Here is a 144,179-nt window from a genome sequence, read left to right on the forward strand (position 1 = left end):
GTCTTTGGAATGTGGGAGGAAACCGGAGCACCTGGAGGAAACCCATGCAGTCACATGGGGAGAACATACAAACTCCTTACAGATGGTGGCCGGAATTGAACCAAGGTTGCTGGCGCTGTAATAGCGTTATGCTAACTGCTACACTACTGTGCAACATTCATAAGAAAAACATAAATTATACACAATTTTTACAAGAAAGAACACAATTAGAACAAAGTCCATTGTAGTGCAAAGCAATCAAAGTGGACACAGTATTGCTGTACTGAGGTAGTGATTAGGGTTGTGCTGGTTGGTTCAAGAACTGAATAGTTGAAGAGAAGTAGCTGCACTTGAAACTATTCTACAATTCTCTGAATGACTATCAAATTGTAACATATTATGTAAATATTTCATTATAGTGTCTCCCAGCAATGGCCTAAAATAAGGGCACTTGCACACTATATGAACAGTCCCATCCAAATGAACATGAAAAGAAAAGCTCTGCCACCTGACTGTCATCTTTCTATTCCACTTCTACACTTATCTAGCAGTTCCAACAGCAATAATTCATTTATTTCCCTCCTCCATCATTATTTACTCAGATTCTCTTTCAATTAGCCTCTGGCTTCTAAAACTTTAAATATCAGAGCATAATGTTACATTTCTCAGAGGGCAGTAATGGACATAACAGTTATCAATTTGAATTTTAATCTCGTTTCCTTTCTGTTGAGCTTTTGACTCGAGAAATTTTCTTCTTCTTGCGCATAAATTTGCATCCCTTTTACTTAAAATCTGTATTTCCAACACACAGACAATGCCCTCCAAAGGAGTGAAGTTGGCCAAAAATGGTGACCAAAGCTTCTGATTAAAAAAAGCCAAAGGAAGTCATTATTGTCCTCATGCAATCTTTAGTTGAGTGCATTAACTTCCTGAGAATCGTGTATCTAAGTTCCTCCAAAAATATATATTTACAGGTCTCCCACCTTTTAAGTAATATTCTTTTCTATTTTTTCTGCAAAAGCCGGTACAGCACATTTCTCTGCTTTATATTCCATCTGCCACATGTTTACCAATTCGGGGAATCTGTCTAGATCCCTTGCAGCCTCTTTACATCTTCCTCAAAGCTTACTTTCTTACCTATCTTTGTATTGTCAGACCACTTGAATATATTACTTCTGGGTTGCCATCCAAGTCATTGATATTGATTACACATAGCTAAGCCCTAACCTTGGTCGTATCTTATTTACTTTACTCCACGATAAACTACCTTGATAAGGAGAGTATTTGCCTTGGCATAATAGTTGTTTGAAAATAATTTTCAGTTAACACCAAGGCATTTAATTGCACACCAAGCTTTTCAACCCTGAGTTTTCAACTTAAATGAGGTATTTCCTAAGTGTGGAAGTATGCCGTGACAATTCCCATTCTGTAGAACTGAGAGATATATAGAGGAAATAAATTTGCTTTAATTGTCTCTGAATAAAAAGGAGAAAATTCATAAGTTGTACAAGAATTACCATAACTCCCAGTGAATATGGAAACAACTATCTTTAATTGTTTTTTCTAATGTTTCAACAGAAATTTTTATCAGCTACTAATTTTTTCTCCTAAGTATAATTCTTTCATTGCTTACCTGCTCAGGCACTTTCACTGAAGTTATACATTACTCTTGGAACCTCTATATAACCATGGTCATTGCATTGAATTTAGGGGAACTCCTGTTGCGGAGTCAGGATTAGTTTATGAATTTATGGCTATGATTGATGTTACATAGTCTCCATACAAATGAACTTTATGATACTTTGCAGGATAAGCAACAGGCAATGCAAAGTAACCTGCTTAACATAAGATAACCAACAAAGTCAAAGTTGAAGTTGAGTTTATTGTCATGTGCACAAGTACAGGTATGCACAGGTGCAATGAAAAACTTACTTGCAGCAGCATCCTGGGCACATAGCATCATAAGCAGAACTCACAAGAAAAACATGTTAAACATAAATTATACACAATTTTTACAAGAAAGAACACAATTAGAACAGGTGACAGGATGGATTTGGACAAGGCACACACAGACACCACCTGATTTTAAATGCAATTGATGTCAATAGAGGATAAAAAATTTAGCAGGATCACATCAACAATGCTTATTGGATTAGTTTCATTAAAATCTGAGCTTTAGTATAAAGAACCAACGATTGAGAAATACATCTGCCTCATTTGCATTGACCAATCTGTACTCGTGACTTTGGCTTCTTCCTTAACTTGCCACAATGCTGCAAACATTCAGGTGTGGACAAGTTGCATCATGTATCACATGCTCTAATTTTTGTAGGAAACTGGGGACCTAACTTGTTAACTACTTGATTGAGATTTAATTTTGCCCCAAGGGTGGCTATTTGCAGGGTAAGGCAACTCTGAGGCTCATCACCTCATTGTGATTGCGTAACGTAATTAACTTCTTCAACCGCACAACTGCAATGAATGCAAAATTCTTCCATTGCTTTGCATAGATCTCAAAGAGAACAACATTGTCAAGGCTATTTTTGATTTGATATCTTTATTGGCATTGAACTTAGAGTACTAAGAAAATATAGATATTGCAAATAGCTTTGTACAATCAAAGTGCCTACAATTAAGTTTCAATGTATCTGCATTTATGGAAGACATAAGATTTCTTGTACTTAGAAAATCCCCACCAGTTATAGTTGATGCTAATGAAACTGTCCATTACGTGGTCTTAGGTCATTTGTGTGATCAAAAGTCTTCAAGAGAACCTGAACATGGTGGCAGAGAAAAGGATGAGTGTGATTTAATTTGTATAGTGTTTTTGTCTTAATGTTCTTCTCCCACAACATTTACCTGCACAAGAACAATGGCAATAGAGCATAAGCTGAAAAAGATGAATCTACAAAAGTTTGGAAAGAGCAGCAAATGGCAAACAAGTATCAAATTCCAAAGATTCACCGCTCTGTTGGTGGAGCAATTTCTGATCACCCTTCCTAAAAGATTATTTATTTTGAGTCTGTGGCCCCTGCTTCTAGACACCCCAGCCACCAACATTCACCATTTAAAACATGCTCCACCTTTCTAGTTTATCTACCAAATGCAACAATCTCATAATTTTCCACATTGTATTCCATCTGCCATGTCCTCACCTAGCTTGTCTCTATCCCTTGAAGCTTCTCTGTATCTTCCTCACAGCCCACACTAATACCCATTTTTGTATCATTCTCATAGGATATACTACATTTGATTCCATCCAAAATACTGATTGTGAACAGTGGGACCCCAACACCAATCCTTGTGGCAATCCATTGGTCTTAGCATCCTAACTCATAAATGATCCATTTATTCCTACTCTCCATTCTCTGTTAACCAATTATATACCAATATCAGTATTACCTCTAGTACAATGTCCTTTTATTTTGTTTACTTATCCTTTGGATGGTACCTTATCAAAAGCTTACTGAAAGTCTAAATACACCATATCAACTGGTTTGTCCTTACCTATTCTGCCAGTTGCAAAATTCATTAATTATGATATATTAATGCAATTTATTAAATCTGATTTTGCTTTCATAAATCCATGCTGATTTCATAAATCCATGCTGATTCTGCCTAACCCTGTCTTTAATTTTCAAGTGTTCTGTTACATTTCCTTAATTTCAGATTTCAGCATTTTCTCCACAAGAATGTCAGGTTAACTTGCCTATAGCTTCCTGGTTCCTCCCTCCCTCCTTTCTTAAACAGCCAGACTACATTTGCTGGCTTCCAGTCTGTGGGAACTGTTCTGAAATCAATGAAAATTTGTAAGATGACAACCAGTGTATCCACTCCATCCACAGTCACTTCCTCCCAAACCCTAGCATGTAGGTTATCAGGTCCTGGGATTTTTTTCAACTCGTGTTTCTTAATGCATGTGCAGATGATGTGGCTTCTCGTTACAGAAAATCACGGTGCAGACCATTTTCTAGGAATGCAACCCCTTTAATGCAGGGGGTCACCTGTATTCGTTTTTTTAACTAATGTTAATTCTAATGTTGGTTTCAGTTAGGAAGTTGTGGGCATGCTATCTTGGCGCCGAAAACGTGGTGACTCTTGTGGGCTGCCCCCAGAACACTCTATGCAAAAGATGCATTTCACTGTGTGTTTCTATGTACATTTGACTAATGAAGAAATCTTACCTTATCTCTTATTCACTCTAGACTGTAGTCCTCCATTATTTTCAGGATGTTTTGTGCCTTTTTCCCATGAAGACAGAAACAGGACCTCCCTGGGTTATGAATACGTGACTTATGGACACCTGTACATATCAGTGAGTTCCGATAATATTATTAAATTCAAAAGTCCTACATTTGGCATAACTAGTTTCCTCTCTCTCCCCACCCCCCCTCTCCACTTTTATTAATTGTTTCCTTATAAGCCTTATGTGTTTTTGATGCCGCTCATTACAATGCTGTGGAGATACAGTTACCATCGAGTGGTTCTTGTATATTTTCCGACTTATGGACAAAATTGACTTAAGGGCATCTGTTTGTTACCCTAGGGATGGCCTGTACGAAATATTTGATTAATTTCCCAGCTAATTTCTTATTTCCCAGCTAATTTCTTATTTCCCAATATAATTTTCTTGTCTCAGTCTGTAAAGGACAGCCATTAACTTTTGTTAATCTTTTCCTTTCTGCATCACCATGGAAGCTCTTACTATCTGCTTTTATGATTCTCATTAGCCTACTGTCATATTCTAATTCTCCTTAACTTATCAATGTCTTGCCCCTCCTTGGCTAAATTCTGAAAAGTTGGTGGATTTGTTCTATCAGTACCACTTTATTAGGTTATAATATTATAACTTGCTTGGAAGTATACCATGAAAAGCTATGAACTATTTACTGAACACCTGATGTGATTAATCTATAAGTGGGCACATCATAATTCACAATAATGGCAATGGCATAAAAACAAAGTGCTGGAAATCCTCAGCAGGTCCAATAGCCTAAGTGGTGAGAGAAACTGCTAACATTTAAAATTTTGCCCTTTCATTCAAACCGAGAAAAGTTAAACAGGTTTTAAGGTGGGGCTGGGGAAGGGAGAGTGAAGAGAACAAAAGTGTTGATCTGTGACATGATGAGAGATTAAATGACAACAGGGGGTGATGATGCAAAGTGATTTGGCAATAATGTAGTGTTAAGAGAAAAATCATTGTCCTGAAATGTTGGTCCTACTTCTCACTTCACAGTTGCTGCCTTACTTGAGCATTTCCGGCATTTTCTCTTCTTACTTTAGATTCCATCACTTTGATTTGTATTATGGTAATGGTCACTGATTAGCATTATTTTCTCATTGATTTAAATGTGGGCAGGTGAAGTGGTGGTGGATGAACTAAGATATACATATGGTATAGTTCAAATTGCCATTGAACAAAATAGCACACAATGGACATTAATCATAACTAAATACTTCAAAATGACTAAAACTGACAGAATTTTATTCTTTATGGTATTGGCAATATTAAGCAATAGCTAGGTTCTTAGCAGTACATTGTTCCTATTACTGTTTATACTTCTAGAGAGAGGACATATGAAAATAAACTTTAAGCTTTTTTCTGAATTCTAAAGATTCAAACAATGGAAGGAGAACATGATCCAGGCTTCTCCTGTTACCAAGAGCAAATCTTGTTTGAGCACAATCTGTTGTAGTGATGGCAATTAATGTAATCATTTGGCAAGCATACAGGTCTGAAACACAAGGCTATGTAACATCAGCAAAGGTTTTAGTCCTTACCTTGCAAATGTTTTGATATTTTTGCATCTAAAAATAAGAAAGAAGAGAAAATGCTCAATGTTCAGATTGGGCGGCATCTGTGCAGAGGGGCACAGTTAACTTTTCAGATCAGTGACGAAGAAAAGCTGCAAGGATAAGCCAGGAAACTACAGGCTGGAGAGCCATACATCAGTGGTGGGAAAGTTACTCAAAGGGAATCTGAGGGACAGGATTTATTTGCATTTGGAAGGGCAAGGACTGATTAGGGATAGTCAGCATGGCTTTGTTTTTGGGAGATCATGGTTCACAAATTTGACAGTTATTTCAGGAAGTGACCAAGAGGACTGATGTGGGCAGTGTGGTGGACGTTGTCTATGTAGACTTTAGCAAGGCCTTTGACAAGGTCCCATGTGGTAGGCTGGTCCAGAAGGTTAAATACATGGGATTCAGGGTGAGCTAGCCAATTGAATACAAAATTGTCTTGATGGTGGGAGGCAGAGGGTGGTAGGGGAGGTTTGGTTTTCAGACTGGAAACCAGCAACCAATGGTATGCTGTAGGGGTCATTGCCGGGTCCTTTATTCTTTGTCATACGTCTTAATGATTTGAGAATGCAGATGGCATGATTAGTAATTTTGCAGATGACACCAAAATTGGTGGCATAGTGGGCAGTGAAGAAGGTTGTCCAAGATTACAACATCATCTAGATCCACTGGGAAAGCAGGCAAGGGAATGGCTGATGAAATTTAACATAGACAAGTGAGAAGTGATGTACTTTTGGAAGGTAAACCAGGGCACGACATACACAGTGAATGGCGGGGCCCTGAGGAGTCTTAGTGAACAGTGAGACCTTGGGGTACAAGTGTATAGATCCCCGAAAGTGGCGACACAGGTAGAAAGAGTGGTGAAGAAGGCATTTGGTATGCTTGCCTTCATCAACCAAGGCATTGAGTTTAGGAATTGGAATGTCATGGTACAGTCGAACAAAGCGTTGGTTAGTCTGCACTTGGAGAACTGTGTGCGGTTCCGGTTACCGCACCATAGAAAGGAAATGATTAAGCTGGAGATGGTGCAGAAAAGATTCATAGGAATGTTGCCTGGAATGGAGGGCTTGAGGTATAATGAGACTGGATTGGCTGGGATTGTTTTGCCTGGAGCAAAGGAGGCTGAGGGGTGACCTTATGGAGGCTTATTAAGATGTGAGGGGCATAGATAGGTTCGATAGTCACAGTCATTTTTTCCCAGCATAGGGGAATCTAAACCTAGAGGCAGAGGTTTAAGATGAGAGGGGAAAGATTTAAAGATGATCTGAGGGGCAAATTTTTCACACCGAGGGTGGTGGGTATGTGGAATGAGCTGCCAGAGGAGCTGGTAGAGCCAGGTACAATTACAATGTTTAAAAGGTATTTGGACAGTTGCATAGGAAAGATTTGAGGCAGATGGGCCAAACACAGGCAAATGGGATTAGCATAGATTGGCATCTTGGTTAGCATGAACGATTTGGGCCAAAGGATCTGTTTCCATGCTGTATTACCATACGAAATCTATGAAGGTAAAAGGCAATATTCACCATTGATAGTATCTGCAGGAGGCACTGCCTCAAGAAGGCAACATCCATCATCAAAGATCCCCACCACCTGGGCCATACCATTTTTTTGCAGCTACCATTGGGCAGGAGGTACAGAAGCCTGAAGTCCCACACCACCAGGTTCAAGAACAGCTACTTTCCTTCAACCATTCGGTTCTGGAACCAACCATCAAAACCTAACCACTACGGTTTAGTAACACTATGACCACTGATCACTTCACATTAAAATGGACTTTGTTTTTTTTTGTTCTAGTTGTGTTCTTTCTTGTAAAAATTATGTATTATTTATGCTTAATTTATGTTTTTCTTGTGAATACTGCTTATATGATGCTATGTGCCTGTGAAACTGCTGCAAGTTAAGTTTTTCATTGCACCTGTGCATACATGTACTTGTGCATATGACAATCAACTCTACTTTTACAATGAAATCCACTGTACCAAAGTCAAAGGATTTGAGTAGTGGAGCAAGGATGACTTGCTGCATCTGTGCAGGACTTTGGGGAGAACCCATATGGGATTTTGGTTTCCTTATCTGAGAAAAGGTATTCTTGGCATGGAGGGAGTGCAACAAAGCTTTACTACACTGGAATGGAAAGACTGATGTATGAGGAGGGATTGGGTCAATTGGGCCTATATTCACTGGTAGAAGAATGAGAGGAGTCTTGTAAACCTATAATATTCCAACAGTACTAGGCAGACTAGATACAAAGAAGATTTTCCCAACAGCTGGAGAGTCCAGTACTGGGTGTTAGGGCTTCTGGATGGGGTATGTCATTTAGAACTGAGAAATTTCTTCAACCAGAGAGTGGGAAATCTATGGATAGGGAATCAAGGATATGGTGGGGGGGGGGGGGAATGGGAAGAGGGTACTGATGTGGATGATCGATCATGATCATATTAAATAGTGTGAAAGCTAACTAGCCTCCTCCTGCTCAATTTTAAATGATTCCATGTTTCAAACATGCCCCCTCTCATGTTTCTATGTATAACAGACATTATAGAGACTTGAGTGCAAAATGATCATGATTGGGAATTGAATATTCCACAGTACTTAACTCATGTCAGAAGATAATTAAAATGGAAGCAAGGTGCTGGGGAAGGAGGGGGGTGGGGATGGTGTGGTATGTACATGGATCACCCTGCCATTAAAGAGTGCAATAAAGGCAGAGAGAAGATCTGAATTTGGAAAACTAAGACTTCGAATTAGCTTGGGTAGAGCTAAGAAATAGTAAGAAGCAGAAAATATCGTTTGGTGTTGACCCAAACAATAGTAGAAATGTAAGGCATTATATAAATAAGAAAATTAGAGATGTTGGTAACAAGAGTAAAATAGTAATCATGGGAGCTTCAATCTTCATATATACTTGGCAAATTCTCTGCCATTTTCTTATTTCCGAATTTTTTTCTCTGTTGCAGTTCATAAGGGATCACATACAAACTCAGCAAGCCAAATTAGAAGTAATGCTGTGGAGAATGAATTCACAGAGTGCATAAGAGATGGATTTCTACATCAGTATGATTAGGAACTAAAGAATTAACAGGCTATTTTAGATCTTGTATTATGGAATGAGAAAGGGTTAATTGAGGATTTGGTGGTTAAGGACCTTTAGGGAATAGTGATCATAACATGACAGAATTTTATATAAAGATTAACAGTGATTCAGTTCAATCTGAAACCAGGGTCTTAAATCTGAATAGAGCAAACTACAATGATAAGAGACATGTTAGATTGGAAACGTACATAAAAGACATGGGATTAAACAATGGATAACATTTAAAGAATTAATACATTGTTTACAAGTCATATATATCCCTTTAAGGCATAAAAGACAGAGAAGGTGGTCTCTGGCTATCAAAGGTTATGATACGAGATCAAAGCAAAATGCTTATTGTGTTGCCAAATCAGTTAGCCAGAGGATAAGTATTTTTTTTAAGAATTTAGTAAGGAGGTCTAATGTATTGATCAGGAAAGAGAAGGTAAAGGATCAGTCTAGCAAACAACATAAAAACTGACTAAAAATTTCTATAAGTAGTCAAAAAAAATAAAAGATCAGCAAAAGTCAATGTGGGTTTCTTGTAGACTAAGTCAGAAGAAGTTATGTGGTGAAATAAGGCAATTCAGAGCGATTAAACAAATATTTTGTGTCTGCCTTCGTGGGAGAAGACACAGAAAGCCTCCCTGAAATGCTGGAAAATGATAGGTCTAGTGTAATGGGGGAGCTCAAAAGGAAATCTGCAATAGTGTTGGAGAAACTAATGGGACTGAAACACAATAAGCGCCAAGGACCTGATGGCTTGTATCATAGTGGTGAAAAGGAGGGAACGATGAACAAAGTGGATGGACTGGTTTTCATCTTCTGAAATTCCACAGATTCTTGAACAGTTCCCACAGATTGGAATGTGGTAAACATCACCACACTATTTAAGAAAGTTGGGAATTATATACATGTTGTACATAACCAGCCATCAATAGCAGGGAAAATATTGAAATTTGTTATTAAGGAAATAGTATAGGGCAAATAATAATGGAATTGGGCAGAATCAACATGGATTGATGAAAGGGAAATCACAATTGCTAAACCTGTTGGAATTTCTTGAAGTTGTAACGGAATAGATGAGTGAACTGTTTGAAGTGATGATTTTGGACTTTCAGAAGACCTTGACATTTAACAAAATTAGAGCACATGGTTTTAGGTATAACCAACAAACAAAAACAGAGTAGGAGTGAACAGGTCAGTTTAGGGTTGGGATGGTGTAATTTGTGGTGCTGTAGGGATAAGTGCTAGAGCCTCAGCTGTACACAGTTTATATCAATGATTTGAATGAGGGGGATCCAGTGTAATAAATCCACATTTGACAATGATACAACTGTGAGAAGGATGCAGAAGGGCCTTAGGGAGATATAGACAGGTTTTGTGAATAAACAAGAAATGGCACATATGGATATGGAAAAATGTGCAGTCATTGACTTTGGTGGATAAAATAGAAAGATGAGGTTTTGAAAGGTGTTGGTGTTCAGTAAGACCTGGGGTATACATAAATAACTGAAAGTTAACACTCGGGTACAGCAAGCAATTAGGAAGGTCAACAGTATGTTGGCCTATATTTCAAAGGGTTTTGAGTACCTGAGATGACCTGAGATACAAGGCTCTGGTGACACAGTATGTGGAATATTGTGTATAGTTCCATTGCAAAGTATATACAAGAAAGATCAGTAGATTTTTAGATATTAAGGGAATCGAGGAATTTGGGGTCAGAGTATGATAATGGCCAGGAGGTAAGTGATCATCAGTTGATTTTCAGACAAGCAAAGGTGTTGACTGGTTTACTCTTGCTTCTCTTTCTAATGATCTTTATTGTGTATTTGTACAAATTACTTCAGCATCCAAATGCAGTTTGCCAAAGAATGGGTCTACAAGGAGATAATTTCATACAGCTTTAAGCTTTTCTACAATATTACTACAGTTCTATTCCAAAGAAGACTTCATAACTTTGAGTTAACCTAATGGAATCTTTATAGAGAGTTTAAGTTAGAATTTAACATTATCAGATAGCAGTAAAGCTCATGTCTAAAACAGGTTTAAAATCATTAAAAAAATATGATAAGGACTCTCTTGATTTCTCTAATATATCCGCCACCAGACTGCAGCAGTTCAAGGTGGTAGCTCACCTACACTTTTTCCAATGGCAATTAGGGATTGGTAGTAACTGCTGGTCTCCAGTCACACTCAGATCCCATAAATGAATAGGCAGACTACTAACTGAAAAGAGAGGAGAATGTGATCCAGGAGTCTATAAATACCCATAGCATAATGATAAGTCATTTCTTCCATTTAATAACTAGAGATGATAGCTGGTGAAAGGTCATCCATCTGAAACTGTTACTTTGCTTTCCTCTCTCTGCTGATGTTGCCTAACAGAGTAATTCCAATATTTTGTGTTTGCATTTTGGTCCCAACATCTGTAGTTTTATGATTTTCAATTACTTAAGGATGTACTCCAGCAATTAGACTTGAAACAACCAGCAATTGAAAATGATCAGGAAGCGCTCAGGAGGGACAGGAATCACTGCCGCTCAGTGGACTGAGTTTTGTGCCAGATTTGAGGTGTTGATCTTCAGATGCTCTTTTTCAGATGGCCATAGGCTGTGTAGTAATGGCCCAGTGACTACAGATTGTTAACTGATTGCCACTAATTACTAGGCTGAAGCATTGCTATCATTCTTGAAGTATGCTGTAACATTATTGCTCTGTCAAGATTAGAAATGGTTTGTTAGCTTTACTGTGAAGTTTGAATTGTAGTCAATGAATTGGAATTTAACAGAAAGATAGATTTTGAAGCCACAGACCCACAAATTTGTGTATTAACCCACAAATGTTCTCAGATGCCTTGGGCAAGGGAAGGGAAAATCAAAATCTTAAAATTGATGTGGGTGGTGGCCATTATTGAAATTTTTTTTAGGAGAATCATTTTGAGTACATACAAAACAGCCAATAAAATGCCTGATGAACGCAGGATAAAACTTTAAACTAGTAAAGGGGCAGGGCAGTAGGAATCTTAAAAATAGGAGATTAAATGTAAACAAAATAGGAAAACAGAACATAGGAATGAATAATAAGGGAGGACAGCACAGGAGAAAATGTAGAGTTACTGGAGTTTAAAAGGAGGCTCATCATAGAGTGTCAGAAGATCTAACTAACAATTAGGTTAAACTGTCTATTCAGTGTGCACAATATCCATTTAAAAGGGAATCAGAATCATGCATTGGGAGAAATCAGTCATAACAGGCATTTACTGAGATTTCAGAAAAATCAGGACTGGGAGTAAAACACTGTATAGTATAATGTATTACAAAAAGTTAGGGAGGGAAACAAAGAGACAGAGTTGTGGTATTTATCAGTGATCCTACAGTGATAGCAGAAAAAGGGATGTAGTTATAAGGAAGACAAAAAAAAACAATCCATATAGTTAGAGGTAAAAGATTATAACATATCAAACACACTAATAGGCACAGTCTATAGACCACTTAATAAGTTAGAGAGGTGACCTCATTAAAATGTTCAAAATTCTTACTAGCTTTGACAGGATGAAAGCAGTGAGGATATTTCCCCTGGCTGACAAAAATTAAACCCAGTGAGTATTCAACCCAGTCTATTAAACCCCTAGTCTCAGAATAAGGGGCAGGCTGTTTAAGTCTAGGTTGAGGAGACATTTCTTCAGGGGATGTGAATCTTTGGAATTGTCTACCCTGAAGGGCTCCATAGTCAGAGAGTTTATTTGAAACAGAGATTGATAGATCTCTGGATATTAAAGGAAAAAGGGGATAATTCAGGAAAATGGTATTCAGGTGGATCAGCTGTAACAAAAACAATGAAAAACCAGGCAAGTCAAGCAACATCTGTGGAAAGAGAAGCAGTCATGGTTTCACATCTGTGACCCTTCATCAAAACTGGGAGAGACCTGTGATCTTGATGAATGGGGGAGGAGGCTCAAAGGGGCAGATGGCATGCTTTTGCTCCTATTTTGTTTTTTTTTGTTATAGTAGCTGTAGGAAGAAGTAAGAGGACAAATTAGGGAAGAAACAGAATAATAATAAAATAGGATTTCAACTATTCTGATATTAATTGAACCGAAGAAGTTAAAAGAGATAAGGGTATGGAGTTCTTACAAAGGATACAGGATTGCTTTCAGATAAGAGGTTAATTAGGGAGCAAATATAATACTCTTTATAATACAGTACGACATTTCCAGGCATTACCACACATTTATTAATTCACTGGGAAAAAGTGTAGTGCCAGGGAACTTGCCGATAGCTGAAGTAATGCCCCCATTTACAAATGGGGATAGAATATGTCTAGAGTATTATAGACCAGTCAACTTATCCCACTGATGGGAAGACTAAGGGAATTCTTAAAAGCAAATAACAGAATAGAGATGAAAAGCATAATAAAGAGTAATCAGCATAGATTTCAAAAGGAAGATCTTACTTGGATAATCTTACTTAATTTTTTTGAGGGTATAAGTAAAAGCCCAATAATCCAGGAACCCTCGGCTCTTTGATGCTAGAGTGGTAAACTTTTGCATATTAACTATTGCATTTTACTTCTATTAACACCTAAACATACTTTTCTCTCACTTTTTTTTTAATATATACACATGTTATAAACAGCATAATAAATTTTCCAGTGAACTCTTGAGTTTAAAAGGGAGCAGGACATAGAACCTGATGAGTTCTAGCCTGTAAGCTTCAGCTTGACCCCCAGTTTTCTTGACCCTGACTACATCCACCGACAGTCCAGATCCTTGATCATATTCTGGACCACTGCGGAACCATTAGAATTTCAGAACAATCACACTCCAAATTATCAGATCTTTACTACAATAGTTATACAGTCTATGTAATTTGTCTAGATCTTCTAAAAGCATTCTAGTCTTGGGACCATCGCTGCTCATATTTTAATGGCTTAGACTTTAGAGTCAAGAACAGAATTTTTAAAATTGAGAATGACATCAAATTGGGGTGGAATAGTTAGTACTGGGGTGGACTGCAACAACGTAGGAGGACGTAAATAAACTTGCAGAATGGGCCAATAATAGCTAGGTTTAACACAGATAATTGTGAGGTAATACATGTTGGTAGGAGGAACAGGAAGGTCACGTTACCCGAAAGATGAGAATCTAGGTGGGGTATAGGAACACAAAGGGATCTTGGAATCTAAATATATCAGTCATTAAAAATTGTGTCATAGGTTGGCAAGGCCATAAAGTAAGTAAACCAAGCACTAGATTTTAGTTCTCAACGGGTCGAGGTAAACAGAATGGATTATGCCAGAGGTGTATCAAGCTTTGGTTAGATCACATGGAGTAATTCATATGGTTCTGGATGCCATTTTATGAAAAGGACAGAGGTAATGAAGAGAGTGCAGGAAATATTTACAAGGACTGTATCATAAATACACAGGTATACATGTAAAACTGATGTACAGACTAGGTCTCTTTCTTTTTCTCTTGACAAAAGGCTGACAGGTGACCAAATAATAGTGTTAAAATAATGAAAGGTTTTGATTGAGTGGATACAGAATGTTTCCGGGGTGGGGGGGGGGTGGAAAGAAGCATAACTAGAGGTCACTAATGTGCAATGGTCATCACAAAATCATAGAGGGTTTGGAAAAAACATCTTTGCCCAGAGTGTTGAGAATGTGGGTGAAGCAAATGGGTATGTATGCACTTACAGAACGCTGGACAAGCAGAAAAGAGGGCTACACAGATAAATTTAGGGAAGGAAAGATTAGAAGAGACTTAAATGTAAGCAGAAATGCAGGCACACACTGGTTGGGCAGAATGGTCCATTTATGTGCCATATACTCTACATAATCCTGTGCAATTCCATTCCAATATCATCATAGTTAATATTTTTATTCAAATTCTAAAATATAAATTAAAGCCAAATTCAAAAGAAAATTATCAATTTAAGGTGTTCAGCCTTAACGGGAAAATAATAACAAGGTGCATTCTTTGGTGAGATATCTTGATACAAATCCGTCAGTAGCCGGTATACTTACTTAAGCAAGTCTCCAATTCTGCAACATTACAAACTATCCTAAAAGCTTCTATTACCAAAATTTACAAAAGTCAAATGTACCCCAGAATCAAATCCTTGTACCTTTGTCAGGAGGATTTTTAAAAAAGTGATCCTGCTGGTATTGATGTTAAGAATGGGCATTGCCTCAGCAATCAGTACAAATCTTGAACCTGAGACTTCATGCCTAAGGGTGTGAATTAATCATCCTTAGGTAGGTTCAGAGGAGAAAACTTCTAACTGACAACACTGATTCCAATTATGTGTTGGCAGTATCATTTATTAAGGTGCTTAGAATACAAGAAATAAGAGCAAGATTGGGCCATATGGACTGTGGAACATGTTCTGCTACTCAATAAGATCATAGTTGATCTGATTGTTGACCTCAACACTTTCCTGCCTGATCTTCATAACCATCAGTTCCCCTCTAGTCTATGAACGGAACTATGAATAGTCAAAGAACTTCTGATTCTTATCCAAGGATTTCAGCAAGACAGTTATTCTAAGAGCATGGTCATTTAGAGCTTAGCTGCTGAACAGCAGTTAATAAGATAGCATTGGAAGTAAGGAATATTCTGGTGTATTTTTTCTTTAATTTTCTCATGAATTTGACTTCCCACAAGCAATAAGTTTCCTCATTTCACAATCATTTCAAGCAGGAGATGGGAAAATTTGTATTACTAACCTGTGCAGTAAAGATACCTTCCAATTCGTGGAAGATTTGTATTTTACTCTCTCCAGTGCAGTTTAATTATTTGTAGCACAGAAAACAAACATTGGAACCAATGAACATTTTTATTAATTTTTGGAAAAAAGATTAAATATTTGTATATTTTAATACATTACAGTAAATCAAAGTAATTCTTTTGAAATCAATACTTATGCTCTGTCAATCAAAATAAAAAAAAGCAATGTTTAGACTCTTTTTACTTTGGACCTCTAGTAACATTTATAGTAAAAGGCAAGTAATGGCTTCTGTAAATTACTAAAAAGCAGCAATCTCTCACACTCTATAGATATTATAGAGATATTATAGAGATAAATCTGATTAAAAATTTATTTTTGATATAATTCATTATTTTTTGTAATTATTAATTTTTATACCATGGATACTTTGTGTTTTGTGCCTTAACCAGATTAAGTTCAGAATCAGCAAATTTAGCATGATTCAATAAATAATTCTACAAAGCAAAATTCAGTGACCGTCAAAAGAAGTGATCCTCAGTGCTGGTTTTCAATGCAACTTGTGTCCCTTTCCTCAAGTAAAAATTATAGTGCAGTTACTCAAATGCTTAAGCCATTTCCATAATTTTATACAAAGGAATAAAATTCATTGCTTGAGGACAGAGAGAAGATTTTCTAATTCTTCTTGAGTTTCTTGTTCCTGTGAATGGAAGGAAAATATCTGAGAAATGCCACTTCTTGTTAATGGTATTTTTATACTCCTCTCTCCCAATAATAATTTTTGCCATTCACCCTATGTATATCAGAGATTTACAGAGTGGAAAATGGAGGAATGGTGTGGGAAGTGAGTGAGGGATCAGGCAGAAAGATCTAAAGGAGTTACAGTGAACAAGAAAATTGTGGCTGAAGTAGAAGCTGAAAGTAGAGTTACTATCAACTGTCCAGGGAACTGCGATCTGGATATTGTTGAGGCAAGATATGGCAATACAATAAAGGGTGAGCATCAAATTACATGAATCATTCACACAAAAAGTTCAAAAGCTTCCAAAATTTCTGCAGAATTTTTGGAATCATATATTAGAAGGAATGCTGAATACCACACATCTACTATGCATTGTCAAGGAACAGATAAAGGATAAATGGAAAGGGGTTGCATGAAGTCTGTAGAACAAAACTAAACAATGTGAACTGAATGCTTAGTTATACTGATCAACCAGGTTAAGTAATCAGAAGATGCCAAATTAAAACTGAATAGTGCTCTGACCAGCTCTTTTTTTTTGTTTTGGTCACCAAGACAAAAGGGAAATTTTCAAGGATTGAAGACAATGCAGGAATTAGTTTTGGGATTTATCCCTAAAGTCAAATAATTGTATTAAAAGCAGAAATTAGACAAATAGAGGCTCTACATGCTCTCTCTAACCAGAAGATAACTGTGAAGGCTTCTTGCATTAGTGTACAAGCTATTAAATATCATTGAATTAGTATTCATAATTGATTAAATCAAAGGTTGTCAAGATATCAGAATAAAAATATTTCAATAGTGGAAGAAACATTTGGGAAAGATGGTAGGAAGAATAACGCAATGACTAATATATAGATGCCCGTTAAGACCATTTGGGAGATTTTAATTTCCCAAACAGCGACTGGCATCTCCATACAGTGAGGGGTGTAGATGGGGTGGAATTTATTAAGTTTGTTCAGGAAGGATTCTTTACACAATATGTAGACAAGCCTACAAGAGAAGAGGCTGTGCTTGATTTGGTATTGGGAAATGAACCTGGTCAGGTGTCAGATCTCTCAGTGGGAGAGCATTTTGGAGATAGTGATCATAATTCTATCTCCTTTACGATAGCATTGGAGAGTTAGGAACATACGGACTAGAAAGGTGTTTACTTGGAGTAAAGGGAATTATGAGGCTCGCAGGCAGGAAATTGGAAGCTTAAATTGGGAACAGATGTTCTCAGGGAAAGTACGGAAGAAATGTGGCAAATATTCAGGGGATATTTGTGTGGAGTTCTGCATAGGCATGTTCCAATGAGACAGGGGAGTCACGAGAGGATACAGGAACCATGGTGTACAAAGGCTATAATAAATCTAGTCAAAAGGAAAAGAAAAGCTTAAAAAAGGTACAGAGAGCTAGGTAATGTTAGAGATCTGGAAGAGTATAAGGATAACAGGAAGGAGCCTAAGAAGGAAATTAGGAGAGCCAGAAGGGGACATGAGAAGGCCTTGGTGGGCAGGATTAAGGAAAACCCCAAGGCATTCTACAAGTATGTGAAGAGCAAGAGGATAAGATGCGAAAGAATAGGGCCTATCAAGTGCAGCAGTGGGAAAGTGTGTATGGATCTGGAAGAAATAGCAGAGGTGCTTAATTAATACTTTACATCAGTATTCACTATGGAAAAAGAGCTAGGTGACTGTAGTGAGGACTTGCAGCAGGCTGAAATGCTTGAGCATGTAGATATTTGGAAAGAGGAGGTGCTAGAACTTTTGGAAAGCATAAAGTTGGATAAGTTGCCGGGACCAGATGAGATGTACTCCAGGCTGCTGTGGGAGGCGAGGGAGGAGATTGCGGAGCCTCTGGCGATGATCTTTGCATCATCAATGGAGACGGAAGAGGTCCCAGAAGATTGGAGGGTTGCGGATGTTGTTCCCTTATTCAAGAAAGGGAGTAGAGACAGCCCAGGAAATTATAGACCAGTGAGTCTTACCTCAGTGGTTGGTAAACTGATGGAGAAGATCCTGAGAGGCAGGATTTATGAACATTTGGAGAGATATAATATGATTAGGAATAGTCAGCATGCCTTATGAGCCTAATTGATGTGTTTAGTCACATCCTCAAAAAAATTCAATGAAGGGAGAGCAGTGGATGTAGTGTATATGGATTTCAGCAAGGCATTTGATAAGGTACCCCATGCAAGGCTTATTGAGAAAGTAAGGAGGCATGGGATCCAAGGGGACATTACAATGTGGATCCAGAACTGGCTGGCCCACAGAAGGCAAAGAGTGGTTGTTGAAGGGTCGTATTTTGCATGGAGATCAGTGACCAGTGGCGTACCTCAGGGATCTGTCCTGGGACCCTTACTCTTTGTGATTTTTATAAACTACCTGGATGAGGAAGTGGAGGGATGGGTTAGTAAGTTTGCGGATGACACAAAGCTTGGATGTGTAGTGGATAGTATAGAGGGCTGTCAAAGGTTACAGCGGGACATAGATAGGATGCAAAGTTGGGCTGAGAGGAGGCAGATGCAGTTCAACCCAGATAAGTGTGAAGTGGTTCATTTTGGTAGGTCAAACATGATGGCAGAGTATAGTATAGGACTCTTGGCAGTGTGGAGGATCAGAGGGATCTTGGGGTCCGAGTCCACAGGACGCTCAAAGCAGCTGCACAGGTTGACTCTGTGGTTAAGGCGGCATATGGTGTGTTGTCCTTCATCAATTGGGGAATTGAATTTAGGAGCTGAGAGGTATTGTTGCAGCTTTATGGGACCCTGGTCAGACCCCACTTGGAGTACTGTGCTTAGTTCTGGTCGCCTCACTACAGGAAGGATGTGGAAGCCATAGAAATGGTGCAGAGGAGATTTACAAGGATGCTGCCAGGATTGCAGAGCATAGCTTATGAAAGCAGGTTGAGGGAACTCTGCCTTTTCTTCTTGAAGTGACGGAGGATGAGGGGGGACCTGATAGAGGTATATAAGATGATGAGAGGCATTGATCGGGTAGATAGTTAGAGGCTTTTCCCCAGGGCTGAAATGGTTGCCACAAGAGGACACAGGTTTAAAGGTGCTGGGGAGTAGATATAGAGGAGGTGTCAGGGGTAAGTTTTTTTTACTCAGAGTGGTGAGTGTGTGGAATAGGCTGCTGGCAACAGTGGTGGAAGCGGAAACGATAGGGTCTCTTAAGAAACTTTTGGATAGGTACATGGAGCTGGGAAAAAGAGGGCTATAGGTAAGCCTAGTACTTTCTAAGGTAGGGACATGTTCAGCACAGCTTTGTGGGCCGAAGGGCCTGAATTGTGCTGTAGATTTTCTATGTTTCTATCTAAATAGAGCAAGGTGAGCTAAGAATGGTAGAGTAAACTCCCTAATGAATAATGCATCAAAAAATCTGTACTTTGGATAATACGCAGTTGTGTTTTCCAACTATTCCTCACTGCAGACACAAAATAATTTTTGCAACCTCTTCCATCAGTGTATTTTAATATATGCAGCCTCAGGTCAGAATAATAAACATACTTCAATAATTCGTCCTTTGCTTAAATGCTACATTTTAGGTTTGCAGAATTCAAATACTTAGAAGTTATACTTTCAATCATAAAACCGCATGGGAGAGCCAGACCTTGCAATTTGACAGATAAATATTCAAAATGTCAAACATAGGACAAAAAACAGAACAGCAGAGGAAAAGGCCCTTTGACCCACTATGTCTGTGCCAACCATAATGCCAATACAAACTAATCTCATCTGTCTGAATGTGGTCTATATTCCTGCATTCCTTGCCTGTCCATATGCCTATCTAAATGCATCTTAAACGTCACTATTGTATCTGCTGCCACAACTTCCGCTGGCAGGATGTTCCGAGCACCAATCACTGTGTAAAAAAAAATAAATCTCCTTTAAACTCTCCCCCTCTCACCTTAAAGTTATGCTCTTTAGTATTAGACATGTCCACCTTGGGAAGAAGACTCTGACCATCTTCCTATCTATGCCTCTCATAATTTTATATACTTCTATCAGGTCGTCTCTCAGCCTCCGACACTGCAGAGAAAACAATCCAAGTTTGTCCAACCTCCACTTATAGCTAAAATTCTCTATTTGAGGCAACATCCTGGTGAACCTCTTCTGCACCCTCTCCAAAGTGTCCACATCATTCCTCTAATGTGGTACCCAGAACCGCACACCGTTGCCCAAATATGGCCTTACCAAAGTTTCATACAGCTGAAACATGACTTCCCGACTTTTACACTCAGCTCCTCAACTGATGAAGGCAAGTATGCCAATATACTTTCTTTACCACCCTATCCATCTGTGTTGCCACTTTCCAGGAGCTATGGACTTGCACCCCAAGATCCCTCTGAACATCATTGCTCCTAAAGGTCCTGTCATTTACAGTTCAGTTATTTGTTTTAACTAAAAGAACAGACTACACAGCATTTGAATGCTTTCATGTTAGAAACTAGTTTAACAGATTACATTTCTGTTGTTCTGATGGATACATTCTTGGAAGATGCATAATGCAACGCAATCAGGCATGCAAGCTGTCTCCCCAGCCATGCAAACCCTATAATTTACCTCCTCTTCCTCTCTTAAAGTTATACTCCATGTTACACTCTGCACATCAGTCCATTATTTTACCAAGCTGGTCATTTTTCAATAGTGGAAGAAAAAACTCTGGGAAAGATGGTAGGAAGAATAATGCAAGGACTAATATACAGATGCCCGTTATATGCATCTAATATAACGGGCCAGCTAAATACAGCAAGGTGAGCTAAGAATGGCAGAGTAAACTCCCTAATGAATAATGCATCAAAAAATCTGTACGTTAAATAATATGCAGTTGTGTTTTCCAACTATTCCTCACTGCAAACACAATAAAATAATTTTTACAACCTCTTCCATCGTGTATTTTAATATATGCAGCCTCAGGTTAAAATAATAAACATACTTCAATAATTCATCCTGGGAGAGTAAGCCAAATACTGGGAGAGTATTCAGTGGTAAGAAGTATTAATCGGCAAGTCAGATTAAGGTGCATATTTTGAGGCAGAATACATTGAATAGGAATTAGAAGTGGTAACCTGTTGATTTTCTCCTTTATTTCGGGCAATAACATCTGTTGTGATGTTGTTATGCCACCTGATTTATTCAATACAGAGCAGAAAGCACATTGAAACATTCTTGTCTGTATCCAGTCCTGCTCTCCTTTGATAAAATGATGACTACCATCAGCCTAGCCTGAACAGAACACCTACTTGACTACCAGTTTCTTTAATAGATCCCACCAGCCCCTTTAACTCTCAGTGCCAACAATACAAGGAACCCATGCCTACTGTGTCAGTAAGATTGAGATCAAGTGCTGAGATGCCACTGCTACATCTACCTTCACCACTAGTAATACATGGGATGTGAGCATCAATGGGAAGGCCAGCACTTGCTGGCCATCATGACACATCTGTATTGTAACTATTTACTTATCGTGATTCCATATCCGTACCTAACCCAAACTGCCAATTTCAGTTTCGAAATTATCAATTGACTCACAGTCATAGCAGCTTTTTTTGGGAGAGGGATCCAGAAGGTCCAAGGGCTTTGACCTTTTGACCATTTTTGCTATGGTGGGAGATGAACGCCACCTCATAGATAAACTAGAGCATAGGAATCACAAATGGTTAAAATAAAGGGCATATCAGCAGAACTATACAGCTGCTGGTGCAGGTCACAAACATATCTAGATTCCATTTGAATCTGCCATCTACATGTAAAAACCGACATAGTTATCAGACACTGGGGCCTTGGAAAAGTTTTCTCTCCCCAAAAGGACTTGCAAAGGTCAATTACAATACCATTGTTGCCATCCAAGGCCATACACATACTTCCAGTCAAAGGAATTTAATTATCATCAGGGAACTTTCCCCAGGCAGCATAAAGTTACCAAAGCCAACCGTAATGCTGATACTACTTCCTCATGAGGTCAGACCCAGCTATTGATAAGATCAATTTACTAAATCACAAAGCACATCATAAACAACCTTAGATTAAATTTGGTCTGCAAAATACAATCATGGTCATTTGATGTATTCTTACAGTGCTTTATGTTTATGTGGAAAAAGGTTGAATTGGTTGTTTTAGCAGCATTAATTTCAATATAATTACCTCTATAGCATCAGGAAAGGAAACAGCCATGTCACACCACATTTGTGCATTAGTGTTCTGTCCAAGTTCTTTGTAACACTGAAGGTAAAACACAGGGAAGATTTGGAATGCATCACAAAGAGCACTGATCATCGGAACACAGACACTTATGAGATTTAAAATAGTTATAATTATATTTCTATGAAATAATGAAAATGTCGTACCTACCTTTGTCAAATAAACACAGTTAGCTTTGGAATACCTCGGGTGTATTTCCTCTACCTGGAAAATTCAAAACACATTTACATACAACTTAAACCGAAAAATAATAAGGAACGGATTGACATGGGGTAGTATCCATTCTTCAAGCCAAGAAAGCAACAGCCAATTTTCAGGATGAGCCATGAGACTCCACTAGAGAGATTAATAAATTGATCTGCAGCTCTCTCACTGCTATCTATGGATCTGAAGTTAGCTGTGTTGCATATATGAGAGATTTCCATTATTCCATCAGAGGCAGCTATGCTTTCAGCTGCCTAGGCTTCCATCTTTTTCAGAAACCCTGCCTTTACTTCTCTTTCCTCCTTTAAATTACCCCATTTCCTTGATCAAGGCTGTGGTCAACTGTCTTAATGATGCCTTATGTAGGTTAATTTTTGTTTGATAATTTTTCTGTGAAAAGCTGTGTTATGTTTTATTATATTAAATGTTATATACAGTATATTCCAATAGTTTTGGTAAATATCTCTGTATAATGTCAGCTTGAATTATATAGACGATTAACAGTAAAATTATGGTTTCAAAGCAAGTGAAGCTAGTATTCAAGTTCAAGTTTATTGCTGTCATAGGCATACATGCATAGTGTATTAATGCCATGAAAATTAGCTTTTTGCAGTACAGTACATTGCAAGACAAGGTCAAACACAAGTTAACAAACTTAAATTAACATAAGTTACACATAACTTACACAACAATGACACGTGCAAGATTGAGGCCAGAAAACGGGTTTCAAGCAAATTTAAGTAATTAATATGAAGAACTTAATTTCACTTATGCCTGGAACAATCAGCCAGACAGAATGTTAAAAACAAATCAGTATGAGCTAATGAGTTAGATAACTGACTAAAAAATGTTAAATGGCCATCTGTTGCCTTATATTGTTACAACTGGAACAACTCTGAATGACCTTCAATAACTCTTGCTGGAATATGCATTTGTGGTCTGGGCCAGGGACCATGAAAAGCTGAAAACTAAAATTGCAGATATTGACACAAAGAATAGGCATTTCAATTGTTGCTGATTGTATCAATCATTCTTCGTCTTTATAATTGCCTAATACAATTAATATATGATATTGAAGAATAAATGCAACATCCCAGACGTCTCTGCTTCGTTCCCAAATGTTTTAAAATCAATACCTCAGTCTAATTCAGCAACTAAACTGCAAGCAGGGTACTGAAAACTGAGTAACTGGCAGGTTTATTACCTTGAGAAAACATTCCAATGCATCTTGTATGGTTGAATTTGGTGGCTCTCCAAACAAGGCTGTAGCTACTTTTCTTTCAATCCACGACAGCTGAGATGCCTGCAAGCCAAGCAGACCAAATGTTATAAAGACAGCACTGAAATCAAATATAAATTCTAATTTCAGGATTAGTTTACAATGACTATGGTACTTATATAGAACCTTTAACAGAGAAAACCATTAAAAATCACTATACAGGAGCAAGACTTGAAACCAAACCAGAAACTACAGAGATGTTATGGTAAATGAAAAAAAAACTTGGTCAAAGAGGCATCTTTAGTGGTGCATCTTTGTGAAACAGAACCCAAGAGGCAAAGAGGTTTGTAGGGAATTCTAGAGCTTAATGTTTTGCCAGCTAGACAAATACCTGGCAATACTGGAGCAATAAATCCCATCAATTAAGAGATTACAACTACAAGTCCAGTTATCTGGGAGAGTTGTAGGACTGGAATTAGTAGATACAGGGATAAATAAATCTATGGAAAGATGTGGAAACAAAAATAAGAACATTAATAAGTGAACACAGGTATTATGGGCTAATGGTCCTGATGCAAATAATAACCCAGGTAACAGACTATTGGATGACCTCAAACTTAAAGAGTAGAATGGGTGTCTGACCTATGTGTGCTGTAATTGTGGGGTTACCTTTGCCACTCTCCAATCTAAAGGAACTGTTCCATAAACTATCGCATTTTGGAAGATGACATCAAATGTATCCACTATTTCCACAGCTATCTCTTATTGGGATGGAATTATCAGGCCCAAGGACTTATTGGCTTTCCGCATCATTAATTTCTCCAGTACCATTTTATATTCATTCTAATTTCCTTTAATTCTCCTTTTCAATAGACTCTTGGCTCTCACATATCTAGGTAGTTATTTGTGTGTCTTCCATGAAGGTTGAAACAAAGTATTTGTTTAATGGTTTTGCCATTTATTTGTTCCCCATTATAGGTTCTCCCATTTCTGACAAGTGACCTACATTTGTCTTCACTAAACTTTTTCTTCCTATATACCTGTAGAAACCTTTACAGTCCATTTTTACGTTGCTTACAAGTTTACTCTCATACCCTAGCTTTGCTCTCTCAATCAAACTCTTGGTCCTTTTTTTGCTGAATTCTAAACTGGTCCCATTCAAGACAGAAATCAACAGAATTTTCGATATGTGGAGAATAAAGGGATATGGGGTTAGTGTAGGAAAGTAGCACTGAAGTTAAAAAGAAGCCATCTTAATGAATGGGGGTGAACGCTCAAAGGATAGAGTGTTTACTCCTGCTTCCACCTCTTATGTTCAGCTAACTACACAAATATAAAGATAGATTGTAATCTATTCAATAAAACAACTATCTAACTATGAAAATGGCATCCAATGAATAACCAACAGTGTCCCAACTTGCCTTTCTGAAGTTTAATCCTAATTTAATCTTACCAATTTTTTTATCAATCTTAAAACACCTACTTCAACAATAAAATTTAAGTCTAATAGTTCAGTTAATTGATTTTTTTTTGGTTAGGTTTTTTTTAAAACAGAGTGTGGTGGGTGCCTGGAATGTGCTGCCAGGGGTGGTAGTGGAGGCAAATACAATAGAGGCATTTAAGAGGCTATTAGATAGGTGCATGCACGTACAGAGAATGGAGGGATATGGACATTGTGTAGGCAGAGGGGATTAGTTCAGTTAGGCACTTAATTACTAGTTTACACAACACTGGCGCTCCACAAGGCTGCATCCTCAGCCCCCTACTCTGCTCCCTATAGATACATGACTGCGTGGCCAGATTCTGCTCTAACTCCATCTAGAAGTTTGCAGATGATACCACCATAGTGGGCCGTATCTCAAATAATATGTTGGAGAACAGGTAGGAGATAGAGACCCTAGTAACATGGTGTCATGACAACAACCTTTCCCTCAATGTCAGCAGAACAAAAGAGCTGGTCATTGACTTCAGGAAGGGGGGGATAGTGCACATACACCTGTCTACATCAACAATGCTGAGGTTGAGATGGTTGAGAGCTTCAAGATCCTACAAGGGAACATCACCAATAGCCTGTCCTGGTCCAACCACGTTGACGTCATGGCCAAGAAAGCACACCAGCAACTCTACTTCTTCAGGAGGCTAAGAAATTTGGCATGTTCCCTTTGATCCTCACCCATTTTAAATCGATGAACCATAGAAAGCATCCTATCCAGATGCATCATGGCTTGGTATGGCAACAGCTCTGCCCGTGACCGCAAGAAACTGCAAAGTTGTGGACACAGCCCAGCACATCACGGAAACCAGCCTCCCCTCCATAGACTCTGATTATGTTGGCTGCTTTACCAAGGCAGCGAGAACTGTAGACAAAGATCCCAGTCACCCCGGACAGTCTCTCTTTTCCCATCAGGCAGAAGATACAAAAGCCTGAAAGCACGTACCACCAGGCTTAAGAACAGCTTCTATCCCACTGTTAGAAGACTATTGGATGTTTCCTTGTACAATAAGATGGACTTGACCTCAACATCTGCACTCTCTTATTGTTTTAACCATGTACTACCTCAATGCACTGTTGTAATGAATTGATCTAAATGGACGGTATGCAAGACAAGTTTTTCACTGACCTTAGTACATGTGACAATAATAAACCAAATTTACCAATTTTAATTAGTTTGGCACGAAATAGTGGGCCAAAGGGCCTGTTCCTGTGCTGTACTGTTCTATGTTGTATTACCTTTATGTATTAACTGCTGGGATACTAAATAATTAAATGCTGCCAACGATGGTTGAAAGGTTAGTACAGAAATTACAGAAATGCCAGTTTATAAGCTTGTTATCTCCATTACTTCTTTGATAACTGACATTTACCTGTAGCTACGAACAATCTGCTGGAGGAACTCAGCAGGTCGAGCAGCATCTGTGGGGGTAAGGAATTGTTGATGTTTCGGGTCAAAACCCCTTATCAGCACCACCTTTACCTGTAGCTTTTGCAAATGGTTGTACATTCTATGCTGTCTGCTATCACATGGGTCATTAATTCAGAAGCATAAACTGGGTAGTAAATCTAATGACAAAGAAAAAGTTAAAGAAAATAGGTTTAAAATTTTTAGTGGTGCACTTAATGATATTCTTGCCACAGAACTGAACCAAACACTTTTATAGGCTGCTCACAGAAAACAAATGGAAGATAGTATATTTATACTAGCTATCAGGTGAAGAAAAAGAACATTATTTAGATTACAAAAACAGCTGGCTTCATATCATTAATCTATTCAAATTTTCGGGTTAACTACCTCCTAGTACGTCATTAAAGAGCAATAAAACTCAATTCTGTGATAAAAGAATACAAATATTTTGACCACAGATTGAACAAGGAATTATAATAATGCCAAAGAACTAGTATATATGTTACTTTCATTGTTTTAACTTAGAAAAATTCAGTGTCTGACAGACTTTTAAAAAAATACCAGTTATTATTTTCATCCTACACAGTACGACATAACTGGGTGGCAAGCTAGCCTCTTAATACTAACACGAGTGAATAACAGGGCTGCAAGTAATAGAATTTTAAGAAGCTGTTGGCATATCTTGGTATTGACAGATGGACCTGGTGTGCATTTCCTTTCTGATTGTACCAGAATTCCAAGTTAAGTTGTTGCATTTAAGGACATCGACATTATACAAACTAACCTGCTACTTTATGCCAATGGCAAGTAAATAGAAACCTTTAAATCACTGATGTGACATCCATGGCATATCCATCTCCATATAAGAGTAGTGAAAGCAAGACATCACTGGGAAAAAATAATTTATCTATAGGAGACTTTGTGCGAGTCTGCCAAAGGAGGAGCTGATACAGCCAATCTGATGAATGACTTCATTGTCAATATTGGAGTTATGCAATAGAACACTATTGAGGTACAAGAATATGTCAACAATTTTAATTGATAGTTTACTATCATAACCACAGAGTTAGTATTGGGATGGCCAGGTACAGGTTGCATAATGTAGGGCCGTGCTTTTTCAGTACAATTTAAAGAGATACTCACCTGCAACACAACTTAAAATAGATTGCCACTAGACTCACAGCTTGCATTTCCCCGTCTATATGATACAGAATCAATGATTTTGTGTTTTCAGACATTGGATAAGAACAGAAGAAAGTAGGAGAAGCAGGCCGCTTCAAGCTTGCACCACCATTCAATATGATCATGGCTGATCTATGCTGGCCTCAACTCTTCCCTGTCAGTTCCCCAAAGCCCTCAATTCCTCGATCATCCAAATATTTTTCTATTTCCATCTTAAATATTTCTAATTATCTGGCCCCCACCACCTTTGAGGGCAGAGAATTTCAGAGATTCTCTACATTCAGAGAAGAATTTTTTTTAAACTCACCTCAGTTTTAAATGACCAGCCCCTTATTTGGTAGCTATGTCTCCTTGTTCATGACTCTCCTGGAAGTGCAAAGATCTCAACATCTACCCTGTCAAGCCCCCTTAGGATCTTATATGTTTAAATAAAGTCATTCCTCATTCTTCTAAACTCCAAGGAAGAGCCTCTTTTGTTAGGAGAATCTTCTCATCCCTGGAATTAGCCTGGTGAATTTCCTTTGGACTGCCTCCAATGACACAATATCCTTTTTCAGTGAAGAGAACCAAAACCATGCAGAGTTTTCCAGCTGTGGCCTAACTAACACCTTGTACAATTGTAATAAAACCTCCCTATTCCTAAACTCCAAACCCTTTGCAACAAAGGCCTTTTCACGTTCCAAAAGAGTGTGTAGGCCCAGGTCTACATACTTGACATCTCCAGGAACAGTTTCTAGAGGACGGCGTTACTGTCTCTCAGCTCCACTGATCTTGGGTGCTGTCCATATGGAATTTGCACGTTTTCCCTGACTCTGCAGCTCACGTTGATTGTAAGCTTCTCCAGCTCAGTTTTTCTTTTCACTGATACTGCCTGACTTGCTGAGTGTTTTCAGCATTTTCTAATTTTATTCTAGTTTCATAAACTGGATGTACAGTATATGGCAATAAAGATCCTAAAGCCTTCATATGGTCCTTTGGGCCTACTTTCCCATTCAGCAAGTGTCCAACTTTATCATTGACTCAAGTGCTGGATCCCCATAATCCTCAAAGTCCAAAACTCTAAACTGAATACAAAGATTCAGAGTTCTCTTAGGCTCGGAATTCCAAAGATTCACAACCCTCTGAACAAGGAAATTCCTTGTCATCTCAGTCTTAAATGGCCATCTCATTATCTTCAGATTCCTCAACCGGGGAAATTAGCTTATAGATAAGATTCTGAGGTGCCATATTTCAATAAGAACACCTGCCATTTTTCTAAACTCTATATCTTTCCTTACAAGGCAATTTTGTTTTACAATTTAGGAATCAAATTAATGAACCTTTGTATGGCATCCAAGCTAAATATATTCATCCTTAAAAATAGAGAACTAAATTGCATGCAGTACTTCACATGTGATCTCTCAAGAGCCTTATACAGCTGTAGCATGACTTCTTTCCTTTTGCAATCTATTCCCTTGTATTATTTTCATTAAAGCAATGGAGAGGAGATGGGATCATAGTCAACTCAGGATCAAATTGGAGGCCGAGTTTGCAAACACCTTCTCTTCTTGTGAGAACATGTGTGTGTTGACTAGAAGAAACAGTCCTTCCAAATGAATGAGATAGAAATAGTGAAAAGTACAAAGATAACTTAGAGTGATAGACTATTGCACCTCTGCCTCACCGAGCTACATATCAACACAAAGACAGAATACAAAGTTTCCCAACTTACTGCATAGCACCATCTTCCTAGAAGATAATACAATTTAGGATCTTGTGGCCTCAGTTCGATTGCTTTATCTATATGTTCCTGTTTAAAAGAAAAGGAAGAAACTACTTAGTGCAGAATATATCAAATATGTAAATATGGTCTTCAAACTAAAAGTTATAAACCTTTCCAAATTTTGTATTATTACTTCTTTTACAAAACCCAACAAATCCAATAAAAATTCTTCCTTATTCTCGAGCTAAACTCTTTTCTGTAACTTTCCAGCCCTTTGACATTACATAAAAAAGTAGAAGTTGGAGAATGCCATCTGGTCTTTTGAGCCTTATTATGACTGATCTTCTACTGCCTCAGCACCACTTTCCAGACTATTCCCAGATCCCTTGATTATCTTAATGTCTAGACATCTATCAATCTCAGTTTCAAATGAACACAGCTGAGCCCCCGTAGCTCCCCATAGTACAGGACCCAAAGTTTCACTATCCTTTGCATGAATAAATTTCATGTCATCTCTATCCTAAGTGACCCACCCCTAATTCTGAAACTGTGCCCCTGACCCTGGACTCCTCAGCAAGGGGAAACATCCTTCCTATAACTAGCCTGTCAAGTCCTTTAAGAATTTTGTAAATTTCAACAAAATCTCCTCTCATTCTTCTAAACTCTAAAGTCCCAGTCTACTCAATATCTCCTCTTACAACAAACCTGACATCTACAGACCAGTCTAATGGCAAGTACTTGGTTTCCTGGGGAAGGGACCAACACTGTACATAATATTTCAGGTGCAGTCTCACCAAGGCCCTGTACAAATGCAATAAGACTTCCTTACTCCTGTATTCAAATCCTCTTATAATAAAGACTAACAGACCCTCCTGATTCCTTGTTGCACCAGCACGTTGGCCTTCAGTGACTTGTGTACAAACACAATTAGGTTCCTTTGAAGATCAATATTACCTAATCTCTCATTCTTGGTTTTTCTATCATATACACCAAAATGGATGACCTTACCATCTTCCACATTATATTCCATCTGCCAGGTTTTCAGCCACTCATCCATACTCGTTTCCACCTCATATGGTTTTTTCAGCAAGCTTGGAAGTATGACATTCGGTCTCTCAGCCAAATTGTTCACATAGATTGTGAATAACTTGGGCTCAAGCACCAATCCCTATAACACTTCATTAGCCACAGCCTGCCAATTTGAGAAGAATTCATTTATTCTTCATTGTAGATTCCATCATATTCCCTATCATTAAGAGATTAGTAGTCCTTTGTTTTCTCTCTCCCTTTATTCATAAATAATGAGGTCACATCTGGTAGCTTCCAATCTGGAGTGAAAATTCTGCAATCAATAGAACTTTAGAAGATAATAACCAGAGAATTCATTATCTCTGAAGCCACTTCTTAACACTGTGGAACATAGATCATTAGATTTTTGGGATTTCACACTCATCAACTTCTCTAGTACCAAAATCGGCCATGCTTAGAATAAATAGCGACCAGGCAAAGGGCTGAATTGGATACTCTGATTTCCAGGAAATAAAATTTAAGAAGAGGTGTTTGAAGGCAGATTTCTGCAAGTAGATTGTAAGGAAATTTTTGAGTTTAGAAGATTTAGGAAGCAAGTTGCATTTGCCTCCCTTTGTTCTCTCGTTCTGTCTCTCTCCTCTCTCTTTCAATATCCTTGCCTAATGTGAATCTCACATTTACAAACAAGCTAAATACACTATTTTGAAAACTCATAACTAGGGAGTTACTTTGAAACTGTGCCCTTGTCACAAGGGTAGCAACATTTCTCATTTTGTATAAGACTGCAAAATGACAACCAGCCTAAGTCTTAAACTTATCAACATAAATTTTTCTGTTCTCAAACAAAAGTTGAAAACTGTAAATTTTAAAAACCATTTCCAACCTTTCATCCTGAAAACACCTACTGCAATATGCAAATTTTTTTTGAATAACAACAAGCTTAATAGTTGTAAAAGCTCACCCAACAGCATGCAGAACAAGTCCAAAGCTTAGTAATACTTCATATGAAATTCAAGACATGCAGTGTCATTCAATTCATGCAGTGTCAGGACTCTCATGGACAACCCCAGCAGCAACAGACCCAAACACTTCTCTTGCTATCATAGCTCAAGAATTCATCTGCTCTGACACAACATCACCACCCCAAGTGAAACACAATAAAGATGGACAGCTCATAGAACCAAATGGGAAGTACAACAATTTCTTCTGGAAGGACAAATAGGAAGAGGAGCACCACCTTTATGAGGTGAGTTTTGCTGTCGAGAATAAAGTTAGTCTGGCCTCCCAATGATCCTATGATCAAAGCGACTCTCTCATAATATCCACTTCACTGTTAAATGAAGAATCTCAGTACTTAGGAATGAGGTAGAGGAAGACTCCTACTGCAATTCTTGATAAAACTGATCCTTCTGGCCAACTTCAATGTCATACTTCAAAAGGAAACAACTTCCCAATCATGCCCTCCAGGAATATGGAAAACTAACTATAATGGAGTTCTCCTCCTGGCAAAATTCTTGGAACATGACGCTGTCTTAATGAATACTGTATTGCTAGAGAGACAAGTTTAAGACCTCATGGCAATACCTCAATCCAGGCACTGGCACCTTTTAGACAACAGCATCTTCCAAGCAAGAGACCACAAGGACATCCACATTACTTGTGCTACGACATCATACTGAGGACTGCAGTGTTGACCATTGCCTAACCTTTTTGATCATCTCCATCAATTTGGCCCCAAAATGATGGCAAAACAGAAAGCTCCACTAAGACAGCAACTTGACAACTTCCAACCAAAAGGAGCTGCAGGTATTCTGTCCTGATGCCTGTTTGACCCCGAGCCGGTCTGATAAAACTCACTGAGACTCACAGAGCAGCATTACATAAAACTTTTTGAAAGTTTATTGAACACTACTACTAATATAGAGTAAACATTACAAATAATAGGACATATTACAAAAACTACAAATGATAGGATTACATGATAAACTAAACTAGTTTTTGTGGCCTTTGCCTCTAACAATTTTACCCAGCTTTTAATTCCTTACTGCAATTTCAACTCTCATGCAATCTGCTCTAACTCTGATTATGAACACAACTCATCCTGCAGATGAAACACAGTAGTTGGCCCCGACTGTACAGATTAATTTGACCAGTTCATAGCTTTTTGTTTTCGATGTTCAGGTTTAACCAAAACCCTGCTCCTTGTCCACGGGGATGGTGCCGGAGGATTGGAGGGTGGCGAATGTTGTCCCCTTGTTCAAAGAAGGTAGTAGGGATAGTCCAGGGAATTACAGACTGGTGAGCCTTACGTCTGTGGTGGGTAAGCTGTTAGAAAGGATTCTAAGGGATAGGATTTATGAACACCTGGAAAATCATGGACTGATTAGGGACAGCCAGCATGGCTTTGTGAAGGGAAGATCTTGCCTCACAAGCCTGATAGAGTTCTTTGAGGAGGTGACGAGGAAGATTGATGAGGGTACTACGGTGGATGTGGTCTATATGGATTTTAGTAAGGCGTTTGATAAGGTTCCTCATGGTAGGCTTCTTCAGCAGGTCAGAGGCCAAGGGATCCAGGGAAGCTTGGCTGTGTGGATTAGGAATTGGCTTGCATGTAGAAAGCAGAGGGTTGTGGTAGAGGGAGTGCCCTCGGATTGGAGGGCAGTGACTAGTGGTGTCCTGCAGGGATCAGTTCTGGGACCTCTACTTTTTGTGATATTTATTGATGACTTAGATGAGGGGGTGGAAGGCTGGGTTAGTAAGTTTGCGGACGACACTAAGATCGGCGGTGTTGTGGATAGTGTGGAGGGCTGTCGGAGCTTACAGAGGGATATTGATAGGATGCAGAGCTGGGCTGACAAGTGGCGGATGGAGTTCAATCCGGAGAAGTGTGAGGTGGTACACTTTGGAAGGACAAACTCCAGGGCAGAGTACAGGGTAAATGGCAAGGTACTTGGCAGTGTGGAGGAGCAGAGGGATCTGGGGGTTCATAGTTACAGTTCACTGAAAGTTGCCTCACAGGTGGATAGAGCAGTTAAGAAGGCCTATGGGATGTTAGCTTTCATAAGTCGTGGGATTGAGTTCAAGAGCCACGAAGTGATGATGCAGCTTTACAAAACTCTAGTTAGACCACACTTAGAGTACTGTGTTCAGTTCTGGTCGCCGCATTATAGGAAGGATGTGGAGGCATTGGAGAGGGTGCAGAGGAGATTTACCAAGATGCTGCCTGGATTAGAGCATATGGAATATGAGGAAAGGCTTAAGGTGCTAGGGCTTTATTCACTGGAAAGGAGGAGGATGAGAGGAGACATGATAGAGGTATATAAAATATTGAGAGGAATAGATAGACAGCCAGCACCTCCTTCCCAGGGCACCAATGCTCAAGACGAGAGGGCATGGCTTTAACGTTATGGGTGGGAGGTTCAGGGGAGATGTCAGGGGGAGGTTTTTCACCCAGGGAGTGGTTGGTGCATGGAATGCACTGCCTGGGGTGGTAGAGAAGGCAGATACATTGGAGAGGTTCAAGAGTTTGTTGGATAGGCATATGGAGGAATGTGAGATAGAGGGATATGTGGGAGGAAAGGATTAAATAGTGTGAGGGTGGTTTGATGGATGGCACAACATGGTGGGCCAAAGGGCCTGTTTTCTGCTGTATGGTTCTATGGTTCTTACAACACGTAAGAATCATGCCAATGATAACTGAATGACATGAATCCTTTCTTTTATGATTCTTGCTTGCATGCCCACTTTATTCCTTGCAAATTCATGCATTTTAATCCAGTTAGTCCTTTGTTCATCAATTTTCACCAAAACACTGTGATGGGGAAGAGCACTGAGCTTATCAATACCTAGGGAAGTTGCCTTTACTCAAGGGGAAATTCTGCAGACAGTCAGACTGCATTGTGTCTGTGGAGAGAACTGATGACATAAAGTGTCCTTGAGTTAATCTTGTTTTGTGAAAGAAAATTACTTTCTTTGCAAACTTTTCAGCTTCCATCCTGATTTTCTTTTAAAGTTGCTTTAAAAATGTCCAATAATCTCTCATGGCATTTTAGGATAGGGCCTTCAGTAAATTTTTGATCAATGTTAATTCATCAGCAGTTAAATATTACTAAAGATGCCTGTCTAGTGTCCCCATAGCACCCTGACTGTTTTGATAAAAATGACTACAAGATCAAGGAGCTAATTAGTCACAAATGCAAGGGGTTCTCGGATTAGAAATTGCATTATGCCTCAAAAGGAAAAAAAACAGCTCTACAGGCACCTGAAGGACCAGGTCCAACAAAAAACACGGATGGAGCTAAGAAACACCAAGGGGCAGAAAACAATGGGGATGCATAGAGAACCCCAAACATAGTAGTGGTGTAGGGAATAACATTAAGCAGGAAATAAGAGATGCATACAGTTTGGATACAATTGTAATGATGGGTGATTAATCTACATGTATATTGGGCAACTCAAATGAGCAATAATACTATAGAGGAAGATTATGCATAGCAAACTGGTTGGCAGACAGGAAAAGAGAAGGCAGCAAATGGTATATTGGCCATATATCAAGAGGATTCGAGTTCAGGAATAAGGATGTCTTGCTACAATTGCACAGCTTTGGTGAAATGAACCTTGAGTATTGTGTGCAGTTTTGATCTTCCTTTCTTTGGAAGGATATTCTTGCTATGGAGGGAGTGCAGCAAATGTTCACTGGACTGATTCCTGACATGGTAGGACTGACTCATGGAGAGAGATAAGGTTGATTAGATTGGGTTTATTAGACTTGTATTTGTTAGAGAGAGGATCTCATTGAAACCTACAAAATTCTAAAAGGACTGATGAGCTAGATGCAAGATGAATGTCCTCGATAGTGGGGTGGCCCAGGACCCTAGGTCACAGTCCAAAGATAAAGGGTAAACCACACAGGACTGAGATGAAGAGAAATTTATTTACCCAGAGAGTGGAGAGCCTGTGGAATTCTTTATTACAGTAGGGCAAACCATTAAATAGGTTCAATGGCAGTTAGATATAGTTTTTAGGGCTAAAGAGTTCAAGGCTATATCCAGTGAAAGCAGGTACACAGTACCTAGGTTGGATGATCAGTCATAATCATATTGAACGGCAAAGCAGGCTGAACGACCAACTCCTATTAGGACGGTCTACTCCTATTTTGTTATAGTTTACATAGAAAGTACTGTGTACTGCTGCAGTTGTGCTCTAACACAACTCCCTTCTAGTGAGCTTCAACCCTGAGAATGGACACAACAATACTAAAGAATCACATGCATGACAATTAATTATTGTAAACCTCTCCCTCTGTGATTGTCCCTTCCATGTTCAGTTTATACCTGATAAATTTATATACCCTAACCTAATCAGTGCAATTAGTCCAGCATCATGAATTTTAACAGAATAATTGCTTTGATGGGAAAAGCATGATGTTGATCAGTACCTTGAAAAGCTTCTACTCACCTGAAGTTATGCAGACAATCAGACTGTGAAGAAAACAGTTAACGCAAATTGTGTCCTTGGGTAAATCTTGTTTGTGATTGAAAATAACTTTTCCTTTCCAGCTTCTTCAACATGCAGCCTATTTTTTTGTTACTTAATGTGGCTTCTAACAAAGGTTCCGTGATTTCTCATTGCATGTGAAGTACAAATTTAATCAAGTTTTGGTCAATGTTGACCAATAAGGAATTAAATACACAACTTCCTGAAGGTTCGGCCCACAACTATGAGACCTTTCATTAGTCTACAAAAACATTCAACTCCACCAAGCAAATGTGGTCAAGAACCCGCCTTACATTTGGTCGTCCTCATCATTATTCTATTATGCTACATTATGGCTTGCAATCTGAGATTCTAACAAAATGTTCTGGCATAGGCCCAATCTCATTGCAGACTGACACAGCAGTGCTCGACTCCAATCACTCCAATCCTTTACCCAATCTTTCTTGCCGCAATATTGCGCTCACTTCCAACCAGTTTCCTATTGGTGTAGAGCTATTCCACAGGACAAATGAGAAGCTGTTAAATCTCTGCCACTTGCACTCCAGAACCAGCCTGTGTCTTCGAGACACAATACAGAGATGATACTAGCATATGTTTACATAGCAAGGTCCGAGTCACTGTTGGCATGTTCACTGAAGCATGAGTGAAGAGGGCTTACAGTGAACGCGTTCTCCACTGGCCGCCTTTATTGCCCCAACAATAAAGATCCAAACAAGACCCTAGAATATATGGACTATTTTCTATCTCTCAGTATCCACATCTCAGCAAAGGCAAATGCTGATGATAAAATTCATCACTACTTCCAGTGCACCAGCATAGCCTTTGGCCATTTACAGAAAAGAAAGAGTGTTTGAAGTTCAAGACCTCAAACCCAACACAATGCTTATAATCTATTAAACAGCAGTGGTCTGAGCCATCCTGTACACTTCTGATAGGTTCTGCTACTAGGTACTTCAAGGCACCATTGTCTCTTCCACATTCTCGAGAAGAATAAACAAATTAAAGAGTTTCCTCTCCCGGGACAACATTCCCAGCGCTAAGGCTCTAATTGCACACAGCTAACTTTGATGGGTGGGCCACATTGCTCATGTGCCCAACATTAGACTCCTAAAACAGGCACTCAATTCTGAGCCCATCATGGCAAAAAATTACATGAATTTCAGAGGAAATACTTCAAGAGTGTTCTCAAAGTCTCTCTATAAAAAGTGTATCTTTGACCAGTGGAACTCCTGGCCCATGACCAATCCAAGAATGGCACTGTAAACCCGAGTCTCATCTGAAGTGGAAACCCAGTGAAAATGGCAGAAGGAATGCACCACCTCCTAAACTACCCACTCACCTTCCCCATTCAAGCACCTCCTCTCTCATCTGTGTCACAGTCTGCCCATCCTACATACTGATGTGGCTGCTGAGCCTAAAGAACAGGAGTAGATCCTGAAGTACTGCCAAAGGTGATGTCTGAGAGATAGCGTTTGTAAAGAAAGTTGTGCTATGTTGAAAATATATCCGTTTTTAAACTATTTCAAAGTTCAAATGCTGTCATTGGGATTCTGTTCCAAACAAACCAAGCATTCTATTAAGATAGCCTACTCCCTATTTCAAGGAACCTTGCTTTTGGTAATACTGGACCACTTTAAGATTAACCACACAGCCAATACTGAAAACAATACTAATAGTTTTCTAATCTCTTTTACAAAAAATATTCTCAGTTGATACAACTGCCTAACTTACCTTGAATAGAAAGCCATCCTTGATTTTGGTCTGTACACTTCCATACCCCGAAAGATGGCCACAAATAATTGCAAGCCTGCAAATATTAGAAATCCCAATCATTCAACTGAAGAGCACCAATGCATAAATATTTTGACAGTCTAACTAATAGAAAAATTAACAGGAAAAAAAAAATCATAAATACATAAATTAATACAAATACCAAACGACAATATTTTAATTATCAGAGTGCACGATAAAAGCTGTACCAGCTGGCTCACTTAAGGCAGCATATACAATAAATATTTCTGCATAAAGCCAAAGCTATTTACAGCATCCACTTCTTCCCTTCCCCTTTCAGCATTCCTAAGGGACTGCTTCGTCTCTGCCAAGACTTTCCCAAGCAACTGCAGAAGATGCAACACCTGCCCTCCTTTCCTGCAATCCAGGGACCCAAACAGTCCTTGCACGGGAAGAAGCAATTCATTTGTACTTTTTATTTCCCTATTACATTCAGTTCTCACAATGTCATCTCCTCTAAAAGACAGACTGGATGGCTGACAAACAGAATCTCTCTATTCAGTTTGCAAGAACGACCCAGTTGCTTGTCATTTTAATTCTCCATCCCATTTCCATTCTCACTTCATGGTCTTTGGCCTCTCACACATTCCAACAAAGCCCAACATAAGTTCAAAGAACAGCATCTATATTTTGACTAGGCATGTTATCATTCGGGATTCACCACTTACTTCAATAATTTCAGATAACCAGCCATTCCCGTTTATAGCACAACTGGCCAGATCTGATGAAAGGTCATCCATCTGTAAAAGTTGACTTTTACTCTCTCCACAGATGCTGCCTGAGGTGCGAAATATTTCCTGAATTTACTTTGCATTTCTCTTCACATTATTCATGGGTTCTTTGACACTTAGGGGGACCTAACATTGAGAACCCAGAAAGCTACTAGTATTAGTCAGCTTAAAGAGGAAGGGTATTGTGGCTACAAAATTTCTTCTGCAAATAAGTGGTGAGGAAATGGTTGAAGTAGGGGAAGAATGGACACCAAAATTTGAGACAGCACTGCAAGCCTTAGAACTAGCATTGAAAGAAAGTAAGATGTCCTCTAGGTATCAGATGGGAAGGAAGCTGGGAGGAAGTTACTCACACTAGGAAGCTGGAAGGAAATTGCTCACCACATCCATGCCAAGAGCATTTCTCCAAGAACATGAATGCAATTCAGAAAAGTGAAAAATGCAGGAAATTCAATTTGATGGAAATATCAAGATAATTATACACTGGAAATATTGTGTTATCAAAACCACACTATTCACAGCTGCTGCACTGACCTGAAATGTTAATGATTTCTCTCTCCATGGACACCATCTAACCTACTGAGTATTTCCAGCGTTTTGTTTTTATTACATGACACACGGTATCATTACTTGCAAGACTTGCTTCATTCCTCTCCTCACATTAACCAACCACATGTATTGTGGCCAGCTCACATGCACACACATACTCCACACAAATCAGCTAGTCTACAGTACATAGAACAGCACAGCACAATACAGGCCCTTTGGCCCACATTGTTGTGCCAACCTTTAAACCTCATCTAAGACTATCTAACCCCTTCCTCCCACATATCCCTCTATTTTAAATTCCTCCATATGCTTATTTAGTAATCTCTTGAATTTGACCAATGTACCTGCCTCTACCACCGCCCCAGGCAGCAGATTCCATGCCTCAACCACTCTGGGTAAAAAACCTTCCTCTGATATCTCCCTTGAAATTCCCACCCATTACTTTAAAGCCATGCCCTCTTGTATTGAGCATTGGTGCCTTGGGAAAGAGGCACTGGCTGTCCACTCGATTGATTCCTCTTAATATTTTGTACACCTCTATCAGGTCTCCACTCATCCTCCTTCTCTCCAAAGAGTAAAGCCCTAGCTCCCTTAGTCTCTCCTCATAATGCATACTCTCTAAACCAGGCAGCATCCTGGTAAATCTCCTCTGCACCCTTTCCAATGCTTCCACATCCTTCCTATAATGAGGCGACCGGAACTGGACATAGTACTCTAAGTGTGGTCTAACCAGAATTTTATAGAGCTGCGTCATTACCTCATGGCTCTTAAACTTGATCCCTCGACTTATGAAAGCTAACACCCCATAAGCTTTCTTAACTACCCTATCCACCTGTGAGGCAACTTTCAGGGATCTGTGGATATGAACCCCCAGATCCCTCTGCTCCTCCACACTACCAAGAATCCTGCCATTAACTTTGTACTCTGCCTTGGAGTTAGTCCTTCCAAAGTGTACCACCTCACACTTCTCCAGATTGAACTCCACCTGCCACTTCTTAGCCCAGTTCTGCGTCCTATCAATGTCCCTCTGCAATCTTCGACAATCCTCTACACCATCCACAACACCACCGACCTTTGTGTTGTCTGCAAACTTGCCAACCTACCCTTCTACCCTCTCATCCACATCATTAATAAAAATCACAAAAAGCAGAGGTCCCAGAACCGATCCTTGTGGGACACGGCTAGTCACAGCCCTCCAATCTGAATGCACTCCCTCCACCACAACCTTCTGCTTTCTACAGGCAAGCCAATTCTGAATCCACATGGCCAAGCTTCCCTGGATCCCATGCTCTCTGACCTTCTGAAGAAGCCTACCACGTGGAACCTTGTCAAATGCCTTACTAAAATCCATGTAGACCACATGTACTGCACTACCCTCAATCTGTCTGGTCACCTCCTCAAAGAACACTCTCAGGCTTGTGAGACATGATCTGCCCTTCACAAAGCCATGCTGGCTGTGCCTGATCAGACCATGATTCTCTAAATGCCCATAGATCCTATCTCTTAGAATCCTTTCCAACAGCTTGCCCACCACAAACGCAAGGCTCACTGGTCTATAATTCCCTGGACTATCCCTACTACCTTTTTTGAATAAGGGGACAACATTTGCCACCCTCCAATCCTCCAGTACTATTCCCATGGACAACAAGGACTCAAAGATCCTAGCCAAAGGCTCAGCAATCTCCTCCCTCGTCTTGCAGAGCAGCCTGGGGAATATTCCGTCAGGCCCTGGAGACTTATCTGTCCTAATATTTTCTAACAGCTCCAACACATCCTCTCTCTTGATATCAATATGCTCTAGAACATTATCCTTACCAACTCAGCATCATCAAGGCCCCTCTCCTTGGTGAATACTGAAGAGGAGTACTCATTGAGAACCTCACCAACTTCCACAGCTTTCAGGCACATCTTCCCACCTTTATCCCTAATCAGTCCTACCTTTACTCCAGTCATCCTTCTGCTCTTCACATAAGCGAAACATGCCTTAGGGTTTTCCTTAACCCTATTCGCCAAGGCCTTTTCTTATCCCCTTCTTGCTCTCCTCAGCCCCTTCTTGTTCGTTCCTTGCTACCCTATATTTCTCAAGAGACCTATCTGATCCTTGCTGCCTAAACCTTCTGTATGCCGCCTTCTTCCTCCTAACTAGATGTTCCACCTCTCGTCAACCACAGTTCCTACACCCTGCCATTCTTTCCCTGCCACACAGGGACAAATTTACCCCTAACATCCTGCAAGAGATCCCTGAACAATGACCACATCTCCAAAGTACATTTCCCTTCAAAAAAATGTCATCCCAATTCACACTCGCAAGTTCTAGCCTTATAGCCTATAATTTGCCCTTCCCCAATTAAATATTTCCCTGTCCTCGCTGCTCCTATCCTTGTCCATGACAATGCTAAAGGTTAGGGAGCAGTGGTCACTGTCCCCCAAATGCTCACCCACTGAGAGGTCTGTCACCTGACCCGGTTCATTACCTAATACTAGATCTAATATGGCATTCCCTCTAGTTGGCCTGTCAACATACTGTGACAGGAATCTGTCCTGGACACACTTAAACTCTGCCCCATCTAAACCTTTGGTACTAAGCAGGTGCCAATCCATATTTGGGAAGTTGAAGTCTCCCATGATAACAACCCTGTTATTTTAGCACCTTTCCAAAATCTGCCTCCCAATCTGCTCCTCAGTATCCCTGCTGCTACCAGGGGGCCTGTAGAATACTCCCAGTAGAGTAACTGCTCCTTTCTTCTTCCTAACTTCCACCCATACTGGCTCTAGAGAGGATCCTGCTACATTATCCACCCTTTCTGCAGCTGTAATAGTGTCCTTGACCAGTAACGCCACCCCTCCTCCTCTTCTTCCCCCCTCCCCATCCCTTTTAAAACACTGAAATCCAGGAATATTCAGTATCCATTCTTGCCCTGGTGACAGCCAAGTCTCTGCAAGAGCCACAATATCATAGTTCCATGCATTTATCCAAGCTCTCAGTTCATCACCCTTATTCCTGATGCTTCTTGCATTTAAGTAAATGCACTTTAGCCCATCCACCTTACTACTTTTATACCCTGTACTCTGCTTCTCCTTCCTCAAAGCCTCTCTATATGTTAGATCTGACTTTACTCCATGTACTTCTTCCACTGACCTATCCTTCCGGTTCCCATCCCCCTTGCAAACTAGTTTAAACCCTCCCGAACCACACTAGCAAACCTGCCTGCAAGGATATTGGTCCCCCCCTGAGTTCAGGTGTAACCCATCCAATCTGTACAGGTCCCACCTTCCCCAATGATCCAAAAATCTAAAACCCTGCCCCCTGCACCAACTCCTCAGCCACGCATTCATCTGCCATCTCCCCCTATTCTTACCTTCACTATCACGTGGCACTGGCAGCAATCCTGGGATTACTACCTTTGAGGTCCTGTTCTTCAGCCTTCTGCCTAGCTCCTTAAACTCACTTTTCAGGACCTCATCCCTCTTTCTACTTATGTCATTGGTACCAACATGTACTGCGACTTCTGGCTGCTTTCCCTCCCGCACAAGCATGCTGTGGACCTGATCAGAGACGTCCTGGACCCTGGCACCTAGGAGGCAACATACCATCCGGGATTCTCGCTCATGTCCACAGAACCTCCTGTCTGTTCCCCTGAGTATCGAGTCCCCTATCACTATTGCCCTCCTCTTCTCCCTTCCCTTCTGGGCAGCAGGTCCAGTCCCCATGCCAGAGACCTGGCTACTGCTGCTTGATCTCTGGATGCTGTTGAGGGGGATGACCTACAAAGCGGAATACCTGTTTTTGAGGGGAACAGTCTCCGGGGTCCTCTGCTCTGTCTGCCTGTTCCCTTTCTCTTTCTCTCCCCTGAGAGTCACCCATCTACCTGCCTCCTGGACCCTAGAAGTACCTGCTGTAAGGGGGGTGACTGCCTCCCAATGCACAGCATCTACATAACTCTCTCCCTCCCTGATGCTTTGCAGTGTTTGAAGCTGTGACTCCAGCTCATCAATTCTGAGCCAAAGTTCCTCCAGCCTCAAGCACTTACTGCAGATGTGGTCACTGTGCACCACAGCAGGGTCCACTAGTTCCCACATCATGCAGTTGCAGCACATCATCTTGCCCTCCATCTGAACTATTTTTTTTCCTAACCTAGCTGTAGTCTACTTAAGAGTTACAACAATAGCAGTAAACCTTACTTTTACTTACCAGCTACTCACCAGTGTTGTTGCACATGGCCTCTGCCTCTTGGTGCTGAGGCCTGTTGTGCCAAAACCACACACTCTGACTCTGTCCACTCTGACAATGGGTGCTCCACTTGACACGACCTCCTTTTTATTGGCCCTTCTAAATTAGCCCGGACCTGTGAGGGACTCGCACCTCCTTGGTCTCTCAGCTCCTGACTCATTCTTAAGTAAATGCCGAAGCCTGTTGTGCCAATCACATTCCCCAAATACTTTGCATAGCTGTCAACAACTTCCCCTATCCCTGCAGCACATAACATAAGATTACAATAAAGCATACTGACAATACTCTTATTTGGATGCATGTAGATCCAACAACACTTAAAAAGGTCTCACTATTTAGGACAAAGCAGTACATTTTGATTGGCATTATATCCACCACCAATGCATTGTGGCTGCAGTACATTCTGTTTAAAAATGCAATTCTGTTACTTTCCAAGTCCACTTCACCAGTTCCTCCCAAACCTTGGACCTTTACTATCAAGGACAAGTAGGCACATGGAAACCCCAGCATCTATTGGTTCCTATTGGTTGCACAATCATCTCAACTTGGAAACATTTTGCTGTTCCCTCATTGTCACTAGGTCTACGTCCAGATACCTCTTACTGAACAGCACTTTGAGATTACCTTCACTAGAAATACTGCAGCAATTTAAGGCTGTTGCTCACCTTCGACTTCTCAAGGACGTTTAGGCACAGACGATAAATACTGGCATTACTAGCAAAGCACTTATCTGTAAATAAGTTTGTTTAGTTATAATGGAAGATGGTAATATTTCAGTCTATAGTACAGTTGCAGTCTGAAAAGGAGTCTCTGGCATAAACGTCAATGGTGAAGGTGATTTTCATTAGAATAGGCAATACTACACCTACCTTGGTTTGTGGCTGGAACAGTGGGCATAACCTTTTGTTGGCATCCTTGGTGAAGTGAAGACATTGCTTCTCAATGACACAGAAGAGCTACACGATGAATCTCTGTGAATATGCTCTCCTTCTCCCCCTTCCGGTAATTAACTTCCCACCCAAAAAATGAACATTAACAGTGAAAGAGCAACAAAAACCTATGCGCAATCTAATTAAACTTTCATATGTTAGAGCTGAGCAATGAAAAAAAAATCCCTCTTGCCCCACAGTAGCCAGAAATAGGACCTGCAAGTACAGAAAAATACTTCTAAACAGCACTAGGAAGGAGGCTTTCATTAACATCATATTTCAGTAAGTTCAGCACTTGACTGAAGTGTGGGTGTGGTCCAAAAGTGAAAATGGATCTTGAACACGAACCATTTCTCAACATGCATCCCACTGAAGCTTACAGAATTTTAAAAGTCTATTAGATTTCTTTTTAATTTTAATTTTTAAGAATAATTTTCTCTTTTTCTTGAGAGAGCAGCCATAGGGGTCTCACATTTTCCCAAGTCAACATCGACTCAAATGATTCACGGCATTACATTGTGCAAGTGGAAGCTGCTCACTTATAAGCTGGGCTCTTTGGAAAAGAGTCAGATATGAAAAGTGTTTGCTCACAAAAGTTAAATGTTAAGTGTTCCAGAATTCTTATCTTTTATTGGGTCATGGGGTTACAGAAACTTAGGGTTCATCTGTGTACCCCTTCCACCATGCACAAACGTCAGCAGAGCATTTTTCAATTAAAGAACAAAGTGGCATATAGAACATCAAACAGTACAGCACAGGAACAGGCCCTTTGGCGGCACGGTAGCATAGCGGCTAGCGTAACGCTATTACAGCGCCAGCAACCTGGGTTCAATTCCTGCTGCTGCCTGTAAGGAGTTTGTATGTTCTCCCCGTGTCTGCGTGGGTTTCCCTCTGGGTGCTCTGGTTTCCTCCCGCATTCCAAAGACGTACAGGTTAGGAATTGTGGGCATGCTATGTTGGCACTGGAAACGTGGCGACACTTGTGGGCTGCCCCCAGCACATTCTCAGTAATGCAAAAGACGCATTTCACTGTGTGTTTCGATGTACATGTGACTAATAAATAAATATCATATTATGCTGTGGCGAACTAATTAAACGCCCAACTAAACTTGTCCCTTCTGCCTACACAAGGTCCATATCCCTCCATTCTCTGCACAGTCATAAGAACTAGTTTTAAAAATATGCACGGAAGGCAGGAGAAAAAAAAGTTCAGATGCAGCATACATTTCCTTCTCTAATAATGTTGGATATTCATCTCCTCCTACCCCTTGCACATGCCAACTCTGGTAGGATAGTGTACCCTTTTCTGAATGTTAACTGCCAACAAACCATTATATTAAAGAATGTAATTGTCAGCTCAATGTCAGGACACAAAGCCCAATATCAGGACACATTAAAACTTATCGATATTAATTCTGCTATGTTTAAAGGCTTGACTTTGGTTAAAAATAGAAAAAAATTCCAAGAAAAACAGAGATAGACAGTATGGCTTTGTGAACTTGATTGAGTTGTTTTTGAAGAGGTGACCAAAAGGATCGATGAGGGCAGGGCAATAAACATTATCGACATGGGCCTTAGTAAGGCTTTTGACAAGATCCTGCATGGTAGGCTGGTTGTAAGCGTTATCATTATTCTCAGTGTAGGGCAAAGGTGGCGGCAGGAGAAATGGGGAAGGCGGGTGTTGAAAGGCATGTGAGAGAGGATAGGTTACAGGTAAATAAATAGGGCAATGGGATTGCTCTGAGAACTAGCATAGACTTAATGAGAACCCTTCCCAGATGTGTCTGTCCTCTTCTCTGTTAGCAGTCTTCATCTACCACATGATACTAATAAATGATTCCTTGTCTGAGGTCAAGCACGACTGTGCTATCAGACCAATCCTTTTCTCAATATTCCTTGCTGCAAAAATATATCTGAACTCTAGCAAAGTTCCCACTGGAGTGGTGTTAATTGAGAGAACAAAAGCCTATCAACTAAGGCAGCATTTTCTCCAAGACCAATGTCCGTAGCATCAATGCTCTCACTGCATTCAACCAGCTATGATGAAGCAAGAGATTTCAAGGATGTCAGAAAAAACACTTCAAGGACTTCCTTGAATAGAATCCTCACTGTTTCATGGGAAATCCTGGTTTGTGAATGCTCAAACTAAAAGCAGGAGCATCCATAAAAGCACAAGTACTTCAAGTCTCTACAACAGGACCAATGGAAGCCACATACAAACAATGGAAGAGCAAGCAATATCTTTGATTCCCCATCTACCACATGAAGTAAAACCATGCCACCTGTGGCAGAGACTGCAGATCCTGCACAGGACAATTCAGCTACCTCAGAACTCAAGAAATGTAATGAAAGCACATCATGCTTGAAAGACAGCCTAAGACGACAAAAAAAGTTTGCTCTAATGCCCCATGCTGATCTCCTAAGTTGAAAATCAGGACTAGGCAATTCCTGTTGTGATTCACTCCATCTCTGGTTTTCATTTGCCCATCATATTTCCCGTGGATGGCTTGCTTTAATTACTTAATGACAAATTGGTTAAAAAAAATGCCGACCTGAGGCTTTCATGATTTAGTCACAATAAAACAAGGAATACAAAGTGCTAAAGCTAGTTTATCCTGCTTGATTTCAAAAGAATATCATCGATACTTTTTTTTACATCACTTACTGATTTGTTTGCAAAATTTGTTATATTAAAAATTCTGCAAGGAGGGAAGGTCCCAGTCTGAAGAAGCATTATTGAAACTTGTTGTTCCACGAGTGCCAGTGGTGGTTGCTTCTTAGAAGATGATGCAATAACTTCCCTGGCAGCATTCCAATGATTATCATCCCAAGTGCAAATGAACTGGAAATCACACCATCAACATTGGGATGATTAACAATTAGAACTGCCCAACCGAATTTCTGGACTGGTACATTTCTACATGGAATTGATTGCAGTCACATTCCATGTGGGAAAGAACCCATTTTCAGGTGCATGGCATGGGGGAAAAAAAAGCAAAGTAACTCAATTTCTTGGCCTATGTATTTACAACACAGTCAAGAAAATGTCAAAAGAGTCAGGTGTAAAAATACTGTGTTTTAGTTGGATCATAAACAAAACATTTCTGCCATTAATACACACTATGTTCTCAAAAATACATTAGTGGTAAATTTAGTTTATAGCACTGAATGTTATTATATGTTTCACCTTTTCTGGAAGTTACTCATCACTGTAGCAGACTTTGAATACATATTGCATGTATGAACAAGACAAGGCTGTACCCAAAGCCAACAGCAGAAAAAGCTGACAGAACAGCTTAGCAGAATTTAAGTCATGTGGTACTCAAATTATAATTCATGGTCAATCAAGACTTCTGTGCAAATTGAAATGTTTAAAGTACTCTGCAGTTTACCAATGTAAAATAAAACAAAAAAAACATTTCAATTTAAAATTGAAATAAATGCCTAGGGGTAGTTGGCCAATGATGTGAAAAAGCCTGCAATATTGCCAACTAGTATGCACCCTGCATGATTTATTTTCCATTAAAGTTAATGATAAAGGCAATTAGATGATAGGTTCGTGCAACTTTGTCTGTCTAAAGTGTATTGTCAAAAGCCATCAACAATGCTGCCTATTTTAAACAAACTCTACATTTTCAACGAAACACATAATAGACAATTAACATATAACGATGAGCAAGATGAAATTCGAAACCCGATTGTAAAAGTGTTGTATGCTCTGCACTAATGGCAAATTAGAATTCACATATCTTAGCACTGTAGTTTTTACACCTGCATTCATTTCCAAAGTTTCACTGAATATTCATTTTGCACTTGGAATTGTTGGTTTCAAAATTTTCAAATTGCAGGAATACTAAGTATATAAACTAGGAAGTTTACAGAGATTTTAGTTACAATATATTTATTCTCATAACTTGGGAGTAAGGTAACCAAGAAGATTGGTTACCCATCTTCCTTCCTACATTTTCCATTGCTTATAGCAACATAGGATGAGGCCATTCAACCCACAGAGTCTGCTGGCTCTCAGAATAATCCCTTCGATCCTATTCCCCAATTTACTGCCCTATAACCTAATCGCTTTTATGTGCCCATTACCACCCTCCTGATTCTCCCACCAGCCATCTACACTAAGGGTTATTCACAGTAGCCAATGAATTTAACAACCAGCATGTTTTTGGGATGTGGAAGGAAACTGGAGTACTCAGTCAAACTACACAGAGACATCACCAGAGGTCAGAATTGAGCCTGGGTTTCTAGAGTTGCAAGAGAGCTGCAAGACCTGCAGCACAACCGTGCTGTCTTCTGTGAATGAAGAAGTTCATCTTTACAAATAGAAAGACCATCATCCAAGAAATCAAAATCAATAGACTGCTCTCTCAAAGTCTGACCACACAGAAGCCATGCACGAATAAACATTTTCCTCAAAATCTCATTCTAATGCTTCACCTTTGCTAAAGAGAGGGAACAGTACAAATTCATACCACAATGGAAGAATAGCTACCTTTTTCTTAGGTACAAAATTTCCAGATCATAGGTAGTCATGAAAGAAGATTTTGATAAGAAATCTTAACTACATACAAAAAGTTATATAAACCTTAAGAAAAAAATAATATTCTATTTTTCTCATTCTATCCCACACATCAAAAATTCCACAGCACTACAAAAATAAGTTCATGGAGTAAAGTCACCACCACAGCAATCTGTGCCCCATGGTGACGACAGACTCAAAACCATTAAATTTGACTAAATCCTACAAACTGCAAATAATAACATAAACCTTTCACATATTGGTGTTGTATAACTCAAGGAGGAGGAAGATTCTTGATATTTTCTTGGGAAATACAACAAACAAAAGAACAGCAATACATAATGCATTCTGCTGTTCTATTTTGTTTAGTACAAACAAGATGGATAAAATCCAACAAAGCAAATGTTTAGAATGTCATATGTCCTCTGTTTTCCAATCCAAACTTCAAAAAATTGTAACACATAGGAGGATAAGATATAGAAGAAAGACCGTACTATTCAGCTATGGGAGACTAGTCCACCATTCAATAAGATCAGCACCACTTTTTGCCCTTTCCTCATATTCTTTGATTGCTCCAACATCTAGAAATTTATCACCCTCCATTTTGAATGCAATCAATTACTGAGACTCAATAGCTCTCTTGGGTAGAGAATTCCAAAGATTCACCACCCTCTGAGTGAAGAAATCTTTCCCTCATTTCAGTCCTAAATGCCCTACCCCTTAGATTCAGTGAGTCTCCTAGATTCCTTAAACCAAGGGGAACATGCTCCTTGTCAAAACCTATTCTATACGTCTCAATGAAGTCGTCTCTCAACCTTCTAAATTCTCGGGAATAAGTATGGTATTGGTACTGGTATTGGTTTATTATTGTCACTTGTACCGAGGTACAGTGAAAAATTTGTCTTGCATACCACTCGTACAGATCAATTCAGTACACAGTGCATTGAGGTAGTACAGGGTAAAAACAATAACAGAATGCAGAGTAAAGTGTCACAGCTACAAGGAAGTGCAGTGCAGGTAGACAATAAGGTGCAAAGGTCAAACAAGGTAGTTGTGAGGTCAAGAATCCATCTCATCGTATGAGACTATTGAACAGTTCCCTTATGACAGTGGGATGGAAGCTGTCCTTGAGCCTGGTGGTATGTGCCCTTAGGCTCCTGTATCTTCTGCCTGATGGGAGGGGAGGGGAGGGGAGGGAGAATGAGCTGGGTGGGTGGGGTCTTTGATTATGCTGGCTGCTTCACCAAGGCAGCGAGAGGTATAGACAGAGTTCATGGAGGGGAGGCTGGTTTCCGTGATGCGCTGGGCTGTGTCCACAACTCTCTGCAGTTTCTTGTGGTCCTGGGCAGATCAGTTGCCATACCAAGCTGTGATGCATCCAGATAGGATGCTTTCCATGGTGCATCGATAAAAGTTTGAGAGTATCAAAGGGGACATGCCAAATTTCTTTAGCCTCCTTAAAAAGTAGAGGTGCTGGTGAGTTTTCTTGGCCATGGCGTCTACATGGTTGGACCAGGACAGGCTATTGGTGATGTTCACTCCAAGGAACCTGAAGTTCTCAACCCTCTTGGCCTCAGCACCATTGATGTAGACAGGTGCATGTACCCCACCTCCTTTCCTGAAGTCAATGACCAGCTCTTTTGTTTTGCTGACATTGAGGGAAAGGTTGTTGTCATGACACCATGTCACTAAGCTCTCTATCTCCTTCCTGTACTCCGACTCATCACTATTTGAGATACGGCCTACTATGGTAGTATCATCTGCAAACTTGTAGATGGAGTTATGCCAGGCCTCTAAATCCCTCCTCATATCTCAGACCTAACATCCCAGTCCAAAGAAACAGCCTAATAAAACTTCACTGCACCCTCTCTATACCAAGTACATCCTTTAGGCAAGGAGATCATGTTCAGGTGTGGTTTCATCAATGTAACTGTAGTAAGGAATCCTGTGTCCAGAGAGGAAGCACACAAAAGGCAAGCAAATTTTAACAAGGGAACTACCTGAGACAAAAGAAACAAGTGCAATTTTAGGGATAATGTTTTAACACAGATTTACCATTCTGGTGTCAAATAAAATAAGTTACATCTGTATTCGAGTAATAAGGTGCATTTCTAAATGAATTTCTGATCAATACTTAAAATCCATAAAAGCATTAATGTCAGTCAAAAGTTGGATAAAATGCAACTGAGTATGATTTGTATTTTAAACTGTACTTCACACAGACCATGGATATTCATAATGCATTGAGAAATTCAGTTTATGAAAAGGCAACATTTTTTCTTACTTTTAAAAGATAGTTATATTTGTTTTGTCTTACATTATACATCTTTCCTCCATATTCTTGGTGGATATTTGATTCTTTTTGTTTTAAAGAGCTCTGAGTGTACTGCTGGACATATTTCTTTAAGAAAACATTTAGGTATGGGCTGATATTTGGCAAATATTGCTCGTGCCACAGAAGTGCCAGCCAATTACCATCTCCGCACGTACACTTCATAGGCATTACCATTGCCGAAGCCCCACCATAAATATCCTATGGGTACCACTGACCAAAAACTCGGCTGGATTAGTCACATAAATATTGTGGCTACAGAAGCAGGTCAGAGGCTGCAAATTTCTCACCTCCTGAGATTCCCAAGGCCTTTCCACATCTAAAGGACACAGCAGGAGCCTAATGGAACACACACTGCTTTCCTGGATGAGTACAGTGCCAGCAACCCTCAAGAAATTCAACACCAACCAGGACAAACCAGATGGCTTGATTGGCACCTAATCAACCAACCTAAACGTTCTTTTGGTTTTCATCCTAAACATTCCCTCCATCCACAAACACGGTGGATGTAATGTGTACCAGCTACAAGATGCACTGCAGTTACTCACCCAGGTTACTCCAACAGCACCTCTGAGACCTCTGACCTGTAACACCAAGATGGAAAAGGGCAGGAGATAAACAGGAACACCAGACCCTGCAGGTTTCCCTCCAACTCTCACACCATACTGACTTGGAAATATATCACAAATCACAAGTACACAAAAAAAAGGAGCAAGAATAGGCCATCAGGCCCCTCAAGGTTGTCCCACCATTCAACATAATTATGGCTGATCTATGCTGGTCTCTTCCATGCCAGTTCACATTACCCTCAATTCCTCTGAATATTTATCTATCTCCACCTTAAATCTATCTAATGATCTGGCCTCCAGTGCCCTCGGGGGCAGAGAATTCCAGAGATTCACTGCCCTCTGAGAAAAGAAATTTCTGTTCACTGGAGTTTTAAATGATGGCCTTTATTTCATAGCCATGTCCCCTTGTTCATGGCTCTCCCACTAGTGAAAACATGTCAACATCTATCCTGTCACACCCCCTTAGGATCTTTATGTTTGAATAAAGTCACCCCTCATTCTTCTAAACTCCAAGGAATAAAGACCCAACTGTCCAGTTTCCTTTGATAGGACAACCCTCTCATCCCAAGAATTAGCCTGGTGAATCTTCTTTGGACTGCCTCTGATGCTACTCTGTCCTTTTGTAAGTAAGGGGACCAAAACTATGCACAGTATTCCAGGTGTGGCCTTACCAAGACCCTGTACAACTGTAACAAAACCTCCCCATTCTTAAACTCCAAACCCTTTGCAATAAAGGAAAATATGCAATTTGCTTTCTTAACAACTTGTTGGATCTGCCCGACTTTTTTGTGATTCATGTACTGGAACACCTAGATCCCTCTGAACTACACTCATTTGCAATCTATCTCCATTTAGATAATAATCTGCCTTTGATCCCTCTTACTGAAGTGTATGACCTCACATTTCCTCACATTTGCCAGGTTTCTGCCCAATCACTCTATCCTGCTGCAGAGTCACAATGTCCTCATCACAACGTCCTCATCACAACATGCCTATTTTCGTATCATCAGCAAACTTGCAAACCTTACATACTGTTTATTCCTCCATGTCATTAATGTTAGTAAATAATTGAGGGGCAGGTACCAATCCCTGGCATACTCCACGAGTTACATCCCTCCAGGCTGAAGAACCCATTTAGTTCAACTTTGTTTTCTGTGACAGCCAGTTTTCAATCCACACTGACACACTTCTTCCAATAGTTTGGGGTTCTTAATTTATGCAATGGCCTCTTATGTGGCACCTTCTCAAATGCCTTTTGCAAATCTAAATACACTACATCTATAGAGTCCTCTCTATCAACTCTCCCCGTTACAATTACACAAGTATCATTCCACAAATCAGCAAAGAAAATGAAAGCAGAACCTGGTAATCATGGTATTTAAAAGGTGCTCTATTATTAGATCCATTTATGTGAAGGCCTATCCAATACTGACATCTGAGTGTCCATCCATTTTCTGAGAAGATCGCAAGGATATGGCTTTGGGAGTGAAGCCTATGTGATGGATGACTCATGGACCATTGATTCCAAGGATCTGATGTCAGTAAAATATCATGTGCAATGCTAGGGGGCCCTGCAAATGAGATAGGTGATGCCCCGTCAAGGATTCTTGCTTTGTGAATAGAACAGCAACGACAAGCTTCAACTTGCTTCTAAAGATTTAACAACTAAGACTCCATTAACATAACTACATGGGCAGCTGGTGCCTCTGAGTGATTACAGTGTTAACATAAAAGTAATATGTGTAGTGTGTAGAATGCCCACCTTCGCAAATCTGGAGAAGTCATGAAAAGTCAACATGCTCTGTTCCATACTACAGGATACCTACATAAAGGCCCTCTCCTTTTGTGGATTTCCTTCATGGAGATAACAAGGTCTCCAGCAGTTAAGTGGGGAGCTTTTCCCTTTTGCCTCATTCACTGCCATTTTGCAGCTAATGCAGCAGAGGTCAGTGTTGTACAGATCCTTTTAAGGGTTGGAATTCCAACATTACAACCATAAGCACAGCTTTCTATTCCTCCTTCCCTCATTTGATTATCTAGCTTCTGCATAGGGCATTATTCTATTTGTCTCCCTGTGGTAGTGCAAACCCTTAACTTCTACCAAGGATAATGGCAGGAGGAGCATGGGCCACAGTTTCCCCTTTAAGTCGCACTCAATCCTGAACTGGAATTATATCACTATTCCTTCATCAATGCTGGATCAAAATCCTAGAACCCCCTATCCAACATCACTGTGAAAGTACTTTCACCAGAAGGACTTTATCAGTTCAAGATGGCAGCTTACCACCACCTTCAAGGCAATTAGGCATGGGAAACAAATGATAGCCTTGACAGCGACACCACATCCTGAAAAACAAATAACTAGAATTTTCTATGTTCTTACAACTATTTGCAAAAAGGAGTTGCTTCCAAATTCTCTACTTGATTTACTAGTTACTTTCTTGTACTTGTAACCACTAGTTTCAGAAATTCTCATGTGGAAGTATTTCTCAAATCTAACTAAGCAAGTTCTCACCATTTTAAGGACCAATATCAGGATAATCCTCAAACTTCTCTTTTCTAAAGAAGAGGGTCCCATCCTTTGCAACCTCCTTTGACCAATTTATGCCTTCTTAGAACTGACATCATACCAACAACCAGCAGCTAAAGAGCAAGAATACAAACAAAGGAGTGTAAAAATTGCAAAATGGAAGGGCTATAGGGTATGCCTAGCAGGTCAGGCTGTGCTAATGGAGAGAGAACAACAGAGCCAACATCATAGATGGAGGACTTAGAGTAGAAATGGTCAGTTCTGATACAGACAGAGAAAGTGAGGTACCTGAAGTTGTAGAATTTGATATTGAGTCCAGATAGCTGAAATTAGCTTTTTATAGAGCAATTAATCAAAGTACATAAAGGAATTTAGAATTAGATTTTTAATATCATTTTCAAAGCAACATTGCTATCTAAAATACACCAATTAGCGCAAAGCAGGTAAATGGGATCAATGTAAATAGGTACAACAGGTGACATTGACATGGGAGGGGATGTGAAGGGACTTGTTCGTGATGTATGACTCTATGACTCTCCTTGAAGCATATTGTTATAAGTAATCTTTATGGGTACATGATTATACTAGCATATGGAGTTGTGATGGTCCAGTGAGAAAATTCACAATATACAAGATAGGCAGTCCCACATGCTATTAATTTGTTTTTAATATTCCAAATTCCATTGATTAATTATTTGGGGACTCTATTTATAGAAATATAAAGACACATGCTCACTTGAAAATGTAGAATGTAATTTTTTTTTTAAATACTTCTGTTAATGTACATTTCAGCAACAAGTACAAGTACATTGTTCAAAAGCATGAGTACACACAAATAAAATTAGCCTGGTTAGTGAAAGTAGAAAAAACTATGCATAATGAACACTTCAAATTCTATAAGTATTACTTTTAAAATACTAGTGCCCTTGCTTAAAGGAACCCAAGATCTCCCCAAATCTAAATTAAACAAATGAGATAACATACAATAAGTATATAACAAGTAAATATTTAATTAAAATGGAGATGAAAGCAGAGGCTTTAAAAATGATGTTAGGAAAGTACATAACAGTTGCAGCACAGAAACTGATCATTCACAAGAATGTAAGAAAATAGTGGTGTGAGTAGATTACTCGGCCCTTCAAGCCTGCCCTACTGTTCAATATGATCATGGCTGATCTATGCTGGCCTCAACTCCACTTCTGTGCCCTCAATTCCTCAGTCTTTCAAATATTTATCCATCTCCACCTTAAATATATTTAATGATCTGGCCTCCACCACACTCAAGGGCAGTGACTTCCAGAGATTCACTACCCTCCGATTGAAGGGAAGACATTCCTACACAACCTCATAGCTCTTAGTCTGGTGCTCATACTCCACAAGCACCAAAATATCTTTTTTTTTTAAACTCATTCTATCATTTCCATCTATTCCTCCTTTCTCTCTGTTAATATCTGGTGAAATACATCATCGTTACACAACTCAGCTATGTGGCAATACCCATCCTTATAAACGGCTGTTCAACGTACAATCCGGTAGACAGAATGCAGCATCACTGCAATGCTCCCACTTCAGTTTCTCATGCCAGCTTACAGTTTCAGTTTCATAAACAGTTTTACTGAGTTTTCAATTTAAAAAAAAATGATAATTGTACAATTAAAAACAGAAAATACTGGAAATACTCAGCAGGTCTGGCCACATCCATGGGAAGAGAAACAAGAGTTAACATTTCAGGTCAGAGACCCTTCATCAGAACTTGATATTTGTACAAACTGTTACTGACAGGATCATCAGGCAATATTCCCAATAATACCGATCTTGCTAGAAAGGTGGCATTAAGTACAAGGTACGAAGTAAAATGAAAATTTGAGAAAAAAAATGTTTCTTCAATTCAGACCAGATTCAGATTAGTTTATTGTCATATACACCAGGGTGCAATGAAATTTTTTGCTTGTGTGAAGCTCACAGACTTGGTGTTATAACAACTAAGAATTTTAGATGCACTAAAACTGTCCAGAGCTTTTGATTTTTACATTAATTACTGTATTACTGTCAATCTTATCCCGTAATTGCTATGAAGTTAGTCAGACTTACCACGTGTGGCTATCAGCACTCTGAGGGCCTAGATTAACTGCATCCAAAGCTAATTCTTTACCTGAAAGGGATATTATGAAAACATTAATTACAGTATGTACAGAATTTACCAAAGTTGTGGCATTTAGGATTTATGCTAACACAAATGAAAAGAAACCAGGACAAAGTACAGATGTATTTTTAGTTATTCAACACAATATGTTTCAAACTGTGAAACAGGAGGACTCAATTGGGGCAGAAATGTGATGTTTTGCTCAACTTACAATGAATACACCTAAAATTAGGTAGCAACTTATTGAATAAATAGCTTCTTGGAAAACAGAGAATAACAGGATAAAAATCATGACCAATCAAAAGGGGTGAGAAAGGAAAATGATAAACCAAAATTTCGTACCTATAAGTGTGAAATGGTAATTAAAGAATTGACTGCAATCAGACATACCTGCTACAAAAGTGATATAGCTGAGGTGGTAAAGATCTGGCAAATGGAGTATAAATATGAGAGAAAATGTGAAATTGTTTATTTTGATCTTACTAATGGATACTTAGTATATTACCCGAATGGTGAAAAGTCGCAGAGCTCCGAGATACAGAGGGATCTGGTTATCCTAGTGCATGATTTACAAATGGCTAATCACGCAGGTTTAGCAAGCAATTAAAAAGGTAACAGAATTTTATTGTGAATTGAACCTGAAAGTAGGGAGAATTTACATCAGTTATGTGAGGCTTTGGTGAAACCACATCTGGAGCACCACGTACAGTATTGCTTTCCTTACTTAAAGTCAGAGTCGCAGAGCAATAGAGGACAGAAACAAGCCCTTCGGCCCACTAAGTCTACACTGACCATCAAACACCCATTTTTACACATTCCAATCAGCATCCCCACCCCAGATTCTGTCACTCAGCTACACATTATTGTCTATTTAACTTACCAACCTGAACATTTTTGGGATGCAGGAGGAAAGCAGAGCACCTAGAGGACTCTCATGCAGTCACAGAGAGAATGTGAAAACACCACACCAGAGGTCAGTATTGAACCCACGTTGCTGGAGCTGTGAGGCAGCAGCTCTGCCAGATATGTCACTCATGTCCATTTAAGGCAGACTACTAATGCATTGGAAGCAGGTGAGAGATGGTTCATTAAATTAATTCTTGAAATGGGCAGGTTGCCTTAAGAGCAAAGGTTGAGCAGACTAGGCGTATATTCACTAGAGTTTAAAAGAGTGAGAGGAGATGATTGAAACTTAGAAGATCCTGAGGGAAATTGACTGGTGAATGTGAAGAGAATATTTCTTGTGGGAGAGCCCAGAACTATGGGGTCACTGTTTAAAAATAAGGTAAGGCCCATTTAAGATTGAGGTGAGGCAGAATTTTTCTTCTTTCAATTGGTCATAAGTCTTTAAAATTTTTTTATCAAAAGGTCAGTGGAAGCAGAGATGATGAGTATTTTTAAGGCAGTGGTAGATTGATTCTTGATAAGCAAAGGGGTAAAAGGTTGCCAGACATAGACAGGAATGTAGAGTTGAGGGTACAGTTAGATCACGCATGATATTAAATGACAAAGCAGGCTCAGGGGACTAGGTGAACTATTCCTAGTTCTAATTGCATCTTTATACATTCATATGCCAATGTAGGAATACACATGGGTCAGCAGGAGTGCTGCACTCATTGAATATTTCAGTGTAAATCCAACTCTTTCATGAGTGAAATCAGTTCCCCGTCACTATCAGCCAAAGAATTTCCATCATCCTTAAAGGAGAAGGAGCTGCAAACCAACAATTAACATTCCGCTGCAAGGTAAAAAATGGACTAAAGTGTCCATTCAATGACTTTAAGACCCTGTTAAAAGGAAATTAACAAAGAAGCATGGATCTTCCTGAACAGACGGCAATACAAGCTTTGTAACGGGAGGTGGTGGACAAAGTGAAAGGATTCTCCCAAATCCCAAATTATGTTAAAAAAAAATCTGGATATTATTTCAGAACTATTTGGGAGTACTGTAACCCTTTTTACATGCTAGCTTTCTACTTGTCTGTTATCACAAACAAAATATTCCTTGATGCATCCTCAAGAGGACACAGGCAAAGAATGTGCCAACCTTGCCTTCCGGATATTCAGGGTGGATAGCTGCTAGCAAGGTTATATTGGAAAAGTAACATTCTACTTTGAACATTCTACTTAAAACTAGATCTTAAAAAGGTCTTAAAAGACATTATTCAGGCTCAAAGACAGATTTGTTCAAAACTTCTAAAAGACTCTTAATAAGTGAACAAATCAACTGATGCAGATATCACCAAGCTATATTTTTTTCAAATTAAAGATCATGAAGAAATGAGTTTATTTTCATGCCTTACCAATGATAGCATAGTTTTTTTTGTCTTCTACATCCGATGCAGTGTCATGCATATCGCTATATGCCCTTGCTAATCGCCATAGAAATTCCACCTTGTCCCAAAACTTGAAAAACAAACAATATTTATCATAAATAAAATCTAAAAAATGCAGGAAATATTCAACAGCATCTGTGGGGAAAGATACTTAAATGGTTCTGATTAATGACCTGTATTCAGAACTAGAAAAAGTTAGAAATGAAATTCATTTTAAAGCTGCAGAAAATGGGAGGGAGTGACAAAGAGAACAAAAGAGAGGGTGTAAGTTATGGGGAGGGAAGGACATTTATTGGGAGAATATTTTGCAACACCGAGGAGAAGGACATGGATGATGGTGAGATTAGGGAAGGTATGTTTATATTATAGGGCATGTCAATATTTTGGAGAAGGTGGCATTGGGTGTCTTGAAAAGGTGGGTAAGCCCTCAGGGTCTGATGGGGATACCATTACAGCGCCAGCGACCCGGGTTCAACTCCGGCTGCTATCTGTAAGGAGTCTGCATGTTCTTCCCGTGACTGCATGGGTTTCCTCCAGGTGCTCCGGTTTCCTCCCACATTCCAAAAGATGTACGGATTAGGAAGTTGTAGGCATGCTACATTGGCGCCAGAAGCGTGGTGACACTTGTGGGCTGCTCCCAGAACATTCTATACAAAGATGCATTTCACTGTGTGTTTTGATGTACATGTGACTAATAAAGATATCTTATCTAATGGAGGCAAGGGTGGAGACTGCCAGGGCTTTTACAGAGCTCTTTGTATTCTCCTTAGCCAAGGGAAAGGTGCCAGAAGACTGGAGAATAGCCAATGTTGTTGCTTTGTTTAAGAGGGACAATCCAGGAAATTATAGGCCAGTGAGCCTGATGTCAGTGGTAGGGAAATTACTTCAGAAGATCCTTAGGGGAAGGATTTACTCACATTTGAAAAAGCATGGACATTGGGGATAGTCAGCATGGCTTTGTGCAGGAGAGGTCCTGTCTCATAAATTTAATTGAGATTTTGTTTTAAAGAAGTGACAAAGATGATTAGTGAGCATAGGGCAGTGGATGTTGTCTACATGAACTTGACAATGTCCCTCATGATAGACTGGTCCAGAAGATCAAGTCATATGGGATCATGGCAAGTTGGTAAATTGGCTTAGTCACAGAAGACAGAAAGTAGTGGTAGAGGTGTGTTTTTCTGACTGGAGATCTGTGAGTAGCGGTGTTCCTGAAGGATTAGTGCTGGGACCTGTTGTTTGTAACATATACATTAATGATTTGGATGAATATGTAGGTGGCCTGATTAGTAAGTTTGCAGGTGACATGAAAATTGGTGGAATTGTGGATATTGACCAAGATTGTCAAAGGATACAGCAGGATATAGATCAGATGGAAATTTGGGCAGAGAAATGGCAGATGGAGTTTAATCTGGACAAGTGTGAGATGGTGCATTTTTGAAGGTCAAATGCAAGATGAAAGTATACAATAAATGGCAGGACCCTTATGAGTGTTGACATGCAGAAAAATCTTGGGGTGCAGGTCCAAGGTTCCCTGAATGTAGCAACACAAGTAGATATAGATTATATGGAGATAGGTTAAGACAGATCAGGTGATAATGAGGAGGAGGATGTGATTAAACTAGAGAAGGTGCTGAAAAGATTCACAAGGATGTTGCCTGGACTGGAGAGTTTAAGTTACAAGAGAGATTGGATAAGCTGGGGCTGTTTTCCATGGAGTGACTGAGGCTGAAGGGTGACCTTATAGAGGTTTATAAAATTATGAGGGGAGAGGGTAGATAGTCACAGTCTTTTCTCCCCCCCAGGGCAGGGGTGTCTAAACTAGAGGGCATAGATTTAAGGCGAAAGGCAAAAGGTTTAAACAGGATCTGAGGGGCAAGCTTTTCATATAGAAGTTGGTGGCTACATGGAATGAGCTGCCAGAGGGCATGGTAGAGCCAGGTACAATTACAATGTTTAATGAACATTTGGATGGGTACATGGATAGGAAATGTTTAGAGGGACGTGGGCCAAATGCAGGCAAATGAAATTAGCACAGGTAAGCATCTTGGTCTGCATGGGCGAGTAGGGCCAAAGTCCTGTTTCCATGCCATATAACTCTATGAATCTAAGACTGACCATTAGCAAGGCACTTTAAAGAAATAGGGTAAGAAAGGGACATAGTGGGAAACCATAGAGAGTAGTTTACCTGAAGTTGGAGAATTCAATGTTCATTTCAGAAGTTTGCAAAATAAGATGTTGTTTTCTAGTTAACAGTGGGCCTCACTATGGCAATGGAGGAAGCTACAGACAGACAGGTTGGAAAGGGAGTGGGATTGAGAATTACAGTACTATGCAACAGGAAGCTCAGGATCACCCAATCTGTGTTTGGTTTCTCCAATGTAGAGGAAGCCACATTGTAAACACAGAATACATTAGACTAGATTGGAAGAAGTGCAAGTGAATCATTGCTTCACCTGAAATGATTGTTTGGTACCTGGAATGTGGGAAGGGTAGAGTGAATAGATAGGTGTTGCATCTCCTCCAGTTGGGAAGGTGGTGATGGACAAATGGATAAGGGAGTCACAAGTGAGCAATCCCTGTGAAATGCAGGTAAAAGAGAAGAAAGGCAGATGTGACTGGTGTTGGGTTCATGTTGGAGCTGGTGGAAATTGCCAAAAGTGAATAATGAATGCTGGCATTAAGGGATAGCTGGATGATCTTGCATAAAAAAAACAAAGTTAACATGCAGAGACAGCATGTAATTAGGCAGGCAAATAGTATGTTGGCTTTTACTGAAAGACAAATGGTGTACAAGTAGTAGGGAAGTTTTGCCTTAACTCCTTAGATCTTGAATGAGACCACACACCTGCAATATTCTGTATAATCCTGATATCTTTAAGGAAGGATGTACTTGCTTTGAAAGAGGTCATTATATTGATTCCTGGGATGAAGGGATTATTTGACAATGAAAGATTGAATAAATTGGGCCAGTTTAGGAGAATGAGAGGTGATATTATTGAGACATAAGATTCTGAGGGGCTTGACAACACAGATGTTGCAAGGATATTTCTCCCGACAGTAAATTCTAGAACTGGGGCCACAATCACACAATAAAGAGTTGCCTGTTTAAGATAAGTAGAAAATTCTACTCTGAATCCAGAACTCTCTATATACAGAGCTGTGGATGCTAAATCATTGTTTATTCAAGGCTGAGATAGATATTTTAGATGATAGGAGAATCATGGATTATGGGGATCAGGTACGAAATTGTAGTTGAGAGCAATGAACCTGGTGATTAGATTCAAGAGGGTATATAACCAATATTGTTCCTATTGATCTTAATTGGATCTTTAATCTCTTAAACTCAAGGGGAAATAAACCAGGCTGATGCAATCTGTCCTCATGATTTAACCATTTAAGCTTTGTGTCTTGCTCAATGGCCAAACAACATTCCATAGCCTAGGTTTCCCAAAACTTAGCTCTAGGGAAATGGCTTGACTATAGCCAATAATTTAGACCAGTACCACTCCCTATCTCCGATTATTTTAATTGTTATCATGGACATTTTTAGAAAGTACTCATGTCTATTGCCATATTTAATAATCAAAAGCTTCTATTGCCTGGAAAAACATAAAACTACTCCAAAATTTAAAAGTACTCTATTTATATTGAGCCTAATCACAGAACGTCACACAGATCACGTGCCAATGTGCACCTACATAAGCAGACAACAATTTGGAATTTTAATGTTCCTGATGTTTACCTTGAAACAAAGGACAGCTTATTGGCTTTATTTATTGGCTTCATTTATGTAATGCTGAAATGTTTGTAATTCTTCACATGAAAATAATTTAAGTTTTGTAATTGTTATGTATGTAAAATACACTAAATGTTCAGGAAAACCTCATGGACAGATTTGGGAAAAGTGGACAGACAAGATTGCTCATGCAGTGTGCCAGCATGGGCTTGATGGGCTGATTGGCCTCCATTCATGTGGCCTCCATTCATGTTGCAACAATTTTATGAACCTGGATTCCTGCTTCCAGTATACAATTTAACTGCATTGATTATTCTGGTGTAAACAAAGCTCCGCTCTGATGTTTCCATTTGATAATTTTGTATTTTGGGATAATTAGTGCATTTTCCTTGACCAAATGGTAGTCAAATTTCACCAAATTAATACAAAATGTAGTTAAAGATGCACAGTGGTTTGCACCTACCTGGTCTTTTTTCTCAACCAGTAACTGGAACCCTTCTTTTTTCTCCACCATGAGACCACCATGCAGTTCATCTGCTTTCTGCAACAGAGCATCCAATTCACTGGTCTGACTATCCTCATGTGCACCTTTCAATGAAGTTTCTAATACAGAGTTCACAGTGCAATGTTTCAATTTGTCCTCTTCAGATTCGTCTTCTGTATCTGTATGCGCAGTGATATAACTGCAAATTAAAAGTTTATAGGTTTATTACAATGAGTGTGCTATAAACCCCGATCACTTAAGATCAAATGTCATTGCAAAAAAGTAGTGACAAAATTAATTGTCACAACTTATGACTTTTTAAACCACCACCGTGTCCAATGGCTCGCGGAAGCCAAGGCGGAGACGTCCAAGTGACCCTGCTCAACAAACAACAAGAACAACCCTTTAAATGGTTGTTATGTTTTATTTGCACTATCTGCTTCCACTATAAAGTCCCTGGTAAATTCTAAGGCAACCATCAGCAAATGTATTCTTTAAAAGCACAATAAAACTATATTATGAATTACACAACAGCAGTAGCTGGGACAAATAAAGGAAGTGCTAGAATAATAAGCAGGTCAGGTAGCATTTTGTGCAGAGAAAATCCAAGTTAATGCTTCAGGTCAATGATCCTTCATCAGAACCAGAGGAGTGAGAAAACAAATGTGTTTTAAGCTGCAGAGAGGGAGAGAATGGACAAAAGAAATAGCAAAATGCTGGACACACTGAGGTCAGGCAGCATATGTGGAAAGAGAAACAGGGTAATGTTTCAGGTCAAAAGGTCCTTCATCTGAACAAAAAGGAATGTCCGTGATAACATGGAGACCAAGGTTGTCCTGGTGGCATAATGTTTTTGGAGCCATCCAGTCATGAATGAGGGCAATGGAGAGGGGAAAAAGCAAAAGGACATGCTGGAATTGTGAGTGGCAGAACACTGCAGACTTGCTGAATATTTCCAGCACTTTGCTTTTATTTCAGATTTCCAGCATATGTTTATTTTATGCTTTTCAGCAATAGCTTTGGTTGGGTTAACCACTAGAAACCAAAGCTCAAGTAGCATTGCATATATTGATCCCATGCAGGGCGTGGTGTAATGATCTAACAGGCAAAGAAAGGCAAAGACATTGCAGAATCCCTTATTTTCTGTAACGCACCTTCCTTTGCCCATAACACTTCTCGTTACACATCTTTCCTCAAAGCCTGCTACGGGTAGTTCATCTGACATCTACAAATGAAACAGCTAAGGAGATTATTGGTATATCTGTGGCCTGACCATCAAAAAGAGAGGAGCTGGGACTCCACAGCTGGGTGATGACAGGAGTTAAATAACTGAAACTAGATTGACTTGTGCTTACTTGATTTCAGCACCAAATGAAGCCGCCTGGTATGGAGGCACCAATGTGCAGGATCGAAAGAGGCTGCAGAGGGTTGTAGACTCAGCCAGCTCCATCACAGGCACAACCCTCCTCGCCATCAAGGACATCTTCAAGAAGCAGTGCCTCAAGGCGGCAGCATCATCATTAAGGACCCTCACCACCCAGGACATGCCCTCTTCACATTACTACCATCGGGGAGGTGGTACAGGAGCCTGAAGACCCACACTCAATGATTCAGGAACAGCTTCTTCCCCTCTGCCATCAGTTTTCTGAATGGTCCATGAACCTATGAACACTACCTCATTATTCCTCTTTTGCACTATATTTATTTATTTTTGTAACTTAGTGATTTTTATGTCTTGCACTATACTGCTGCCACAAAACAACAAATTTCATAGCATATGTCAGTGGTAATACACCTGATTCTGATTCAAATGAAATTATAATCATCTTAATGTCGCAAAATAACAACTTTTCAATATTATCATTACTAATTCTTAATCATCTGTTCTCTTCATATATAGAACAGACTGTGGCTTTTTGGCCAGTGAGGACTTAATACTTTCTGAGAATGCTCCATCTAGGGTATATGGTAACCAAACATCAGGCAGGTACAAAATTTTCTGGGTCTTGTTCTGACTAAGTGTGTTTCATCCACAAAGACACAGTTTACAAGTTAGCTTGAGCAAAGAGTCATGGAAGGGACAGCTGTGAAGAATCGATGTTGAAGACCATATTCTTCTCCAAATTTGCTTAGCTGGACAGAGAACCCCGGGAGCTTTGGATGAAAAAGATAATTATAGGTGGACAGCAGATCATATGCACAGTACTAATAATTTTCCCATAACAACTGAGTGAATAGTCCAATAAAAACATTTATGAATTGCTGCAACACAATTTCACGAGAATATTGCCCATGGATATATTGCCAATTCTGCGAAACTTCAGTCATGGCAATCTAATTAGTTTATGTAGGTAGCAACCTAAGAATGCCAATATATGCATTTTAAACAGGATAACAGAAACCATAGCTGTGACATTACAATGTGACAATAGTCTACATGCAACTGCTCCTTTACCAATGTGTACGATAACATGTTGGGAGAAGAACAATGGCAGGGAAAGCATGAAGTAGCAGGTCCACTTACTGCTCCCATGTTTCATCCCATGTTCACCCATTGAACCAATAACAAATAAGCTGTCTCTTCATTTAATAGTAGAGATTGCCTCTTTGCAGGGATTGGTAGAGTAGCCTATGTTGTGACTCTCACAAGCTACAATACCGTGAGTTCATCAGACAAAAGTATCTCACTGAGATCAGGGATCAATACAGAACCTTTCCTGATTTGTACCCACTTTAATTGGCCCACTTTTGTGAACCACTGGCAGAAGACTGTATAACTGAAATGCAAAAATCAGGGTGCAATGATATCAACTCCTACACCGTGTTAGCTTTGTTTTGCTGTTCTCATCAAGGGAATGTAGTGCCAAGCGGCAACAAGCCCAGAACCCTGATGGATCACAAGTGTTGTAGAAATTCTAAACTTGTGTAACATGTCATTTTTGATGGCTTATTTCTATAATTACATAAATTGTCAGGCACCAGCTAATAGGACAAATTGATTTTAGGAAGGATTATAAAAGTATCATAAGAAACAATAATTATGGAATTAAGTAAATTTGTAGTTTGGAAGGATCTAACAAATCATTTAAGATGATAAGATGTATATAAAGCTAATTTTCATTTCATTCATTATCAGAAAGAAGAAACTGCACAAGGGGAGAGATAAAGCATGTTAAGATTGGTATTTAAAGTTATCGAGATGAGAAGTTAGTACACAAGTACAAAATATTTACAGTGTTTGCATTCACTGAGTTTGTAGCATACCCATTTTGAAAATGACATTGAGGAGGTCATTTGACAACTCTGGTGAAAATCTAAAAGCTATTAAAATAGTGCAAAAGCCTACATTTATCAAGAACACAGTTTTACTAAAATGTGCTAAATCTTTTTCAAAATCTGGCTTTTTTTTCTAATCCAATTTCTAGGCAAGAGCTTTAACTTCTTGTCCTTCACAGAATATTGTAAAATTGCTATAGGTACAGTGGACATGCATTGACATTGTGCTGGAACAGAGAAAGGAAAATTCTCAGGCTGTGCCAGAAGCAATTTTAAGAACATAATAAGTTACAGAAACTCTTTTGCATAGAATATACTGTACATCACAATATTCCAATCAGAAATCTTGATATAAGCCAGTTTCCACAAAAGGACATAACTTGCTTCAATGTTCAGAGTTTCAATTTTTAAACTATACCCACTTCTAAATTGAGACAGATCATTGGAAACAATATTGAAATACTGAAATAGAAAACAAGGTTTTGTAAACACAAAAGATTTTTAAAAAATTATGCTGTAAGTAATATTAATATAGTATTCACAGTAATGTGATCGAATAATGTTATAATGTTACAATAATTGTTAACAGGACACAACTAATTATGAAGCAATTTAACAAGAGCTGGGAGATCAGGAAATAAAGTGATTACTGCAATGTTGTACCCTAGAGTGCTTACGATTTTCAATCAAAGTTGAAAGGAATCAAAAGGAAGATTTAATTGTACGAGACAAGATTCTCAGTTTCTACATGTTGAAGGCGAGATTTTCTAAAGGCAGCAAGTACCTTCCTGCTCAAATCATGCAGAAATCTGATAACATGGGTGGATATAGGCAGATTTTATAAATGTGTTTATTAGAATTAGGGATATATTATGTGGATGCCAAACAGCATATTTGATTTTCCTTTATCTTTTGGTGTACAGTTGGGTGGCAATGGAGGGAGAGAAAGTTCTGCATGCACTGATCAAACAATCTCCATCTATCTACCTTTTCTCCAAGATGTGCACATGCTTTAGGAGAGGGGTTAGAGGAGGAGAATTGTGTAAGAAAAGGATATTGGTAGCTCCTGCTTAGTAAAAGCATTTTTCATAAAGCTATTTACAGCATTAGTGCAGCAGATTGATGAAGATACTAAATCAGCCTCCTGGCTGTTAAAAAAAACAACAAATATTGAGCTTTGCAGACCAGAAAGGCTCCAGATTCAATCTCCAATCTGAGATGAATCAATTCTCCCAGGCAGGTTTGCATCTACTTGCTAATCTGTGAGGAAGCTCAGTAGTGAGGTTTTCTTTTTGAAAGAGGCTACAAAGCAGATCCCAGAGACACTGGTCTTATCCAATAGACAGAATGTAGCTGTTTCCCAAGCGGAGAAAGAGAAAAGCAACAAGGCGAGCCTCAATCCAGACCAAAGTGGTACCATGGTTCAGTAGGCTGTCTAAAGGGTGGGGCTGTGGGTGAAGGACAATAGGTAAATGTGGTAGTGACAGGAGACTATAAGTAGGGATATCAACATCTCCTACAGCCAAGAATAAGAATCACAAAGAGTTTGTTCGCCTACCAGGATTCAGGATTCAGACATCTCACAAATGTTGCAGAGGAACTTCGAAGGGGAAGAACTGAATCCAGTTGCTGTGGTCCATGTTAGAATAAATGACATCGGTAGGAACACGGAAGAGGTCATGCTGAAAGAGTACAGAATCAGCACTCAAGATTTAAATTAAAAAGGAGGACCTCATGACTAATAATCTCTGGACCTGCCAATTTTGCAGATTGGGTGACTAAAGGGTTGGTGAGAAGAGGGGTTCCTTTTCATGGGAAATTGGCACCAGTTCTGTGACAGGAAGGAGCTGTATCAATGCTATGAGCTCCACCTATACCAGGATGGGACCAGTGTCCAAGGACAAAGTGTAAAAAAGGTGGTAGCAAAGGCTTTAACAATCAGTAAGTGGGGAGAGATTGACAAGTAACACAAGTAGCCTAAATATAAACAAAACTGGAAACAAAGCATAGGGAATATGGTGGGGTGGGGAGGAAAACACTCACAGCATAGAACAAGTGTCTAAAAAGATGATTCAAAGTGAGAGGAAACCCTTTTAAAATGAGTTAAGTAGCACAGCAATACAAAGTGCCTCTTTAAAAGAGGGAGCTGGAAACAATCATGTGTCGGGATGAACCATACATATTAGGGATTCCTGAGACATCAGCATGGAAAAAATCAGGACTATATATATTACCATACAAGTAGCTCTCAAAAGGTAGACAGAAAGTAACATTGCAGGAATAATGTATTTAGGCAAATTAGAGAGAAAGACGAGGAGGTGGTGACTAGCAGTATTTGTTAACAATAATCTAATAGCAGTAAAGAAAAAAAAGTATGCAGTTATAAAGGAAGGCAAATATAGAATTCATATGAATAGGCATAAAAGATAACAAAGGATGATTCGCACTAAAAGGCATAGTCTACAGACTATCTAATAGTGGAAGGGAGATGAAGGAAAACGAGTAAACAAACAATAATCATGGGGATTTTCTACTCCCTGGATATTACTTGGGCAAAAAAAGAGGTAGGTAGAGGGAATATTGAAATGGAGTGCTGAAAATAAATGCAGGACTCCTTTCTAACTTAGTATATAAAAAGCTCAGCAAAGAGCATTTGATCTATTAATAGGGAATGAACCAAAGCAAAGCAGAGAAGTAGGGGAATACTGAAGCATAGTGATCATAAAATCATATACTTTAAGATGATATTCAAGAAAGACAAGTGCGATGCAAATCTAGATTGGAGAAAAGCTAACTTTAAGGGGATTGAAAATAAAATTTTGAAAGATAAAATTGGTAAAAATATTGAGAGACAATGATGCAAACAAGAATGGGAATGTTTGAAACAACATTCAAAGTGCAGGAGAGGCACATTCTACTAGATGGAAAGAGCACTCATAATACTCCATGGATGAATAAGGGCACAAAAGTAATAAAGTGTAAAGGGAGAGAAACATAGAGAAGACCATGATTAGAATGAATATTAGAAAAATAGAAAAGGGAAAAAACAAATAGGAAGGCAAAAAAAAACTGTGAAATTCAAATTTTCAATAAACAAAATAATTAAATATTTAACAGAAACATCAATTAAAAGGTTGGGACAGGAAAAAGGTCATTAAGGAATAGGCAAAACAATATCACAGGTACAATACCACTGAGATATGGCAGAAAGAAAACGAGTATTTTGTTTTGGCTTTTACCAAAGATAGAGCTAGTAGGCACAGCACCGGATAATATAATGAGTAAAGTGCATTTAAAATTGTATTAAGTAAACTAACTCAAACTCAGAAAGGAATAAAACCACTGGTAGGATGGATAGCAACAATGCATTTTAAAGGAAACTAGGGAACAATGCATTGTTGCACATATTTTTTAATTAAGTAGATGTTGTGCCAGAGTTTTGGTGGATAGCTAACATAATACTTTTATTTAAGAAAGGAGACAGAATGTGTCCAGGAAGTTTATAGAATAGTCAGTTTAACCATGAGGTGGGAAAACAAAGGGAATTTCTACCAGCAAATTAAAAAAAAATTGGAAATACATAGTAACGAAAAGTCAGCAAGGATTTCAGAGAAATTCTTGCTTGACCAACCTTACTGAATTGTTTGAAGGCATATTTTCTTACATTTACTGTGCCGAATGCTCATATATTATCTAGGATTTCAAAAGGCCTTCAGTCAGGTATGTCTTCATAGATTAATGAATGAGGTCAAAGAATACAGAGTCAGGGTAGAAGTAGTGGAATAGATTTCTAGCTAGCTTCAAGAAAGAGTAAAGGGTACCTACTCAGAGATAGAAGGTGGGTAGTGATGTTCCAAAAGAATCAGTGCATGGACTATTGCTGTTCGCAATTTAAACTTTGGAACCAAAAGCACTTCTAAATTTACTGATGATACCAATTTTTCAGGGAGTTGGAAGAGAAGGCAATATTGAGGACTACAGCAAATTACAGGAGAACATTAATAGAAGGAATATAGGTTGGGAAAGACCACAGTGGAATGAAGACAAATCACTATATTGGATACAATATCTAGTTTTAACAACCTGAAGATACTTTTACTGTGGAATACAGTGCCACCCACCTCAAAAATTCAAGGAGCATCCTGGAAGAACTGCAGCTCCATGTAACTCACATGGGAAGAATCAGCCAAATGTATAATAAACTACTTTAGAGATTTGTATTTGAAGTGATAAAAACATTTTACAGAAAGAAACAGCATTAACAGACATCGGTGCAAAAACAAAAGTAGAAATGAATTTGATTCAGTGTATTTAGCAGAGGCACAAGTTCTCAGGGTCAGCTCCAGGAGATCAATGTTATTCATTTCTGGTCCTATCTAGCTACAATTCAAATGTCATAAAAGTTTGTGAGAAGCAAAACTTTGCTAGTAATGACAAAAATTATTGTTTAATACTTCATTGTAGTTATGTCCATAAGTTCTAACGTAATGGGAAAAAGTCATATTCAGCCTCTATATATGCACATATCAATTATTGCACAGATCCTTCTCAGACAATAAGCACTCAGAAAAGAAACCAAAATGAATCACAGCTGCTGATTTACAAATGCGCTAAGTTGGGCTGTATAGCACTTGCTACGTACCAACCCAGTACTCAAAAATGGTCCACAAGACTGTTTCAATGATGTCCAGAGAACACCATCTCGGTAAAGAGTTTGTGCACAAACCCAATGACCACCAGCAACATGAAGAGCAGGAACAGTCTAACAAATATTCATGTGCAGTGCCAATCAGATAATAATGCTGCCAATTTTAAACTCTATTCTCCTGCCAATCCAAACCACACACACAGCTGAAGATTACTTTAAAAGAATAAAGGACCGCTTGTGCCATGCCACAGGCAACACACTTCCCTCATCCCACAGGTAATTGTTAAAGGAATCACAAGTTACTCAAAGGTTAGTATTTGGATAATCTCTTCAGTGAAAACTATGTGCAAAATATTTTCACTTAGCAGAGAATATAAGAGCAGGGAAGCTATGATACAGCTTTATAAAACATTGGTAAGGCTGTATCTGGAATATAGTTTTGATCACCTCAGTACAGAAAGGCTGTGATAGCTCTAGATAGGGTGCAGAGGAGATTCACCAGGATGTTGCCCAGGGATGCAGTGTTTCAGTAACAAGGCGAGACTGAATAGGCTGGGTTTGTTTTCTTTGGAGTGGAGAAGGGTGAGGGGGTCCTACAAAATTGTGGAGGGGCATAGATATGGTAGACAGTAGTAAACTTTTCCCCATAGTAGAAGTGTCTATAACCAGAGGGCATAGGTTTAAGTTAAGGAGTAAGAAGTTTGGAGAGTTTCCAAGGAAGATTTTTTTTCACTCAGTGGTTGGAGCTTAACATGTACTGCCTGGATGGAGACAGAGACTCTTAAAACATTTAAGAAATATCTAGATGAGCACTTGAATCACCAAGACATAGAAGGCTACAGAACAAGTGCTGGTAAAAGGATTAGTATAGATAGGTACTTGCTGGTTGGCAAGGATGGGGTGGTCTGAAGGTCCTGTTTCTATGTTAAAAGAGGTCATCACTAAATCTGCCAACTGCCATAGCTACAACTGCTATCATAAAAGTTGTTGAAGGTCATCATTGCCCATGGCTATCAAGGTCCCATCGCTCTTAGTTTTATGCATTTCCTTCTTTCAAGCTCTTGCTGTAAATATTACCAACAACTCATAGTCTGTACAGCACCACTGCACAAAAATTGCCACTAAACCCCTCTATACACAAATAAGTAAATTTCTCTTCCCAGATTCAAGCATGCAGAACACACGAGCGTTTTTAGAGACTTCCCTGTGATGAAGAGCACAATTGGCTACACACACTGCTCTCAAGAACTATACCATTTTTTATGACCATTGGGATTTCAAAACTTCAATTTGCAACTGGTTTTAGAGCACACTCTCTCTTACTTTCACAATAGGCATGATCCCTTCTTTCTGCAACAGTATTGTGCCACCTATATTTGATAGGGCATCAAAAGTTTGCTACCAGGTGATGAAGGTTTCCCTCAAATGACTTAGTTCATCACTTCATCTAAAACCTATGCACACAGGCACAGCTAATCTGAGTGAACATTATAGAGGAACCATCAGCATCATTTCCTTGCAGTGCAAGTGTCCCAGAATACTCAGCTGAACAGGTGTTACAATTTGAAGTAGAGGAGCTTCACATTATGAGGAAATATTGCCTACAAGATGAGTTGAGGGATAAGGTCAAAAATTGAAAGGCCATGAGATCCAAGAGAGTGTGACAAAATGGACCAAAAGAAATCAATGGTTGAAAGGCATATTTGCAATCAGAATGCTATGACCAGAAAAGTTCAACAGGGATCAGTACTGCTTGCTTTTTTTTTACACTATGCATTATTGATTTAAATAAATATAGGAAGCACAGCAAAGAAATTTAAGGATAGCACAGAAAATGGCCATGTGGTTGACAATGAAGAGGAAAGCTTAGACTACCGGAAGACGTTTCCGGTGTGGACAATTTGGTATGAGAGTGGCAAGTGGAATTTAATCCAGGGAATTGTGGGATAATGCACATGGGGAGATGCAAGCATGAAAAGAAGCACAATGAATGAGATGACTTGGAAATGGTGTGGAGGAATAAAATGGACCTTTGAATGCTTGATCTTAGATCTTAGATCTTAAAAGTAGCAGAACATGCAGTAAGCAGAAGGGATGTTTTACTTCATTAGCCAAGCCATGGAATACAACAGCTAGGTTATGCTTGAATTATAAACAGTGGTCACTAGATTACAAGATGGATATGACTATATTGGACAGAGTCCAAGTGAGATTGACGAGGACATTGCCAATACTGGAAAACTATGCTTGTAAGTAAAAACTGAATGAAGTAAGATAGTTTTATTTGCAATGGAAGAGGGTGGGGAAAAGAGCACTGAGTACAAAATCATGAGTGGCCTGGTCAAGTAAACAAATATATTCTATATATCTAAGCAAATGGGTCAAAAACCAGTGCACAATAAGTTAAAGTAATTGCTAGAAGGATTAGAGGGGAGATGGGGATGCCTGTACTGCGAAGTAAAATGCCAGCTCATACGAGGGATTCTACCCCATGATATGCTATCATTTTCCCCAACACATGCCCTCCACAGGTAGCACTAAATATTTGCAGTGTCAGTCAGTCAAGGTTGAAGATACAACAGTTTACTATCAGAAGTTTCTTTAAGTTTTTAAGTTTTAAGATAGTTATGGATAAGGATAAGATTGATCCTTAGGTGAAAGTGCTGAAATGGTTAAACATGGGAACCAGAAAAACAGGTCAGTAAGTGAGGGAACAGGCAGGAGGGCTGATGTCAGGGAACGTAGTATTAGGCAGATTGCTGATAACAGATGTGATGGGATGAATGGTTTGAAGTGTTTGTACTTTAGTGCTCCGAGTATTATGGGCAAGAGTGATGAACTTAGAGCATGGATCAGTACATGGAACTATGATGTTGTGGCCATTACAGAGACTTGGTTGAGGAAGGGACAGGAATGGGTGATCGATGTACCAGGGTTTCGAAGTTTCAGGAAGAATGGGGGGGGGGGGGGTAAAAGAGTGGGGAGGAGTTGCAGTACTAATTAGAGAATAATATATCAGCTGCATTCCGGGGAGATGTAATGGAGGGCTCGGACACAGAGTCTATATGGGTAGAACTCAGGAACAGGAAGGGTGCAATCACTCTCTTGGGGGTGTACTATAGACCTCCCAATAGCCACCAGAACATTGAGGAAGGGATATGCAAACAGATTAGGGAAGTATGTAAAAATTACAGGGTTGTGGTCATGGGAAACTTCAACTTCCCTAATACAAATTGCGACCTTTTTAGTGCCAGTGGGTTAGATGGGGCAGAATTTGTTAGGTGTATCCAGGAAGGGTTCTTAAATCAATATGTTGACGGTCCAACAAGGGGAGAGGCTATTCGGGACCTGGTGTTGGGTAATGAGCCTGGCCAGGTGACTCACCTATCAGTGGGTGAGCAATTGGGGAACAATGACCACAGCTCATTAACTTTCAGGATAGCTATAGATAAGGATAGCTTTGGGGCTAGCGGGAGGGTTTTAAATTGAAGCAGGGCTAATTATGAAGGCATAAGGCAGGAACTAGGTAGAGTAAACTGGGAAAACCTTTTGGCTGGCAAGTTCACATGGAACATGTGGAAAGTGTTTAAGGATCAAATGTATAAGGTTCAGGATAGGTATGTCCCAATTAGAAGGAAGGACATGAATGGCAAAATAAGGGAACGTTTGATGTCCAGAGAAGTGATGAATTTAGTCAAGAAGAAAAAGGACAAGTATGTAGAGTTTCAGAAGTGAGGATCAGATAGAGCACATGAGGACTATAAAGAAGCTGGAAATGAACTCAAGAAAGGGATTAGGAAAGCCAAGAGGGGCCATGAAAAGTCTTTAGCCAGCAGGATTAAGGAGAATCCAAAGGCATTCTATACCCATGTAAGGAATAAGAGGATAACAAGGGAAAGGATAGGACCACTTAAGGATAAAGAAGGGAATCTATGTTTGGATGCAGAGAATGTGGGTGAGGTTCTGAATGAGTATTTCTGTTCAGTATTTACCCAGGAAAGGGACATGCAGGATGCAGGAATTGGAACTGAGGGCGGAAACATGTTAGGGCATTTAGAGGTCAAGGAGGAGGTAGTGTAAGGTCTTCTAAACAGTATTAAGGTGGATAAGTCCCCAGGACCCGATGGGATATACCCCAGGTTACTGAGGGAGGTGAGAGGGGAAATTGCTGGGGCCTTGACCCATATCTTTGTGTCCTCTTTGACCACGGGTGAGGTCCCGGAGGACTGGTGAGTGGCTAATGTTGTTCCTCTATTTAAGAAAGGAACAAAGGAAAATCTGGGGAACTATAGACTGGTGAATCTCACGTCAGTTGTAGGGAAATTGCAGGAGAAAATTTAGAGATAGGATATAGGAGCATCTGGAATCCAATGGCTTGATTAGGGAAAGCCAACATGGACCTTTGCAGGGCAAGATGTGTCTTACTAACCTGGTTGAGTTTTTTTGACAGGGTGACGAGAGACATTGATGAAGGTAGAGCTGTGGATATCATCTACATGGACGTCAGTAAAGCATTTGACAAGATCCCACATAATAGGTTAATCAAGAAAGTTCGGATGCATGGGGTCAGTGGAGAATTGGCTCTGTGGATCCAGAACTGGCTTGCCCATAGAAGACAGAAGGTGGTGGTTGAAGGGACTTATTCGGGCTGGAGGCCTGTGAGTAGTGGTGTTCCACAGGGATCTGTACTGGGACCTCTGCTGATTGTGATGTACATAAATGACCTGGATGAATATGTTGATGGGTGGGTTAGTAAGTTTGCAGATGATACCAAGATTGGTGGAGTTGAGAATAGTGTAGAAGACTGGTGATGGATACAGCGTGATATAGATCAGTTGCAGATGTGGGCAGAGAAATGGCAGATGGAGTTCAACCCAGATAAATGTTAGGTGTCGCACCTTGGTAGGACTAGTGTCAAGAGGCAGTACACTCTTAAGGGCAAGACCCTTAACAGTGTTGAAGAGCAGAGAGACCTTGGGGTACAAGTCCATGGCTCATTGACAGTGGCTACACAGGTAGACAGGGTGGTTAAGGCGGCTTATGGAATGCTTGCTTTCATTAGTCGACTATTGAGTATAGGAGTCAAGAAGTTATGATACATCTCTATAGAACTCTGGTTAGGCTGCATTTTACAGTATTGCATGCAATTCTGGTCACCTCACTATAGAAAGGACGTCGAGGCTTTAGAGAGGTTGCAGAGGAGGTTTACTGGGACGCTGCCTGGATTGTGCTATCAAGAGAGGCTGGACAAACTTGGGCTCTTTTCTCTGGAGAGGCTGAGGGGTGATCTGTTGGAAGTGTATAAAATTATGAAGGGCATAGACAGGGTAGACAAGCAAAACCTTTTTCCCCATTATTGAGCGATCCAATACCAGACAGCATGCATTTAAGGTGAGAGGGGGTAGGTTCAGAACAGACGTGAGAGGTAAGTCTTTTTACTCAGAGAGTGGTGGATGCATGGAATGTGTTGCCTGATAGGGTGGTGGAGACAAATTCATTGGGGGCTTTTAAGAGGGGCTTGGATGGAGAGGAAAGTAGAGGGATATGGGCATTATGTAGGTAAAGAGGGATTAGCTATGTTGGCACAACATTGTGGGCCAAAGGGCCTGTTCTGTGCTGTACTGTTCTATGTTGTATAACAGTATTAGGCAGGAACTGGGCAAAGTAAATTGCAAAGGGCTGTTTAGGGAGAAATCCACACTTTTTTTTAAAAAAAGGCCAGCTTGTTCGTTCAGGACCAGCTTGTTCCTGTGAGGATTAAAGATAAGGATGGCAAGGTTTGTGGAAATTTGAATGCCAAGAGATTCTGTAAATTCAGTCAAAAAGAAAAAAAAAGCATATGCAAGGTTTAGGAAGCTGAAATCAGACGAGGCCCTTGAGAAATAAAAAGGAAGCAGGAAAGAACTTAAACAAGGAATTAGGATGGCTAAAGGGGGCTATGAGATGTTCTTGGCAAATATGATTAAGAAAATCCTAAAGCAATTTATACATATGATAGGTACAAGGGGGTAGATAGGGAAAGGATAGGTATACTCAAGGACAAAGGAAGGAATTTATGCATGGAGGCAGAGGAAGTGAGCAAAGTCATTAACGAGTACTTTGCAACAGTATCCATCAAGGTGAAGGACATGGAGGACAGTGAGACTAAGGAGAGGTATGTTGAAATTCTAGAGGTATGTTGAAATTCTAGGGCATGTCAATATTAAGAAGGTGGTGGTGTTGGGTGTCTTGAAAAACATTGTGGGTAAATCCCCAGGACCCAATGGAATCTATCCCAGGATACCAAGGAAGGCAAGGGAGGAGATGGCTGGAGCATTGACAGAGATCCTTGTTTCCTCTTTAGCCACAGGTGTGGTCCCAGAAGACAGAAGAATAGCCAGTGCTGTTCTTTTGTTTAAGAAAGGCAACAGGTATAATCCAGGAAATTATAGGCCAGTGAGCCTTATCAGTGGTAGTGAAATTATTAGAGAAGATTCTTAAGAATAAGATTTAGTCACACCTAGAAAAGAAAGGGCATTGGGGATAGTCAGCACGGCTGTGTGTGGGAGGGGTCCTCTCTTACAAATTTTGAGTTTTTGAAAAATTGATGAAGATGATCAATGAAAGTAGGGCAGTGGATGTTGTCTATATGGACTTTAGTAAAGCATTTGACAGTGTCCCACATGGTAGGCTGGTCAAGAAGAATAAGTCACATGGAATCCACGGTGAGTTGGTTAAGTTAGATACAATATTGGCTTGGTCATAGAAAATGGAGGGTAAGTGGGGGGGAAGGGTGTTATTCTGATTGGAGAACTGTTGCTGGTGGTGTTCTGCAAGGATCAGTGCTGGGACCTCTATATATAATATCAATTGTTTGGATGAAAATGTCAGTGGCCTGATTATTGAAGTTTGCAGACAACACAAAAAGTGGAACAGTTATGGATAGTGAGGAAGATTGTCAAATAATAGAGCAGGATATAGATCATTTGCAAATTTGGGTGGAGAAATGGCTGATGGAGTTTAGTACAGAGAAGTGTGAGGTGATGCATTTTGGGAGGTCAAATGCAAGAGGAAAATATACAGTTAATGCTAGGACCCTTCACGTGGCGCAAGCCAAAAGCTTCCTGAAAGTGGCAACACAAGTGGATAGAATGGTAAAGAAGGTGTACAGCTTCCTCGATTGGGGCATTGAGTATAAAAGTTGACAAGTCATGTTGCAGCTGTATAAAACTTGCAATAGGCCATATTTGGAGTATTGTGCGCAGTTCTGGTTGCCACACTACAGGAAAGATGTGGAGGCTTTGGAGAGGGTACAGAAGAGGTTCACCAAGATGTTGCCTGGATTAGAGAGCATTAGCTATAAGGAGAGTTTGGACAATCTTGGATTGTTTTCTCTGGAACATTGGAGGCTGAGCGCAACCTGATAGAAGTGCACGAAATTATGAGATCCGTAGATAGTCAGAGTCTTTCTCCCAGGGTGGAAATATCAAATACTAGAGGGCATAAGTTTAAGGTGACAGGGGGTACGTTTAAAGAAGATGTGCAAGGCAAGTTACTTTTGCACAGAGAGTAGCAAGTACCCAGAATGCTCTGCCAGGGAGGTGGTAGAAGCAGATACAAGAGCAATGTTTAAGAGGCATTTAGACAGAGACATTAACAGGCAGGGAATACAGGGAAATGGACAATGTGCAGACAGGTGGGATTAATTGGATTGGCATAGTAGTCAGCACAGACATGGTGGGCTGAATGGCCTGTTCTGCTGTACTGTTCTATGTTCCATGTATCCCTCTGTACATTACTCATCTGCAATCTTCTTGCATTTAGATGATAGGCTTCCTTTAGATTCCTCTTACCCAAATGCATAACCTCACACTTTCCCACACTCAACTTCATTTGCCAAGTTTTCGCCCACTCTCAACCTATTTATATCCTACTGCAGGGTCCAAATATCCTCATTGCAACATGCTCCTCCCACCTTTTTAAAAGTAAAAATCAACAGCAACCTTGAATGCCTACACTCCTCCCATCCTCCAGTTCATGACATAAATTGTAATTAATTGCAGGCCAAGAATTGATACTTGAGGCACTCCACAGGTTACTCCCTTCCAGCCTGCAAAAGGCCCATTTATTTTGACTCCCTGTCTTCTATGTGATAACCAAATGCTGCAAGTATAATATTAACAATGTATCTCAGGTCTTCTTCCTCCTCTCTCACTTACTAGATGCCCTGAGTTCTTGGATACCTAAATGAAAAATGGGACAAAGTCCATATGAAGTAGGGACAGGAATACTCTATTTAGCAACTCAATCCTGCACTACTGTTCTATCAGAGATATGGCTGAGCCAACATTCCTCAATCCGCTTTCCTGCCCTTTCCCCATAATGCTATTCCCTTCCAACACACAAGGTGCTGGAGGAACTCAGTGAGTCAGGTAGCATCTACGGAGGGAAATGGACAGTCAACATTTCGGGTGAAGACCCTTCATGCCTGACCTGCTAAATTCCTACAGCATCTTGTTGCTCCAGATTCCAGCATCTGCAGTCTCTTGTGACTCAATTCCCTTACTGATTAGAAATCTATCTTAGCTTTAAACAAATTGAAGTACTCTGCCCCCACAACTCTATATGACAAGGAGTTCCAAGGACTCACAACCCTCCAAGAGAAAGAATTCTTCCTCATCTGTCTTAAATAGGCAGCAGTTTTTTCTGAGACCATGTCCATTGGTTCTGGATTAACCTACAAAAGGTAGCAGCATTTATCTTAAATAGTTGCTAAGTATCTTATGTGTTTCAATAAAATACTCATTCTCCTAAACAGTGAATCAAGGCCTAACCTGTTTAAACTTTCCTTGTGGTATAGCCCCTCCATTCCTGGCACACACTAGTCAACCTTCTTTGAACTGCATCCAATAAAATAATCTGTCTTTAAATAGGGGGACAAAATTCTTCACAATACTCCAGATGAAGTCTAATTAGTGCCTTGTACAGTTACAGCAAGGCTTCCTTACTTTTATATTCCAATCCCCTTAAAATAAGGACCAATATTCTATTGGCCCTTCTTATTATCTGCTGCATTATGTGCTAGTTTTCTGTGTTTCATGCACAAGGACCTCCAAATCACTTTGTGCTGCAGCTTTCTATAACTTTTCGCCCATTTAAATAATACTCTGGTCATTTATTCTTCCTTCCAAAATGAACAACTTTACATTTTCCTCCATTTTCCTCCATTTGCCAACCTTTTACCCACTCATCTAACCTACCTCTCTGTAAAACATTATCATCCTCACCTTGCCTTTTTTTTGTTGTATTGTTTGCAAATCTGGCTATTGTACATTTGTTTCATTCTCTGTCACTCATATATATATATATATATATATATATTGCAGTCCCAGCACCGATACATGCAGCACCCAACCTGAAAATGGGCCCGCTATCCCTACTCGCTGCTCCCTGACCATTAGCCAATCCTCTATTCATGCCATACATTGCATCCAACACCATAGGGTCTTATCTTATGACGTTAACCTATTATGAGGCACCATGTTGAATGCCTTCTGGAAGTTCAAATACATCTATTAGTTCCCCTCTATCCACTCTGGCTGAGACTTCCTCAAGAAACTCTAATCATGATTTCACTATCATTAAGATTATAAGTAATGCATCCACCATCTCAGGAGCCACTTCTTTTAGGATGCAAGCCATTCAAGCTAGGGGATCTATCACCCTTCATTATTAATGATGGCATCCATCATTAAGGACCTTCACCATCCAGGACATGCCCTCCTCCCATCGGGGAGGAGGTACAGGAGCCTAAAGACCCACACTCAACGTTTCAGGAACAGCTTCTTCCCTCCGCCATCAGATTTCTGAACGATCCATGAACTCAACCTCGTTATTCCCCTTTTGCACTATTTATTTTTGTAACTTATAGTAATTTTTTTGTCTTTGTCTTGCACTGTACTGCTGCCACAGAACAACAAATTTCACAACATATGTCAGTGATAATAAACTTGATTCTGATTCTTTAGCCAAATCCCAATTCTCTAGTGATGGTATTTAAATATTACCTAGCATTATTCAGTATTAATGCGATAATCCTAGCAACTTCTGTGAAGAATTATGAAAAATATCTGTTTAACTCCACTACCTTTCCTTGTTCCCCACAACTACTTCCTTAGCCTCATTCTCCAAAGGACTAATGTTAAAGGCTGGTTCTGTGAGACCTTCATTGATTTTTGCCAAAGATCCCAATATCAATAATGCTCTTTCCCATGATAGATAGCACTACTTTTTCCTTCCAAGAGCTCATGTCCTTCTATAGTTCTTTCCTGCTATCTCCTGTTATCTGAAATAAGAAAGTGTATCAGTAAGTATCAAACATTGTGTTTCAGTGATGTGGCGGTGATGATTGAAAAGCTGTTAGTGTATGCAAGCAGTGAGTCATGGCTGCAAAGCTTACTGTGGTGCTCAGTGCTTAAGGGTGTCTCTGCACATAAAACGTGAAAAGCTGAATACTGCTAAATAACTTTTCCCAGTTCTTATGAAAGTTCATTTGACTTAAAAGGTTAACTCTATTTCTTACTCCACAGATGCTTCCCAACTTAAAATTAGAAAATGCTCAAAATACTTATGAGGATCCACAGTACTTTAGTTTTGGGTTAATGGAAATTGCAGTGAGTAATGGAGGTCATAGAGTTATACAGCATGGAAACAGGCCCTTCCGCCCAACTCATCCATGCCGCCAAAGAGGTCTATCTGAGCAAGTCCCATTTGCTGGTGTTTGGCCCATATCACTCAAAACCTTTCCTATCAATGAACCTGTCTAAATTTCTTTTGAATGTTGTAATTGTACCCTCCTCTACAGCTTCCTCTGGCAGCTCATTCCATATACCCACCACTCTGTGTGAAAAACTTTCCCCTCAGGTCCCTTTTAAATCTTGGAGACACAAGATGCTGGAATCTGTGCTAGAATCTGGAGCAAAAAACAATCTGCTAGAGGGACTCAGCAGGTCAAGCAGCATCTGTCAGAGGAAAGGAACTGTTGATGTTTCAGGTCAAAACCCTGCATCAGGACCCTTGTAAATCTTTCCTCTCTCACCTTAAGTCTATGTCCTTTAGTTTTAGACTCCCCTAAGCTGGGAAAAAGACAGTGACCATCCACCTTATCTGTGCCCCTCATGATTTTATAAGGGTGCCCCTCAGCCTCCTATGCTCCAGGTGAAAGAAGTCCCTGCCTAGCCAGTCTCTCCTTATAACTCAAACCCTCAGTAACATCCCCATGAATCTTTTCTGCACTCTTTCAAGCTTAATGCCATCTTTCCTATAGCTGGATGACCACAAATGAGCAGAACACTCCAAGTGTGATCCCACCAACGTTTTGTACAGTTGTAACATGACATCCCAACTGTTGTACTCAATGCCCTATCCAATGAAGACAGGCATTCCAAACTCCTCCTTCACCTGTGCCACCACTTTCAAGGAATAATGTACCTGTACCCAGAGGTTTCTTTGTTCTACAACACTCTCCAGGGCCTGCAAGTCCTGCCCTGGTTTAACTTACCAAAATGCAACACCTCACACTTGTCAGAGTTAAATTCCATCTGCCATTCCTTGGCCCACTTTCCCAGTTCACCTCGATCCTGCTGCAATCTTAGATAACTTTCACTATCCAGTACACAACCAACTTTGGTGTCATCCACAAACCATATTAACAACACTGCCATCTAAATAGTTAATATAGCTGATAAACAACAGTGGATCCAGCACTGACCCCTGTGGCACACCACCGGTCACAGGCCTTCAATCTGAATAACAATCCTCCACTACCACCATCTGATTCCTTCTACCAAGCCAATTTTGTATTCAGTTGGTTAGCTCACCCTGGATTCCATGTGATCTAACCTTCCAGACCAGCCTACCATTTACACTCATCCAACTACCCATCTTAATTCACAGTACTGCAATATTGCTATTCAGAAATTGTGAGGGTGCTATGATTAATTATTAATATATTCATTAATCCATGCCCTTCCTCTCACCATCAACCTCAAACCATATTTCTAAAGCCTTACTATGTCACAACACATTTGGGTTTATCATATTCACAGTTGCCCTTAATTTTTTTTCAGCAAGGTAAAATGTAATCTACAAAATGCTTAAAATCAAGGAGCAGGTGTGTTTCATCCCCAAGCCTTCAAAGCATCGTCTATTTTGTTAATGTTCTGAGGGAGTTGCCGGTATGTGCCCACAAGGGATTTCAATCTAACTTGGCCAGAAATGGCAATAGTTTGCTTTGATAAGTTTTATTACTGTCAGGCAATTTTCCAAGCCATTCTGTCAAACTAAAATAAAAGCAATCAATAGTTTCTTCAAAATATCTGAAACTGTCCACTAAGTATAAAACAGTAAAAGGATGTGAACAAGCTTGCATAATGTTAATTGCACAGATTCAACACAAATCCATTTATCCCTTTGTGGCTTTCTATTTTAATCTTAATAGTATCAAAATTGATTGATGACTAATTCTAGCAACACTTGTCCTTTCACATTCTCTCCAGGGAACAATTTTTTCCAAAATCAATATTCATAATGCTACCCACTGTAACATACAAACTGTACCCTGGCATTATCTTTTCTCAAGTCCAAACTTACTTCTAGATTAAGCAAAATTTCTTCAAAACACCATTAACAGATCAAAGCAACTTTCACATATTGGAATTTAACCACATATCAAACAACTGTGATACAATAGATTATTTTCATCTTTTTTCATGGGAGTTTGCTGATACTACAGCTGACATTATGAAGAAATACTGCTCAGGAGGAGAAAGATTCAGTCTACATGGATTAACCCAGTTTGGACAACAATTTGGGCCCTGCATCTGGCCTCTGTATTAGTACTTCTAAATGTTAAATTTAGTGATGTTCTTGGGACATTAAGTGAGATGGACTTCCAATACCTCCAATGGTCAAGCAGTCAACTAACACCGAGCTATCACATCAATAATGGGAGTGCATTTAAGGAAAACACAGCACCTTCAAGACATGGGGGGAGATAATTTTCAAAGCACAGAATGAGTCATTAAAATTAGTCACTGCCAAACAAAACAATTTTCCAATAACAAACATCTACACTGATAACGATCAGATTTAGAATAATTAACATTGCTTTTATCTTTGAAGTTATAAGTAGTGTACTCACAATGTTGTTAATACTTAACTTGAAGGATTTCCACATATGCATGGATAATTCAGAAAGATGTTGCAATGAGAAGGTAAAAATTGTTTTTTTTAAAAAAAACATCTTCCAACCCTTCAGACCAGCTGCAAGATCTGAAGCATTCTTCTTGGCAGAAATCTTACCCGACCTGGAATTGACAACACTTCTGTAATGCTCAGACATCTCCTACAATGGACAAAGAGTCTCTCCTATAGGAAACCCAGAAGAAAAAGTACACGAGTTCATAATTTGCACATTTTGTTTCTTTGGAGGGCATGTAAAATGTGCACGTTCTGCAATGTTCAGGCCTGGTGATCACCATGGTGTCTAAAAAAAATCTTCCAGTTACATATTTGGGGCTGTGGATGTTAGAGTGGAGAACTGACAAATTAAGGTGATGGAAATTGGATCTATAAATTAATAATACAAGCTTCAATGTAAACAAAATTAATTCAGTTTTACACAAATATAAACCAGGAGGATTAATTAAATAACCTTCATTAACAAATACAATAAAACCTATTTAGAGAAATCTTAGAAAATTCAAGAAGCTTTCTGTAGAAGTTTAATTTGTGATTTGAATTTAAGTGAAGGGAATGACAGTATATTTTCAGAGTTACTGCATATGGTAAAAAGTACTGAAATTGAATGTAGCACTTGTTTACATTGACGATAATTTTGTTCAATTAATAGAACTAGTATTTCTGTCTGTAGTATAGTTTTATTGCAGAAATATCATTGTTGTTTTTAATTTCTATATTATGCCTAAAACTTTCCATTCTTCCAAATCCTTTGATTTATAAATTATTTCACTACAAAATAAAAAATTAAATATTGTTACTTGACTAATAGTCATCATAACATTCTCATGCAGAAGGGAAAAACATGATCATGATTTGCAGGGTCTCCTCATCATAACATAAACAATGTGAAATGACTAAATACTACATCATCAAAAATTTCACGAAATCAAATCTTCAGGCTGTTACAAGCCAGATTGCTACTTGGTGAGTGTCCCTTTAAGGCACCTGGACAGTAGTGTAGTAGTGTGTGTGTGTGGTGTTATCTGACTACTGCAAGTGAAAAAAAGACTATAACTGAAGCGTACTGGCTGTTGCGGGGAGAGAGCGACTGACTGCCGGTCTCTGTATCTATGGATGAAGAACAATAGCTGTGACTGTCATTATACAATCCATGTATGGATTTTTGGAGCAATCTGTGGAGTCCACTTTGTTGTTAACCTGTACTGGAAAGCAGGTATATCTGTGGGCAGCCATGTATCAAGTGCCATTGGTGTAGCAGATACTTTGGAACAAAGCAATGGAGATCATCGGTGATTGAGGTGTCGTATGGGTTCCATCGTGGAACTTGTGGATTCCATAAATTTTCTCTACATTCTCTCTACAATCTACTGTGGTTTTCAGAAGCTTTTGCTCATCGTTCTACCTTATAACTTGCTGAACTTAACTTTGAGAACTATTCCTAGACTTGGGGTTTGGGAATTTGCTACACACACCCATCGCGTTTATTTTGGGGTCAATATTTAATATCTAATGTTTTTATTTCTCTGATTATTACAAATAGTTATTAATAAATAGATTCTAACACTTATATCTGGCTCATTGTGTTTCTATTGTTGCTGGTACATAACAAGGCATACTGTAATGCCTGATCAGAAGCTGGAATCTTAGCTCAGTTCTTCCAGCACTTTTTAATCTTTGTTCCAATTTCAAGCATCTGCAAGATTTTGTTTTATGTTTCATTGTTTAATTCATTACACGTCCTAAACCCCAAAGCAGTTCCATCACCTACAAAGCACAAGTAAGGAGTGCAGTGGAATACTCTCAGCTTGCCTGGATGACTATAGCTTTAAACCACTCAAAAAGTCTGACAGAATCCAGGACAAAGCAGCCCACTTGATGGGGATCACTTTCAAGACCCTAAATGATCAACTTATCAATTTACATGCTGAGACTGTAGTATGCAACATCTATAAGATGTATTGCATTTACTTACTTAGGCTCCAAAGCACTACCTAAACACTGACTTCAAGGATAGTAGGTGCATGGGAATATAACCGCCTGTGAGTTTGTATCTAAGTTGCGCATCAACTTGACTTGGAAATATATCACCGTTCCTAAATCCTGGAACTCCCTATCCAACAGCTTTGTGCGAGTACCTTCACCAGAAGAAATTGGCAATTGATGAATGTGGTTCCAACGGGATTGGCATTAAGCATTGGCCTTGGTAGTGATGCCCACATCCCCAAAAAAATTTAACAATAAAAACAACTTCCTGGAATGCTTTCCTTGAAGAAAACCATGTTTGGTTAACACAACTTCATTTGTTACCTATACTGTTTATCTTCATTTCTACTCATTCACTAAGATACAAGATCTATTGGCCCTTTCTTCCTTTTCCATAAACACTGCTGCTAAACATTTTCTCCGTTTCCTGATTTTTTAAGTGCTCCCTTTTTCTTAAAGCATGCTTAATATGTTTCATGCATATCTCACTATGTGATAGTACTCACACCAAACCAAGATATCAACACATATAAAATCATATAAATTTAGAGCACAGAAGCCAGTTATTTGGCCCATTGCTAGTACCTTAATAAACAGCAATGAAAGTAAACAAAGAAAAATCATGTAGAAAAATTAAATGATAAAATTCTTAAATTTTATGGTTCACACCTATTGGATACAGTTGTTGTTAACATGCTGGTTCCCTGCAGAACAGTCTCATCAGTCTAATTCTCCCACTAGTTATTTCACTGTAGCCCCACAACATAGTCTCCCAGACTCATGCCCTCAATTTCCCTTTGATTCTTTTGCCTACAGTAGGGGTTATTTACAGCAGCCAACTAACTGCCAGCATATCCTGGGGATGTGGGAGTATTTATGCAGGGTTTCTGCTATCCCTCCAGAGAAGTAATGCTAGTGAAAGAATAGTTCAGGAATTTCTCAATCCAAGAGGTATCGACTGGGGTTATTAGCAAAGGAACACAAAGAAAAATATCCAGATCATAGTGTCTTACAAGAACCTCAATCACTCTTTTAAAGGCTTCAATGTTTTTTATTGGAGCAAATCCCTCATTTGAATTGATGGGCCCCAAATCAAAATGTGTTAACACTTCAGGTAATAAAAATATTAAATTTTCACATTTTTACAAAAACTCTTTCATGTTCTGCTTAGATTAATACATTAGATCTACTACTTTCATAAGCATGATCTGATCCTCAGCTGCATCATGAATTCTGTGAGACAGCACCTTGAACCACATAAACAATATGTTAGTGAATATAGTGCACTCTTAATTAATGATGACATTATCCCCAAATTCAGTATGGAGTCTTACCAAATATTACTGGTAAACGGCAAGTCAAATGCTAGAGATGGTATACAGACAGTCCCTGGGTTCCTGAGAACTGTCCATAAACTGATTTCTCCGTAAGTCAGAAACATCCATTCTCTATAGTAACCCAAATCATTTTGCTTGACATACACTTGCTACAATTCATTGAATAACCACCCAAACATTACCCATAATTAAACAAATGGAATATATACTGCATTCAGTCATTAATGTATACCATGAAACACTTTATAACTAGCTTGAAAAATGCTTTAAAATGTATGGGAAAGTTTGATCATTCGTAACCCAGGAAGCCCTTACAGTTACATGTAGTAGAAACTAGAGTTCACCTCTAGGTGGTGTATTCTATATCCACAGCAATTTTCTAAATTAAAACATGAATTATTAAATATTTTGAATTATGCAACACAAGTAATGGAGCCAAGTGGGAATTAAGGAAAGACAGATAGTTAAAACAATTTAATATGAACGTGTTATATAATTTTATAACAGGAGCACAAGTTAAAAGTGCAAATAAGTACTTATTAAAGGAATCCTACAAAGGCCTTGCATTCTAGGAAAACAATTCATTAAGTGGAAATTCACGATAAAGCATTTCCCATTAGTTTCAATTTAAAAATTCTGATTGCATTCTAGAGCTCAACAATTTTAGTCAAAAATACCTACTATAAAAAGTATTAAAAATGTAAAAATATAACAGTATCCAATAATTCAAATGTTAAAACAAAACAAAAAAAACATAATATTGTAAGCACAATTTACCTTTCAGAGTACACACCAAATTAAACATACGTCTTTCTCTCTTTCACTTGCGCGCACACACTCTCTCTCCCTCCCTCCATCCCAGTTCCAACTGGCGTTTTCTCTCTACCCCTAGTCTAGTCATATCTTTCCCCTATCAATCCTGCCATGAAGTTTGCAACTTCCCCACCCCCACTCACTTAAGCAGATGTCCACTCAGCTGGGACTTCAATTGCCATTTATTGCTAACATTAAGCACGGTTTGTTATGGTTAAAAAGACCTTGTAAATCAAGGACATGTACCTAAAGGGTCAATTGGATTACAACAAAAATTAATGAACAACTTCCCTAAATCAATGATTACCTGTCTATGAAAATATTGGTTAGGTCACTGTAAGACTGCTACATACATCTTTGGCTACTTCAATATGGAAATAACATTAAATCTCTGCAGGGAGTTTAGGTAGCTAGCTGAAGATATAGAGCTACCATGAGCATTAAATATTCTAATGAAAAATGATCAACTAAACATTAACTGTTTCCCTCTCCACATGCTGCTTTACCTGCTGAGTATGTCCAGAGTTCTGTTTTTATTAATAGTTAAATAATTTGAAAGGAAGAAACATTCATGTGTTTCAGAAATAGTCCACGAAAATTTTCCAATTCCATTTGCCCTTCTGCTCAACTATTGAAGAGTGTGTTACATAGATAATCCCAACAAATTTGAAGCTCAGTTTCTCGTGTTCCTCTTACTAGTGTCTCCAAAAGGCAAGATAAATGTAAATGATAAATCCCACCTGTTTCAAGACTCGTATTAGTTGTATTAAATATTTAAAAGTTTAAAAAACAATAAAAAAGATCTCACATTAACTCAATCTACAATTTGTGGATTAAAAATCAATTGTTTTCTAGCTAAATTAAATTTACAATCAAATAAATGTCATCAATATGTATCAGCAAGATCAAGGAATTGATTGTGGACCAGCAAGGGGAAGTCGGGAGAACACACAACAGTCCTCATTGAGGGGTCAGCAGTGGATAGGGTGAGCGGCTTCAAGTTCTTGGGCGTCAACATCTTAGAGGATCTATATTGAGCCCCAACACATTGATGCAATCACAAAGAGAGCAAGCCAGCGGCTCTGCTTTGTTAGGAGTTTGAGGGGATCTGGCATGTCACCAAAGACTCTTACAGATTTCTATAGGGTGGAGAGCACTATGACTGGTTGCATCACAGCCTGGCATGGAGGCTCCAATGCACAGGATCGCAAGAGGCTGTGGAAGGGTGCAGACTCAGCCATCTCCATCATGGGCATAGCCCTCCCCACCATCGAGGACATTGAGATTAAGGAGGTTAGGCTCATCACCGAACACTCTCACAAACTTCTACAGATGTACCATTGAAAGTAAACCGACTGGTTGCATCATGGTCTGGTACGGCAATTCAAATGCGCAGGAACGCAAGAAGCTGCAGAGAGTAGTGGACTCTACCCAATACATCACGGGCACATCCCTCCCCACCATTGGTAGTATCTACAGGAGGCACTGCCACAAGAATGCAACATGCATCAAAGATCCCCACCATCTGGGCCATACCATCTTCTAGCAGCTACTATCAGGCAGGAGGTACAGAAGCCTGAAGTCCCACTCCACCAGGTTCAAGAACAGCTACTTCCCTTCAACCATTTGGTTCTTGATCCAACCAGCAAAGCCCTAATCACTACAGTTCAGCAACGCTATTCCCACTTTGATTACTTTGCACTAAAATGGACTTTCTATTTTTTGTTCTAATTGTGTTCTTTCTTGTAAAAATTGTGTATAATTTGTTTAATTTATGTTTTTCTTGTGAATGCTGCTTATATAATGCCTGTGATGCTGCTGAAAGTAAGTTTTTCATTGTACCTGTGCATATGACAATAAACTCGATTTTAACTTTAATCTTCAAGAGGCATTGCCTCAACAAAGCGGCATCAATCATTAAGAACCCTCACCATCGGGCCATGCCCTCTTCTTGTTACTACCATCAGGAAGGAGGTACAGGAGCCTGAAGACTCACACTCATTGATTCAGAAACATCTTCTTCCCCTCTGCCATGAGACTGCTGAACAGTCCATGAACACTACCTCATTATTCCTTTTTTTTTGCACTATTTTGGTAGTTTATAGTAATCTTATGTCTTTGCACTGTACTGCTACTGCAAATCAACAAATTTCACGTCATCTAAGTCAGTGATAATAAATCTAATTCTGAAACTGCTATGCATGGTAAAAACCCACATAGTACATCTTCTATTTACAATATACATAACAATTTGCTGCTCTTGTAAAGCTATTTGATTTGCCACTAAAAATATCCAGATGTCCTTCCAGATTTGTTCCTAAATACAAAAAACTTGACATTTTTGTAGAAATTGAATTTAGTTTAATTACATCAACAAGGAATTGGCATTTTGACTGCTCCATTTTGCCAAAAGTTATTAATTACATCTTCATTTCTAAAATCCAAACCAAATAAATCTTTAATAGTTATGCAAGAGAAGCCAGTTATAAAGAAGTGTAATTTCCCAGATTAATTATCTTCTCTAACAGGAATATTTTCATTCTCAAAAAAAAATTTTTCACTCAGATTTATGTACCCACACTTGCAAATTCTTTATCTGGACATATCATTACTACCTTTTCACTCACACTTGAATAAAACATGTGTATTGATAAGATTTATATTTCACATGATAATGTTCTATTGGTATATCAATTCTTCCCACTTCTTAATTGTCATTCAGCTTATCTACATTACAGAATGACTTCTGGGCATTTCTAGTTCCGTCTATCTGCCATAAAAGTAGTTAATGCAGTAAACATTATGGTAAATGTTTAATATAATACATTTATTTACTGATGTATTAGGGGTAGCAGAGTGATGCTGCAGGTAGTGAAGCTGTCTTACAGCTCTAGCATGCTGGGTTCAATTCTGACCTCCTATATTGTCTGTATGAAGTTTGTACCTTCTCCCTACGATCTCTCAGATTTCCCCTGGGTGCTCCAGCATCGCAAAGACATGCTGACTGGTAGGTCAACTGGCTGTTGTAAACAGCCCCAAGTGTAGGTGGGTGGTAGGAGAACTTGCTTGTTTCCTATCCAGTATGTTTCAGTAGTTTTGTTTTAAATAAAGCAATTATTCATTTTAAAATAATTTATGGCCTCTGCTCCAAAAAAAAAGTTTTCAACAGATAACACTCAAGCCCAAATTTTGCAAATGACAAATGAATGGCACTCAGTATTCATCACGCTTAAAACTACCATTATTATCAACATGATCATAAGATCAACGCTAAGTTCAATATTCTTATTCTTCTAAATTTCAAATAGTATTGGCCCAACCTGTTAAACCAGTCCTCATATGGCAACTCCTTCAACCAGAATCAACCAGTGAACATTCCCCTTAACCTGCTTCAAATGCAAATATAGCCCTCCTCGAGGAGGCCAAACTGACCACCACTTTCTGAATAATGACTAGATCTGACAAAAGACCAATAGCCTCAAACATAAAACGTTTCTCCCTCTGGAGATGTTATCTGACCTGGTAAATAAAACCAAAAGGTCAGGTAGCATCTGTGGAAAGAGAAACAGTCAAAACTTCAGGTCTGCGACCAAAACCATATTCCAGCCCTGTGCAGTTGTAACATGATTTCCATACTGTCATATCCCATCCTCCATGCCCATGTGAATGGTGGAAAATCTACATTCTATACTTCACCCTTGAGTCTCGTATGAATGAAATATAAAGGCAGAGAACCAGGACATTAGCCCAAGAAATTCTAATTAGTGCATCACCAGCAGCCGCTTCCCACCCCATCCTTAACGCACTGCATAAACATATCCTTTTCTCCAAGTCGTGGCTGTCAGGGAAAGGTGCATACAAGTGTATGTATATCCCAGTATGATCATTATGATAAGACCAGCCTCGTAAAAGTACAGCAGTTGCTGGAAATTCACCAAGGCAATGCATTCGGAAAGCAAACACTCCATTGCGTGTGTAAAATATATGTGAGCAGGTGCCTCACCCTCTTTCACTCTCCACCTCCTCGGAGCTCAGGGAACCTTGTCCTGCTGCTGCAACATTTGCACCATCGCCGCCGTCGTCGTCCGAGCCCCGCTCACTCTTCTTCCTCTTCCTGGACGCCGTGTGTCCGGGGCTGCTTCTCTTTCGGGGACCGCGGGCCGGCCCGGCCTGACCGAGCTCTCTGCATACCCGCTCCTCCAGACGAGGCACGGTCTCCTTCAGGCTCCTCACCTCGCTCTTCAGCTCCTCCAGGCCGCGGATCAGCCCGTCCAGCTTGTCCGCGATGTCGGCCTGCCGCAGTCTCCTGGAGCGGCCGATGGCCTCGGCGGGCGCCCAGGCCCAGCCTCCGCCGCGGCCGCCTTCCCTCTCTCTCCTTCGTCGGTACCATGCCATCGCGGCCAGCGTCAAGCCGGCCACCCCGATCCCGGCTAACAGGCCCAGAGCCATGGCCTTGGCCTCGGCCACCGGCGCCATGTCGTCGAACGGGTCGGAGCTCGAGCGGCTGCTGCTGCGAGCTCGAGGCCAACGGACGGCTGTGGCGGCCGCCTCCCGCCCTCGCCGAGCTCTGTCACTCCTCGCAACCCGATCGTCTGCCTCTGTTACTCCGCTCTCATTTTCGGGATCGGCAACCTCCCGCCTGGGACCAAGAGTCTCTCTCTTCTGGTCGATGACCCAGGTACCGAGAGCCGACTGGTTGTAGTTATACTGCGCGGAAACAGGCCATTCGGCCCAACTCATCCATGCCGTCCGAAATGCCAACCCGAGCTGGCCTCTGTTTGGCTTATATCCCTTTCCTAAACCATGTACCTGCCCAACTGTCTTTTAAACATTGTAATTGTACCCGCCTGTACCACCTCCTATGACAGCTCGTTCCATATACCCGCCACTTTCAAGGCGGAAAAGTTGCCCCTCTGATCTTTGCCTTCTAGTTTTTAGACTACCCTGGGAGAAAGACTCTGACCAACCACCTTATCTACACCCCTCATGATTTTATAAACCTCAATAAGGTCAAACCCTCCACCTCACCCCCAGCCTTCTATGCTCTAGGGAAAAAAGTCCCAGCCTATCCAGTCTCTCCTTGCAACTCAAGCCCTCCAGTTCCCATAACGTCCTTGTGAATCTTTCCTGTACTCTTTCAAGCTTATTGACGCCTTCCTATAGCTGGGTGACCAGAACTGCACACAATACTTCAAGTGTGCTCTCACCAATGACTTGTACAGTTGCAACTTGTCGTCCCAACTCCTGAACTCAGTGCCAAATGCCTTCTTCACCAACCTGTCTCTACTTTCAGAGAACTATGTACCTGCACTCCTAGGTCTCTCTCTCTCTCTCTCTCTCTCTCTCTCTGTTATACAACACTCTCCAGTGTTGAAGACCACCACCTCGTTATTATATTTGCTCAATATCTGGGAAAAAAAAGACAAGGCGTGTTTTGTAACTTTGAGCGTTTTGTTTAATACCCAAAAGGTGATTTTGCTCCATGTATCACTGCACCCCAGCAGCCAACTCTGTAGAAATGCTGTGTTTACTTGTATGAGGAGGCCCATCTGTACTCAAACACCAATCAGATGGTGGCCATGGTTGTTCGCGACAACTTTGTTGATGGTGACAGTGTCAAATTCAGTGGCACCTCCAGTGATCATTTGGGCAGATCTGTTCAGTGCTCAGCTTGAGTTGCTCTCGGATCTCTCTGCTGTTTGATACAGTGTCAATCACTTGGTCATTCTGAGTAACTCAGTCAAGCTGTGCTCATGATCGCTGATGCATGCTAGCCACAAGCTTCAATGAACAGCCAGACACATTTGTCCACAACTAGCAACCCAACAGTTCACTTGCTCCATGATTTGGAGGGCCATTCCCGTATAGGAGCCCAACACCATATTGCTGTGCCTTAAAAAAATATGTTGAGTTATTTCCAGTGCACATCCTGGCCTGCAGCAGTTTGACAGTGCTGTGTCAATACACATGCTTATTATTGCGCTCTCAAATAATAAAGTGCCATTAACTCTCCACGTCATCCAGTTTTGGTGAGCAGTAAATGATAGAAATCCCCATTTCTATCTCATTGATTTTACCATATCTATTGCACCTCAGCTGGATTGTTTCTAGCTGTGCTCCCTTGCATCCAAAGCAAATGAGAATACTACCTTTGCTAACAGTTACTTACTTAAAGGACTTGCACCTAGGTGCATACTGCCCTTTGCAATTCGCAGCATTGGGCCCACTTGAATGGGCATTCTGAAGTCAGGTAGCCCCATAACATCCATGGCAAGGCCTCCTGTCTTTTGCACTGATAAAACTTACAGCTTTCCTGCTGGTTTCCTGTCGAACCATCTAGTAGTGCCCACATGATTTAGCCATGAGGAAGACAACACAGCCATTCCTACCTCTGTGGGATTACTCCCTGCTACACCTTGCAGTAGAGGCGGGAGTGAAACTGCATTGCATTCTGCCAACTCCATCAAATGTCAGTTCCATTACGTCAAACACTTTTGCCTGAATTCTGTCATTGCCAGCCCATATATTAAATACCACAGTGCCTCATCTAAAAATATCTGGAAATTGCACCATTTGCTAAAGCCTTTAACCATGTAATTGTCATAATAAAAATTGAGAATTCTGGAAATACTCTGCAGGTCAGGCAACATCTGTGCAGAAAGAGTTAACATTTGATGATCTGTTTCATCTGCTGTTTCCCCTGGTTTCACATGCCAAACTTGTAACTATCTAAAATGTCCTTGTAAGAAACCTCACTGGTAACTCGTGGTATAAAAAGACCAAAGTCCAGTCCAATCTTATTACTAGATGTAATTCTATTTTCTCATATGGCTCCATTATGCATCCTCCCCAAAACCTCAATCATATCATTCTCCCTCAGGAACATTTCCACTCACTGCAGGGCAAATAGCTGAAAAAAGTCCTAGTTCTTAAGCTAAGCCAATATTGTCCAACAGGTCTATTGTCTGCCATCATTACTGCTCATCCTAGAGAAAGATATTCTCCATTAACTTCACACTTTATTATTGTTCTATTTCCCCAAGCAGCAAAGTCACAAACTCACTAACTCATTATCACTGTGGTGTCTATAAGTTCTCTTGTGCAACTGCTAAGGCTCACAACAGAGCTGGAGCTACCAACAAAACATCCTATACTCAACTCACCACTAACAAAAGCAGCTGACACAACAATGAATCAAAAGACATACCACATAGCGTGCTCAAGTTGTAAAGGCAAACTAAACTACATTTACCAAACTAATATTTTTTAAATTTAAAAGCAACAATTGAATGTCAGTGTTCAAACGTGTCTTCAGAAATGAGACACAAGACCTTAGTATGGAAGTAGATCAAGTAATTAGGAAGGTATACTAGCTTTTACTGCAAGGAGATTAAATACAAAAGTAAGGAGGTCTTGTTGCAACTATTACTTTGGTGAGATTAAATTTGAAGTACCTTGCAAAGGTCCTCCCCAGGTTACAAACACCTGATTTGTGGACACCCTGTACATACAAATGAGCATTTGCGAGACCAGCTGGGTGGATGGGGATGGATTTGTTAGCTGCTGTGGGGCTGCAGACATTTTCTGCTGGGTGAGAGCAGGGCATTTCCACGTGCCTTCTTTTTTTCCCACAACACGCCCCCCCCCCCCCCCCCAACGATTGGGGTCAGGTCGAGATAAGCAGTGCTGGCAGTGCCGAGCAGACTCGCTCACTCATTGAGTTGCTGAGACCAGCTGGTGGCTGCTCTTCCTGCACCTGCTCACTCTTCTGTCACCGCTGTTTATGTGATCCTCTCCTACACACTGTTCTTGTTCATTTCCAACCTAAGAACAGTTTGGTTTATGAACAGTTGTCAGGAATGGAACCCTGTCATAACCTGGGGACTCACAAGAGAGACTGCAGATGCTGGAAATCTGGAGCAATGCACACAAAATGCTGGAGGAACTCAGCAGGTCAGGCAGTGTCTATGGAGGGAAATAAACAGTCGACGATTCTGGTCGAGATCCTTCATCAAGACTGGAAAGGAAGAGGGCAGAAGCCAGAATAAAAAGGGAGGGGGAGGGGGAGGGGGAGGAGCATGAGCTGGTGGGTATAGTGCTCCTCCCCCTCCCCCCTACCCTTTCATTCTGGCTTCTGCCCTCTTCTTTTCCAGTCCTGATAAAGGGTCTCGGCCCAAAACGTCAACTGTTCATTTCCCTCCATAGATGCTGCCTGACCTGCTGAGTTCCTCCAGCATTTTGTGTGCTTAACCTGGGGACTGTCAGTATAGATTTGGTCCACAATTGTGAGGAAAAGTGTACATGCCTTAGAGATGGTGCAACTAAGATGTTATAGATTTATTCCTGGAGTGAGATGGTTATGCAATGAGGACATTGAGTAGAATTGGCCCACATTTTTGGACTTCAGTAAAATGAGATCTAATGTCATTTCGTCACATGAGATTCTGTAAGGGCTTGAAAGAATGCTGTTTCTCTTGTCTGTCAGCAAGAACTATGCTGCATAACTTCAGTTTAAGGAGTTGGATACTTAGGGCTGAGGTTAGAAGGAATTTCTGAACTAAGTTTGTGAAACGTTGGAATGCATTACTGCAGAGGGTTGTTGATGTTCAACCCCTGAACATATTCAAGGCAATTGACTGGGAGTGCAGTTTAGATAGAAGATCAGCCATGGTCTTGTAAAGTGGAAAAACATGCATGGGCAGTGATATGTTTAGAGCCAAGAATGACCTCATATATTTTAAGTGCTTTGCAATTTAAAATTTCAGTTTGCTAGTTGGGGACAGGGAAGGATGTTGTTTCATATTCACCCCATTTCCTGGCTTTCTCTGAGTCCTGGAGAATAAAATCCTCACCTCCCCCCATAGATCTGTCTTATGGCCCCATTTATTGATCTTGGGGAATGACTCAGAGATGCATATCTGGGATAAGAAGTTTTGAAGTGAGACAAGATCTCCACAGGTTAGTTTTTCACATTGTTTCTTTATTTTGCACAGTGAAAGAGATCATCTTGTAATTTAATGGTCAGGCTGGAGAAAAGGGGAGAAAATCATCAGTGAAAGACAATTCATAGCGTGTCTCTGTAAGTTTGTCATCAACAAAAGTAATGGTGGACACAAAGGTAGGAAACCTGGCTGGCTCAGAAAATAAAGCAACATAGAGACAGCTAAATGCTAAAATCATCAATGTTATTATTATCTTTTTTCTCACACAGGTGAATGATTTGGCCTTCTGAGAAAAAGACATAGATTTTCAAATGTCAATCATTTTTATACTGGCAGATCACTAGATTGCAAGGTTATTTCCTTTGATTAAAAAGCTGTCCTTGACTTTTGCTTCCTATAAATATCTACACATATGCACAAAAACTTTGCTAAATTATTGGCTTTGAATTTCAATAGGAATGTTATTTTTCAGAAAGTGAAGGATATTAAATAGATAGCAACCAAGATCGTTGTGCATTTCATAAGATATATGATGTTATTATCTTGCAGAAGGAAAAGATTTTAAATAGTTAGTAACCAAGATTATAACGTCCTTCATGAGATCAGATGGCATTGCAAACGAGGACAATGTGCTACACCAAGCGGCCTTAAACCATACTGATTAAGAAGGTCCTAGGTTGATTTGTAATCCATTGGAAATACAAAAACTGAAGTGGAACAATATTTGTCTTTGGGGAAACTAGAAGTAAAATATTCATTCTAGGATAGTTCTTCTCATAGCCAGATATTTAAGCTGGAACTCCATCCAAATAGATACACAGACATTATTAGCCAAATGGCATCTTAATATAAATTTCTGCCTGCCAGAAGGTTTGACAATATTGGATGCCAAATAGCCAATTAACATTTATGGGTAGACATTAGTCCTCGCTTAATTCATTGTATAATGTACTTTGTTCTTCACTTCTGAAATTCAGTTCCATTGAAACTAAATGTTTAGTGCATGAAATCAAGGATGAATTTCTATCCCTTCACATTTTGGCTGACATAAACTGTGGCCAGTTGGCTAAAAGGCATTTGATAAGTTCTATTGGAATGTTCAGAGAAGAAAAAAAGTGTCCCACTTAATTTTGTGAAATGGAAAATGCTCGGAATGCAGAATATCTTGAAAGAAAGACATAAAATATCAACAAATCCTGTTAATTTGCCTTCTCATGCACAGACAGGCACCAGCATAGTTGTAACTGGATCATTAATCCGGACACATGAATTTGAATCCCCACTTGGCAGATGGGATATTTAAATTTAAGTAATTAAATAAATGTAGAATTGAGAAAAAACGTAGTATCAGTAATGGTAAACTTAGAACTGCTGGATAGTTGTAATATTCTATCTAGTTAACAAATGCCCTTCAGGGATGAAAATTTGTCATCTGTGAATAATCTGGTCTATATGTGACTTCAAATGCACCAATATGGTTGACTTTTAATTTCCTCACTTCAGGAACAACGAGGGGTAGACAGTAAGTACCGAAATGGCCAGCAGTATCCACATTCTGTGAATGAATAAATACAAAAAGATTCTTTTGGTATTAATACTTGTCAGCTTGTCATGTCATTGCACACTCAAGTTGGAGATACTTTTGTTATTGTCCATACTATCTTTGTCAAGCTGATTTTCTCTTTCATTTGCTCTTCTGCTCCTACACATTAACTCTGTTTTGATTTTCTCTTTTTCCGCTCTCACATTAAGCAGATGATAGGTGTTGAGATTTAGTCTTTTGGTGAAGGAAGCAAACACTGAAGGCTGAGTTTCGTATGCGCCATGAAAATCCTATCCTGTCCAATGGTGCTCATCCCTTATCTCCTATCATGTCTCCTATCATGTCCTGGACGGCATGGTAGCATAGTGGTTAGCACAATGCTTTACAGCGCCAGCGACCTGGGTTCAAATCCGGCCACTGTCTGTAAGGAGTTTGTACGTTCTCCCCGTGTCTGTGTGGGTTTCCTCTGGATGCTCTGTTCCCTCCCACATTCCAAAGACATACGGGTTAGGAAGTTATGGGCATGCTATGTTGGCGCCAGAAGCGTGGCGACACTTGCGGGCTGCCCCCCAAAATCACTACGCAAAAGATGTATTTCACTGTGTGTTTCGATGTACATGTGACTAATAAAGATCTTATTGTGGCGACTCATCGTCTAGTCGGGCGAACCGGCTCGGCAGTCGGGTTGCGCGGCGTCGGAGCGACGAGGCCCAAGATGGCTGCGGGCCTCATCTTTCCGAGCGACGGGGAGAACCCGCGCGCGGGAAAGTCCTGATGACGTAGGACTTACATCATTGCCAGTTGTTTTGGGCGGGAACATTCTCCCTTAAAGGGCCCGCGCAAGGCGGGAAAATAAACCAGTTCTGTTTGGCAATCCTCCGAGTAGAGTCTTGTTTTATTCCGCGGTAGCAACCGCTACATTGGTGACCCCGACGGTCCAAACGGCTTTTGGACCCGCGAAATGGACGACAGCGCAGCAGCCAACGCAGTGGCCCTCAAGCTGCCCACCTTTTGGACACTTCGGCCCAGCGTCTGGTTTGACCAGGCCGAAGTGCAATTCCACCTTCGGCAGATCACCTCCGACTCCACGAAGTACTACCATGTGGTTAGCTCTCTGGACCAGGAGACAGCCGCCCAGGTTGGAGACTTCATCCAGTCGCCTCCGGAGGAAGATAAGTACCCGGCTTTCAAAGACCTTTTGATCTAGACCTTCGGCCTCTCCCGTCGTGAGCGCGCCGCCCGCCTGCTTCATCTGGATGGCCTGGGGGACAGATCCCCATCCGCCCTAATGAATGAGATGCTGGCATTGGCCGAGGGACACAAGCCATGCCTGATGTTCGAACAGGCCTTCCTCGAACAGCTCCCCGATGACATCCACTTGTTAGCTGACGCCGACTTCAGCAACCCCCGTGAGGTGGCCGCCCGGGCAGATGTCCTGTGGAGGGCCAAGCGCGAAAGCGGCTCGTCCGTCAGTCAAATCACCAGGCCGCGAGCCCAACGCCCGCCTCGCCTGGCCCCAGCAACCGAGCAGCCACGCCCCAGGAACGCAGACGACGACACGGGTGACCAGCTGTGCTTCTACCATTAGAGGTGGGGTGCGGAGGCCCGTCGATGCCGCCCACCCTGCAAGTTTCAGGGAAATGCCAGGGCCAGCCACCGCTGATGGCTACGGCGGCTGGCCGCCGACAGAGCCTCCTCTTCGTTCAGGACAAGAAATCTGGACCGCGTTTCCTCGTTGATACTGGAGCGGAGGTCAGTATTTTGCCCCCGACAGGCCGCGACACTCGTGACGGGCCACCAGGTCCTCTACTCAATGCCGCCAACGGTACAACGATACGGTCTTTCGGCACCCGTACGCTTCAATTACACTTTGGCGGCAGCCGTTTTACCTGGACCTTTACCCTTGCCACCGTCGCCCGACCACTCCTAGGAGCCGATTTCCTTCGGGCCCACAGCCTGTTAGTCGACCTGCGAAGGAAGCGGTTAGTCCACTCCAGCACTCTCCGGACCTATCCCCTGGGAGAAATCAGCCCACCAGCCCCGCGCCTGGACTCCATTTCCCTTTCTGGCGACGATTTCGCCAAGCTCCTAGCCGAATTCCCATCGATTTTGGCACCTTCGTTTACAAATTCTAGGCCCACACACGGGGTACGACACCACATCATTACCACAGGGCCACCCCTTCATGCCCGAGCACGACGATTACCTCCAGACAAGCTCCGCCTGGCAAAGGAAGAGTTCCGTCACATGGAGGAGCTGGGGATTGTTCGCAGGTCAGACAGCCCCTGGGCCTCCCCCCTGCACATGGTCCCCAAAGCCACCGGAGGGTGGAGGCCCTGCGGCGACTACCGCAGGCTGAATGACGCCATCACCCCGGACCGCTATCCTATCCCTCACATCCAGGACTTCGCAGCGAACTTACACGGGGCCCGCATCTTTTCCAAAGTGGACCTCGTTAGGGGATACCACCAAATCCCAGTCCATCCGGATGACATCCCCAAAACTGCGATTATCACCCCATTCAGCCTGTTTGAATTCCTTCGGATGCCGTTCGTCCTTAAGAATGCCGCGCAGACCTTCCAGCGGCTGATGGACGCGGTAGGCCGAGACCTGGACTTCGTGTTCATTTACTTGGACGACATACTGATCGCCAGCCGTAACTGCCAGGAACACCTTTCCCACCTCCGCCAGCTGTATTCCCGCCTCCGCGATTTCGGCCTCACGATTAACCCGTCCAAGTGCCAATTCGGACTTGACTCTATCGATTTCCTCGGCCACAAAATCACCAGCGACGGGGCAACACCCATACCCGCCAAGGTGGATGCTATCCGCCATTTTGCCCGCCCCGACACAGTCAAAGGCCTACAGGAATTCCTTGGGATGGTCAACTTTTACCATCGTTTCATCCCTGCAGCAGCCCGTGTCATGCGCCCTCTGTTCTCGCTGCTGGCTGGTAAGGGCAAGGACATCACCTGGACTGACGAGGCTGCGGCTGCTTTCGTTAAGGCCAAAGACGCCCTGGCAGATGCCACGATGCTGGTACACCCCAGGACTGACGTCCTGACTGCCCTCACGGTAGACGTGTCCAACACCGCGGTGGGTGGGGTACTGGAACAGCTACTCGAAGGCCGCTGGCAACCCTTGGCATTTTTCAGCAAGCACCTTAGACCGCCCGAACTGAAGTACAGCGCTTTTGATCGGGAACTTCTGGTGCTGTATCTGGCGGTCCGGCATTTCCGATACTTTCTAGAAGGCAGGCCTTTCACCGCTTTCACCGATCATAAGCCTCTGTCCTTTGCCGTCTCCAAAGTCTCCGATCCCTGGTCAGCTCGTCAGCAGAGACATTTATCCTACATTTCCGAGTTCACAACTGACATCCAACATGTCTCCGGAAAGGATAATGTCGTTGCTGATGCACTTTCCAGACCAACCATCCACAACCTATCCTTGGGTGTCGACTACACGGCCCTAGCTGACACACAGCAAGCCGACGACGAACTGCCCAGCTACAGAACTGCAGTCTCGGGTCTGCAGCTCCGAGATTTCTTGGTTGGTCCAGGTCAGCGGACCCTACTTTGCGACGTTGCGACTGGTCAGCCCCGCCCTATAGTCCCTGCAGCCTGGCGGAGACGTGTTTTTGTCTCGGTACATGGGTTGGCGCACCTGTCCATCAGATCTACTGTCCGACTGGTCGCCAGCAAGTTTGTCTGGCATGGCCTGTGCAAACAGGTCAGTGAGTGGGCCAGGACTTGTCCGCACTGCCAGAAGTCAAAAATCCAGCGACACACCAAGGTCCCACCACAGCAGTTCGAGCCTACCCGTAGGAGGTTCGACCACATACACGTCGACCTCGTGGGCCCTCTGCCAGTTTCAAGAGGAGCCCGGTACCTCCTTACCATCGTGGACCGGTTCACAAGGTGGCCTGAGGCAACCCCCCTGACTGACATCACAACTGATACCTGCGCCCGGGCGCTGCTCACAACTGGGGTCTCACGTTTTGGCGTTCCGGCCCACATCACTTCAGACAGAGGCACCCAATTCACTTCCAGTCTCTGGGCTGCATTAGCGAACCTGCTAGGGACGCAGCTGCACACCACCACGGCCTACCATCCTCAATCAAACGGGTTGGTGGAACGTTTTCACCGCCATCTGAAATCGGCCTTGATGGCCCGCCTGAAGGGTCCTAACTGGGTTGACGAGCTGCCTCGGGTCCTGCTCGGCATACGCACTGCCCCCAAAGAAGACCTCCGCACTTCGTCAGCTGAGCTTGTATACGGGGCGCCACTAGTTGTCCCCGGGGATTTCATACCTGCCCTTCGGGACCAAGGGGAACAACCCCCAGCAGTCCTACAAAGACTGCGCGAGAAGCTTGGCGCCTTGGCCCCGATTCCCACCTCACGGCACGGTCAAGCCCCATCCTGCCAGCCCAAGGAACTACGGGACTGTAAGTTTGTTTTCGTTCGCAGGGGCACACCTCGGGCGCCACTGCAACGACCATATGAGGGACCGTTCCGAGTCATACGGAATAACGGATCCACTTTTATTTTGGACATTGGAGGCAGGGAACAGGTTTTCACGGCGGACCGCCTCAAACCGGCCCATTTGGATCTGCAACAGCCTGTCGAGGTTGCCACGCCGCAACGCAGAGGCCGCCCCCCTAAGCGGCAGCTGGCACAGCCCACGGACCTTGGGGACTGTCTCGCCGGTTCTGGGGGGGGTTGTGTGGCGACTTACCATCTAGTCGGGCGAACCGGCTCGGCAGTCGGGTCGCGCGGCGTCGGAGCGACGAGGCCCAAGATGGCGGCGGGCCTCGTCTTTCCGAGCGACGGGGAGAACCCGCGCGCGGGAAAGTCCTGATGACGTAGGACTTACGTCATTGCCGGTTGATTTGGGCGGGAACATTCTCCCTTAAAGGGCCCGCGCAAGGCGGGAAAATAAACCAGTTCTGTTTGGCAATCCTCCGAGTAGAGTCTTGTTTTATTCCGCGGTAGCAACCGCTACATTATCTTAATTTTTTCCCTTTCCGTGACTTGACTCCATTCCCCACTTACTAACCCATAATTCTCTGTGGAATTATCCTCCTGAATACAAATAGTTAGATGGAGAAATAAAAACTCTCAGCATAGAGGATAATTAATAGGCAGAGAGCCTTGAATTTTTTCCTGTGTTATATCGAGACCCATTAATCCATGACTGATGAAGGACAGCTTATGACGCAGAATGGAACAGTAAACTGATAAGCAAGACGCCATGGATTTACCCAAGACAAAAATCTGTACAGAAGGTAACAGCCTAGGCCCATGTGACAAGCTAACAAAGAAGACATTGTACAGATGACCAATCATAAAATGACCAACTGCCCACAGCCATGGACATTGAGGATAAAGAGTGTGACATAGGAACCTCAATTCTGTTGCAGTGGGCAGTACTGCTGCAGTCAGTGGCAGGCGAGCTGCAGTCGGCATTTCTAGCCAGTTGACTTCAGAGACTACATTTGGTCTGAGAGTGACTATCTGAAGAACTTTCATACACAGCAATTTTCATCAAGATCATGGATCTCACAAGTTGAATAAATTTAAGTGAAAGCAGGATAGGTAAAAATGTGACAGGATGGCAGAAGGTATAATACACATCGTTGATAAATTAATAAGTGGTCCTAGTTGTATGTCTTGCAAATTGCAAAGTTGAACTCTTATAAGGGTAAGAAAGAATGTCAAGACTCACCTGTTCACTTTACCTTTCACTTCCTTTTTTATTAGTTGTCACACTATTACAGTTGACAAGGCATTGTACACTTTTTGGCACCAAAAACGTACTGCCTGGTTCTCTTTCTGGCGGCTGGGTTCTGGATGACTGGTAGCCAAAGTCCTGATTAGGCCTGTGTATATGGGGAAAAGATTATAACTGGCCATTTTGTTCGGGGGTATGGATTGGCAGGTAGGATGCTGGATTGGGACCAACAGTTTAAAAGGGGATGGATCAAGACCAGTAGTTTCGATGTGCTGGGGATTACAGTGTCAGAGGATGACAGATCACAGACAAGGATGCAAGTAATCATGGGGTCAGCCGTGAGACCAGGGAGGAGGTGATTAGGTGGGGGGGGGGTTGTCATGAAGCATGAATGCCTGATAAGCCCGTGGCAGGTTACTGACCAATCCGACACCAAGAACACCATATTATCCCAGGAGTGCCCAATGAAGGGTGCTCCTGCAAATATGTGGACCTGTTCACCTGCAATACTCCAACAGTAATGTTGCACATATGTGTCAAGATAACAACAAAGAAGACAATGATGATGCTAATACCATCCTATATCACCCTGATGTAGATATTGCTGAAAATATTAGAAGTTTCAGCCTTTGAAATAACTGATTGACACTTTTAGGATCACTTTAGAAAAATGATGGCAAGCTCCAGTGTTTCTGGCTTTTAGCCATTTGATTAATACTTAAACTTTATTTAGTGAAATAATTCACCACACTTTGGCCTTGACTCAGCAGATCTATTAATGTGTCATTGTTGGTTTAATTGGTTTATTATTGTCACATGTATCAAGGTACATTGTTTTGCATGTCATCTATACAGATCACTTCACCATATCAGTACATCGAGCTAGTACAAGGGAAAAACAATAACAGAATGCAGAATATAGTGTTACAGTTACAGAGAAAGTGCAGTGCAGGCAGACCATGCATTAGAGAGGGTCCGGAAAAAAATATCAGAATAGTTCCTCAGATGAGGGACTAATAATACAATCACAACCTCTCTAATAACATATTATTGGAGAGGCTGGAATTGTTTGCTTTTAAAGAGAGGGCTGAGGGAAGACCTCATAGATACAAAATAATGAGGGGTCTAGCCAAAGTACTTAGTGGGAGCCTGTTTTCCTTCATGGAGGACTCAAGGATTAGAGGTCACTGGTATAAAATAAAGGAGATAATAATTAATAATGGCATGAAGAAAAACTTTTTTGCAGCATGTGATTGGAATCTGGAATGCACAGCCTGTACAAGTGGTGGAGGCAGGTTCCACTGTGGCTTCAAAAGGGCAATTGATAAATTTATGATGAGGACGTATTTGCAGGGAGCCAGTGGTGGACAAGTAGGTTGCTCTGATAGAGAGCTTGCATGGACATGATAGACTGAATGATCTCCTTGTACACTGTAACCATCTTATGATTCCATGTTATTGCTTTGTATTGTCTATTATTTCTGCATTATGGCCAAGGGGATGATGTGATGGACTATATCAGAGGGAACTTGTCTGACCAAATGGGGAATTGAACTTCTGGTAAGAGGCATCATGCTTGCATCAGTTCTTCATGTACAGACTGAGCAGAAAAGGGTTTGTAACCCACATCTTATTTTGCCCCTTCTTCTTTCTCCAAGTGTTCCTGTTTCTCCAGGTCATTAGCCTTTCACCTATAGATGCTGCTAAGAGCTGTTCCATCATTAATTAACAGCAAATCATTAAAAGAGTACTTGAAATGGTTTAGCTTAACTTTCTGTAATGGGCTTCTTTCAGCTATCCAAGTATAGGAATTACAGGTACTAATCAATCTTTTGCACAATTTCAGGATTTATCTTTTTATTACAAATATCTAGTGGCAAAGGCAGAAATTTTCTATATAATAGATACTATAATTGCATACAAGATTGTACAAATCATGTATAAAATTTTCTAACAATAAGGCTTGCTAAAGACCCTTCAACATATTTGAGTAATTCAACATGTTACATGGATGTAACCATTTTGCAGAAGCTGTTTCATAATAATGCCTGAGATTGTTATAACCCTAAGATAAATTCCTTCTTAGCAATATTTTCTTTGGCAAAGTTACCACAAGCAGTCCTTGGGAACAAAATTAGCTCTTTCACAAACTACCGGATGCAGAGAATTATAAAAAGGTTATACTATATGAATGAAGGGATACATGACTTTTGTACGTGCAGTTTCGCATATCATCAATATTTTCACACTTCATTTTTGGAGCGTGCATATCATGAGGGTTATTGTTAAGGCCCCCATCCACCATTCATCAACTTTAAATGGGACATGTATTTCTAAACCTCAGCAGTCTTGATGTTGTTTGGTATTAGATAGCAGGTGATAATAGAATGGCATCCATCCATGAACAACCATGCAGTAGGTCACTGCCAATGGCATATGATGTTTTGTGCACACTTCATCTCACACAACATCTGGGTGAGCCTTCTTGAGGTACTTATTTCCTAGGTACATAACAGCGATATGGATGAACTCTTTGAAAGATATCATATAATAAGTTTTGACTTGTTTAATTCTCGTTGTGTTGGTGAAGGATGGTGGTCCAATCTGCCTGCCAATCATTATAGAAATCCAAGTGTTTGTGGTTCCTGGCCCTAGAGGTTTAACATTAGACTTGAAGCATTAAGATAGATGTGAAACAAGAGCTGTTTGATCTTTCCCAGCATTTATATGGCACTTTAGTCCCACAAACAAGTTAGTGCATAGAACTGTATTGCAAGCAGAGCAAAAGCTACATGCCTATTCTGCAGTTTCTTCACTTGAACTGGGAAATTTCACTCAGCATTCTCAAATCATCATATAAGGATTCAAAATTGTGCTATAATAATTAAGCACTCATTGATCTCAAAACACTCTCTCACTACCCCAAAATGTAAGGAGAAAATGCTTTGCTCAAACACTATTTCAGACAATTGACTGTAAGAAATATTAAAGGTAATTTTTGAACCCTTTAAAAGATGATTTAAAAGTCATTTGTATATTCATTCTTTTTCTATCTAATTCTGATTAATTTTTGCAGATTTTTTTTATTCATACTTTAATGACAGAACTTAATTTGGAAGTTCATTGCATCATGATTTACTATCAAAATCCTATTTGTACACAGCTGTTGTAAAATTACATTGTGGCCAGTTTTCACTTTCTAGAAATGTGTGAACACTTTCGTCTTTTTCCAACTCTGTCACCAGCTGAATAGAGAGAAAAATCCTGCAGATGCTTGACATTTGAAACAAAATTAGTACACGATGTTAATTGCACTGGCAGTGCATCAGCTGCACTTAAATGACATGATGACAGAAAAGCCATGAAATTCCTTCACCCAAGCCTCTGCATGGAATTTCAGCTCCTAATATCATCGTTCAATGTGCTAGCAGTGACTGCATTGGGAAAACTTCACCTGCTACAAAAGTTGCATAAAATTCATTTAACCATCCCTGAAAAATCATAATTATTAATGCTGCACCCATTAGCATTGACAAAATTTCTGCTGATATAAAATCTTTCCACAAATTTTCCTCAAGCTTACAATTGAAAAATTGCCATTAATTGTTCTGATGGAGCAGATAGAGACAAACTATCTTCTCTCATGTGTGACTCCTAAACAAGACCTTAAAATTAAAACCAGGCTGTTTTATAAGCACTTCACATATAACAAAGTGGAAATCTGGAATTCCCTGTTCCAAAGAGATGTTGAAATTAGTTCAATTGAAACTTTCAAAATCATACTTTTGTTTAGAGAGGTATGAAGGGATATGGAAACAAGATTAATTCTAAGATACAGATCTTACAGACCTAATTGAATGTCAGGACTAGTCCAAGAAGCTTATTCATATTTTTGTATTCTGTAAAAGAAAACTTAAGAAAACTTTATTTTACCTTTGGTGTCTTTTAAAAGGTAAGGAAAAATATGCTATACTTTGAGTGGGGAGCAACAGTACCAGGAAAAAAAATCTGTATTTGCAGCTAGTGTGCTATTCCCTATGCTATTGCAATTTTGAGAGATAGTTTACAAGTTGCCTATGATATTTGTGTGCAATGACTTCAAGCTGCATAAAAAACATACCAATATTAAAGAATGCTTTGTTGTACTTTTAGAAATTAGCACCAAATTAAACATGTGGCTTAAGTCAACAAACTTAAATTCCTCTCAGGAATTATTCTGAACCTGAATTCTGTATCATGTCACCAGCATTTTCTGTAAATGATAAATTGCAAAGTGTTGTTAACAGAGTTCAGGAGGTAGGTTGTCTGCTTGCATTCTACCTTAGAGAATGTGCATGGGAAAGGGTGAAAGCTAACAACATAAAGGGAATATATTGTTTTTCAAAGTCTTGTCTTACACAGATTTATGTTCATGAATATAATGTGTAGAAAAAACATGCAGCAACAAACTCCAGGCCATGTAGTTATCTAAGTTCCAGCACGCAAGGGTCTCTGCACCTTTTTTAGAATTTTGGGGCGCACAGCAACCTAAGGCCCAACGAGTTTACGGACAATGCAAGAGAGAGAGGCAGGATGGGAGACTGAGGTGTTAGGGACTTAGGAACAGTGCTAAATTTAAGGACGCCACAAAAAAATAAGAGAGCCGTAAGTCTAGGGGCAGTGCAAAATATAGAATCACCGTAAATTTCGTGTTAAATTTATAGTGCAAAACAGAGCCCATGAATTTAGGGAAAGTAAGGAGACAGAGGCCCCTTGAATTTAAAGGCAGTACTTAAACAAACTGAAGGGCAAGTAGTTATGTGAGCTTCAGCAAGCCAAGTGTTTTTTGCGTACTCTTTGAATTTAGAGATTGTGTGGGAGACTGAGAGCCCATGAGTTTAAAGGAAGGACAGAAAACAGAAACTTCATCAGCTTAATGGCAGTGAAGGCGTCAGAGGTCCCATGAGTTTAAAGACAGTGCAGGAGATGGAGATCCTATAAGATAAAACAGTACAGAAAACAGAGGTCCCATGAATTTGATGGCAGCTCAGGAGACAGAGGCCCCATAAGTTTGAAAGTAAGAGACAGAGTCTACTGTGTTTATACACAGCATGAAAGACAGAGGCCCCATGAACTTAAGGGCAGCACTGGAGATGGGGTTTAAATGCATCACGGGAAATGGAGGCCCTACGTTTGGAGTCATTGTACTAGCTGTGTGATGAAATCGCCCCTTTGTCTGGGAAACCACTTACTTCAACCTTCCTGCAGAGGAGGCACGAGGGATCTGAAGCCTGTTGGCAAGCTGGATTCAAAATTACCTTGGTGATTGGAGGAAAAGGGTAGTAGTGGCTGGGTGATTTTTGTGATTGGAAGTCTGTAACAAGTGGTTTACCATAGGGTTCAGTGCTGGGATCTTTGTTGTTTATCATATACTGTAAACAATGACTTGGATGTGAATATAGGTTGGTATGATTTGTAAGTTTGCAGATGACACAAAAATTGGTGGAATCGTAAATAACCAAGAAGGTTGTTTAAGGATACAGCAGGACATAGATCAGCTGGAAAGTTGTGCAGAGTGGTAGCAATGGAATTTAATCCAGACAAGTGTGAGGTAATGTACTTCAGGAAGTCAAATTCTGGTAGGAGATATGGAGTAAGTGGCAGGAATCTCAGTACACGGAGAGACCTTGGGGTGGAAGTCCATAGCTCATTGAAAGTGGTGACACAGGTAGTTACAGTAGTGAAGAAGGCATTTGGTATGCTTACCATAGCTGAGGGCAGTGAGTATAAGAGTATTGGGATGTTTTGTTGCAGCTGTACAAAACATTGATTCGACCCACATTTGAAGTATTGTGTACAGTTCTGGTCGCCACATTACAGGAAGGATGTGGTAGCAATAGAGAGAGTTCAGAAGAGATTCACCAGGTTGTTGCCTGGAATGGAGGGCTTTACTTATAAGGAGAATTTGGATCAGCTGGGCTTATCCTCGCATTGGAGGCCTTGGGGTGACCTCATGGAAGTTTATAAAATTATGAGGGATATAACTAGGATAGATAGAGTCTTTTTCCTGTGGTAGAGGAGTCTAGAACTAGAGGGCACATGTTTAAGGTAAGAGGGGTGAAATTTAAAGGCAATCTGAGGGGTAACTTTTTCACACAGAGGGTGGCGATTATCTGGAACAAAATGCCAGAGGAGGTGGTAGAGGCAGATACATTTACAATGTTTAAAAGGTATTTGGACAGATACTTAGATAGGAAGATCCCAGAGGGATACAGGCCTTGTGCAGGCAAATGGGATTAGCATAGATAGGCATCTCAGTTGCCATGGATGGTATTGGCAAAGAGCCCTTTTCTGAGCTGTACGGTTCTATGATTCAGATCATCAGGAGAAGGCAGTTTGCCCAGCATCAGGCAGCATCGGGCAGGCAGCTGAAGGTTCTCCTGATCTTTTCTGGGAGGGGTTCAGTAGGTTTGATCCAGGCCATAGGCTTCAGGCAGTGTGGCTGTTGGGATGGGAAAGATGGTGATCAGCTAACCACTCTCTGGCTAAAGAACTCTTCTCAAGTTCTGTTTTGTATTCATTAGTAACCATTATTGTCTTAAGAGGAAAGCTTGTACATGCTCAACTTGTGTCCATTGGAGTTTGGAAGACTGCGAGAGGACATGTTTGAAACTCAAGATCACAAATGGTTTTGACAGGGTTGGTATGGAGAAGATGTTTCTTCTAGTGGGAAAATATAGAACTAGGAGTCACCAGTTAAAAGTAAGCAATTACCCACTTAAGACCAAGCTGAGATAAAAATTTTCTCTGTTAGAGGGTTGTGAGTCTTTGGAACTCTCTCTCACAAAGGGTGTGGAAGCAGAGTGTTTGAATATTTTTAAAACAGAGGTGGATAGATTCTTGATCAACAAAGGTATGAAAGGATACCATGGGTAGATGCAAATGAGGAATTGATATCAATGATCTTATGGTGGAGCAGTCAGGAGAGGCCAGGTTGCCTATTCGTGCTCCTGATCTGTAAATTGGTACCTATGACCACTATTTTGCAATTTCTCTGCAATCCAACCTTTTCAACCTCTAACAATTCTTTTTAAAATATGCTTTCACTACCCTTTTAAATTGTACATTCCTAATCATAACAAGTTATTCATCAGAAATTTCAACTCAGAATGGTGAGAATGTGGAACTTACAGCTGACGCTGAGGCAAATAGTATTGATACGTTTCAAAGGTAGATACACATACGAAGAAGAGGGAGTAGAAGGTTTTGCTGGTGGAGTTGGATGAGGAAGAATGGGAGGAGCTTTCAGTGGAGCATAAACACCTACACAGATGGACTGGTTGGGTCTATTTCTTTGCCTTGTGTATTCAGATTCAGATTAGTTTACTGTCATATACACCAGGGTGCAATGAAGTTCCTTGCTTGCACAAAACTCACAGAGTAAACAGTACACACAGTAATAATAAATACAACAATAAGTACAGCAACAAGCACAAAACAGCAGAATGGTGCAAAGATTGTAGTGCAGTCTGAAGTAGTGTAAAAGGACTACAAAGGTGACAAAACGGAATTAATAAAGGAGGTAGAGTTAAGAGTCTGAGAACATGGCAGCACCACTGGGAAGGGAATGTGAAAGAGGTGATTGGTTCAGAAGTCTGACAGCAGTGGGGAAGAAGCTGTTCTTAAGTCTGATCGTCTGGGCTCTCAAGCTCCTGTATCTTCTCCTAGAAGGTCAAAGAGAGAAAAGGGAATGGCCAGGATGGCAGGCATGTTTGACATAGTTCTATGTAGTTCCATATAAAATAAACCTGTTTAAATTTCAGCTCGGTCATCAAACCCACAACAATGTTTATGTTATCAGGAAAATTAACAATGGTTTTGTTAATACCCTGATTGAAATTATGGAAGAAAATGATAAAGTACAGAATGCCAATTGGAAGCCTCCTGGAGCTCCTCTGATAACTACGGCTGATTGATATCACCCTGATTAGTAACAGTGCTCAGCCTCTGATATTTCACTCAGAGTCTTACAATCTGTTTGGTCTAATTTTCACTGCCTTGGGAAAATCATTGGGCAACTTCTCACCGCCTCGGGAAAGCAGCCAGCATAATCAGAGACCCCACCCACCTGAGACATACTGTCTTCTCCCTTCTCCCATCGGGCAGAAGATATAAAAGCCTGAAAGCAAGTACCACCAGGCTCAAGGACAGCTTCTATCCCGCTGTTAGAAGACTATTGAATGGTCCTCTAGTACGATAAGATGGACTCTTGACCTCACAATCTACCTCGTTATGACCTTGTACCTTATTGCCTACCTGTACTGCACTTTTTCTGTAGTTGTGACACTTTATTCTGCATTCTGTATTATTTTACCTTGTATTGCCTCAATGCACTGTGTAATGAATTGATCCGTATGAACGGTATGCAAGACAAATTTACCTCAATACAAGTGACAATAAAAAACTAATTCCAAATTTTTCTAATAAAATTTTGTCCCATTGTCAGTCCTTGTAATCTTTTCTGCCGTCATTTAGCTGTTTATTAGCTCTCAAACCATAGATGTGATATTTCAAAATCAGCAAACTTTAACCTAGGTCTCATATGGGTCTGATCCAGCGATAATCAAAATCATCTGTCCTCTCAGTGAAGAGCAGAATGAAGAAATAGTTTTGTGAAGCCTGCATCCTGTAGGAATTACAAATCACCTCCCTGTTGATTGCATTGATAGCAAACCCTGTCTAAAGCTACAATTCTGACTGATGCCTGGTCAGGAAGCAGAACTACAGGCACTATATGCAAGGTTGTGAAAAATGGAGTGGGATTTCTGGTCTGTGCAGCTAATCCCCAGAGTCAGGTGGAAAACACTATGATGCTGGAGGAACTCAGCAGGCCAGGCAGCATCCGTGGAGAAAAGCAGGCGGTCAATGTTTCAGGTCAGGACCCTTCCTCAGGACTGAAGAGGGAAAGGGGAAGCCCAATATATAGGAAGGAAAAGCAGAGCAGTGACAGGTGGACAAAAGAGGGGAGGTGGGGTGGACAGAAGGTGGTGATAGGTAGATGCAGGTGAGAGATAGTAATAGGCAGGTGCGGGGGAGGTGGAGAAAAGCATCCTCCAGCATCATTGTGTTTTTCATCTAGATTCCAGCATCTGCAGTCCTTTGTTTCCCCAGAGTCAGGTGATAGGTAAGCAAGAGATGATTTCTGCATTGATCAGTGATACAGATTGTATATTAATGGTCTAAAAGTCACTGATTGAAACCCTATGAGCATTGGGATTTACATGTCTAAAGTTGTAACACCAGTGCACAGGTACAAAAAAAAGTCAGAATATCAGTAGTATCTCAAGGTGATTGGAATTGAAAAGTGAGGATGACCCTTATTTTTTTCTAGATTTGGAAAGATAAATGAGTATTAAGGTACAAAATGAAAATTCACTGATGTTATATTTATTGTAGCTAAAAGGTAAAATATGAACTTAGTTTGCATTCCCTTAAGTTTAAGTGTGATGTAAGTGAAGTGCTCAAAACACATAGAAGATTCAATAGGCTAAACACAGAAGTATTAAGCTAGTGCTTAACAACCGCCTTTTTTCTCTAAAATATACATTATTCACCGAGTTGATGATGATCTTCCAACAGTTGTCAAAGTTTGTTTGTATGTGCCCCTGGAAACAGCTCTTAGATCATAGAATCCTGTGTTACACAGCTGTTCTTGAGGAACTTGGCAAAGACCACCACATCCCTCTCCAGGCCTTCTTGGCAAAGACACAGTCTACAAGGAGATGGATGACCATCAGGATCCACCATCTACTTCTCCCATAGGATCTCCAGGACATTCCATGCAGACCACTGCCTGATTGGCTTGTGGTCAAAGATGTTTTCCCACAGAAACCATTTTATGAGGAAAAGCTGATGCAGCACCATCCAGCTGGATGGAGTGGTCCATGGGAATGGGGTCAGGCCCATCCATCGTAACACCAGCATGTTATAACATTTGTTGTTTGCATATACTCAGGCTCGACACACAACTTGATACAGCCACATGCAGAGGTGGCCATCAGGATGAGGTCTACAGAGTTAATGTTTTTTTCCTCCTTTCTCTGGAACTGTCGCTGAGTCTGGGAGTAAATTGGAAATTAAATGTGCTGAAAGTGACAGCGATTCAGGAAGCTGCCTCTTAACGACAGGCATGGTAGTGTAGCGGTTAGCATAATGCTATTACAGCGTCAGCGACCTGGGTTTAATTCCGGCTGCTGTCTGTAAGGAGTTTGCATGTTCTCCCCGTGTTTGCATGGTTTTCCTCCGGGTGCTCCGGTTTCCTCTCACATTCCAAAGACGTACGGGTTAGGAAGTTGTGGGCATGCTACGTTGGCACCAGAAATGTGGTGACACTTGCGGGCTGCCCCCAGAACACTCTACATAAAAGATGCATTTCACTGTGTGTTTCAATGTACAGGTGACTAATAAAGATATCTTATCTTATCTTTCCATATTAAAGTGCATCAGACTGCATGCAAGTCAACCATTCAGGGATGCAGGTAGCCAATTTGAACATGTTATTAACTCAATAGGAGTGATTTTATCAAGAGATTTGAACTTTGACTTAGCACATCAAACAATCTGCTGGAAGAAGTCAGGGGGTCAAGCAGCATCTACGGGAAGAAAGGAATTGGCAACGTTTTGGGTTGAAACCCTGCATCAGGACTTAGCTCACATCGATTTCCCAAACTTATAATTTATCTGTGAAAATAAGGCAAGACCACTGCAGCAGTGAACAGCTGAGAGATAAATCTGTTCATGATCGCTGCATCCTCAGATCCACAAAAGTTCTTGTAGGTGGTTACTCAAAAACTTTGGTGCAAACTTTGTACATATTGGTGCTAAGTTTGTAAACTTTGTAGTTCAATTTGCAAACTTTACAACTGACCACTTGCAAACTGCACTTTGCAGGTCTCAGTGCCCATATCACGATGGCTATTGCTTATGCCCTGTTACTTTGGGTTCACAGGAGAAACACACTGAATATAAACAATACAGAGTTAGGACCATCAGTACAGTGCTCCCCATATACTTGCAGGTGCATAGATGGAGATGCATCTCACAGAGCATCTTCAGGTGATGATAAGAAGGAGATTGATTGAGATAATATAAGAAGTAGTCTCTGTTTATGGCTGGGATTATTATTCTGAAGCTAGCATAAAATCTAGTCGCTAACCCTACTTTGTCCATTCCCAATCCTCCCAACACAATCATTCCCACTCTATCATTGTCTGGCATCAAACCATTTCATATTCTAGTTCAGTTAAAAGGCCACTTGTCAGGCATAATCAAAAATGTGAACAAATAATATTTACATGAAGTAAAATGATAGAAACTTAACATTATTTTGTTGTAGTAAACATTGATTGGATACTGTTGTGCAATTGCTAATCTGTACTCTTGTTTTTCCTCGAACTCTGACAGGGTGAACTCCTATAACCTATGCAGAGCTAAAAGAAGGCAGGTCAATTCTGAAGTCTGATGACTGGGATTGATTTCGCTGGGTTAAGGAGCCAATTAATGCACCTCTATAGACCTTTACCCCCTGTGCATACTGTATATTAGATCAGACAGTTAAGTATTGACTGAAGATGAGGAACCATTTCCAATAGAAAAACTACTTACAAATCACGTTTTGTCAATATTCATCTGATGGAGTTCCCGTACCTCCCTGCTTGCAGTAAGGTTGATGCTCCATGCAGTTGACCATTCTTTCCATAAACAAAGACATAATTGCAAATGCCTATAACTACATGCTCGAGGGACTCCACTGATTGCTTTGCATGGTATGGCTACGGCACCTGCCAATACATGACACATTTTTTACTACTGGGGTTAAATATTTGAAGTCAAACAAAAAATGATTAAGGGACTGCTGACTACAAGTCCATATAGTAGGTGCAGTATGGCTGGATGAGATGGATTCTGTCACCAGTCAAAGACAAGAGCTCCGCTCCCCTAAGCTACATGACCATGCATGATAACCTATTGGTTAACTCCAGAGTGTTCTCCCTGGTGGTCCGTACCCCTTTCTCAAAGAATAGACCTACGTGTGGAGTAATGGCTTGTGCTAAACTGATAGATGGAATTCAGTTGCCAATGATAACTATAATGGAGAGATGTTACATTGCATAAAATTATAGTTGACTATCACCAATATTTGGATAGAGGAATATAAGAGCACAGACTGAGAGAAATGGGTGAAGAAGCGATGGTGAATTGGTGCAAGGAGTGATGTACTTCAACAGAGAATTGGTAAATTGATTTATTATTGTCACATGTACTGAGGTACAGAGAAAAACTTTGTTTTGCATGCCATCCATACAGATCATTTTATCACATGAGTACATTGAGGGAAAAGTAATAACAGAATGCAGAATAAAATGTTACAGTTACAGAGAAAGTGTAGTGCAGGTAGACAATAAGGTGCAAGGTCATAACGAGGTAGATTGTGAGGTCAAGAGTCCATCTTATTGTACAAGGCAACCTGTCAATAGTCTTATAACAGAGGGATAGAAGCTGTCCTTGAGCCTGGTGGTACGAGCTTTAATCTTATTAAGTGCCAGAACATATAGGAAGGGCCATGTGGCCTACTCATGTTTCTATTTCTAAAACTCTTAAATTCTTATCTAGGGGTAGCTTTGGCTTGTTTTGACTTTATTTCTAATGATAATTGGAGTGTCAGATCTTATAAAAGTAGCATTGCAGCTCCAATTAGAGTCATATTAGGGAAAATGGTAAGAAGGTCAAAACTAAAGGCTCTTTATCTGAATGCATACAGCAAGATAGATGAATTAATGGCACAAATGGAAACAAAGTGGTACACTATAATAGCCATATGTATACATGGTTGCAAAGTCACCAAAATTCAGAATTAAATGTTTAAGGATATTTAATTTTTACAAGAGATGGACAAAATGGAAAGGTAGGGTAGGTAATCTTGATAATGAAGGACCGGAAAGAAAGAAAGTTAAGAAGTACAATCAGTTTGAGCGGAGCTAAAAAAGAGTAAAGGACAGAAACATTTGTGGGAGTTCCCCATAGACTCCCAAACACTGATCATAATATAGGATATCGAATCAATAAGGAAATTAGAGTTGCATGAACCAAGAATAAGGCTAGACTCAGGTAGACTTCAAGTGACATATAGACAGGACAAGCTGAGTTAACAGTAATACTTGGGAATGAATTCATAGAATGTGTATTTTTTTAAAATTTTATTTACAGCGTGGTAACAGGCCCTTCTGGCCCAACGAGTCCGTGCCGCCCATTTTAGACCCAAATTAACCTACCCGTACGTCTTTGCAATGTGGGAGGAAACCAGAGCACCCAGAGGAAACCCACGCAGACGCGGGAGAACGTACAAACTCCTTACAGATAGCGACGGGAATGGAACCCCGATCGCTGGTGCTGTAATAGCGTCGCGCTAACTGCTACGCTACCATGCTGCCAGTATGAGATGGTTTTCTAATCATAATGTTGAGGAACCAAGAAGGAAACAAGCTATTTTAAATTTAGTATTGTGAAGTAAGAAAGGGTTAATAATAATTGTGTAGTTAAGCTATCTTTATGGAAAGGTGATCATAATAGGATATAATTTTATCTAAAATTTGAAAGTGATTTAGTTCGATCTGAAACCAAAGTTTTAATTCTAAACAGATCCAATAAGAAGGTATGAATCATGAGTTGGCTGTGGTAACTAAATTAAAAGACATGATAGTAAACAAGCAATAGCTAACATTTTTTTAAAAAATGAATACGTAGTTTACAACAAATAATTATTCTTTAAGGCATAGAAATCCAAACAAAAAGTCACCCAAATGAAACCAACAAGAAAATTAAAGACTGTATTAGATCAAGGATAACAGTTTAAAGTTTTGCTAATTGAACATGCAAATTGTAGTTAGGCTTATAAACCACCCTTCTATTACAATAAATCATACACATTAAAATTGTTGATATTTTAAAACAAGTATTTCAGTGACAATAGTCACTATTATTTATAATACAGCTAAATAATCCAGAATGTCCAAAGTTCATTTATGATGGCTTTTCATATTTTAGTTTTGAATTTTATTGGAAACTACTCCAGTTTGTTGTGTATTTGTGCATGAGGAAAGAAGTATTTCCAGCTGTATCACTATGTTGGACAAGGAGCTACTGGGTCAAACCAGAGAAAATCCAGATTTAGGTCTGATGCAAACAATCATAGCCTGTCACTTTTTTTATATTTAACTAACAGTGCTCACCTGGCTGCCTGATAATCCCAATGGGAGGCCACCTGCCAGCACTGAACCAACAGATGTCAGGTAAATTAAACAGTCTTCAGGAGATTGATGCTTTGGAGGATTATCTTAAAATGGTGCATGGTGGGATGAGGACCTGGGGTGGTAGCTGTCTAAACTTGTTTCATGGAGCTCAAATGCAGGCTGTTGCTTTCTTGAACCCCATAAAATTGGCATCTTTGGATCTTGGTACTGAGCAGAGTATGTTCAGTACATCCTAAGTCAATAAACTCAATCTTAATTATATCTTAGGGCCCCTTAAATCTAATTTTGTCCATGTCCATTGTAATTTCCTTGTGAATATTTCAAAATATAAGGGATCACTTTATTGTCTAAAGTAATTATTTGTGATATTTTAACTTTCATTTGAAACACTTGTATATGTTTCATTCTTTATTTACCACTCTATAATGCTTAAAAAGCTGTTCTGCCTCCTTGACGACATCATACAGGGCACCTGGGATCTGAGTAAGCAGAAAAGGAAAAGTTCTCACCAGTTTTTGGACAGTCTTTGTGGGGGATTTGTTTAAGGTCAGCAATATTCCATGGTTTTCTTTCTGACTCCAAGTTTGGTTAGAGAAACAAAGGACTGCAGATGCTGGAATCTAGATGAAAAATGCAATGATGCTGGAGGAACTCAGCAGGCCAGGCAGCATCCATGGAGAGAAGCAGGTGGTCAACGTTTGGGGTCAGGACCCTTCTTCAGGACTGAAGATAGGAAAAGGGGAACTCAGTATATAGGAGGGAAAGGCAGAGCAGTGATAGCTGGACAAAAGAGGGGAGGTGGGGTGGGCACAGGGAGGTGATAGGTAGATGCAGGTAAGGGATAGTGACAGACAGGTGTGGGGGAGGAGGGGAGAGCAGATCCACCGGGGGATAAATTTGGTTAAATTGTTAATGAAATCGTGAGTGTTGGTAGCATTCCATTTTCCTAAGGCGTATAAAATCGGAAATATTCCTTGCTGGTAGGAAAATCATCTTTCTTTTCTCGCGCTCATTTTAAGGGTTTCCTTAAGTCCCTTTTTGTTTTTTTTATTATTTCTCAATCAAAAGATCAGGTGTGTGACCTGATTGTATATTTTCCAATTACTCTTTTGGTTAAGTTATCAACAATTGACTGAATATACTTTGGGATGTCTCCCTCTTTTCCTGGACTTTTTTCTTTTACTTTGGGGCAGTATTTGGGGGTCCACATGACAAATTGCCAACTGCATGACTGAGATCAAAGAAACTTTCTCAATGGGATATTGAAAATATGTATAATGGAGACAGTTCCTGACCTGCTGAGTTCCTCCAGCACTTTTTGTGCATTGCAAATATAATCATGCCTTGTAACATTAAGTAGAGGAATATGGTGGTAACCAATATACCCCATCATCGTGCTGCCTTGAGACAAATTGCAAGTAGTGTAATCGAGCTATAGAAACGTTAATAAACTTCTTATTTTACCTTGGCTCCTAATATATTTTGTTCCATTGTAACGAAAGCAGAATTGTACAGAATGACCTGAGGGCATGATTAATGCAAAGTGCAGCATTAATTGGTAAATTGGTTTATTATTGTCACATGTACTGAGGTACAGTGAAAAACTTTGTTTTGCATGCCATCCATACAGATCATTTCATCACATCAGTACATTGAGGTAGTACAAGGGTAAAGCAATAACAGAATGCAGAATAAAGTGTTACAGTTTCAGTGATTTTAATAAAACAAAATGGAAAACATGTTTGGCTATTTTTGTTAATTTCCTGATCGAAAAATATTTTGTACATGAATAATGACATGGTGTTGTTTCGTATAGTTGTTGCTTATTTATGCACTTTTCTTTATTACACTATCACATTTTACTCAGCAAATCTAAGCAGAGTTTGCAAACATTTTTGCTAATCCTATGCAATATTACCAATGTTCTATAGTAGCTGTATACGCTGTACAGGCCTGGACTTATTTTCTCCTCCTCAGCAGATTTGCATTTCCGCTTACCTCTTGGCCAGTTGATTTGTTGCAAAGGTGCTAGGGAGCAGTAGGTTATCGAAGCTGGGATCCAGTATTGCTGTTTTATTTTTCTGACTGCCGTTTCGGCTCAGATGATGGCATTTTTACCTCTAGGTCAGGTTTGAGAGTACGAGCCACATTATTTATTTAAATGTGTGATCTGGAGTGCAGTACTGAGAAAGTACCATGTACCAGAGATGCCGACGATGTCTTAAGCAGAGAATTTTTCTGTATAGAACATAGAACACTACAGCACAGTACAGGCCCTTTGGCCCACAATGTTGTGCTGACATTTTATCCTGCTCTAAGATCTATCTAACCCTTCTCTCCCACATAGCCCTCCATTTCTCTATCATTCATGTGGCTATCTTATATGTCCCTAATGCATCTGCCCCCACAACCTCTGCCGGCAGTGCGTTCCAGGCACCCACCACTCTCTGTGTAAAAAAAAACTTACCTCTGACATCCCCCTTATATCTTCCTCCAATCAGCTTAAAATTATGTCCCGTCATGTTAGCCATTGTTGCCCTGGGAAAATATCCCTGACTGTCCACTCGGTCTATGCCTCTTATCATCTTGTACACCTCTATCAAGTCACCTCTCATCCTCCTTCTCCCCAAAGAGAAAAGCTCACTCAACCTATCCTCATAAGACATGCTCTCCAATCCAGGCAGCATCCTGGTAAATCTCCTCTGCACCCTCTCTAAAGCTTGCACATCCCTCCTATAATGAGGCGACCAGAACTGAACACAATACTCCAAGTGTGGTCTGACCAGAGTTCTATAAAGCTGCAACATTACCTCATGGCTCTTGAACTCAATACCCCGACTAATGAAGGCCAACACACCATATGCCTTCTTAACAACCCTATCGACCTGTGCGGCAACCTTGAAGGATCAATGATATGGACCCCAAGATCCCCCTGTTCCTCCACACTGCTAAGAGTCCTGCCATTAACCTTGTATTCTGCCTTTAAATTCAATCTCCCAAAGTGCGTCACTTCACACTTATCCCGGTTGGACTCCGTCTGCCACTTCTCAGCCCAGCTCTGCATCCTATCAATGTCCTATTGTAATCTACAGCAACCTTCTACACTCTCCACAACACCACCAACCTTTGTATCATCAGCAAACTTACTAACCCATCCTTCCACGTCCTCATCCAAGTCATTTATAAAAATCACAAAGAGCAGTGGTCCCAGAACAGATCCCTGCGGAACACCACTGGTCACCAACCACCAGGCAGAATACACTCCATCTACCACCACCCTCTGTGTTCTATGAGCGAGCCAATTCTGAATCCACACAGCCAAGTTTCCCTGGATCCCATGCCTCCTGATTTTCTGAATGAGCCTTCCCTGAGGAACCTTATCAAACACCTTACTAAAATCCATGTACACCACTTCCACTGCTCTACCTTCATCAATGTGCTTTGTCACATCCTCAAAGAATTCAATCAGGCTCGTGAGGCACGACCTGCCCCTCATAAAGCCATGCTGACTGTCTCTAATCAGCCTATGCTTCTCCAAATGCCCATAAATCCTGTCTCTAAGAATCTTCTCCAGTAATTTGCCCACCACTGAAGTTAGACTCACTGTCTGTGATACCCAGGGTTATCCCTACTCCCTTTCTTAAGCAAAGGAACAACATTTGCTACCCTCCAATCATCTGGCACTACTCCTGTGGCCAGTGAGGACACAAAGATCATCACCAAAGATCATCCTGTATGCTGGAATGCATGTCAAATGTCTGATGCCACTATTGAAGAAAAACAGTACTCTTCAAAATTCTATTGGTTGAAAGCTTGTTTGGCATTAAATGCAGAATTCAGAGCTGAATTCCCTCATAACTTCTCATCCTCTGTTGTTTAGAAGTAAACTCCACATGCATCTATTGATCTATCACTTCAGTTATGCAGTGCAGTGGGAGGAGGCCAATGAGATTCACTCACTTTGTTCTTTCTTTTTCACCTCATAAAAAATCAAGGTAAGAGATTGAGGTTTCAAATTATACCAGTTTTCACAGCAAAAAAATGTATTAAAATGACATTTGAAAAGGGGTAAAACATTGACTTTGACCCACCAACAGTGAAAGAACGGCGATATATTTCCGAGTCAGGATGGTGTGTGGTTTGGAGGGTAACTTACAGATGGAGGTGTTCCTGTGATTTTGTTGCCCTTGTCCTTCTAGGTCATGGGTTTGGAAGGTGATATCTAGGCAACCTTGGACAATTGCTGCAGTGCATCCTGTAGATGGTACAAAACTACTGCTACTGTATGTCGGTGGTGGAGTGAGTGAATGGGTGTGGGTGAGGTGCCCATCAAGTGGGCTGCTATTTCCTGTATGGTGTTGAGCTTCTTGAATGTTGTTGAAGCTGCACTCATCCAGGCCAGTGGAGAGTGTTCCCTCACATTCCTGACTTTTGTTTTGGAGGGGGGTGGTTAGGAGGTGAGTTACTCACCACAGGATTCCTAGCCTTTGATCTGCTCTTGTAGCCACATTCTGTATGTTATTCATCTTTACTACAAATATATTATACACCTCTCCCTACAATTGTCCAATCTGAAAAACAGTAGTCTTTCTGCTTTCTGTCTGTAAACCAATTTACTATCAGTGCTACTAATGGCCCTTTAATTCTATTGGCTTCAATTTTGCTAACCAACCATTTAAGAACATAGAAGGAAGCATGGGCACAGAAATGCAGAAGCTAAAAGTCTAAAATAAAGAACAGAAAATACTAGAAACTACTCAGCAAGTCAGGCAGAATCTGTGGAAGGAGAAACAGAATTAATGTTTCAGGTTGAAGCCCCTTTATTGACCTTGACACCTCTTTAACCAGAAATGTTAACTCTATTTCTCTTTCCATACGTGCTGTGGTTTTGCTTCTCAGCTCCAACCAACGAGTCCATATATGACTTCTCAAAGATATCCTCTTTCTCTAGCAATATAATACGTTCCTGCATTACTACTGCCATCCACATCTTTCTTTCCCTTCCCTGTCTTTTCTGAACACCTTGTGTCCTGACTATCAAGTTCTTAGTTCTGCCCTTTTTTGATTCATGTTTCAGTTATCATAACTCGATCATAATCCCACATGGCTAGTTATACTTGCAACTCACCAACTACATTGAATACACTTTGTGTATTTACATGCATTCTCAACCAGCTAATGTATTTCTTGCAGCCTCTCTTGGACAGCTCCACTCCATTACCGTACTACATCTTTCTCTATACCGATCTAGCATTCCCATTCCTTTTACTACGTTCCTCTCATTCATCTGAACTCCAGAGAATATCGACCCAACCTGCTCACTTATTGAACTAAAACAGAAAATGCTGGAAACAGTCAGCAAGTCAGGTAGTAACTATGAAAAGAAAAGGAGAGTTAACACCTTAGGTTGAAGGGATTTTGAGCTCAATGGTCAACTTGAAATATTAACTCTGTTTTTCTTTCCAGAGGTGCTGCCTGACTTGCTGAGTGTCTCCAGCATTTTCTGTTTTCATTTCAGATTTTCAGCTTCTGCAGTCTTTTGATTTTAACTTATTTTCTTCTTAAATTCTTGTTTATTAAACATATTTTTGAATACTCTTTGGTCACTTTATGTAGCTCAGGGCAAAATTTGGATTTGTTATCTCTTATAAGGAATGATATTTTATAAGGTGAAAGGTGTGTTATTGTCATCACTGAGCTGTGGTGTATTATCCCTCCCTATCATCCTCAACCTCTCTACTGGTCTCCATAATCACATGGAGAACACTGGGAGACTTCGACGCAGAAGGGTTTGCGCCTGTGTGGACTTGATCATTCCAACACACCCTGGCTTTCTATCCTCCCATCATCAACTCCACCCCTCCACCTACCACGCCATCCCACAAACTGCAGATTATCCAAGTACGCTAGCTACAGCCGCAATATTTTAATGATTGGTTAAGGAGTGAAGAATAATTCTTAATAAACTTGTTTGTCCTCTCAATTCCACCCCCTACTTTCAGACCCTTAATTAGTCCTTAAGGATGCCATACACCTCACAGGCAGATCAGGGCAGTTTCCATTAGCTCCTGGCAATGGTTGACAGCCAGGAATAACCATCAGGTTCTTAAAATATGATCCTGTCTGCAGAGAGTTAAAATCCTTAATGGTTCATTTTTGAGCACTTTTTTCGAGGTATCTTTGCTGCAATCTTGTTTGCATTTACCTCCAGTTTTTCTATGAAGAAATAAAGTATTTCATTAAAAATGTTCTTTGCCAGTACAAGAATTGCCAGGGGCTATGGCAGTTCTTAGAAGTTCAAATGCAGTGCTAGAAAACACTTTCAGCTCTGTTATATGTGACCAAACCTGTATTCATTGAGAGATTATATAATCCTTTTATCTGTTTATATACATCAACAATGCCGTCAGGAAAAATCTGGTATTGTAAACCTTGGCTCAACCTACTGAAGGGGGATTAGTGGAAAAGCTCAGAGAGTCAACTTAATTCAACCCAATTCTCAGTAGCAAAGCACATTAGTTTTAATTATAATGTTACATTTCTCATTGCAATTTCTTCTTTGTGGCGTTGATATGTTTTTTCGCTTGCTCTGAACTACAAGCCATTTCCATTCCACAGGGCAAACCTGTAACCACTTCTGAACACAAGCCTTCTCCAGTGCTTTTCTCCTTGCAGTCACTAGGAGGTGCATGAGAGCCACCAAAATAAACTCATATTCAAGTCTTTGCTTTCTGCTGGGAGATTAAGTTTGCCTCTCCTGAGCATTCAGTTACAGAGTGGTTATGTTATGGGATTAGTAATCCAGCAGCCTCCAACAATGATCAGAAGACATGAGTTTGAATTTCACCACTGAAGCCAAGGAATTTAAATCTAGATATTTAAATAAAGAAATATGGATAAAAATTACTTGTAACAGTGGAACTTACTGGATTGCCAGAACAATATGAATGTCTTACTAATTAAAGTTAGGAGTTAGGAACAGAAATAGGCCGCTCGTTCCCTCTAGCCTGCACCACCATTCAAGAAGATCATGACTGATCTGATTCTAACTTCAACTCTCCATTCCTGCCTACCCCCGGCTTATCAAGAATCTATCTCCCTCTGTCTTTAAAATATTAAAAGACTGCTCCCCACACCATTTGTGGAAGAATGCTTCCAGTATTCATGGCCCTCCGAAAGGAATAATATTGTCCTATCTCTGTCTTAATTGGGTGACCACTTATTCTTTAAACAGCAAACCACGGGGGAAATAAATCTACCATTCCTAACCGTCTGACCAATATCCACCCCACCAGCCCCCAGCCCCAGATCCACTGCAATGGGGCCCTCAACTGCCCTTTGAAATGCTGCTCAGCTCTGGGCCAATCAGGGACAAGCAATTGATACCCATCTCATGGGAATAAATGTAAGGAACTTCCTCATTGGCCCAAATAACATCAGGAACCACCTTTGTGGGGAACTTCTGATATAGATTCCCTTACATTCCACCAACAATACTTGCCCATTCTTGGCAATAAAAATTAAATTAATAAACTGATGCCCAAAATGGAGCACACAAGCATTTGAAAGCCAAGAGATTTTAAAAGATTGAAAGTGATAGAAGAATGAAAATAAAGAGGAGGGTGGAGGAGGAAACAAATTCTACACTTTTGAGGTTCTAGGAGGAACAATCTCCCCTCCATCTCCCAATGCCAGGCCCATCGCTCCCTGCCTCTCAAATGCTGCTAAGGTTCCCTCTCCCTAGTTCCTAACTTCCAACCACAATAGGTGTCTCCAAACCATTCCCTCCTGACTACAGCCAACAATGTCTCCAAACCTTTCTCTCCCTTCCCTTCTGACCAACGGTGTCAATAAACCCTTGCCTCCCAAACTCTAACAGCATTGTCTCTGGGTTCTTCCCTTCCCTTCCAAATGATAGAAGTGTCCTCCTCTTCCCTGCTATTACAGTATAACTCTGATAATCTGCTATTCAACTATTCAAAAATCCCAAACTCACAGATGATAATTCCCACATTCTCCTGAAACTCACTGGGGCTCCGGTTCCCTCACTCCTCTGAAACTCACTAGGAGGTCCAGTTCCAACAGTCCAATAAAACTCACCAGGACCCTGGCTTCCACATTCCCCTGAAAGCCACCAAGGTCCCAGTTCCCGCAATCCCCTGAAACTCACTGGGTCTCGGTTCCCGCACTCCCTTTAAACTGCCCAGGGACTATTTCCAGTGCTTTGAACTTATCGGGTTGACTGGAAAATTTATTATAATTCCGTGAACCATCAAAAAAAAGTAGATTAAAATTGTGTTCTGTTATCAATAGGAGTAACAACCAATTTTCTGGAAAACCTGCAACACTATCAAAGTCTCAAGCATGCCAGGTTATCGGAGTTTACTGCATAAGACAATGCCAGAATGCCATTCACTTCCCAATCCTGCAGCCTGGCCTTGTCTGATTGAGCCTTTGGCTGACCTCCTGTGCCAGCTTTAAGAGAGGATGATGGGCATCACATTTTCACCTCAGTAACTTGTGGCCAAGTCCTGACAACAACCAAAATGCTTGCAGTTCCACCACCTTACTGCCTTTTCAGCCGCTCTTGCGGGCACACTGCAATTTCTACATGGGTATGCCATAAAGTAGAGAGCTAGTTTCAAACAAGCCACAGGACTTCCCAGTGGGAATTACTGAATATGGAGGGGATTTCAGTCCCCTCTCATCTTTGCATTAAGAGGGGAAATGACTGCTTAAGAACTACTTGAATACAGTTTGCTGGGAACAACATGAACTTCCTCCAATACATGTTGTCAGTGCACCTGCAATGTTGCAGAGTTACCACTGGATGTCAAAAGATGCCTGCCTGGAAATTTAATAACATAGCGCTATTTATTTCACTACAAAGCAATTATAAATGTTTGTTTTCATGAACGAAATACAGTAATGACCATATCAAGTCATTTTGCTTCACTCAGAAAATTCAATCAGTCACCTGTTTTCGCTCTTCCTTGCAATCACAAGTCCATTTGCCTATCAGGTATACTTGGAAGTGGCATCATTCTTCCCCAAAACCTTTTTGGTGTCTTGCAGGGGAACTTGGACCATGTTGTCCTGGGGAGGTACCTGTTGTTCGGCACCTCCAGGACAACGTGGTCTCGGTGACTTTACAATTGAAGAATTTTCCATCAATGGTGAGGCAATTAGTTTTGGTCAGAATTGGAGGAGACCAGGTATCCTTGAGAGTTGCAGGGCTGCAGGAGGTTACAGAGACAGGGTTCATGAGGTCATAGAGAAGTTTGAAAACAAGGTCAAGAATTTTGAAATAAAAGCAGGAACTCAGCAGGTCGGGCAGCATCTGTGGAGGGAAGAACAAAGTTAATGTTTAAGGTTCAATGACTTTCCACCAGAAATGTTATTTCGGATCTCTAGCATTCGCATTATTTTGTTTGAGAATTTTAAAATCAAGGCTTTGGTTAACCAGGAGCCTATGTAGGATAGAAAAATAGGGGGCTATGTGGGAGGGAAGGGTTAGATAGATCTTAGAGCAGGATAAAATGTCGGCACAACATTGTGGGCCGAAGGGCCTGTAGTGTTCTATGTTCTATGTCACCAAACACCGATGTGTGAATGGGACTTGGTGCAGGAGAAGTCACGGGCACCAGACATTTGGATGACTAGGGATTTACAGAAGGCAGAATGGGGAAAATAAGAAGGTTCATTGTTAAACAGTCAACCCTAGAGCTGACAGACATAGAAATATAGAAACATAGAACATAGGAGCAGGTGTAGGCCACTCAATACAAGCATGACTGATTCTCTACCTTAATACCATACTCCCATTCTTACACCACACCACCTGATGGTTTTTGTGTCCAGAAATCTATCTCTCTCCTTTTAAAATATATTGAACAAGATGGCCTCCACCACCTTCTGTGGAGGGAATTCCATAGGTTCATACCCTCTGTATGAAGAAATTACTTCTCATCTCAGTCCTAAACATCTCACCCCGTGTCCTAATATTGCGATCATCTAGACCCATCAGCCAAGAGAAACATCCATCCACCCCATCAAGCCCCAGCAGAATTTTCAATGGGATCCCTTCCCTTTCTTCTAAATTCCACTGAACCCTGGCCGAGCTGACCCCATCTCTTCTCATACAACAGTCCTGCCATCCCAGGGATCAGAATCTTTGTGGCACTCACTTTATGGCAAGTATATTCTTTCAAGCACTAGGAGACCTAATCTGCAGTAAGTCATTGTTTCTCTCTCCACAGATGCTGTCTGACCTGCTGAGTTTCTCCGGCATTTTCACCTCCTATTCTTAATGATAGACAGAGACACAAGAAACCACAGATGCTGGAAATCTGGAGCAACACACAAAAAGCTGGAGGAACTCAGCAGGCTGGGCAGCATCTATGGAGGGAAATGGACAGTTGACATTTCGTGTTGAGACCCTTCATCTGGACTGATTCTTAATAATAATTTGGATGTATAATCTCCTCAGGATCATATATGACCCAAAGGATTGTGAACCAGTGTATTCGGATTCAGACACTGCCATGGGAAGGGTGCAGTTGGTAGCAAAGGAACAGTTTGTGATGGGGACTTAAAAGAATGGCTTCACTCCATTTAATATTTTGTTGGAGGAAATGTCTGTTCATACAGTACTGTAAGTTGAAAAGAAGTCGATGTAGATAATGCAGAAGCCGAGAGCGGTAGTGTTCAGTTAAAGCTAATTATTGCCAGACATGTTATAATTGAACGATATAACAGGCTTAAGCTTCTGAATGGCCTTCACCTATTTCTGTATTTCTCGGAAGATAGTGTTTCTTCAGCATTGCCCCAATTTAAGTAACATTAGCTTTGTTTGAGCTGCTAACCATCCTTTGCAACAAAAGAGCAGTAACTTGGCATCTTTAATCTTTAGTTTACAGAGAGTACATCATAAATTGGGAAATGGGATTGTTAGAAATGAAATTTTAATAACTGGCTCCAATTAGCAAGCTGGGGCCTGGAATGCAATGTATAATTTGACTTTAACACTTACATTTTAAGCCTGTTCAGCATTAGTAATGAGGCAGGATAGATGAATACAATGTTTGCAAATTGAACTTCATTTGGCAGCATTGAATGAACATATTGGGCTCAAGGTAGGATGGCTCTGTAGTGTGTAGGAGGTAGAAAGAGACAGAAAGTCTCATATAACTTCCAGTATTTAGCCTCAAATTGTTTAGGTGTCACCATTTGCCAAAGAACTTCATTCTGTAAACGAGTAATCAGACCACCAGAGAACTTGACGAACTCCCATTCTGACTCACCCTTCTGCAATGGGATTGAAAACTACCTGACTGACAGCAAGGTCGGCCAGGCATGGAAGGATGCAGAGCTCCTTTGACAGTCATCATAATGCTGGCTTGCAGCAAACTTAGGTCACTGTGTGGAGCAGGGGAGTTTGAAGTACAGGAATAGCTGTGATCTTATTGAATGGAATGTGGCTCCTGTTCCTATTTCTAACGTTCTTATGAAACAGAAATCAGTTCTACTGTGACCTTTACTAGAAGCAGATTCGTATATTCTTGAATTTAAGTGCAAATGCACGTTTGCTGTGCTCTCCTTAGAACACAGGCCTTTGCATTTTTTGAAGGAATTATACAGTGCGCATGTGACCAGCTTCATACAAGAGGAGGTTCGCATTAGCTAGGGTTGTTTTCTTTGGAGACTTAATTGAGGTGTATAAAACTATGAGGGGCCAAGATAGAGTAAATAGGAAGGATGTAAATCCCTCAACAGGGGAGTTAAAGACCAAGGGGCATAGATTTAAGGTAATTGGTAGAAGTATTAGAGAGGAAAGGAAAATATTTTCACCAAGAGGTGATAGGGATCTGGAACTCACTGTCTAAAAGGATGGTAGAGCAGTATACTCAAGTAGATGCTGAGATTCGTGGCTGTATGCTGCATTGTCCAAGGCACTGCCCTCTTGAGAGCTGGTTATTACTGTTCGCTTGGCACCAGCAAGCAATGAAATAGAGAGAGGAGGTGTGGCATTGACCACCTGTTGAATGGGTTGACAGACTGAGTGATCCACGGACGAGCCCTTCACATGAACCATTCCTCCTGTTCAAAATGTACTTCCACTGTGAGCATACAAATAACTTTCTCCAGTCCTGTCTTCATTTCCTAAACCCATTGCAACCAATAAAACGAAGGGTCATGGTCTATTGGGCAACAGTGATCCCCACCATCACACATGCTTCTGAAATATGGACTACCTGCAGAAGGTACCTCAGAGCACTGGAGAGATACCACTGTCACTGTCTCTGTAAAATCCTCCACTGAACGGATAGGAAAATTGAATGAATGTTAGTGTCCTCTCCCCGGCCAACATCTCCAATTACACTCAGACAATACCAATGGGTAGGCCATGTCTTTCACATGCCTGATACCAGACAGGCACTCTGTTCTGAGATCTGTCCTGGCAAGAATTTACAGGGAGACAGAAGAAATGACTGAAAGATGTTCTCAAAGCTTCCTTGGGAAAAAAAAGTGTAACATCCTTACTGACATGTGGGAATCCCTGGCCCACAACCATTCCAAATAGAGAAGGAGCATTCTGGATGGCACAAGGACCTTGAGCACTTCAGGAGCACACAGAAGCCCAGCATAAATAGCAGAAGAATCTCTACCTTCTATCTGGTATCTCAAGCACCTCCTGCCCTCACTGTGGCAGGGTCTGTTGTACCCACACTGGCTTCATCTGCCACCTCAGAGCCCATAGAAACTGGAGTGGTAGCAAGCAATCCTCAACACCAGTGCACTGCCTGATATAGACTTTTGAATTCATAGAGTAATACCACATAGAAACAGGCCCTTTGGCCCAACTGGTCCATGCTGACCAAGTTGCCTACCTGAGCTAGTCCTATTTGCCCGCATTTGGCCTATATCCCTCTAAACCTTTCCAATCCATGTTCCCGTCCAAGTACCTCAACCACTTCCTCTGGCAGCTCATTCCATATATGGACCACCCTCTGGGTGAAAAAGTTGCCCCTCGGATTCCTATTAAATCTCTTCCCTCTCACCTTCAACTTATGCCCTTTAGTTTTTCATTCCCCAACTCTGGGGAAAAGATTCCGTCTCCATAGTCAAAGTTGACTTTATTGTCGTATGCACACGTACATGTATGCATAAGTGCAATGAAAAACTTACTTGCAGGAGATTGACAGGCACATAGCATCATATAAGCAGCATTCACAAGAAAAACATAAACATAAATTAAACAATTTTTAGAAGAAAGAACACAATTAGAACAAAAAAAAGTCCATTTAAATGCAAAATGATCTAAGTGGTCATAGTGTTGCTAAACTGTAGTGATTTTAGGGTTATGCTGATTGATTCACGAACCGAGTGGTTGAAGGGAAGAGGCTGTTCTTGAACCTGGTGAGCATTCAGTGCATAACACTGTTAAAATTCTTCTCACAGAGGGTGGAGTATCTCTGGAATTCTCTCTACCCCAGAGGGTTGTGGAGGCTGGATCACTGCGGTATTTAAAAAAGTAGATACATTTTTGAAAGCTGAGGGAATCAAGAGTTATGGGCACAGAAGGAAACTGAAGCACCTGGAGGAAACCCACGCAGACACATAGGGAGGACATTCAAACTCCTTATAGACAGCGGCGGGTCTGGTCTGATCAGCCATGATCATACTGAATGGTGGGGTAGGCTCGAGGGGCCGAGTGGTCTCCTCATGCTCCTATTTTCTTATATTGGAAATATAGCAGCTGTAATACACAGACGAAGCTCCCATGAGAACAATGTGTTAATGATCAGATAATCTGTGAGTATTGACTAGGACACCAGAAATAATTCCCCTGATCTTCTTCAAAATAGTTTCAAGGAACCTTTTACTTTTTTCCTGAGAGAGCAGAGGGATCGTCATCAGAAAGACGTTGCACAAAGAACAGTCAGCCTAAGGATTGGGAAAAGTTCAGAATTCACCAACGGAGGACCAAGCAATTGACAAGAGGCATGAACGTAGAATACAAGAGTAACCCGATGAAAACAGACTGCAAAAGCTTCTATAGATATTTAAAAAGGAAAAAAAAGGTTAGCAAAAGTTAAAGTGAGTCCTAACGGACTGAGACATTATATTGGAGAATAAGGAGATGGCAGAAAAATAAAACCCCCATGACAGAAAACAAAAAGATACTCCTGGAGGTATTTGAGAGCAACAGATCTAGAAAGAATGTGGAGCTGAAAGAAATTAGCATTAAAGAAAAGTGTCAGTGAAATTAATGGGAATGAAAGCCAATAACTCCTCAGGGCCTAAAGATCTACATCTCAAGGTTTTGTAAGAGGTTACTATGGAGAATGCACTATTCAAGAATGGAAGGAGAAAGAAAAGGGGAACTACAGTTTGTTTAGTCTATCATCAATAGAAACAAAACTAGAACATATAATGTAGAGGTTAATATACTGGTGTGGATTGGAACTTGGTTAATGGACAGAAAACACAATAGGAATAAATGGATCTTCTTTGAGTTGGGAGGCTGAAACTCGTTGGGTGCTGTAGGGATTGTTGCTCCAGCTGTTTGGCCCATATCAGTGATTTGGAAAGGACCAAGTATAATATAATCAAGTTTGCTGATGATAGAAAACTGTAAGTGATGAGGAGGATGCAGAGAGAAGCTTCAGTGGGATACTGACAGGGAAATGAATGGAAAGGACATAACAGATGGAATATAATGTGAAAAATGCGATCATCCACTTTGGTAAAACAGAGTAGTTTTTTAAACACTGAAGGACTGAAAAGTGTTGATGTTCAGAGGGACTTGGGTGAACACAAGTCACTGAAAGTTAACATGCAGGTACAACAAGCAATTAAGAAGGCAAATGGTATGTAGTCTTTATTGCAAAAGGATTTAGCACAAGAGTAAAAACATCTTGGCACAATTATATAGGGCTCTGTGACTCCGCATCTGGGTAATTATATAGGTCTGATCTCCTGACCTAAGGGAGGATATATTTGCCATAGTGGGAGTGCAATAAAGGTTCTCCAGACTATGTCCCGGGATAGGGCGGGCAGTTGTCCAGTCAGGTGAGTTTAAACAGACTGGGCTTATCATCTCTTGGATTTAGAGGAATGAGAGATAATCTCATTAAAACCCACACATTTTTACAGGGTTTATTAGAGTTAATGCAGGGATGAATTTTCCCCCTGCTGGAGAGTCCTTGATCAGGGATTACAGTCTTAATATAAGAAGCTGTCATCAGGATTAAGAAGAAATTTCTTCACCCAAGCAGTAGTGAATCTTTGGAAATTTCTATCCAATGGGTTGTGGAGACTCAATCACAGTAAATTCAAGATAGATCGGTAGATTTTTGGATTGTAAGAGCATCGAGGGATAAGGAAGTAGTACAGGAAAATAATGCTGAGGTAGAAAATCAGTTGTGATCTTATTGATTGATGAGTGGGTCACGAGGGGATAAATGACCTACCCCTATTTCTTATGTTACCTCGAACAGTGCAGTACTTCCTCATTAATGGAACTTTGTGCTCCAGTCTGGGATTGACCCCATTATCTTCTGACTCTGAGGTGAGATTGTGACCAGTTGAACCACAGTTCATTCCCAGTAACAAACACCAGCACCAAATCCAGAATAAGCAAAAATCAATTTGTCTAACAACTCTGTTTAATGGTTGACAAATAATTTGAACTTTCCCGCCTACAATCAGTTGATGTCTGTCTTCCAAGTTAGTACGTTCATTCAAAAAGTAGTTTCCCAGTGGGCCACATCCTGGAAGAATGAAGGCTGCCAATCCATGGTGGGTGTCCTCAAGCTTCTTGGAGTCTTTGGAACTGCCTTGGAGTCTTTGGAACAGGTCAAAATAGGCTGAAGTAGTCTGGCTGTATGGCACTTACTAGGGTTGGGAGGAAGGGCTGGCAGTTGAACAGCCCTCCCTCCCAACCAAGTTGTCATTGTAAGGGGAGAGCCAAGACTTTGGGCTGCGTTTCAGCCCCCTCTTTGACCGTCTCCACATGCAGACAATATTGAGATTATGCATTCTTGACATATCTGCAAGTGGTGGTTAAATGGGCCAAATGGGCACAATCAAAGACCCCACCCACCCGGGTCATTCTCTCTTCTCTCCTCTCCCATCGGGTAGAAGATACAGGAGCCTGAGGGCACCTTCCACTAGGCTCAAGGACAGCTTCTATCCCACTGTGATAAGACTATTGAATGGTTCCCTTATACGATGAGATGGACTCTGATCTCACAATCTACCTTGTTGTGACCTTGCACCTTATTGTCTACCTGCACTGCACTTCCTCTGTAGCTGTGACACTTTACTCTGTACTGTTATTGTTTTTACCTGTACTACCTCAGTGCAATCTGTACTAACTCAATGTAACTGCACTGTGTAATGAATTGACCTGCACAATCGGTATGCAAGACAAGTTTTTCATTGTACCTCGGTACAAGTGACAATGATAAACCAATTCCAATACCAATATGTGGCAGATCTTGTTTATTGTCATCAGAATGAGGCAGTGTTTTGGTTTAATAAAAAAGAACAATTATACTCTAAAGAACATAGAGGCACGAAGTAATGACGGGCTGAAATTGAATCTCTGCTGCACCACTTCCCACTAGGGAGTTTACTGAGGCTTCGGAGAAAAGCTCTAGGTTTTGTCACAAGACACCAAGAGATAATGATAAGATGATATGAAACATTAGTAACACTTCTGTTGTACTGATCTAAGTTAAGTGATGTTGTTCAGCACATAAAATTGTTAGAGACCACAAAAACTGTCTGAGAAACTGCATGCAGTATCTGCAGCCCCACTGGCTTTGCACATTCCTCTGAACATTTTAAACCATTTTCTTTAAACTAAATATTATTCAAACTATGGGATGCAAACAGAGAACTTGGAAAAGGGCTGAAGGGAAACAACAAAAGTGTTCTTTGGGTTTGTGGCTATCACTTCAGCAGTTTTTAACTATCATTAACTCATCAAAATTATTTTGTGACATGAAACATGATGTGAATTTTCATTTCAAGGTGACATAAGATCAACTACACAATAGTCCATGTTTGCCATCACCTCAACTGGAATCCAGTGCTGATTTCAGAGAATTTCATAGCCATGGTTCATGTTAACATATTCGATGCCCTGTCTGTTTATAGTGAGGTAGGAGAATCAACATTTTACAATTAATGCAAAATAATCTACAATGGGAGCTTGGTGTGTCAAAACAACAAAGGATGGTATTAACTACATCCTACATCCTTCAATATCCGACAGTGCTGTCAGTTTAATTTCAAGGTTAATGAAATGAAAATATCTACATGACAGAAAGCAGTACTCTATATCTGAACACTATACCCAAACATGCTTACTTTATGTAGAAGTGAGTAACATGAAATTATGAGCTTAAATACCATTGTTCCAGTTTGTGAAAATGAGTGCAATATTTACTCAGATTTATGGTTAACAATGGAATAAAGGTCATGAAAACCAGTGGAATGTTGTAAAAAAAACCCACTGGTCTATTGATGTCCTTCAGGGTCCAATGCCTAGTCAGCGCTATTTCTGTCTACACTTCTTGCTGCCTCGGTAAAGCAGCCAACATAATCAAAGACACCACCCACCTCAGACATTCTCTCTTCTCCCAACTGCCATTGGGCAGAAGATGCAAAAGCCTGAAAGCACGTAGCACCAGGTTCAAGGACAGCTTCTATCCCACAGTTATAAGACAATTGAATGGACCTCTTGTACGATAAGATGGACTCTTGACCTCACAATCTGCTTCATCATGGCCTTGCACCTTATTGTCTGCCCGCACTGCACTTTCTCTGTAACTGTAACACTATATTCTGCATTCTGTTCTTGCTTTCCCTTGTACTAGCTCAATGTACTGATGTGATGAAATGATCGCCGGTACATGTGACAATAATAAACCAATTTATCAATTTACCAATTTCGAACTGTGTGGCTTCATTGGTCGGCTTTGCCTAATCTACAAATAGGCCTCAGACAATTTTTTAAGACCTGTTTTGTGTGAGTGGCCGACCCTGTAAATGATAACCAAATAACAAAAGATAACCAAATCAGGCAAAGCTATTTGTCCTCACCATGCACATCCAGTGACCTCCTTGTGTATGCTCATTATAAACGAAAATGACCTGGAACCGCTTTTGCAAACAGTGCAACCCACACACAGTCCTGATGAAGGGTCTTGAGCCAAAACATCGACTGTCCATTTCCCTCTGTAGATGCTGCCTGACCCGCCGAGTTCCTCCAGCTCCTTTGTATGTTGCTCCAGATTTCCAGCATCTGCAGTCTCTTATGTCTCCACAAGTAAATTAAGTTCCTTCACATTGTGCACAACACACATTGCCCTGCACAAAACAACTTCTGAGGAATGGTAGACTGGGGGCAGAGAGCCACAAGCAAGGTCTGGTAACACATTTAAACTCAGCTGTCAGTAGTGCATACAGGCAGTCCCCAGGTTCTGATAGGCTTGCGTTCCTGAGGACTGTCCATAGCCCAAACTGTCCATAAGTTGGAAATGAACAGAAACAGGTACGATGGGAGAGTGAGCAGGCACAGAAAGAGTGGCTGCCAGCAGGCCTCACTGACTTGGTGAGTGAGAGAACGAGTCTGCTCAACACTCCCAGCTCTGCTCTGCTCTACCCAGACCCTGATTGTTTTGACAGTGCGGGGGAGGGGGGGCGGTGGGGAGTTGGGGTTGGGGGAGAAAGCATGCAGAAATGCCCTCTTCCCAGAAGATGCAGGCAGCCCTGCAGCAGCTGGCAAATCCATCCCCAAACACTCGTTCATATGTACAGGATGTCCATAAGTCAGGTGTTCATAACCTGGGGAGGACCTGTATAACATACAGGTATCTATAAAGAATTGAGCGCACCACCTTGGTACACTGTTTCTTTATTTCAGAAATAAACTTTATTCATAACAAAATATATGTACAAAAAGAATAAATTGTGCAAAACTCTTTACAATTCGTAGTGTCATTTGGTCAATACATTAGATGGTGTTAGCACATTTATTTACACAAGGCCAGTAGTGTAGCAGTTAGCGTAACACTTTACAGCGCCAGTGATCCAGGTTCAAATCCGGCCGCCGTCTGTAAGGAGTTTGTACATTCTCCCCAAGCTGTACATTTCCTCCGGGTGCTCCGGTTTCCTCCCACATTCCAAAGACATACGGGTTAGGAAGTTGTGGGCATGCTATGTTGGCGCTGGAAGCGTGGCGACACTTGCGGTCTTCCCCTAGAACACTGCACAAAAAGATGCATTTCACAGTGTGTTTCTATGTACATGTGACTAATAAATATATCTTATCTTACCTAGCACAAATGACACTTGTGTGGCCCCCTGGGGTGATACATCCTCCCGTTGTTTGAGGGGCTTCCCCACCCGACTCAGCGCCTCAATGTCCAGTAGCACAAGAACACTAGACTGTGCTCCTTCCCCACCGAGCCCTTGCACTGGCACACTGTTGTATCAGCCACAGCTGTTGAGATCCACTGCCTGCTATAAGGAAGTTCTGTTGCTAGTTCTATTTGCTTTTGTAAGCAGCCAAGAGCCTGCAGTCAGCCATTGAAAAAATTGAAGCAATAAACAGCTTTCAAGGGGGACAAGCAGAAAGAATGTTCAATTGAAATAAAACAAAATAATAACGAAACAGCTGCTGGCAGATTTCGCTCACAAATCTGGAAGTGGTGCAAAATGAGAAGTATTTGGGAATCTTTCATAGGAGCTGTCAATAAATCAGACTATGGGATTGGTGCTGGTTAGAGCTGATCCATCAATCCAGTCTAATCGTATGCCATGCTATTCAAAAATAACTTTCTTGTGCAATATCAAGTTCATCATAGAATACTGCACCATCTATTGTCAGACTGACTGCTGTGCAAACCAATGGTATCAAAAACCAGGGCATAGGTTTAAGGTGAGAGGAAGGAGTTTTAAAGGGGTTGTGAGGGTTAAGTTTTTTACATAGTGGTTGATAACTAATGTACTGCCAGACGACGGGCTGGAATCAGATACAATTACTATGTTTAAGAGGCACTTAGAGCTATAGAGTTGTACAGCATGGAAACAGGCCTTTCATCCCAACTCATCCATACTGACAACTTGCTTTCCTGAGCTCGTCCATTTGCATGCATTTGGCCATATCCCTCTCTATCTTTTTTACCCATGAACTTGTCTAAATGTCTTTTAAATGTTGTTATTGTACCTGCTTCTACCACTTCATCTGGCACCTCGTTCCATTTACCCAACACTTTCTGTGTGAAAAGCTTGCCCCTCAGGTCCTCTCTTTCCCCTCTCACCTTAAACCTATGCCCTCTAGTTTTAGACTTGCCTACCTTGGGAAAAAGGCTGTGACCATCTACCTAATCTATGCCCGTCATGACTTTATAAACCTCCATAAGGTCACCCCTCAGCCTCCTTTGTTCCAGGGAAAGCAGTCCCAGCCTATCCAGTCTCTCTTTATATCTCAAGCCCTCCAGTCCTGCAACATCCTTGTGAATCTTTTCTGCACCCTCTCAAGCTTAATCACATCCCTCCTAAATATGGAGACCAGAACTGCACACAGTATTCCAGATGTGGTCTCACTAATGTCCCATACTAATGTAACATAATGTCCCCACGCTTGTACTCAGTGTCCCAACCAATAAAAGCAAGTGTGCCATATGCCTTCTTCACCAACTTGTCTACCTGTGTCGCCACTTTCAGCAAACTACACAGTTGTACCCCTAGGTTCTACAATGCTGCCCAGGACCCTGTCATTTACTTTGTAAGTCCTGACTTGGTTGACTCATCAAAGTGCATCACTTCACACTTGTCTGAGTAAGTTTCATCTGTCATTCCTTTGCCCACTTTCCCAGTTGATTCAGATCCTGTTGTAACCTCAGACAACCTTCTTCACTGGCCACCACACCACCAAATTTTGGTGTCGTCTGAAGCTTACTAATCATGCCATCTACGTTCTCATCCAGTTCGTTAATATATCTAGACAGGCACCAACAGGCAAGGCATAGAAGGATACAGACCTAATGTGGGCAAATGGGATTCATGCAGGTGGACAAAATGTTCGGCATGGTCGTAGTGGGCAGTGGGCCCTGTATGATTCTATAACTCTCTCTATATGGCTATGATAATTTGACTTGTACCTTTCTCACCAAATGGATCTTTATATGGTTTAAGCCTGCATTATTTCTTCAAGAGGCAGCAGGTTTTATATCGAATAGCTGCATTAAACATTTGTTTCATTTATATGCCTTCACTTTCTGGGACTCCCCACTTTCAGACATTTAAGTCCATTTAAACCCAAACATTTTCAGGCAATCCTTCTCATCACCAGCCACCTTCTCTCCATCCAACCCACCTCCTTAAAATATAAAACCCATTCGATTCAATAATGCCCTTCTGGGAAGGATATCTATGTGCTTACTCAGTGTGGCCTATGTATGAGCATTAACTGGCTACTTGGTTCACCTGCATTTAGTGACTTACGGTAAACACCAGCATTTCTAATGATGTCCATATCCCGTGAACAAATTTTAAAAAAGATTGAGGAATCTACACGCTTCTTCTTAATTAGCCAATCTGATTCCACAAATTCTGACTCATCTACTGATAAGCCTCAAGACAGATGGAGAACCTATTTTGACTTATCAGATTCTAATAATGCCTGTATCCTGTGAACAAATTTAAAAAAAGATTGAGGAATCTACACGCTTCTGCATAATCAGCCAATCTGATTCCACAAATTCTGACTCAACCACTGATACAACCTCAAGACAGATGGAGAACTTACTTTGATTCATCAGATCATTGGATCCCGACAGTTGTATGTGGAACTTGGAGGGGTATAGAGAAAGTAAAATGTTTTTGGGGTTTAATAATAGCCACTCAAAGCAGGTGGCTGCCCAGAAGAATTCAACAGGCTTGAGCTGCAGAAAAACATTCAATCTCCCTCTCCGCTGGTAAGGCAAGTATTTGATGACCACCGCAAGCTTAAGAGATAGCAAGACAGCTGAGGCTTTACCCACAAACACATGCTAGTAATGCCACTGGAGAAGCATGTTGTTAAACTGATTAACTAACATTCCAGGGGCTATGCCATAAACTAGAAGAGCGGCAAACATGTGAGTGTGGGAATATCTTTCCACAAGGCCAATACAGACACAAGGGGCTCATAGATTTCACCCTCCACCACATTCCTTGAGCTCAGAGGAGACAACACTTCTCCCCATGTTACAAGAGGGCAGAGATCTATGTTTAACTTTGAAATATTTGTGAGCCAATTTTACATTGTCTGGAAGAATTTGCACAATGTGTACAGTCTCACAGTGTAGATGACTGAGAAAACCATCATCCATTCTTCTGGAAAATTCGGAAATCCTCTGGCTTTACAGGGTTCTTGGTTATACACATGTGACATGGTGTGCCCCAAAAGGAGATTTCTAGGTTTGTGTGAACTGCAAAGGCTTCCATTTTCTAAATGTGTAGCTCATCTGTGATGGCAGGTGCAATGGTGGGTGAATTCACATTCAAAAGCTGTCATTGTGCTGCTACATTTTCATCAGCCCTTTGTTTCAGCTGCGTTGTAAGAGTCAAGGAATTTCTCTCATGACAAGCTGGATTTTCATAGCTTAAGTGTTGGAGAGGGACACTGCAAAGATACAGCTATGAGGAGAAGGATAAGAATTGAGTAAGATGTTAAAATGTCCTGGGTAACTCCAGGAGTGGCTTACAATAGGCCACAGTCTCGCAAAGTGCGTTGGCACGTTGTGTGCTTCGACACTCTACAATCAGTCAACCAGCAGACATTAGATATCTCCAAGGATGCCAGAAGGCCTGACATTGACACTCCTGATGGTGTAGATGTGGCACACAAAGAACAGGGAAGCAGTTGTGGCGGTCGTGGTGTTAGGCACCGGAGAGAGCAACTCATTTTTGTGCACCCTAACAGGTGAATAAACATTATTATTTGGAAATCTCAGCCTGTCGAAGACCTCTCACCAAACTCGTAATGGCCTAAGTCCTTCCTCCTCATAGCTAGAGAGAAAGAACTTTGGTTAATGTGACACCCTTCATAATATTGCACAATGCTTGACAGCACATGAAGTGATTTTGAATAGTGTTCAATGTATGACAGAGGACTCATCCCCTATCTCAATCATTCTGTGCCTGTGCATGCGTCTAATGCTCTGCTGGCATATCTTTCCTCAAAGCAGGACTGCTGAGATCATTGTCCTTCTGCTCAGTATCACTCAACCTCATTTGATGCCTCCTCCCACTTCCACATCCTCTGATTCCCTTGTGCTGCCACACTATTCCTCATTAACACTATCCATAATCCCTTGAGTGGGTGTCTCTGAGGTGAGTTTGAAGTCGAATGGCCATCAGTGTTTCCAGAGGTAGGAGGAGACAGCAGGTCTTACTTTGGGGCTTTGGGGTTCTGGTATAATGTTCTTGTACAATATCGTGTCATAGATTTCTCAGGAGTGTGCCAGCTGCTGAAAAGACCGGATCAGTTTAAATGTGCCTTGTCAAATGGTTTGTTCAAGTTACAGGATCAACTTCATGAATCTTGATGGAAAAATACATATATTTATATAATTACAACATTAACATTTAGAAAAGGCATTCACTTTGTTACCACAGGAGCATCTTTGTTACCACAGAGAAATAGATTGTCATCTCTCTACAGATAAACACCCTTCGCACAAGCAGCATGAATTTGAGCTTTTAACTTACTCTCAGATTGACAACAGCCTCCATTAATTCTATTTTATGATTAATTCTACTTTGTTAACCTGACATTATGATTAGCAAGAAAGACACAGAGCAACATTGAGGCTCATCCTTGACAGCTAAATCATACAAATGTAAGTTTTTTGTCAGGTGATAAATTACACACTCTTTTTGCTAACGTTACCAGTTCAGAGCAGGTCACACTGTGGTGTGCTCTGTAACAGGAGCCCCACCTGCAGACAGCCAGATATGTTTTGAGAAAGCACAGAAAATTCATCAAGGTGGTGAAGTGGGGAGAGCTTCCAAGGGCAAAATGCAGTTAAAGGTCTCCAAAGACCCCTGGAACTTAACTGGCTGAAGGGATCATTAGGCTTACTTGTAGAAACTAATTCACCATAAGGTGTAGAGCAGATCCTAGGACTGAACTTTTTTCAGCAAACAATCTGTGGGAGGAACTCAATGGGTCGAGCAGCATCCGTGGGAGGAAAGGAATTGTCAGTGTTTTGCATCCTGATGCAGGATTTCAGCCCAAAACATGAACAGTTCCTCTCCCCCCCCACAGATGCTGCTCGACCCCATGAGTTCCTCCAGCAGATTGTTTGTTGCACCAGGTTCCAGCATCTGCATTCTCTGGTGTCTCTACTGGACCTTTTGCATATCTTTGATTCTAGGATGTACTTGTGATAGCTCCTGAATTATGCTTTTTTATGAAGTGATATCTTTTTACTATTCTTGAAATTTCCCAGTAAGTTGCACCTTTTTTGTTTTTGGAAACGACCTGCTCTCAACTAAATGTGTCAGCAGGGAATCAGCACCTGCACACTTCCCTCTAAGTCAGATCGTTGTGAGTTCACTCCATTCCTGTTACTTGAGCACAAAAAAATCCAGTCTTGTGCTCCAGTGCAGCAGTGAGGGAATGCTGCTCCATCAGAGGTCCTGCATTTTCAGTGACATTTTAAACCTAGGACCTGTCTGCTCTCTCGTGAGCCTGCAGCATTGTTTCAAAGATCAAGGGTGTTAACCCTTGAGCCTTAGTCAATATTTATTCCACTATTAACATTACTAAAAAATAACTGTCATATCACATTACCATTCTTGATAGTGCTGCATTGTCTCTATAGCGTTTTGGGAGAGTCAAATGGTGTACAAGGCACCATATAAACATGTCTTTCAACAACCTCTTCTCATCAATTGTACATTCTGTCTTTTCAAACACAACTTGACCATTAATAAAATGGTCTTGTCTGTCTATTGAGTGGACTTGCAGCTTGAAGAGCAGCAGAAAGCTCTTTCAACATGATCTAGTCATTATTAAGAACATAAGAAATAGGAGCAGGAGGAGGCCATCTGGCCCATCGAGTCTGCTCCACCATTCAATAAGATCATGGCTGATCTGGCCGTGGACTCAGCTCCACCTACCTGCCTTTTCCCCATAACCCTTAATTCCCATACTATGCAAAAATCT

At 40.7% G+C, this 144,179-nt stretch overlaps 1 protein-coding gene across 1 annotated transcript; it reads right to left on the reverse strand.

Moving 5' to 3' along the window:
• Positions 1-14,900: 14,900 nt before the first annotated feature.
• Positions 14,901-93,361, reverse strand: LOC127575028 (regulator of microtubule dynamics protein 2). Its single transcript, XM_052024632.1, has 10 exons — positions 92,443-93,361; positions 63,120-63,339; positions 58,888-58,990; positions 56,534-56,594; positions 37,984-38,059; positions 29,737-29,814; positions 23,926-24,024; positions 22,668-22,721; positions 22,461-22,538; positions 14,901-16,288 (listed from the first exon to the last, which is right to left on the reverse strand). The coding sequence occupies exons 1-10, from the start codon at positions 93,177-93,179 to the stop codon at positions 16,235-16,237; spliced, it is 1,560 nt and encodes a 519-aa protein (XP_051880592.1). The 5' UTR covers positions 93,180-93,361; the 3' UTR covers positions 14,901-16,234.
• Between the last annotated feature and the right edge of the window lie 50,818 nt (positions 93,362-144,179).

The sequence above is a fragment of the Pristis pectinata genome, chromosome 10 (genome assembly GCF_009764475.1).
Source record: "Pristis pectinata isolate sPriPec2 chromosome 10, sPriPec2.1.pri, whole genome shotgun sequence".
Lineage (NCBI taxonomy): Eukaryota > Metazoa > Chordata > Chondrichthyes > Rhinopristiformes > Pristidae > Pristis > Pristis pectinata.

What these genes read in the sequence shown, in the direction of transcription:
- LOC127575028 (XM_052024632.1), bottom strand. Translation starts at nt 93,179, where the DNA reads ATGAGTTGGGCCGAATGGCCTGTTTCCGCGCAGTATAACTACAACCAG. An exon ending in AGGATGGCTTTCTATTCAAG is followed by an intron (nt 29,815 to 37,983) that starts GTAAGTTAGGCA and finishes TCTTTTAAACAG; the next exon opens with GAACATATAGATAAAGCAAT. An exon ending in TAGGAAGATGGTGCTATGCA is followed by an intron (nt 24,025 to 29,736) that starts GTAAGTTGGGAA and finishes CTTGGCTTGCAG; the next exon opens with GCATCTCAGCTGTCGTGGAT.